General features: G+C 45.4%; 2 protein-coding genes across 2 annotated transcripts; one reads left to right on the top strand and one right to left on the bottom strand.

The window, feature by feature from the left end:
• The first annotated feature begins 68932 nt into the window (after nucleotides 1-68932).
• Nucleotides 68933-74381, top strand: IGFBP1 (insulin like growth factor binding protein 1). Its single transcript, XM_056857833.1, has 4 exons — nucleotides 68933-69275; nucleotides 71573-71751; nucleotides 73015-73143; nucleotides 74250-74381. The coding sequence occupies exons 1-4, from the start codon at nucleotides 68933-68935 to the stop codon at nucleotides 74379-74381; spliced, it is 783 nt and encodes a 260-aa protein (XP_056713811.1).
• A 16797-nt stretch (nucleotides 74382-91178) lies between these two features.
• Nucleotides 91179-129610, bottom strand: IGFBP3 (insulin like growth factor binding protein 3). The gene is made up of 4 exons (XM_056857546.1): nucleotides 129199-129610; nucleotides 119205-119425; nucleotides 110205-110324; nucleotides 91179-91662 (listed from the first exon to the last, which is right to left on the bottom strand). Exons 1-4 carry the CDS (start codon nucleotides 129608-129610, stop codon nucleotides 91537-91539), a joined length of 879 nt encoding a protein of 292 aa, XP_056713524.1. The 3' UTR covers nucleotides 91179-91536.
• Between the last annotated feature and the right edge of the window lie 14569 nt (nucleotides 129611-144179).

The following is a 144179-nucleotide window of genomic DNA, read 5'->3' as shown; positions in this document are numbered from 1 at the left end:
GTACCAGAGTTGGATAAATTCTGTAGTAAATATGTTTAGGATATCCTACAGAGAATCATCTTATTGTTTTGTGCTATTGGCTGTTTCAATGGGTCATTTGACACAAGAAATTTATATTGGCCTTTGCATCAGTCTTGTTTTTGAATGCAAGATGCTCATTGGGGTTACAAATGCCTCTCCTCCCCATTCTATTCTGCACAAATAACAACCTAGCGTTAACCAACAGTGGGCATGAGGCTCAAAGGCAATCAAAGTCTCATGTGTGGAAAGAATCTTTGACTATAAATTTGTTACACAGATAACAGAGAATATAAATCAATCTCACAGTTGTATAAACAGAACTTTTCAAAACATTAACCACAACTGCCTTAAATTATAATGGGGCACTTTTTTGTGTGATGAACTAGATATATTTTCTCTGCTTTCTCATAGCATTCCTGAAGCTTCCAAAAAAGGCCTACACCAGGGGTGTCAAACTCCATTGTTACGAGGGCCAGATATGACATAAATGTCACTTGGTCGGGCCGGGCCAGGCTTCGCCGGCCCAGATCAACAGTGGGTGGGGGGCTGGCTCACGGGTCAGATAAGAGTTCTCAAGGGGCCACATCCAGCCCGTGTTGACACCCCTGGCCTACACTGTAATCAGATGGTCTGGTTTTTATGTCCACTTGCCCCTGTAGTCCTCTGTACATAGCAAAAAAAAAAAAAACCCACCTTTAAAGAGAGTATCTCAATCAATCTGCAATAGAACAGCTAGATTTGAGTCCAGCAGCACCTTTTTTTCAGGGTATGATCTTTTGAGAGTTGAGATTGGGGGGGGGGTTGAGCTTTCGAGAATATCTGATGAAAGGAGCTTAGACTCTCGAAAGCTCATACCCCCAAAATCTTGTTGGTCTCTAAGGTGCTACTGGACTCGAACCAAATAAATGTTGTCAGTCGAGGGTGTTGGTTCTGGTTTTGTTTTGTTGATGGGCAACACCTTGTCACAAAGTATTCATGGGTTAGGCATATAGATGTAACTCTAATTCCACCCATTGCCTTTTCCTTAGGGATCCTTCAGTCAGGTTAGCCACATGGCGCCCCTCCGCACGAGCCCAACTTCTGCAAGTCCATTAATGTCAGAAATAGGGATACCATTAACAAGAGGAGGAGAAGGACTTGACTACTTCCCAAACAAGCTCTCACGGAGGGCTGGCCCACCTGGAGGTGTAATGATGCCATTCTCTCCTCCAGGTGGTCTCCCTGTTTCAAACATTACTGGAACCGGAGCAGCGTGGAACCTGATGTTACAGAAGTGGTAACTGCCAAGTTGCTACTTCATACATTCGGCAACAGTAACACTTATCCTGGGCTATGTATACTTCAAGGTGGTGGATGTGGAGAGAGGTTACGCCTTTGATGTCCAGCATGGCCCTTCTTCTTGGAGTACAGGGTTCGTACATGCTGGAAGTTTGTAGATAGAAGAGAATTCGAACATGCAACCTCCCCACGTGAAGTGTAACGGGGTCCAGGAAAAGCATTCCCACTGGATTCTGTGGACTGTATAAAATGGTCTTTGAGTATGGACCAAGAGTTAGGAGTGACAGGAGGACACCACGTGCCCAATGTCCTGTCTCTTGGTTTTTCTGTGGCCCAAAGTTGAACAGACTTTTTTTTAGTGATTTCCTTGGAAAACCTTGCCCCGCTTATGCCTACGTCACAGATGTTAATAAATTGGACTTTGCCCCTGTGCCCTAATTCCCTCTGATGAGAATTGGCATTGATTCGAATGAACTAAGAATCTGGTCCATTATGTTACAAATATCTTAATGGATAGAACATGTATTTCAACTTTAGACCTAGGCAGGTACAACGCGCAGCTGCATGTTTCTTCCCCCGACCCCATTTTTTAAAAAAAAAAAAACCTCAAAAGCATCCTTTGGAGGCTGTGAGTTGAAATGAAGAATAAGCAGGTGGGAGAAAGCGCTGATTCAGCCTTTCCCCTGCAGCATTTTTTCTACTCTTCTAGGCTTCCTCCTAACTGCTTTTCCACTGTGGGAAGAGAATGGTGTGGAAAAGATGCAGGCAACAGCCTGTCATGTCCCATCTCGCCATTGGAGAAAGAGACTACCACAGGAAATATATAATCTCCTCTGTAATCCAATAATTTAACAGACTGGGTAACTTGGAATGAAAAATTCACATCAATAATACGGGTCTATTTTTATGTACATAGAATATTGTAGAGTATCTTCCAGTCTTTTTAAGGATTGTTGAACTGAAACAGCAATTGAATATTTGTCCTATTTTTATGTTGGGGGGGGTGTTAAAAGTGAATGGACTGAAATGTTAAACTTGTGAATGTAAATTTCTTACTGCAACTTTTATACTGAGTGTTTGCACTATTATCATTTCTGGAATCTGATAAATAAAGGAAACAATCTGCTTGAGTAAACAGAAGGCTGAAAGTTTATTCTACGAGGGTGGCCATCATTTAGCCTGAGTGGCCTGAGAAAGGTCATTGATGCCTGGGAGTCTTACCTGAGGTTCGTTGCTGGATGGACCTACACTTCCCTGTTGGGAATCTCTGTACCAGCAGTCTCCAAGCTCAAATCAAGTCCCGTCCCTTTAAATCAGTGGTTCCCAACCTTTTTTTGACCAGGGACCACTAGGACTTTTTTGTTCGGTGCAGGGACCCCAAGGTTCAAAATAAAAATTCCGAGAATTTGAAAATAAACTTTAATCATAACTGTTAGTTAAACATTAAACTTAGAAAAATATTTGAATATATATTTTTATAATAGAGAACTTTTAATTGAAAATATTAATTTATTATGGGTTTATAACTTTGTTTCGTGGACCTTAATTTAGTTCTCGCGGACCCCTGGTTGGGAACCAGTGCTTTAAATACTGCTTTGTAATTGGCTTACTTCGCAGTACTCACTGTGAGAGAAAATCCCCCTCAAAACCTAATTACTGCATAAAAAAGCATTTTAAAACAAAAAATAAAAAGCAGAGCAACCTGAAAGGGCGGGGGGAATCCAAGCCTCGGTTTTAAAAAGCCTTTCTTTTGCTCAGAAAGAGCTCAGAGGAAGCAGGAATCTCCGCCTCTTTACATGCTGCTTTGTGATTAGCTGTGAGAGAAAGCAAGCTTCTGTGGCCCATGCTTTGCCTTCTGCGTGGAGATTTCAACTGGGCTGAGCTCAGGGGAGAGGGAAGAGTCAGGATAACAGAGGAATGGGAAGACCCGGGCATTGCGAGGGCTGGCAGTGAGGTCATTTCTAATAGATGCAAAACTCATGCAGAACTCCAACAACAGAGTCAGGGGGCGAGCGTGATTCCAAGTACCCATGCATGAATGACCAAAGTGGTCTGAAGTTTCAGACCTTCTCTCCAGTCACCTGCGTCCATTCTGGCTGCTTCTCTGCCTTTGTACAGGTTTGGACACAACCCTATGGGCTAGGTTATCATTGTCTCAGAAATACACAGCTGTTGGTATGGTAGCCCCCCTCCCCTCATCCACCCATGCTTGTCCTTGTTTTGGTAACGCGGAACAAATAGTGGCACGCATGTGTGAGAATAAGACATCCACAAATCAAACAGCATGTTCATTTCATAACTTCAAATAGAATGTTGTTCAAAGGGGTCACATCACACCTTCAGCTCCTGATTAGTACAAGGAATCAGCTGTATAGATGCTGAGCAATGTACACGCTGGTGTGGATCAGGCTTAAGAGAGATACAAGAATAGTAGAGGTGAGATCATTAACTGGACCAAAGTCTACAAAAAAGGCACCTTGAAGACTGAACCGATGTAGTGGGGCAAACCCTTTTGTGGCCAAAGACCCCTTTGTCAGATGGATGAAGTGTTCACCTAACTGAGCAGGTATGTATACAGCCATACCTCATTTTATTGTGCCTTGCTTTATTGTACTTTGCAGATATTGCGTTTCGAGCAAGTCTGTCGGCTCCATTTTTCCAACAGAAGGCACTCACTTCATATCTTTGTGTCACATTTTGGTAATTCTCGGAATATTTCAAACCTTTTAATTATTATTACAGTATATTGGTTTTTTAGACATAATGTTATTGGACACTTAATCGTAAACATAACTTTGGCAAGCACTGGGAAACCAAAAATTCATGTGACTTGCTTTACCCACAATTTCTCCAAGGTATGCTTGTAAACTGAAAACAGAAAGGAGAAGAAAGGTGGTTCTGGTTTTGGTTTCATACAAGGGGAGGCCAACAGATAAAAACCAAAGGTGTCACAACTACATGAGGATACAAAAGGTTATAGAATCGAATCAGACAAATGCAGGATTCAATAAGCATGTGTATGACTTAGGGCCACTGGTGGTACATATACATAATAGAACAACAAAAAAGGGGGGGACTCAGCCAAATATATAGGCAGAGCTTCAGTGGTTGGGCTACAAACTATACAATATAACAAAATAGGGTTGCCAGGTCTCCGCTACCAGCGGGAGGTTTTACGGGCGGAGCCTGAGGAGTGTGGGGTCTGAGGAGGGGAGGGACTTCAATGCCAGAGTCCAAATGCCAAAGCAGCCATTTTCTCCAGGTGAACTGATCACTATTGGCTGGAGCTCTCTAGCTACTACCTGGAGGTTGGCATTCCTATAACAAAATAATTACATTTATTGCAAGGTGCACACAGTAAAATTGTTAAAAACATAGGGCCTGGAATACAGGCTACATATACAAATCAGTTTTAAAATTCTTATGCACAGTGGATATACGAACAATGTAAATGACCAATGCTTGACCAGATGCGTTTTGGCCTGAGTAGGTTTCTCAGTGGTCATAAAATCCATAAAGTTAAATAAAAAAACACATCCAGAAATAAACCTTCTGAAATATTTTTATCTAATATTTTGTGTGACTTGATGTATTCTTAACCCAAATTGTGGGTCTTGCCACACAATTTGATGCTTAATGAGCAATGCATCCGGATGTGTGTGCTTCAACCTGTGATGAATCTGAATTGGAATTAGTACTCTGACGAAGTCAGCTATTAATTTGCATTAAGCCACACAAAATACTTCCCTGCCCCCCCTCCAGCAGCAGCCTAAAATGCCCCCCCCCCATTGCTGCTCCAGGGGGTTTGAGGACCCTTATAATAGCTGGGGGGAAATCAGACATCGGCTGTGGGAGGGAGGCAAATATTGTTTCCCCTGCGTGGGGAGGCAATGGGAGGCGATACAACCCATTGTCTGTGGGTGCAGGATGACCCCCCCTGCTCCGCTGAGTCCTTTTGCATTGAAGTGAAATCCAGTTCAATCAATCAATCTTTATTAAAACAGTCATAGACCAGCATAGCTCTTCACAATTTACCACTGAAACCCTTAGTATTACATTCTACCTACAGGTTTATACAAATGGTAAAAAAGTTATTTGCACATTTGTTACAAACTATATATGCTACCCATTAAAATTATTGGCATACCAACATTCTCAGCAGCATCTGACGGATTCTACAGGCCGCTGCACAAAACTTTGCCATTCCTGCTGGAACCTGTGGATTTTAATCTATAAGGAACATTTTAGTATACTCCAGACCTGAATGGCCAGGATGCCGACTAAGCCAGGGGGAGAGAAACGTAGGCGGCACCTCTTGGTATAGTGGGCAGCGCAGTAGAACATGCTCCGTTGTTTCAATTTCCTTTAAAGCACAGGGACATACCCTATCCTCCAAGGGAACCTTTCTATATCTCCCATACAAAACAGCCGAGGGAAGAGCTTGGCATCTAGCAAGGGTGAATGCTTTCGTATCTGAAGATCTCTAATTGGGAGAGATAGATGGCAGGAGAGGCTACATATCAATCTAGACTGTTCTGCAGATAGAAAAGTCGGTGCCTTCTCTAGATGTTTTTGGCACTCCGTTTCCAGTATCCTTTGTTTTATAACTTGTCTTGCCTGATCATACCCCATTTCCAGGGCCGATTGAGGGGGAAAGCTCATCTCAGCCAACTTGCCTCTGACTGCCTTCAGCCATGTAGATTGGTAATTATCTAGAAGGATCAAGGGAGTTAGGCCTTGAGGTTTTAAGTTTAACTTGAGCCAGAGGTAGGAAACCAGTTCAGTTTTCATTCCAGAACTATAAGCATAATGATGGCAAGTGGGATACGACCTTCTAGGGCCTCTCAACCATTAGAGTGGCTGGGATTGAGCTACTGGCTTCAAGTGACCCCCCTCAGTGCATTTTGAGGAGATCTGTAAGCCAGGTGATTATGGAAAGCAACAGGTTTAGAAGAAGAAGGTTTTTATATGCCGACTTTCTCTACCTTTTATGGAGAATTACAGTCTCCTTCCCGTCCTCTCCTCACAACAGACACCTTGTGAGGTAGGTGGGGGCTGAGAGAGTCCGGAGAGAACTGTGACTAGCCCAAGGTCTCCCAGCAGGCTTCATGTGGAGGAGTTGGGGAAACCAACCCGTTTCACCAGATTAGAATCCACCGCTCTTAACCACTACACCATGCTGATGAGCGATGAAGGATCCCTGCAGTGAGAACTTTAGGATATTCTGATCTCATTAAACACACACACACACACACACAAACACACACACTGATCTGAGATTTTGGTTCAATGGCATGTCTTATATGAGTGTCTTTATTTCACTCTGGGTTCTCCCCCTCCTCCCTTTCACATTTTACACCCTAAGCTGCATTTCAACTAATCGGAGCATCTGTGCCACTCAGCTAACCTCGAAGCAGCTTGTTTCTGCCTCATGCCTCACTATCTTCACGCGCTGCGCCAGTGGTCCAAGATCACACCCTCTTTGTCCTGCTCTCATAATGAGCTACTTCTGGCACAGGCCTGGATTGTGGTGGGTTCATATCCCCAGGTGCTAATTCAGAATGGGGAGGCTTTGCCAACTGGGGAGCGGAATAATGCTACTGAAAATCAAACTGTGGAACACATTAGCGTAATTACGACAGTGTGTTAAGTGGGCGACATAATAGAGAACATTCTGTACCTTTGGATGTCGGTCTGTGGGCCAAACGCAAAGCGAAGCACTCCAGTTCCATCCAGAAAACAGCAGCCATAGCCTAAGTCAGGAGGGTCAAAGTTCCCACTCACCCCCCTTGGTGGGAACATGATGTTCGTATGCAGAAAGAAATGGGAACATTAGCACAGGTACCCTGTTCTGGTTTTGGGCTGCTGTTCGAAGAGAGGGGAAATGAACTCAACCGGACATCACACCAAAGTTAGAAACAGATTTTTTGTTCTTGTGTGGTGCAGTGTCCAAACTGATGAGTGGCAGTTGGCCAGCGAACCAGAATTGTGGAAGTGAGTTTGCAAGCTCTGGATCGGCATGATCCTCATTATGGCCACTGGCCCATCTATGGAACCTCATTATGGCCACTGGCCAATCTATGGAACATCATTTTGGCCACTGGCCCATCTATGGAAGTTGTTGCATCTCACGATGTGAGTGTTGAACAGCTATAAAAGGAAAACAAGCAAATAGCTCTGAAAGCAGGCAAGCTGTGGTCTGAGAATCTACAGCTACCACAAATCAAGACTTGATGTGATGTCCAAGCAGCAGTAAGAAAAAACATTTTGAAATGTTGGTGCTCTGTGCACCACTATGTCACTCCTGGGGGGAACCCGGAAGGGACATAGAATCATAGGATCATAGAGTTGGAAGGCACCACCAGGGTCATCTAGTCCAACTCCCTGCACAATGCAGGAAATTCACAACTACCTCCCCCCCACACCCCCAGTGACTCCTACTCCATGCCCAGAAGATAGCCAAGATGCCCTCCCTCTCATGATCTGCCTAAGGACATAGAGTCAGCATTGCTGACTGATGGCCATCTAGCCTCAGCTTAAAAACCATAAAAATAGCTCTATGGTAAACCATAGAGTTTCTGTCGATTCCTAGAGCTACCCTACATCAATTCTGGGTTTTCCCCAGGTGTGATGTAGCAGCACACAGGACATCAAAAACCCCCCATGTCCTCTACCCACCCACCAGTTGTAAGGCACAAACCTGGCAACCCTATTAACTCCATTTGCCCTCTGTTTCCCAGGCAGGCTTGAAGACGAACATAAGAAAAGCCCTGCTGGATCAGACCAAGGCTCATCAAGTCCAGCATTCTGTTCCCACAGTGGCCAACCAGATACCTCTAGGAAGCTCACAAACAAGACAACTGCAGCAGCATTATCCTACCTGTGTTCCACAGCACCTAAGATAATAGGCATGCTCCTCTGATCCTGGAGAGAATAGGTATGCATCAGGACTAGTATTCATTTTGACTAGTAGCCATGAATGCCTCTCTTCTCCATGAACATGTCTACTCCCTTCTTAAAGCCTTCCAAGTTGGCAGCCATCACCACATCCTGGAGTAGGGAGTTCCACAACTTAACTATGTGTTGTGTGAAGAAGGACTTGGTGACAACCTAGAAATACTGCAGTTGGCTTGCCTGCTTCCTGGAGTTGCTCCAGACCATTCAAAATGGCCAGCTGAAGCAAGGTGAGGTATGGGCTTCTGCCAGGAGTGCAGTATGTACTCAGGATGCATAAAGTGTTTTGTTTGTATTCCCTTTCCATCTTGGGCCCTGTAGCAAATGGCATTTAAATCATTTGCATCATCTGTCCTACAAATAAGAGAAGGAACAAGGCAGTACCCATCCATTGTTTTAGACTCTGAGAAAGAAATGATGGGCATAGTAAAATAAAGTTCCATTCACTTACATTTTGTTCCAATCTAAGCATTATAGATAGGGTTGCCAGCTCTGGGTTGGGAATTACCAGGAGCTTTTTGGAATGGAGCATGAGGAGAGCGGGGTTTGGAGAGGGGAGGGACTTAGAGCCATAGAGTCCAATGGCCAAAGCAGCCATTTTCTCCAGGGGAACTTGCTTGTAATAGCAAGGGATCTCCAGCCACCACCTGGAGGTTGGCAACCCTATTTATAGAGTACTTCATATTAAATAAATCAACCAGTTGTGCTGCAAATCCCTAATCTCATACAACTTTCTGGCACCTCTCTTGTACAACCGTTCCTTATACTACAGTAATTATGGAAACAGAAATCCGTCCAGTCTTGAGTTGAAGACTGTGATATTGACAACGGCCTTTGTGCCTTCCTCTACACTTTTCTCTCCAGTCCCTCAAGGTCAATGTGTGGACACGGAACGCTGGCACTCGCACCCAGCACAGCAACATCCCCGGTGGCAATCAGAATTGTCAAAATCCGCAGCAAGTTATGGTGGGAGGTTTTCCTCGTTGAATATTAACTCTAATTGACTTTGGTCCGGCAGAACCCCACAGAGGCGAGCATGTATCTGCCCAGCCAATGCATAAACACGGGGAAGACAGAACATTGTGTGGCATTTGGCTGTGGCAATAATGGCCGAGGACCGTCTGAGCCGGCAGACTTTTATGCAAAGGAGCTTTTTGCTGTCATTAAACAAGCAGGGTACAGAATGATATTGCAATGTTAATTGACCTCCCCGGCTGCTAAAACGCACCTGGTTTGTTATTGTTTAAAAAGTGACATTTTAGGAACATTTCTAATGCCTTTCCGGATGTGTGCATGTGTACAATACACACATAGGCATCTATTTTTATTACTAAATGTTCCTAGGGAACACTGCAATAGGAGTCCTGCTTCACGCGAGTAATTCACACTGGTTCACAATGGCTTGTATCGTTTTTGCCTGCTTTGTATTCGCTCATAGGGTTGGCAGGTCCCCCCTCTTCTCCAGTGGGAGAGTTCGGGGTAGGAATCGCACATGCATGGCCATGAGCAATACGATCAGTCATTTCCAGTTTACTTCTGGAAGTGCCACAGCACAAGGGGACAATTTATCACTCAAACCCCATTTGAGAGGTAAATCATCCCGTCACACTGAAGCTTTCCGGAAGTAAACTGGAAGTGCCAGGATTGCTTTGCTCACGGCCACACGTGCATGCGATCCTTGCTGTCAGCCAGCAGATGGATTGGCAGGCAATTGCGTGCTATCCAAGCCACCTGGCAACCCTAGTCATTCATAATGCTTGGGGAGCAACACAAGGCAAGATTTACTACGCAGAGGCTTCCTCTGTCATTTAAATTGGTATCCTATAGCACCCTGAAGACTATGTGAATTGTATATTCCCAAAAATACATGGACAACTTGCATGTGTCTGTGTGTAAAGTGCTGTCAAGTCACAGCTGACTTATGGTGACCCCAGCAAAGGGCTTTCAAGGAAAGCCATCATCGTGTAGTGGTTAAGAGCGGGTTGGTGACCTGCTGTGTGACCTTGGGCTAGTCATAGTTCACTTCAAACTCTCTCAGCCTCACCTCCTTCACTAGGTGTCTGTTGTGGGGAGAGAAAGGGAAGGCGATTGTAAGCCGCTTTGATTCTCCTTAAACGGTAGAGAAAGTTGATTTATAAAAAACAACTCTTCTTCAAGTGAGAAGCAGAGGTGGTTGGCCATTCCCTTCCTCTGCACAGCCTTACTTGGTGGTGTCTCCCTTCTGAGTACCAGCTCCACTTAGCTTCTGAGATCTGATAAAATTGGACCATACTATACTGCCTCCCCACCCCCAGATAACTTCTCTGTGTGTGTGTGTTAAGTGCCACCAAGTCACTTCTGACTCATGGCGACCCTATGAATCAATATCCTCCAAAATGTCCTATCTTTGATAGCCTTGCTCAGGTCTTGCAAATTGAGGGCTGTGGCTTCCTTTATTGAGTAAATCCATCTCTTGTTGGGTCTTCCTCTTTTCCTGCTGCCCTCCACTTTTCCTAGCATGACTGTCTTTTCTAGTGACTCTTGCCTTCTCATAATGTGACCAAAATACGATAGCCTCAGTTTAGTCATTTTAGCTTCTAGGGTCAGTTCAGGCTTGATTTGATCTATAACCCACTGATTTGTGTGTTTTTTTGGCAGTCCATGGTATCCATAACACTCTCCTCCAACACCACATTTCAAAGGAGCCTACTTTCTTCCTATCCGCTTTCTTCAATGGCCAGCTTTCACACCCATATATAGTAATAGGGAATACGATGGCATGAATTAACCTAATCTTGGTGGCCAGTGACACATCCTTGCACTTCAGAATCTTTTCTAGCTCCTTCATGGCTGCCCTTCCCAGTCTCAATCTCCTTCTGATTTCTTGGCTGCAGTCTCCCTTTTGGTTGATGATGGAGCCAAGGAATAGAAAGTCTTCAACAATTTCAATTTCCTCGTTGTTAACCTTAAAGTTGTGTAATTCTGCTGTAGTCATTACTTTTGTCTTCTTGATGTTCAGCTGTAGTCCTGCTTTGGCACTTTCTCTTTTAACTTTCAGCAGTTTCAAATCTTCACTATTTTCTGCCATTAATGTAGTATCATCAGCATATCTCAAATTGTTAATGTTCCTCCCTCCAATTTTCACTCCACCTTCATCTAAATCTAATCCAGCTTTCCTAATTATATGTTCTGCATATAGATTGAAGAGATAGGGAGATAAAATACATCCTTGTCTAACACCTTTGCCAATTGGAAACCATTCTGTTTCTCCATATTCTGTTCTAACTGTGGCCTCTTGTCCAGAGTACAGGTTGCGCATCAAAATGATCAGATGTAGTGGCACACCCATTTCCTTTCAAACCAGCTATAGCTTTTCGTGATCTACAAAAGCTTTCGTGATCTACAAAAAAGTCAAAAGCTTTGCTGGAATCTATGAAACACAAGCTAATTTTCTTCTGAAAATTTCTCATATGCTCCAGTATCCAATGTATATCTGCAATATGATCTCTAGTGCATCTTCCTTTTCTGAATCCACCATGAACATCAGGGATTTCTCGTTCCATATATGGTAACAGCCCAGGTAACATTACCTAGATGACTTCTAGGTAATGTTAAATGCAGGCTACCATCCAGCACATAGATACCAGGCCCAAATGTAGCGATTTACACAGGTCCTGACATTATTAAAAAAATATGATTCAGTAGAATGCCCTGGATGAGCCTCAAATAAGATTGCTAACTGCAGGTTGGGAAATTCCTGGAGATTTGGAGGTAGAGCCTCATGGAATAGTTGTATGCTTCCAGAATTTAAGAGTGGACAGGCACTACTGAAAAATAGCTGATATGGGAGGTAGGACCAATTACAAAACAGCTATCAGAGGGCAATTATGAATTCTTATTTTGGCAGCAGCTATTTACAAATGGGTGGTCCCAGCAGATCCTCCTGGGATCATCTGAAGCACACCCTTCTCCAATGAGGTGGAGAAAAGCCAGGATTGGCTCTTTACTCTGAGGAAAAAGTGACTGCCAGGAAACAAATATTTATGTTTCTTACACATTTATATATATACACATTATATATGTACATATTTCTGTTTGCCCTGACCTGGATAGCCCAGGCTAGCCGGATCTCATCCGATCTCAGAAGCTAAGCAGGGTTGATTCATATTCGGATGGGAGACCATCAAGGAAGCACAGGGTGGTGACGCAGAGGCAGGCAATGGCAAACCACCGCTGAGCATCTCTTGCCTGAAAAACCCGAAGTGATTGCCATAAGTCGGCTGTGACTTGAGGGCAAAAAAATAATTTAAAAAATCCTGTTTAGACAATCACTAAACACAGAAATCTGAAACAACGCACTCAGTTATAAAGCACAGGGCCTAGGCCAGCCAAAATTAAGCATGGTTTTTTTGAAATGATGAGTGTGCTTATTTTGTCTTGTTCACACCCCTTGTATACTATATTATATAACATTTTAATTTTAAAAAATCATCATCATTCCTTTATTGGCGTAAAGTCACAGTACAGAAGGTTACAGAAAGGAATGGAAATATTAACGTGGAGCCTTTACAAAATGGTTAAAAGACAATTATATTGAGTAGTGCTGTTAATTGGTACCGCCATCTAATTAACTGATTGGCAGACTTTTATAGCAAACTTTTAAAACTGTGCCACCATCTCCAATATATGGGGCGAACGTTGTTCAATAAAAAAGAAGTGTTAAAAAGTCAGAGACATTCAGTCTATTTGCCAACAGGGGGCTTAATAGTTCATTACGAATTCTGTGTAAAAACTACAATAGAATAAAATATGAACAACTGTCAATGCAATTGTTGCCGCAAGGGCAAAAAGTCTGTCTGACGGGGATTTTCCAAAATCTTCCTTCAAGTAACGCAGATGGCATAATGTTAAACTTGGCCAGGGATATGGCTCTGCTTTGAGATGGATCACACACAGGTAAGATAAATATGGGGAGGGCTGGTAAACATCAAAGGGTATCCCTAAATATAATGCAGAGCAGTTTTATTAGCAGCGCTAGTTAGATCTTGAAGTCCTGTATCTAATAGTCTGCATTTTATCATTTGGAAAGTTTCTGCCTCGGGGAGCATAAGCAAGGAGTTGAAATTAAGGCCAATAGATTTAATCTTGCTCTCAATAAATTGAAGCCACTTGGAAGTGTGTGACTCCATGAGCATATAGTAGATACGGGAGGAGGAGTCCGCCTTAAAGTGGAGGCACAACCAGAATTTAACAGTAATAAGCCACACTCTTGTTTCAAGTAGCATTTGGCCAGTTTCCAAGCACCATGCAGCATACGGGACACAACAGGGCATGCCCATTATTTTTCTGAGGAATTTGGCCTGGGTACGTTCCAAAGAATGCTCCAGTGCACTGGTCCATACAGGAATACCATACAATAACTGTGCATTAATTTTGGCATTATAAACCTTAATTATAATAATGTTTGTTCTATCACAGAAGCTGCCCTTCTCCCACTTATGTGCAGAATTGCACGTATCAGTTTGCCATTAGGTTCCTATCCCACCCAAAGAGTATCTCCCTGCCAGTTCTCAATGGCACATACTTTATTCTAAATCAGCTAGAATATGGGGTTTGGATCTGTGGTCCCTCCTACAGAGCACGGAATGGTCTTGGGCATGCTGCCTTCTCTCTTGTCTCCTTGCGAGGCTAAAACCCTGCTCTGATCTCCTTGGGAGAACGGCAGGCTGCATATGGAAAACCAGACATCCAGTCAGGGTTGCCAGCTCCAGGTTGGGAAATACCTGGAGATTTGGGGGTTGGAGCCTGAGGTGGGTGGTGTTTGGGGAGGGGAAAGACTTCAATGCCATAGTGTCCAATGGTCAAAGCAGCTATTTTCCCCAGGTGAACTGATCTCTACCGGCTGGAGATCAGTTGTAATATCAGGAGATCTCCAGTGAGTCCCTATAAGTTGGCAACCCTAGGGGAACAGGAGGCTGCATATGCAAATCCAGACATCCAGTTAGGGTTGCCAGCTCTGGGTTGGGAAATACCTGGAGATTTGGGGGGTGGAGCCTGGGTTGGGCGGGGTTTGGGGAGAAGTGGAATTTCAATGGGGTATAATGCCATAGAGTCCACCTTCCAAAGTGGCCATTGTCTCCAGGCCAGGGGAACTGATCTCTTATCGGCTGGAGATCAGTTGTAATAGCAGGAGATCTCCGGGAGATGGAGATCAGTTGTAATAGAAGGAGATCTCCAGCCATTACCTGGAGGTTTAAAGAATTGGCAGCACGAGGGCTCAATTATACAAGCCAATTAGGCAGGCAAATAAAGCATGTGATTTATTAAGGCATTAGCTTCATGTCCCACATGCAATGCAAACCAAAGAAAAAACAATGATAAGCAATGATAAGCAGTAACACAAATGCACATTCATCGATGCAAAGCTGTCCATTCAACGGGGCATAAAGCCTCCAACATGACAAATACAGAAATACTATAGAGTAGGTAACAATGTCCCGCCCGGGAGTTCCAGGAGAAGTGTAAGTCCAAAAGGCAGAGGTCCCAAAAAGGATTCAAAATAGGTCCGAGGGTAAGAGAATGTGTGGCTAGTCTTGCCTCCACATTTCAAAGGGCTTCTTCAGCTCAATAAGGAATCATAAAGCAACCGGCAACAGATAAATGCAAATTGCAGGTTAAACAGCCGGTGGGACCTTCGCTCTGTGAAATTAACAAGAATGAGATCTACATAGGAAACTATACAATAGATAATGCAAGCAGAACAGCATTCCCAATGCAATTGTGTTGAGCATAAGCTTACCTAGAGATCATGCGTCTAAAAACGAATTGTATGTGCATGCGCATGGGCTCCTAAGGTGGTGCGCTGTTGAAATGCAATGTTGATTAAATAATACCAACATCCAATGGGAGGCTGCGATGAGGAATACTCGGCTCCGGCTGTGAGCAGGCAGTTTAAAGAGACAGGAACATTTGAAACCTGACAATCAGGAGGTAGGTATTAAACAAAACAGGCAAGATCGAATTCATTATTGAGTCCTTTAGGGGTAATGGTTTGGAAAGCGTGGATCACACACATTTCCTGTTGCAGCAAGATTTTTTTGCTGTCTTGAGTGTGAAAAGGTTTAGGCTTGAACTGCCAAAGAACGAAAAAAAGGAGATCAGTATCAGAATGATGAAGATTTATATAAGGTTGAACGAGGGGAGCTTCTAAAGTTCTAGCCCGAATGCGGGCACGGTGTTCACCGATCCTTAGACGTACAGGGTGGGACGTGCACCTGATGTACATCAAATGGCATGGGCAAAGTACCGCATAGACCACCCCCCGCCATGCAGGATCCCACAATCAAAGCACTCCCGACAGATGGCCATCTAGCCTCTGCTCAAAGACCCCCAAAGACGAGGACTCCACCCCCCCCCAAGGCAGCGCATTCCACCGTCGAACAGCCCTCACCGTAAGAAAGTTCTTCCTAATGTTTAGGTGGAATCGCTTTTCTATTAGTTTAAATCCATTACTCTGTTCTCTGTTGTTCCAGAGACTAGGACACAAACTAGTTCCCTCATCAACATGACATCCCTTCAAATATTTAAACATGGCTATCATGTCTCCCTTCAACCTTCTCTTCTCCAAACTAAACAAACCCAACTCCCTAAGTCTCTCCTCATAGGGCATGGATTCCATGAGATGTATAGCAATTACTGAAAAATAATAAAAATGTATATATTAAAAAAGATGATAACCTCTTGTAATATAGAGCATTACCCAATTGTTTAAGATTTTCAGTATTGTAATCCTCATAATTCAGAATTACTAAGCTGCCTCCCTTATCTGCAGGACGGAAAATGAGATACTCGTACATAGCTAGATCTTTCAGTGTATGAACCTGTTCAGGAGTCAGATTATGGGAAGAATTATTGTGGCCGGCTTTGCGGCGTTCTAATTTCTCGTTGTCTTGTAGGACTAATGATTTGAAAGTCCAAAGAAAATGGCTGCAATTTTTAGGGATATAGGTGGATTTAGGTTTGAAAGTATGTCTGGGTGGAGATCTCTCCGAGTTTTGAAACTGTTCTTTAAGTTTAAGAATTCGAAAGAATCTGAATAGATCTATCCTGGTTTGAAACCTCGGGTAGTGAGGTGTGAAGACGAAACCGATGCCTAATTCCAAGACCTGTCTCTCAGATGAAGTGAGATTCCTGGGAGAGATTTATTATGAGGTTTTTTTTTCTTCTGGCATCTCCATGGTCTGGGTTCCAGTGGAAAATCCCATCTGCCCGATCTTAAAGAGTATGAGGACCCATATGAGCCCATGCTAGAAGCGCTAGAGGAGCCCCGTTCGGCAGAAGAGTCTGATCTGTTAGCTTGACCATCCCTGGGGGGAGTTCTGCGTGGGCATCTAGTTCCTTTCCCTAGCCAGTAATAGACTCGATCCTGAGAGTAGTCTTCCTGATCACGTATGATTTTCCTGTTTTTGTAATTCTCTTTGTTAGAAGCCTAAGTGGCTAGTTCTTTTTCTAAGGATTCCAACTGAGCATTAAAAATGTCATCAGCTACAGTCTCCTTAAATTCCACCTTACATTTTTCAGCTTCCTCTTTGGTCGTGTCCATTAATTTGATGGAATGTTCTACGATCAGTGTCATAAGATCAATTGAACATTTATTTAAAATGGCGACCCATCTCTCCCCAAATTCTTTGTCTTTTTATTTATTTATTCTTTGATAATATTTATTTATTATCAAATATTATTTGATATTTATTAAATTTATTCTTTGATAAAGCGCAGGAGCCTTTTGAATCCGTAGCCCATGGGGAATGATGTCAAGTTGTAAATATTCCCCTGAAAAGGGAAGGCTCTTACCTTTGGTCAAGAAACTGAAGGAAATGGACAAAGAGCTTCAGAGGAGATACGACCCTTGCCATTCTGCAGGACTGCCATGTTGCTCTTGGAACCGCTCCAAGATATTTGCATCGTCATCTGAATGACACAGCATGATGCTGCAAATAGGAGATGCCTGGCCATCACTTCCTGCACTAGACTATATTAAGAATGAGGAATTCAGCTCTGCAAGCGGCTGCCTAGCATTGACCTGCCTGGTTAGTTCCCTCAAGCCACAGAGTCTCTAGTTTGAAAAGCTAACTACTAATATTCAAAACGAGGTAAGGGCTGGTCTACCTCTCCTGTGTTTACAAAGGATGGGGAGCTTCGTGCCGAGATTTTTTGGTCCGGCCACAAATCTCTCAAAATAGGTTGAGCTCATTCAAGGTTCTTGCTTCCATTGGGAACACAGCAAATAAATAACATGCCTGAACAGTCTATTTCCAGGATGTTTACTTGTATGTTCAAATATGCAATTGTAAAATGCTTTTCATTTCCCAAGCCCACTTTCAGGTCCTTAGGGGCATATAACTCTCACCAAAAATCCTCTCAAGGCATACTCACAAATTGTTCTTCCACAGAACTTATAATACAATTATTCATACACCCAGGTGATTCAGAACACTAAGGTTAGGCTTGAAAGATGGACTACTTGGGACCACACATTTGGGGTGTCCGCAAAATCAACCTTGTTCCTTTGCAAGACATTCACTTTTTCCTCTATAATGCATTTATTTTTAAATGAGAATATTATTTGACATGACATATGCAAGGCTTCCAGTGGTCTCCCATTCAGGCAGTGATCAGGATGATGCTGACATAGGTCTTTTATGCCATGGCTGTTTCACTCGTGGTCATCCCTCTGATGACTTTGGGTCTTTGTTTGGATTAGGCATGCTGTTTCTGACTAGGGTTGCCAACCTCCAGGTACTAGCTGGAGATCTCCTGCTACTACAACTGATCTCCAGCCGATAGAGGAGAAGGGGGAAGAGAAAAAAAAGAAGAGTTGGTTTTTATATACCGACTTTCTCTACCAGTTAAAGGAGATTCAAACCGGCTTACAATCACCTTCCTTTCCCCTCCCCACAACAGACACCTTGTGAGGTAGGTGGGACTGAGAGAGCTCTAAGAGCTGTGACTAGCCCAAGGTCACTCGACTGGCTTCATGTGTAGGAGTGGGGAAACCAACCCAGTTCACCAGATTAGCCTCCGCCACTCATGTGGAGGAGTGGGGAATCAAACTCGGTTCTCCAGATTAGAGTCCACCACTCCAAACCACTGGGCTTAACCACTACACCACACTGGATCAGTTCACCTGGAGATCAGTTCACCAGGAAAAAATGGCTGCTTTGGCAATTGGACTCTATGGTATTGAAGTCCTTCCCCTCCCCAAAACCCACCCTCCTCAGGCTCCGCCCCAAAAACCTCCCGCTGATGGCAAAGAGGGACCTGACAACCCTATTTCTGACCTTCAGAGGTCACCTTGGTCTCCTTCTGCATTTCCCCGCGTTTTGCCTGCGTTTTCAAATTCGAGATAAAACAGGTCCCTCAAAAAGCAGGCAAAAATGCAGGGAAACGCAGGGGGATAGCAAAGTGACCTCTGACAGTTGGAAACACCATGAACAATCCAAATACACAAAGTTGTCGTAGGGGTGACAGCAAGTGAAACAGCCATGCATAAAAGACCTTAGTTTATGCCACATCATCAGATACTCTCAGATGACCCTGAGAGTATATAGGCCCTAAATCCATTCCTTTGATCCTGCTAAGAAAAGCCAAGCCATATATCACTTCCTGGGTCAGGATTAGGGTTGCCATGTCCCTCTTTGCCACCAGTGGGAGGTTTTTGCGGTGGCACCTGAGGAGGGCAGGGTTTGGGGAGGGGAGGGACTTTAATGCCATTGAGTCCAATTGGCAAAGTGGCCATTTTCTCCTGGTGAACTGATCTCAATTGGCTGGAGATCAGTTGTAATAGCAGGAGATCTCCAGCTAGTACCCGGAGGCTGACGAACTCAAACAATAGATCAAGCTGTACAAACAGTGATTAGTAACCAAAGCAACAGCTGAGGCTATTTTGCTGTTACAGACATAGATAGTTCAAGCATTCAAGGAAACAAAATAAATACGAATGGGCAAGGTATAGATACCAATTTCTCATATAATGACGCTTTTCTAAGTGTGTTTAAATGGTTTCAACGGTTACATCCAAAGTTATATTCATAGAACTTAAGTTAAGTATAGTTCAATTGTTGAACAGTATCCTCAAAATATATGTAATAACAACGAAGAAATAGCGTGATTATACAGCTCATACAATATTTCCAAGTTATACAATCTCTTAAAACATCAGTGGATATTGCATAGGGCAGAACAGGTTCCCAGTTGGATTACTCTTGTATCAGTTCCTTCATCAGCTGCCCCAATTCGTGGAGTGCTTAGAATGATGTTTAACGAGCCTTTTTTTAATTTCTGGCTTTTGCCATTCTAACACATTAGTGTACACCTCTGGTTTCTGTAAATAACATAGTTCAACTAAGATACAATATTTTATAAATTAAAAAATGGGTATAACAACTTGCCCTTATTCATACCTTAATTATGGATCCTATTCTTTTCTGATTTGGTATCCAGTTGAAACCCGGCCATCTCTCTTGCTGTCATGGCGTTGCAAAATTATAAGCGCTCATGACTGTTTAAATTTTAAAAGCCCAAGTTCTAGAACTTTCTTGGCAGGGCTTCTAATGTGAAGAGGTAATGATTCATATAAAAACGTAGATCTTAACAAATTTTTAAAGGTAAACTTAAAGAAAACAGTAGAGGTCGCAAGCGGCATTTAAGCCATCGGGAGCTAATGAATTAAACAGTTGAATGAAGCGAGCCTCACTATTTTGCTCTTACGGCATGCTTTTATACTTTTGTCATTCTGTTTGTGAGTCCCCTGATCATGTGGAGGAGTGGGGAATTAACCCTGGGCTGCTAACCCCCTTTATACTCCTTTATGCATTCTCTAAGCTTAATTGAGATCTGGGATTCCTGTCACATTACCAATGCTGATTTCTCCACACCTACTACCCCTCTGCATATCACACCTAATCCAACCATGCCTGCTAATATCATTTACTTGCTTTTTACATTTACATTGCCATGGTGTGTCTAATTCACTCCTCTCTACTTAAGGATAGATGGACTCACATTCTAGCTGTATCTGAAGAAGGGAGCTGTGGCTCACGAAAGCTCATACCCGGCCAGAAATTTTGTTAGTCTTTAAGGTGCTACTGGACTCTTACTATTTTCTATGCCTTTATACTGAAGAAGAGACCTCTGGGACTGGGATCAGCTACAAACGGTCAGGTGGGCAGCAGAGAGAGCAGCCACAGCTCCCAACGCTGCATTCTCTCACAAGAAGCATTTGTCACTTTTGCACTTCACTCTCTGGAGAGAAAGGTTTTCTGACACAGTGAAGCCTGTATGTTGGCAAACCATTTTAGTGGCACAGTCTGTCATGTAAAAAGACTTGGAATAGCCTATGAAAAAACCCTAATGCCTCTCTAACCACAAAAGGTTCCAATGGATCACACCAGGTGCCCATCAACTTACAATTGAGCTTTGAAAGAACCAGAGTCTGGCTAAGACGAGTTACAGCTGCTGAGCTGCTCACCTCCTTTATGCTGAAGAAGAGACCTCTGGGGAAAGGGCTGGCTACACATGGCCAGGTGGTTTGCAGAGAGAGTAGCTACCTGAAATGAAGAGAACTAACTGCAAAAAGTATAAAGTTGGTAAGAAATAGGGAAGTTTTTTACATTTCACTAAGTTCAATGTTAACTTCTGGGCTGATTCTTGTGGGCAGTCTTTTAAATGCAGGTGTTGTATTTTCTTCCCTCTGTGTAAAATGTGGAGATAGAAACGGTTATAACCTTACAACAATAAAGAAAAAATAATTTTGCATATTGGGTGACAGCCAAGGTTGCTACCTTTCTTAGAGGTCCTGATACTGGGTCTTCAAAAGCTACTTGATAAGAGCAAAAAATAGTAGATAAAGTAGTAGGGGGAAAAGGCAGCACCTGCTAAATCTCTCGGTGTTGTGTTCTTGTTAAAGATGCAGGAGTAGCAACAGCAACAATCTGGCAACTGAGGCTCCAAGGAACTATGAAGGAAAAAAATGTCCCATCCTCTTAAAAGAAATGCAATATGTATAGGGTTGCCAGGTCTCTCTTTGCCACCAGCAGGAGAATTTGGGGGGGGGGGGGAACCTGAGGAGGGCAGGGTTTGGGAAAGGGAGAGACTTCAATTCCATCGAGTCCAATGGATAAAGCGGTCATTTTCTCCAGGTGAACTGATCCCTGTTGGCTGAAGATAGGGTTGCCAGGTCTTTCTTTGCTACTGACGGGAAGTTTTTGGGCAGAGCCTGAGGGGGGCGGGGTTTGGGGAGGGATTTCAATGCCATAGAGACTAATTGCCAAAGTGACCATTTTCTCTGGGTGAACTGCTTTCTATCTGCTGGAGATCAGTTGTAATAGCAGGAGATCTCCAGCTAGTACCTGGAAATTGGCAACCCTAAATGTGCAAGAATCAGCTGGTAGTTTTCCATGGCTTGGAGGTCAATAAGACTCCATTAAGACTCCTTTAAGCCTCTATTAAAGGGGCAGGGTGCTTTTTCTCGGGCTGTTGGCTACTGTATTGGTACCCCTACCAAATGAAGACAACACTAGACCTCCCATGGATTTTAACAGAACAGCTCTGTACCCTGGGCAGGCTTATTCAGCACGAGTGGGTTCAAGAGGATTTACTAAGAGTGCTCGGGACTGTAGCCTTGAAGTACAGTTGTGTGCAGGTTTACTTGCAAGTAAGAGTTCAGTTGCAGAGGAAGGCACTGGCAAACCACCTCTGTTAGTCTCTTGCCATGAAAACCCCAAAAAAGGGGTCGGCATAAGTCGGCTGCGACTTAAAGTCACTTTACACACACACACGCACGAGTTCAGTCAGTAGGATTTACTCCATAATAGGAGAGCATTTATCAGAGACTAACAGTGCAATCCTTTGGTGGATTCTAAGTCCAGTAGGGTTGCCAACCTCTAGGTACTGTCTTAAATAAAACAGTAGTAGGCTGAAGAGAATAGAATAATGAGGAAATAGACAATGAGATACAAGCAGCAAAAACAGCAAAAGCTGTAACTATATTACAAGTGACAACAAGTGCAACAAGGTACACCAAAGCTAAGCAACCAGGGTTACAAAGCAGAAAAGTGACAATGAGCAAAAAAAAACAGCACGTAGCTGATGAAAGGTATGAGGAATACGTTAAGTGACCGTCCGGTCAGTTACAATTCGTCTTCAGGCAACGGAGATGCAGATGGTAACGCGGCTCCGGATGTTTTCCAGCGTTTTCGCTACAAAAGTAGCTTAATCAGCCTGATAACAAAACATTTACAATAATACAAAGCAACCTCTATAATAACTACACAAATTATAACATGTATAAATGTAACTTACCAAAAAGGCTAAATATTTCTATTCCTAGGATTAATATGGAGCTCCCTCACTGGCTGCTATCTTGATGAATCATGCATTGGAATGACAGTGAAAGTATCTAACTCAAATAGAAACAGCTGCGGAGCCGCTGCGGAGCAAAGCACGGCTCTTAAAGGTGTATTCAAATGAAACAGGATAAATCAAATTCTGTATTTAATCCATTTGGGGTAAGAGTGTTGAACAAAAAGAATGTTGACTGTAAGTCAAAGAATTGCTTATTCCCAATTGGATTTAAAAGCATTACAGTTGCCTTCAAGTTGTTTCTGGAGCTGAAGAAAGCCTTCTGAAACGTGCACCAATGACTAGCCACACATTCTCCTATCTCACCTTCTTTTTGGACCTTGCTTTGATTCATGGACTATTGAACTTTTAATCTCCCGGGCGGGAGTCTCCCGACCTGGGCGTTTTCATTTTTTGGTTCTTTGTTCTTTTGCTATCTATGGGCATTGTTTATCATTATTTTGTAACTGTTGCTATGATGCATATGATGTTTATGTTTCTTGGTTACTGGCATGAGGTTAATGCCTTTATACCATTATAATTTATTTGCTACATTCCAGTGTGATTCGTTCTTTTTGAGCCCCCGTGCCGCCACAACCTCCAGGTGGTGGCTGGAGATCCCGCTATTACAACTGATCTCCAGGCAACAGAGATCAGTTCACCTGGAGAAAATGGCCGCTTTGGCAAATAGACTCTATGGCATTGAAGTCCTTCCCCTCCCCAAACCCCACCCTCTTCAGGCTCTGTCCCCAAAACCTCCTGTGCTCTTGTTTTAAGTTAAACTATGTCTTCTTTATGAAGGAAACTACATTTCTCTTTATGAAGGAAACTACATTTCTCTTTAGAAAAAAATCTTGCTTGATTGCTGGAGGAACAGTTATGAAATACATTGAGTAGATGTGCTGTTAGCCTGGCATGGCAGGAGGTTATAAGTGGAGGACATTAGTGATTTGATGAAGGAACTGTTGATAAGAAAACACATAGATTAAGTTATAGGTGTTTGAAGGGGAACTGATGAAGAACAGAAACGGTCGTCTTCCTCTTCTTTCTTGAGATTCACCTGTGACCCCTACTAATTATTGTAATAATTAATTGGAAAGACATCTGTTAAGCATTTTTGTACCTATTTTCTTATTATCAGATTGTAATATTTACCTTGTGGTTATTGGATGTTTGTACTGCATGTGGCAGTTTTTGTTATATTGAGGACACATTATAGATTGTTAGAGATTCTAGTAGTTCACTTATCTGTGTGTTTTCGTTTCTAATATTTATTTGCACAGAGGTGTCTATATTTTGTGAGTGCTTCCATTGGTGGCATCTTGTGATGAAAATGTCTGAGGAAGAGGGGGAACCTTTAAATATCAAGAGGCAATCAAAAAGGGCAAGAGTGGAGCACAGCACTCCTGCAGAGGCATCGACACGCCCCCAGAATATGAGCGATATATCTCCCGTGCCACAGAAGTCCCATCCCGTGCCAAAGAAGTCCCACTTCTTTGAGGAGAATTCTCCGCAGTCCGAGGCCCGAAGCTCCAAGCATCTGCTCCACGGATCACTTTCCAGGGAGCCTGGCCTTAGCAAAGAACTTAGCTCTGGCTCCCGGTTCACCTTTCCCACGAGGCGGCTTTCGACTATAACAGGCTCCGAGGGATCCACTCTGCACCAAACCGTCGTCCTTTCTGAGACGTCGGGTGGGGAAAGAAGATATTCTGAAGGATCTCCCAGAAAAAGTCAGAAGGTGGTGATGGAACTGGAACCCACGCATCGGAAAAGGCCAGCCTCCAGAGCCTCGGTGACCAGAGACAAAATCAAGCGGGATCTCCAGAAGCAGCTTGTGGTAAATGGAGCCCTTCTGATGTCGCCGAGCAGGATGTAAATCAGCAGATTCACCTTTGGGGGAATGCACAGAAATCATTCCACATTGAGTATAGCTGAAGCCGGCTTCCCACAAAACAACCTGCCCTGCCCTAACTGAGGCAAGGTCAGCCAAAGTGGCTGTCAGAGTTTTCCCCTGCCTAGCAATATTTATACCACCAGTTTCACCTTTGGGGGAAAGCATAGAAATCATTCCACATTGTGCGCAGCTGAAGCCGGCTTCCCACAACACAACCTGCCCTGCCCTAAGAGAGCCAGCGTGGCGAAGTGGCTAAGAATGGTGGTTTGGAGCGGTGGAGTCTGATCTGGAGAACCAGGTTTCATTCCCCACCCCTCCACATGAGTGGCGGAGGCTAATCTGGTTACTGGATTTGTTTCCCCACTCCTCCACCCGAAGCCAGCTGGGTGAACTTCAGCAAGTCACACTCTCTCGGCCCCACCTACCTCACAGGGTGTCTGTTGTGGGGAGGGGAAAGGAAGGCAATTGTAAGCCGGTTTGATTCTCCCTTAAGTGGCAGAGAAAGTCGGCATATAAAAACCAACTGTTGTTGTTGTTGAGGAAAGATCAGCCAAAGTGGCTGTCAGAGTTTTCCCCTGCCCAAGGGTCAACTCCCTCGGAGAAAATGGCCGCTTTGGCACTTGGACTCTATGGCATTAAAGTCCCTCCCCTCCCCAAACCCCGCCCTCCTCAGGCTCCACCCCCAAGGCCCTGCCAACTGCCCAAGGGTCAACTCCCTTGGGCAGTTGGCAGGGCCTTGGGAGTGGCGCCTGAGGAGGGTGGGGTTTGGGGAGGGGAGGGACTTTAATGCCATAGAGTCCAAGTGCCAAAGCAGCCATTTCTCCGAGGGAACTCATCTCTGTTGCCTGGAGATCAGTTGTAATAGTGGGAGAACTCCAGCCACCACCTGGAAGGCTGGCAACCCTGCACATGAAGCTGCCTAATACTGAGTCAGACCATTGGTCCATCAGGGTCAGTATTGTCTACTCAGTCTGGCAGCAGCTGTCCAAGACTAGAGCTGTGCAAAAAAAAAAAAAAAAAACAGGTAAATTTCGGGTATATTGCCCCCCCTCCATAGACAACCATTGCAAAGTTTACAATTTACAAGTTTACAAAAATGACACACACGGACCTGAAAACAGCCTATGCGGCTTCAGCTTTCTCCCCAGGTTTGTGCATTTGGTAAACCTGAACTGGAAATTTACCGAAATGGCAAATTTTGGGTTTATTTTTGGTTTGGGTTTGTCAATATGCACACACCTATCCAAGACCTTAAGTTGAGGCCTTTCACCTCACCCTACTACTATGGTTGCCAACCTGCAGGTAGTGGCTGGAGATCTGGGATTGCAGCTGATCTCCAGGTTGCAGAGATCAGTTCCCCTTTATAAAATGGCTTCTTTGGATGGGGGACTCTATGGCATTATGCCCCATTGAAGTTCCTCCCCAACCCCCCCCCTCCTCAGGCTCCACCCCCCAGATCTCCAAGTATTTCCCAACCAGAGCTGGCAACCTTTCCTGCTGCCTGTTCTTTAACTGGAGATGCCGAGCATTGAATTTGGGACCTTCTGAATGCCAAGTAGAGGCTCTGATGCTGAGCCGTGACCCCTCCCACAACAGTGCTGCCCATAAGGAGCTGCTTTTACTGCTGTTGCAAAAGCAACAGGAGGGATTTGGACCCCAACTGTCCCCCCACAGTTAGTCTGTCCCCTCCTCTGGAGATCAGGGTAGGGGGTGGGCAGACCATAACTGATAGGATTGCCAACTCCAGCTTGGGAAATACCTGGAAAATTTGGGAGGGGGGTCAGAGCCTGTGGAGTTTGGGAGAGGAAGGACCTCAGCAGTGTATAACGCCATAGAATCCAGCCTCCAAAGCATCCATTTTCTCCAAAGGAACTGATCTGTGTAGTCTGGAGATCAGTAATAATTCTGGGAGATCTCCAGGCCCCACCTGGAGGCTGGCAACCCAATGAGTTGCCACTTGCTGTTTGCCTTACTGAACAGTACAGCTTCTCTTTTGTCTCCCTATTGGGGGGGGGGAGACAAGTTCCCACTGGCTGCCCCCATCTGGAGCATAAGCACAGAGCCTCTTCCCTAGGGTTGTGCATAGTGACAAACCCGAACTGAAAATAAACCTGAAATTAGCCATTTCAGCAATATTTGAGTTTCGGTTTTACCGACTACCAAAACCTGGGAATAAATAGAAGCCGAACAGCCAATAGCCAAATTCGCCAAATAGAATTTTCAACTTCAGCTTTCCCCAGGCTTTTCCCTATGGGAATTTTTTAAATGAGTTCTGGGGAAAACATTTTTGGAGGTAAGTTCCCAAATTTTCAGGGTGGCTTCAAGGGACTTTCCTTGCATGAACCCCAAAGTTTAGTTAAGATTGGATCAGGGGGTCTGATTTTATGGGGTCCCGAAGGAGCTGCCCCCCTCTTCCATAGATAAGCATGGTAAAGTTTACAATGCTTCTCTATGGAGGGGGTCAACCCCTTTGGGACCCCATAAAATCAGACCTCCTGACTCAAACTTTACCAAACTTTGGGGTTCATGCAAGGAGAGTCTCTTTCAGCTACACTGTGAATTTGGTGACTCTACCTCGAAGAATGCCACCCCTCTGGGAGCATTTTAAAAGTACTTACTTTTCATACTCTGTAATGGTTGTCTGCTTCCTTGCCCAAGAATGTGGGAAAGCTCAGTTTCCCATGAATGCTTGCAATGGGTCCCTCCAGATAATAATACGACACTCTTAACCACTACACTGCACTGATCAATATTGCCCATCATTGTATAATCTTTACTAGCATACATCATTACTTACGGTATAAGTTGCTAGGTATGTACCTTTAAATCCACTCAGTTCCGCTGTTCTCAGGACTGGTGGTATAGAAGATGGCTCAGTGAAAGCAGCATCTTAAAATGGTTGGAGGACGTTCCAGGAGTAAAGCACCCTTTGAATGTTCTGCAACGTGTGCGCGCAGTGGGTTTAACAAAGCATTGCAGCTTTTTAGTGGGCCAACCCACCAAAGCCCACCCCTTCACCTGGCAGCCTTCTAGGTGTGCCCCTTGTAGGCATGTTTACAGCTTATATGTGCCTTTTCAAGATGGTAAAGGTGATGTTAGATTTGCATCCTGTATCACATTCATCTCATAACCTGAGTACCAGCACTGCTGTATTATTTTTGGTGATGTGTGTGTAAAGTGCCATCAAGTTGTGTGTAAAGTGCAGTCAAGTTGGGTTTTCAAGGCAAGAGACTAACAGAGGTGGTTTCCCATTGCCTGCCTCCACGTCATGGCCCTGGACTTCCCTTGGTGATCTCCCGTCCAAGTACTAGCCTGGACTGACCCTGCTTAGCTTCTGAGATCTGATGAAATCAGACCAGCCTGGGCCATCCCAGTCAGGGCTTTTTGATGAGAATGGAAGGTAAATTTGCTAAGGGACAGGTTAACTCCCCCCCAACCAGGCAACAAAAAAGCTCTTGTCACAGCCCAGGCTCAAAATAGCGAAAAGAATATAGGATTTAACCATTTGAAACCCATATGGACTTCATATGCAAAGAGAAAACAGGTTTTTCAGAAGCCTGACTCCAAAGGAAATGACTGAACTAAAATATTTTGTATCAAGGTCTTCCTGTATTCCTATGAGATAGGCCCGTTTTGCAGCTCTGTCCTGGAATAATGCCACTAACAAGAAGGTCACTAGATAGAGCTACAGGGTTTTCGCTCTGTACAGGTGCTGACTGAGAGCTATGATGTAATGAGATGTCACAATGTGATTGTAAATGAAGTTTCAGGCCTTTTTGAAGTTAAGGAGGTCTTTCAGAGGTACGAACACAGTTAAATTAACCGTATTCTTAACAATAAGAAAATGCTGGAAAAAGTTATATGTTAAGAAATATAACAGAGCCATAAAATGACTGTTTGACACAAATGGCCGTGATCAGCAAAAGACCTGCTGTATGAAGGAACTCCAAATATGGTTAGAGCAGCAACGCTGCTGCCCTAAGTAACGCACAATTCCAGAAGTGCAGAAGTACTGGAAGTGACTCAAGATCAGATAAACACTGATCTTGAAGGTATATAAGGAGGAGCTACCTAGCCAGAAGGCAGAGGGTTCTTGAAAGGTTGACACCCGCTGACCTGACATGATTCTCTCCATCCCTTGCGTGGGATGTGGGCTCTGAAGCCTTGATTCTTGCGTGAATTGAGACTATCAGACCTTCCATATGGGTTGCCGTCTCTTTGAGTGTTCAGTCTTTGAATATGCTGAATGCTTACAGATTCTCCAACATTTACAAGTCTTCCTGTGAGACTGGAGATCTCCCTAAATGGGGATTCTTTTCAAGATAGCCAGCCCTTGCTAGGACTGGATATCTGAACTGAATGCCTGCAGACTTCTCCATCTTATGAATGGGATGAAGACTCCTAGAATCCAGCAACCTTAGTGTGGGGTCTAAGAGTTTAGATCTTTCCATATTTGGAATGGATTGATTCTAGCAGGGATTAATGAGTTCTCACTAAGATCTATCTAGTCTTGTTTGGCCTCCCAGTCCTGACAGATATGGAGATTGTAAAACCTATAGCAAGGAAGCTTCAAAAGTTGAAGAGACCAGGAGCTTATTCTCTGAGCATGCGTCAGAAGTTTCTCTAGTTAACAGAGAGAATTCTGAACGCAGAGTATGGGAAACAAGCAGGAAGAACTCGAAGCCCTAATACAGGAAGGGGATTTTGACCTAATAGGCATTTCTGAAACTTGGTGGGATGTCACTCATGAATGGAATATTAAGATTGAGGGGTACAACTTGTTAAAAGGGATAGACAGATAAGGAAGGGGGAGGAGTAGCACTGTATGTCAAGGATGTGTACACTTGTGAAGAAGTACCATATTTTTCACTCCATAAGACGCACCTGACCATAAGACACACCTAGTTTTTAGAGGTTTCTAAAAGTTGCAACAATCCGGATGGCTTGCCCTGGGGTCTTTTGGCAGCAGCACACATTGGGCAACTGCGGATGAATGAATCCACATCTGTTCGCATGCCCACCCACCAAAATTGTCTCCTCATATAGATATCCCTGATCCTAACATAGATCAGAGGCCTTTTCATAGGCTAAGAGCACTGGGAGACTTCTCTATGGTTTCATGGACTTGGTTTTGGCATGGACTGAAAATATGCTTTAAAATGCTCATGATTTCAGCTCTTACATGATCTCATGGAACCAGAGATTTCTCTGACCTTTGCATACATCAAAGGATGGTGCTGCTGCACTCGTCTTGTTTGTGGCTTCCTAAAGGCACCTGGTTGGCCACTGTGTGAACAGACTGCTGGACTTGATGGGCCTTGGTCTGATCCAGCAGGGCCTTTCTTATGTTCTTATGACATACATTGCAAAGACATTGAAATACTAAAATAACACATAGAGATCCAAAAAGGCTTACATATCCTTAACATGAATTAGAACCTTTTCAGATCTCTCTAAGCCTTGCATATAAGCTGGGGAGGTTTGCAAATGACATGACTAGGTAAAGTCTTATGTTTTATGTCTTATGTTTTATGATGTTTTAGGTACTCTGAATTAAGATGCTTTTAACTATATCAGATCTTTTCCCATTGTACTAACCATGCCCTTGAACGCACCAGCCACTTACCCTGCAAGTTACACATGTCCAGTACGCAAGTATCCAAAACGCCTTTAAATTCCTGTCCCCACCGCGCCTCCTTTCCCCGCTGCATTTGATAATCCCCAGACCGGAACGCTCCCACGCATGCCCAGTTGGCTGCTCCAAGCAAGGACAGTGATTGGTCCAGCGTGAGTAAGGGAGGGGGGAGTGTGGGGGTTGGCTGGCAGCAAGAAGTGGGCTGGCAGCAGGAAGCGGATCGGACACAGTTTGCATGTTCCCACTGTAAGGCACCGGGTGTGGAGGACGTTTTATTTTTTTTATTCTCCGTATAAGCGGATGCGCTTAATGTGGCGAAATTGTGCTCTGGAGACATCCTCGGAATCCTTCAGGTGAGTTGCAGTGGGAACATGCAAGGAAGGCCCGCGGAAGCCAGCGCCGCAAATGGTAAGTGCAGACATGGCCCATATTTTACAAGATTTCTGTAACTGTTATATTCCTGAATGAAATATTATGACTGGTTTAAGGTTTAAACTCATATATAGAGAAATAGAGTTTAAGATTGCTTGCATATATGAACATGTTTAAGACTCATGATGCCTGTATTTTATAACATGTTTTAGAACTTTGGAACCATTTACATGCATATATATATACTATGTAAAATAAATTGTAAATACATTCACATTCTTTTCATAATTTATTGGGGCAATTCGAGAGAAAACTTACTTCAGTAAGAAGCATTGAGTCCTGTCTAGTAGGTGTATAACTGAATAAGATAACATACTTCTTCTCAGGAAGGGGTCCATTCTAAGAGCATAGGCACTGAAAAGCATTGACCCGCTTCACTCTCTCTCAATTTTAGGAAAAGAGAGTAAGGGAGTGGGAGTTGCGACAACTTCTTAACATTGAAGAAGCAACAACACATGAGCTGGTCATTGAGGAAGTCCGAATGTGGAAATGAACGATGCTACCTCTGTACCAGCTAGGAGTGGAAACAGAGAAGGAAGATGGAAAGAAGAATCAGATGATCCTGCGTGACACTCCGGTTTTACACCCGGTGAAGGTCTCTGGCATGAATAAAAATGACTTCAACAGCTCCACAAAGAATTCCATGCTTTTTTTTGGGGGGGGGGGTTTAAGTTTGGCTTATTTTCCCACTGTACGTGCCTGTTTCCCCCTTCTCACATCTAGGTGGAAAGGCAGCCTCCGGTTGCTTGCAAAATGACCTCTTTTGGCAAAAATGCCTTTATCTGTAGTGTCCTAAAAGCTGATGCAATGGGGAACATGTTTGCCTGTTTCCATGCAGAAAGAACAAGAAGCACCAAGATGGGGCCGTGGGGTGGGGGTGGGGGGTAGGACAACCTTTAACAGATTCCTAATTAATGACAGTCATGTTTTGTGCCATTTAGGGCAGCGTTCTTTCCCACTGAACAAGCTTGCTTCCCCATATGGAAATCTACCTCCTACTCAAAGGCATCCGTGGCCTTTGTGAGGCTTCCTGAAAAAGGCTGAGCGGGGGAGAGGCTGTGGCTCAGTGGCACAGCACGCCAGTGTGGTGTAGGGGTTAGGAGAGGTGGACCCTAATCTGGAGAGCCAAGTTTGATTCCCCATTCCTCCACATGCGAGGCAGACTTTAATCTGGTGAACTGGGTTGGTTTCCCCACTCCTCCACATGCAGCCTGCTGGGTGACCTTGGGCTGGTCACAATTCTCTCCAGACTCTCTCAGCCCCACCTAACTCACAAGGTGTCTCAATTGTTAGGGTTGCCAACCTCCAGGTAATAGCTGGATATCTCCTGCTATTACAACTAATCTCCAGCTGATAGAAATCAGTTCACCTAGAGAAAATGGCCACTTTGGCAATTGGACTCTACGGCATTGAGGTCCCTCCCCAAATCCCTCCTCAGGCTGCACCCCAAAAACCTCCCGCTGGTGGTGAAGAGGGACCTGGCAACCCTAGTGATTGTAAGCTGATTTGAGGCTTCTTAGAGAAAATCGGGGTTTACAAATAAACACTTCTTCTTAACATGCAGAAGGTCCCAAGTTCAGTTATCACCAATTAAAAGCTCAGGTAGTAGGTAGATCTCTAGCTAACACCCCGGAGAGCAGCTGCCAGTGTGAGTAGACAATACTGACCTTGGTGGGTCGATGGTCTGGTTCAATAGAAGGCAGCAGCTTCATGTGCTCATGTGGATAAAAGCTTGGCTTGAGTGAGGGTTGGGTATCTGTGTGCCTATTGATTGAGAAGAGGAAGACACAGGTCCTGGAGAGGGAAATGGTGGAGCTGCCAGAGGTTTTCTCCTATCTACTTGACTTTCAGAGGAGGGAGGCTAGAGTCCATGCCTCGGTGGATCTATGCACTGGAGCATTAGAGGTCCTGCAGAGACCAGCTACCAGGTGGATGGTTGAGTCTGAACTTGGGAGGATGTCGCTCCGTGTGAAGAGGCTCCAACAAGACATGTGCAAGAGGGGGGATGATGTAGAGATGCTCGCTGCCAGTCACTGGGCTGGAAGTGAGTGAAGAAGGGAGCAGATGGCAGAGGCCCATTCTAGTGCCCCTGCTGTACGTCTCTGTGGCCACCAATGAGGACTGACGGTCCACCTGCAAAACTAGACACAGCCAACCATTTTTATCAGTGTATAAAGTGGTATATCTTTCAGTGGTATACATCATGGCCATTTACGCATGGCCGTTTGTGGATTAATTTGTCCCTCTGAAATAGCACTCTTTCCTCCCAAAACTGCATGCATGGGGGAAAAGGAGCGCATGACAGGCGCCGCAGCCACTCTCCTCCACCCGATGTCTCTGGGCAGAGCCGAGGGGAAGCCAGCAGGAGGGGAGGCTGCCGCGGCTGCTCTGTGCGCCTCCACCCCACCGGGCCGGAGGGAGGGGAAGCCGGTGGGGGTGGAAGCCGCCGGGGCCAGGGGGAGTAAGAGAAAGCCGGAATGAAGGGAGAGGGAGACCCGCATGCTAAACGCTCTGGGAAGCTCTCGCAGTTGCAGCGATCCTTCCATTTATACCGCTGCAATCCAGCACTTTGCAGACCCAGGAAAGTTCCGGTTTTGGGTGGGTCGCGTGAGTGAAACCTCATTATATTCGCAACAAGCCAGGGAGTTTAGAAGGATAAATGGCCAATATATTCATTACTTTCATCCCCAAGTAATCTCTGGTTAAGCAGAGTTTGCTGGTTTGCAATTGACAGAATTCCTCTGTGCAGACACACTAATGGGATGCCTATCCAGACTGAAGCCAGAGTCTACCCCTTAAGAAAGAGGTGTGGGAGTTGTTATTTTTTTTACCAGGTTCACAAGTATCTAGCTCAGTGGTTCCCAAAGTGGGCAGTACCACCCCTGGGGGGCGGTGGGATTATCTAGGGGGGCACTAGAAGTGGGCCCCTTCAACTGTGTTGTTGGATAGGGTAGGGGCCATGGGGTTGAGTTTATGGAACCAAGGGGGCAGTGGTCCAAAAAGTTTGGGAACCACTTGTCTAGCTGGATAGAAGCAAACACGATGCCTAATGTTAGATAACATGGTACACAAAAGTCCATGATATCCTTCTTGTATAGACAGGTAGCATCCCTTTGGCAATTCCTGTAGAAACCTGTTTTTCAGCTGCTGTTATGGCACAGCTCGTGATGAAGATACTTGTCTTCCGGTTGGGCTGGGTGGAGTTTCAGCTGTGTGTAGCTGCTGCTCTGAGGAGTTTTGTTTTAATATTTAATGGCTTAGTCTAGTTGTATCTGCTTTTCTTTTTCTCTCTCTTCTTTTCTTGTAGATAGATCACGATGGGTAGCCATGTTAGTCTGTCAATAGCAGTAGAAAAGAGCACGAGTCCAGTAGCACCTTAAAGACAAACAAAATGTCTGGCAGGGTATGAGCTTGGTATCTGAAGAAGTGAGCTGTGGCTCACGAAAGTTCATACCCTGCCAGAAATTGTATCAGTCTTTAAGGTGCGACTGGACTCTTGCTCTTTGTGGGTTGCACAAGTGGGTTGCACAAGGAGAATGGGAAGGGTCGGAGAAACCACAGCAAAGCAAGCCATGAAAGGACTGGAGGAAGAAGACCCCCAAGCTAACACAGGTTCCGCTCCAGCTGCAAGCTGCAGGAATCATTGGCTAAAGCCTCACATCAGTTTTACACACAGGAATGTGTCCAACACTCGTAGGTGAACGATTTCACCAGGAAAGCGGTGTCTCCAATCAGTTTATGTTTTTGTCTGAGGCTATTAAAAAGGCCCCCACACGTCTCTCTCTCTCTCTCTTTGCAAAATGTGCAAAACAATTGTTTAGGACGGCCTTCTTATAAAGGGAGCAAAGCTGTGGTGTAAGGGATCCCAGCTTGGGGGTGGGGGGCTTTGATGAGGGATCAAGTTTTTCCTACCCAGATGGTGGTGTTGCCTTAAACAGATATATTTTCTTGCGTTGCTCTCTCTCCCACCCCTCTACAGTCCTAGCCCATTATTTTATTTTCCTAGGAGTCTTTGCTGTTAAGAGTCAAATGTTGTTATTATATCTTGTTATCTGCTTACTGATTGACTGATAGGGTTGCCAGGTCCCTCTTCACCACCGGCAGGAGGTTTTGGGGTGGACCCTGAGGAGGGCGTGGTTTGGGGAGAGGAGGGACTTCAATCCCGTAGAGTCCAATCGCCAAAGTGGCCATTTTCTCCAGACAAACTGATCTCTATCGGCTGGAGATCAGTTGTAATAGCGGGAGATCTCCAACTAGTTCCTGGACGTTGGCAACCCTACTGGACTTAGACTGCACCAAAGAATTCACTGTTAGGGTGAAAACGCATGGTCGCTTTAGCCTCCTTTATTCCCTGTTTCAGCCAGGATTCAGCCAGGATCAAACGCATGCGTTTTGCCGAATATGCGTTCGATCCTGGCTAAATCCTGGCTGAAACAGGCTAAAGCGACCATGCGTTTTCACCCGTTGTCTCTGATAAATGCTCTCCTATTATGGAGTAAATCCTACTGACTGAACTCTTACTTGCAAGTAAACCTGCACACAAGTGTACTGCAAGGCTACAGTCCTGAGCACTCTTAGTAAGTCCTCCTGAACCTGCTGGTGCTGAATAAAGTCAATGGGAGGTCTAATGTTCTATGGCATAGTACCCTGCTGGGGTCCCTCCCCTCCTCAAACCCCACCCTCACCAGGCTCCAAAGAAGGAGAAATTTTGTTTTATGAGAATTCTTTAATTAGAGAATAATTTAGTAGAATTCATTATTCTTAGCCTCAAGTTAGAGAATTATGGCTTAAACCTCTGACCTGAATTATGACCTAGGCGCCTTTTCACACTAGTTCTGCCTGACAGCATCAGAGAGAATCCTTATCTCTTCCCAAGAGCCAGGATGTCTGTGTAACATAGAGTTGCCAACTGCCAGGTAGTCAGTACAGGAGCGATAACAATTTAAACAAAGTGCAAAATTCTTTATAAGCTACTACATGAAAACAACACAAGACAAATTGTACACCAAAGACCTACAAAAGACCATATATACAAGTTCATGTGTACAAAATTGTTTTTCAAAGTTGTCTCAATTATGAGTACAAATTCTTATTGAAGGTAGATATCATGTAGTAAGATAGAGGCCACCAGTTTTATGGAGGATACGGCCGTTTCAAATTCTTAGCTTTTAAGCAGTTCTTCTTCAGTCCTTCATTCGAAGTCCTTCATATATTTCTACATATTTCATTATCACAGTGTAGGTTACATCAGATGTCCCACAAGGGGTAAAAAACAGGTCCATGTCCCACTGAGGGTAAGGATACAAAGTGTAGTGATCCTTTTGTACAATTTTGTACATATGAACTTGTATATATGGTCTTTTGTAGGTCTTTGGTGTACAATTTGTCTTGTGTTGTTTTCATGTAGTAGCTTATAAAGAATTTTGCACTTTGTTTAAATAGTTTTCGCTCCTGTACTGATTTCCAAATCTTTTGATACTTGTACAGTGGTGTCTATTTCGTACTTGTACAGTGGTGTCTATTTCGTTCCTCCAACTGCCAGGAGATCTGCTAATTCAACTGATCTCCAGCCAATAGAGATCAGATCACCTGGAGAAAAATGGCCGCTTTGGCAATTGGACTCTGTGGCATTGAAGTCCCTCCCCTCCCCAAACCCCCCCTCCTCAGGCTCTGCCCCCCAAATCTTCTGCCAGTTGAGAAGAGGGACCTGGCAACCCTAGTGTACAGCAATTCAGAGAGAGCAATTCAGCCTTGAGGTGTTCGCTTGTCTGATTCTAAAGCAGGGATGGGGAACGTCAGGCCCGCGGGCCGTTTACGGCCCCTGAGGCCGTTTTCGGTGGCTCTCGGGAGCTCCAGGGCCCTGCCACAGAAACACAGCACGGCCCTCCCTGAAGCCGCAGCATGCAGGAATGCTGCGGCCCCTTTAAACCCCCTCTCGCCGACTGTCAGCTGTTAATCGGCGAGAGGAGGGGGGAGGGCGAAAGATGCTTCCCCCAAGGGAAGGCGAAGCGTTCCTGCACGCCGTGGCACAACAGTTTAAACCTCTCTCGCCGCTGAGGGAGGGGGGAAGAAGAGGAAAAAGCCAGCCGCTCCCGGCAGCGGAGCATGCGCGTGGGAGCCGATCAGGTGAAGGACTTTTGTGGACTGCGGGGGGCGGGGGGGGGAGATGGGAAGGCTGAAGCCCGGTCACATGGGGCCAGCTGTGTGTGTGAAGGCTTTTCTCTCTTTTCTTCCTTTTTTTGTCACTCTCTCTCCTATTCTTTCTCTCTTGTTTTTTTGTCTCTTTCTTTCTCCCCCCTCTCTCTATTTTTCTTTTTTTTCTCCTTCCCTTTTCTTCTTTCTTTCTTTCTTTCTTTCTTTCTTTCTTTCTTTCTTTCTTTCTTTCTTTCTTTCTTTCTTTCTTTCTTTCTTTTCTTCCTTCCTTCCTTCCTTCTTTCCTCGCTTCTTTCCTCGCTTCTTTCCTCGCTTCTTTCCTTCCTTCTTTCCTTCCTTCTTTCTTTCTTTCCTTCTTTCCTTGCTTCCTTCCTTCTTTCTTCCCTTCCTTCCTTCTTTCCTTCTTTCTTCCCTTCCTTCTTTCTTTCCTTCCTTCTTTCTTTCCCTGCAGATCGACCGCAGGCTGCAAGCTGCACTCCCCTGGCACCTCGGTTGCCTGGGCCTACTGCTGGCTGCCCTCCCACCTGGGAGGAGGGGGAAGACCTGGGGGAGCAGAGGCACCCTCCAAGACTTCTCTGCATAGCCTCCCCTAGGGTTGCCAACCTCCAGGTGGTGGCTGGAGATCTCCTGCTATTACAACTGATCTCCAGCCAATAGAGATCTGTTCCCCTGGAGAAAATTGCCACTTGGGCCATTGGGCTCTATGGCTATGCAGTCTTCCTCCCCAAACCCCGCCCTCCTCAGGCTCCACCCCCCAAAACCTCCCACCAGTGGTGAAGAGGACCTGGCAACCCTAGCTTCTCTCCCCCCCCCCAGGAGATCTACGCCTGGTATGGCCCCCAAACGACGTTATAAATATGCAAATGGCCCTTGGCAGAAAAAAGGTCCCCCACCCCTGTCCTAAAGTGAAAGCACTCTCTTCCCTCACCCCCCTCCCATCTGAATGAGTCTTACTGGATGTCATCTCCTGCCCTGGAGAAAGACTTAAATAACGTCAATGACATGGGACTTTCTGTTTGGTTGATACAGATAAACAATGTATTTATTGGCTGTATGCTAATATCGATGATGTCATGATTCCTATATCTGTTCATGCAACCCTGTACTGTGGGCCATTATCTAGGGGTTTCTAGGGAAGTCCAGGAGCGGACTTGGTTATAACCAATAAAGCTTTTTCTAGAACAAAGAATGCACACATGGGGTTCGGGTATCCTTTTTATGAGGATCTAAGATCAAGTTATATTATTCCTCTTCTAACAGATTGGACTAGTACCTTTGTGTCTGAGAGTTAATGCCCTATTTATTAAGTGACTGTGATCCTAAGGTTTCATTAGCAGTGGCAAAATTTATTTCAGTCGTTATATCCCTTAAACAATAGATTTAGAATTATGCTGCTCAAGATTTAAGACTCAAGGAGCTTCTAAGAGAGAAAGGAAAGGAAAGAACAAAGAACTGGCTCTGTACTATTAATTGGCAAAGAACCCCTTCAGAATGGGCCAAAGGTTTCCTCAAATTACCCCCAACAGCCCATTCCTGAGGGGCAGGGCTGAACCGGTGACTGGGAGCAGTGTAGCTGCACTGCCTCCAAAGGAGGTTTCACCCCCCCACACACACACACCCTGAGTCCGAAACCTTCCTCTTCCCTCAGAAACCCGTGCAACAGCTCCATATGGTTGCATGGGGATACACCACCTAAAATGGTGGCATATCTCAAGAAAAGGAAAAGGGGGTGTTCCCTGGCCAAAAGGCCTTAGAAGGCTGTCTAAAGGTGGTGTCTACCCTGACCCTGTGCGGGAACGCCCCCGGGAGGCTGTCCAGATGCTGGTGCGAGGCTATGCCAGCGTCCCTGAGTGGTGCTGCTGTGGCAGCACTGGGAGGATGGTGTCTGGGTCCCCTCAGCAGCATCCGTGCCACCCTGGGTGGCATAAGTGGCACGGGTGCCAGCACAGGGGGCCTGAGCACAGCCTCTTCTGGGCCTCCTAAGGGCTCTCTTCCTTTAGGCTTAGGAATGGGCTGCAAAACATCCAGGTATTTCCTAACCCAGAACTGGCAATCCTACGTCCACTCTCTCTCCCCCAAAGCTGTGCTTTGCTGGGGAACATTGCTGGGGTTGAGCAAGGAATATTCAGGCAACCGTGCCTGCACTTATTGGTCCTTTCATTGGTCCTTTCATCAAGTTGTGAGGACCCCAGAGTTCCTAGAAATACAGAATGAAACGGGCAGTTCTACACCAGACCCCTACTGTGACCAGATGAAAACGAAAATGGCTCTCATGGACTGTGAATAGTCGAAGGAAGAAGGAATGTTGGTCTCTGAAGCTCATCATGCAGAGGTGAGAAAAGCTGATCCTCCTGAACTTCTTTTTTCAGTTGAAGTATTATTGAAGGTCGCTGGTGGTCTTAGCCATTGGACAACCAGGGCAGCTGCCTGGGGCCCTGAGTGGAGGGGACTTTGCACTGGATGAGCCCCACCAAACGTTGTCCAGCAGCCCTGGCCACTGCTTCCCTTTCTGCCAAAGCAACAAGGGGTGATGTTAAGGGATGGAGGCTGGGGGTTTTCCAGTGTGGTGTAGTGGTTAGGAGCGGTGGAGTCTGATCTGGAGAACCGGGTTTGATTCCCCACTCCTCCACATGAGCGATGGACTCTAATCTGGTGAATTGGGTCAGTTTCCCACCTCCTCCACGTGAAGCCAGCTGGGTGACCTTGGGGTAGTTAGGGTTGCCAACCTCCAGGTAATAGCAGGATATCTTCTGCTATTACAACTAATCTCCAGCTGATAGAGATCAGTTCACCTGGAGATAAGCTTGCCAGGTCCCTCTTTGTAAGCGGTGGGAGGGTTTTGAGGTGGAGCCTGAAAAGGGCAGGGTTTGGGGAGGGGAGGGACTTCAATGCCATAGAGTCCAATTGTCAAAGCAGCCATTTTCTCCAGGGGAACTGATCTCTATCAGCTGGAGATCAGTTGTAATAGCAGGAGATCTCCAGCCAGTACCTCGAGGTTGGCAACCCTTCCTGGAGAAAATGGCCACCTTTGCAATTGAAGTCTATGACACTGAAGTCCCTCCCCTCCTCAAACCCTGCCCTTTTCAGGCTCCACCCCAAAAACCTCCCACCGGTTGTAAAGAGGGACCTGGCAACCCTAGTGCTAGTCACAGTTCTCTCTGAACTCTCTCAGTCTCACTTACCTAACAAGGTGTCTGTTGTGGGGAGAGGAAGGTAAGGAAATTGTGAGCTGGTTTGATTCTCCTTAAAAGGTAGAGAAAGTCGGCAAATAAAAAACAGCTCTTCTTCTTCTTCTATCTCCCTCTGCTTGCCCTCTCTGTCACTGTAGCCAGAATAGTCACTCAAGTGGTGAGGGATTAGGGATGCCAGCCTCCGGGTGGGACCTGGGATTACAGCTCCTCTCCAGACAACACAGATCAGTTCCCCTGGAGAAAATGGATGCTCTGGAGGGTGGGCTGTATGTCATTGTCCCCCACCAAGGTCCCTGTCCTCCCAGACTCCACCTCCAAATCTCCAGAAGTTTCCCAACCTGGGTCTGGCAACCCTACCACCCTATCCTCCACCAGTGGCCGGAGGGACCTGGGGATAGAGGCTGGGGAAGCCCCGGTTCCTGTGAATTTGCCCTGCCCTTGATGAGTACTGACTGAGTAGAGGCAAGGGGCAGAAGGAGAGGGGGCACTATGTGGTGCATCCCTAGCCAGTGGTGGGTGGGGGGGGGGTGAGCAGGCAGGAGAACAAGCAACCCCTTTCCCTCAGTATCCATCTTACTGGCAGAGCAGTCCTGCTCCTGTGCAGCCAGCCAACATTTCTAGCCAGCTGGTGTGCCAGGCTGCAGCTGCATGGGAAGGAAGCAGCACACATGCAAGAATGCATGACATGCTCCTCCTTCTCGCCCAAGGCCTGTGCAGCTTCTGCCTTCATGTTGCATGCTGCCCTCTGCAGCAAACAACTCGCAGGTGAATGAAGTCTGGTGACGGTGGGAATCAAGGGCATGTGGGGGTCCCATCCTTGACTTTTGCCCAGGGCCCCAGAATAATTAAGACTAGGGTTGCCAACCTCCAGATACTAGCTGGAGATCTCCTGCTATTACAACTGATCTCCAGTCAATAGAGATCCATTCACCTGGAGAAAATGGCTGCTCTGGCAATTGGACTCTATGGCATTGAAGTCCCTCCCCTCCCCAAACCCCACCCTCCTCAGGCTCCACCCCAAAAACCTCCCACCGGTGGCGGATCTGGCAACCTTAATTAAGACTGCCCCTGCTGAAGGTAGAGGAACCATGTCCGGCTTTGCAGCTGGCCACCTTATGGGGCTTCATGGGGCAGGGCTGTAGCTCAGTGGTAGAGCATCTGCTTGGCCTGCAGAAAGTCCCAGATTTAATCCCCGAATCTCCAACTAAACGGTGATGTGAAAGAGCCCTGTCTGAGTACACAATACTGACAATGATGGACCAAAGGTCTGATTCAGTATAAGGCAGCTTCATGTGTACAAGTGTGCATTTGGTTAAAGCTGAACCTAAAAAAACCCCCAAAAATATCTTACTGGTATTTGGGGGGGGGGGTGTTACTAGTTTTTAAAAATGGCGGCAAATAAAGGGAGCCAAAAAAGTGGATCCTGAAAAATGTTGAATTTTTCGGCATTATTTGGGGCCGCTTTGGTCCCGCCGCCATTTTCTCCCTCCCTTCCTCCCTCTCCTCCTTACTTATCCGCTGGCTGAGTCCTCACTGCTGTGAGCGGTGCAGAACTGAATGCTGGGCTTGGCTGAGCCCCATGTTCAGCTCTGTACCACTGATCAGGTTCGGGATTAATTAACCTTAACATTTTCAAATCTTCAAAAAAGCTTATAAAAAGATTTGGCTTTTTTGGCTTTTTTATTTTTTTTTGAAAAATTCTGGGTTTATTAAACCCAAACCTGGAAAATACTGAAAAAATGGTGCACACCCCTATTCATGTGTTCACAGGACCATAGTCTGGTTGACTTCGTATTCATCTTCAGTGAAGGTCCTATATAAACAATTTCTATTTTGTTGTTGTTTTAGTTATGTTATACATTGTTAATTTTATTGCTCTTACCCAACCTTGAATTCCAGTTATCTGGGAGAAAGGCATAATACATAAGATAAAATAATAATTTGGTTGGTAGCACCCATACGTGACAGTTGCAACTTGCCACCAAATGTCACCTAAAGTAAAATTCTGAGGTAACTGAACTGACCCTAGAAGCTAAAATGACTAAACTGAGGCTGTCATATTTTGGTCACGTCATGAGACGACAAGAGTCACTGGAAAAGACAGTCATGCTAGGAAAAGTTGAGGGCAGCAGGAAAAGAGGAAGACCCAACAAGAGATGGGTTGACTCAATAAAGGAAGCCACAGCCTTCAATTTGCAGGATCTGAGCAGGGCTGTCAAAGTTAGGACATTTTGGAGGACTTTCATTCATAGGGTCGCCATGAGTCGGAAGCGACTTGACGGCACTTAACACACACACATCAAGAGCTTGGAAAACTGCTGCGGATATCTCAGGAGGGGTTCTGCCCAACCGAAATTGAAATTATTGCTCTGTTACCATGCAAGAACACAACGCTAAGAACCTCTGTCAAGATGCCAGCCAAAGGGCTTCTGGGAAGCGACTGCTGTGGGAAACCCCTGACTTGAGGTGTCCGATGCTGTCGTATTTCCTCTCTGTGGCGGTTTATCACTGTAAAAAAAAACTGTGTGAATCAGCAGTTAGATGCTTCCATAAGCATTTGAGACTTGGTCTTTTGGTACCCATGATTTTCACGTAAAAAAACCCAAAAACAAAGGTCGGTGGTTACAGTCCCTCAGGACCCTGTGAACATTCTACACTTTGGCCTTGTGTTCTTGCGTCGCAAGATTTCCCGGCATAGAATTTGAGCAAAAACAAGGGTTTTAACAAGTTCTTGCCTCACCCCTCCTGGGCTGCCTGTCGAACGTGACGGGAGTCCTTTTCTAAAGTTCAAAACAGCTTCCCCTTGGAGGGTCCCCTTCGCGGCAGCTTTCCACTACAGAGGCTGAAGGATGACCTTGACCAAAGTCTTGTTTTTCAGCACTTTAGTTAAGCAATCTATACAGCTGATGGTGACTCAGCAGTGATGGTGGAGTTAAGACGTGTGAAATGCTGCTTCTTTTTTGAGGCACAGAGGCAACATTAATTGGAAACAAATGGGAGGGCGTGCCTTCTAAAGCGCGGGAGATGATCTTGAAGGGGCTGCCACTCCAAGCAATAGGGAAGCTGCCATTAATCCAGGCCCCGTAATAAGCCGAGGGAGGTCACAGTATGGAGAATGCGATTAAAATGGAGCTGGGACAGGCAGCCTGCTCCGAGAATCAAGGGCATGATGCGTTCTTCATGCAGAGATTTCTAAATGCTTTCAAAATAACAGCTATGTGGGGGAGGCACAAGGCAACTATTCCCACCGGTGCCGATGCCGCTAGCGCAACCCCACAGCAAAACACAGGGAAACTGGGAGAGGATGGCTGTTTCCCACCAACTGCATTTAGAGTCCTGACTAAAGAACTTAAGAAAAGCCATGCTGGATCAGACCCAGGCCCATCAAGTCCAGCAGTCTGTTCACACAGTGGGCAACCAGGTGCCTCTAGGAAGCCCCCAAACAAGACGGCTGCAGCAGCACCAACCTGCCTGTGTTCCACAGCACCTAATATATTCGGCACGCTCCTCTGATCCTGGAGAGAATAGGTATGCATCATGACAAGTATCCATTTTAACTAGTAGCCATGAATAGCCCTCTCCTCCATGAACATGTCAACTCCCCTCTTAAAGCTTTCCAAGTTGGCAGCCATCACCACATCCTGGGGCAGGGAGTTCCACAATTTAACTATGCCTTGTGTGAAGAGATACTTCCTTTTATCAGTTTTCAATCTCTTACCCTCCAGCTTCAGGAGATGACCCCGCGTTCTAATATTATGAGAGGGGGAGAAATGCTTTTCCCTGTCCACTCTCTCCAAACCATGCATAATTTTATAGACTGCTGGGAAACAGAAGAGCAGGCAGCTGCAATGCTTGCTGGGATATCATTGGTAGGATGAATGACAGTGGCGTACATCTAAACATATACAGGCTTTCCTCCCTTCCACTATAGTCCACTGAGCTTTCTGAAATTTTGTTTCTGGCAGTCAACAGACCCTCAGGAACAGCATCAGGGGCAAAGTGGGGATCTGCCCCCCTCTTCCAAAGAATTAGGTACCATGAATTCTTTGGAACTGTGTGGTTGGATGCATGCCAGTCTTCTAGGGTTGCCAACCTCCAGGTAGTAGCTGGAGACCTCCCACTGTTACAACTGATCTCCAGCTGATAGAGATCAGTTCACCTGGAGAAAATGGCCACTTTAGCAATTGGACTTTATGGCATTGAAGTCCCTCACCTCCCCAAACCCCACCCTCCTCAGGCTCTGCCCCCAAAACCTCCTGCTAGTGGCGAAGAGGGACCTACAGTCTTCCCCACCAGCAAAGCCACAGTGGCTAAAAAGACCCTTAGGCTGGGGTGTCAAACTCAATTGTTACAAGGGTCGGATATGACTTAAATGTCACTTGGTGGGGCGGGGCCATGCCTTGCCAGCCCAGGTCAAGAGTGGGGGATGGCTGTCTTGGCTGGTTCACAGGCTGAATAAGAGCTCTGGATCCGGTCCTTGGGCCTTATGTTTGATACCCCTACCCTTAAGTATCTTAGGGGCACTTACCCTTCTTAAATGTCTGAGCATGCTTGGCTATTGAGAAATTCCACGAAATGTGTACCATCCACGTTAAGGAACAAACCTTAATCACGGGTTTCCACATGATCTCCATCACAGCCTCTAGCTCAGCTCTTAAAAAACCATTGCTCCAGCTGGAGTCAACTTTCACAGAACGACAACTAGAAGTGAAAGCGAACCCTCCCAAACACTCAGACATGCAACAGCGCCACTCACTGATAGGGATGGTTATATGGCCATTACCAATTGTGATGGGTGAGGGCAGAAGGGGCATGACGAGGTTTGCCAGGTCCCTCTTCGCCACTGGCAGGAGGTTTTTTGGGTGGAGCCTGAGGCGGGCAGGGTTTGGGGAGGGGAAGGACTTCAATGCCATAGAGTCCAATTGCCAAAGCAGCCGTTTTCTCCAGGGGAACTGATCTCTATCAATTGGAGATCAGTTGTAATAGTGGGAGATCTCCAGCTAGTACTTGGAGGTTGGCAACTCTAGGCGTGACTGTTATGATAACTGACCAGCTCCAAGGAGACACCCAGGCTTGGAAAAGCCTTATCAAACCAGATTGGCTTTACTTTACACCAAGGGAAGAAAACATGACATGTTAGCGTCTCTCTTTTGGCCAAGTTGGGTCTGAAGGGCTTTTGGACTCCAGAACCAAAGCCCCAGCTTGGTTAAGGCCTGTTTTGACACATGTGGGAGGAGACCTGAAAAGGAGCTCTCCATTTGGGGGTGGGGATGTGCATGTGTGAGACACTGTGTTTGTGGCTAGGGTGGCCAGCTCTGGGTTGGGAAATACCTGGAGATTTTCGGGGCAGAGCCTGAGGAAGGCATGTTTTGGAGAGGGGAGGGACTTCAATGCCATAGAGTCCAATTGCCAAAGCGGCCATTCTCTTCAGGGGAACTAATCTCTGTCTCCTGGAGATCAGTTCTAATAGTGGACTTCTGCCTGGCTGCAGATCTCCCTCCCAAAAGAGTGCCTCTTGTTTCAGCCTCCAAGCAAAGCTGTGTCTCTATCCCTTGCTCAAGGACCATTGAGAGTATCCTACTGAGGAGCTGAACAGAAGCATCACACAAAGGTTTGGAGCTTCCAAGCCAAGCATCTTGAAGTCAAGTGGGCAACTGGATTTGAACAGGTGCTCACAAAGAAGGTTTTCTGAAGCATTTCCTACTCTAGTTGAGTGGATCAAAGACAAAAGCAGCTTTTTGTTTGCTTGGATGAGAAAATGCTCAGGGAAAGGAATGGGTGGGCACCAAGAACAACATCAGCAGGTGTCATGGCTCTCATGGGCACCATGTTGGGGATCACTAGGCTCATCTCAGAGAAGTAACCAATGTGTATGTGTGTAGCACTGGTCTTAGCTTTTTGCCATCTGAATAAGTGGATCCAGGTAAGTGTTGCCAAGATTACGGGCAAGTCTATGGGACTGAGATATTTCAGATGGTGCATCTGTAAGAGCTAATTACTTGGTTGCATCTCAAGTATCTTTCCAGTGTAGACTGTCTTTGGAATTTCTCCTCTTTTTTGATGCTTGGCCTTTTGGTATCCCCTTATTTAATAATGCTAAATGTAATAAGCTGTCAATTCAGTTGAGCGTCGATGCATAAATATACAGAAATGCATAAAAAATAGAATCCAAAAATGTTCAAAGGACATTAATTTCTGTATATTTATACATGAACACTCAGGTAACTATTAACTCTCAAAGGTATTCTTTGAAACGGGTCTTTACCTAGAAACCTGTTTTGTTTTCCATGTATGGGAAACAAAGTGTATGTTTATGCAGAATTATGTTTGTGTTGTACTAAACTTTTATTGATTTTTTAGAATATATATATACTTTATATATATAAAGTGTGTATGTATATACACCTTATATTTTCTTTTTACAAATGAATACTTAAGACAGCGTACAAAATTGTAAGAAATTATAGTCTTCCACAATTTAAGAAGAAGAAGAGCTGGGTTTTATATGCCAATTTTCTCTACCTTTTAAGGAGAATCAAATGCTCTAAGCCCAAGGTCACCCAGCTGGCTTCATGTGGGGGAGTGGGGAATCAAACCCAGTTCTCCAGATTAGAGTCTGTCACTCATGTGGAGGAGTGGGGAAACCAACCCGCTTCTCCTGATTAGAGTCCACCACTCTTAACCACTACACCACATAGCATATCTCTTTTAGGTCTTGTACACTCTGGCTGTTTCTGAACACTTGGTTTTCTATGGCCCAGGCTAGCTCAATCTCGTCATATTGTGGAGGCTAAGGAGGGTTGGCCCCTGTTAGTACGTGGATGGGAAACCACCAAAGAAGTCCAGGGTCATGACGCAGAAACAGACAATGAAGAAGAAGAAGAGAAGAAGTGTTAGTTTTTATATACCAGTTTTTTTTACCACTTAAGGAAGAATCAAACCAGCTTACAATAACCTTCCCTTCCCCTCTCCACAACAGACACCCTGTGAGGTAGGTGGGGCTGAGAGAGCTCTAAAAGAACTATGACTAGCCCAAGGTCACCCAGCAGGCTTCATGTGTAGGAGTGGGGAAACCAGCCCGGTTCACCAGATTAGCATCTGCTGCTCATGTGGTGGAGTGGGGAATCGAACCCAGTTCTCCAAGATTAGAGTCCACCACTCCAAACCACTGCTCTTAACCACTACACTACGCTGGCTCTCAGTGGGGTACAGGGAGAAGATTCTTGGCCCTCTTTTAAGAAAGAGCAGTAGTTATCCTGAAGCATCCTTCTTAAGGATGGATTTTCTCAGGTAACAAAGTTAGTGTCCAAGTTTTGTAGAATAGTATTTAATTTTCAGAAATCTAAATAGAAATAAAGTTGTAGAGGGGGTGAATTGTTTACATTTATATTGTTGACCAGTTTTTAAAGCGAGTGATATTTTGTTTTAATCAAATGTACTGTTTTATACTGCCGGTTTTGGTATGCCGTGTAACTGCAAATGTTTTATGCTTGGCCTTTTAAAATGAACATGTGCCATGACGGCAGCTGCTGCTGAAGCCAATTGCAAACAAGCCGCACAGCCCATCAGATCTTTAAAGGCCACACAGAATTCCTGCTGGGCAACAGCCCCACCTGGCCCCCACCACTTTCTGAAAACCCTTGGCAGGTGCCAGGAAGAGAATTGGTGGGTACCATGGCAGGTGTGGGCACCACATTGGGGGCCCGTATACTGGAATATGAGAGCAAGCTGCCAATAAAACTGCTGGGTCTGATAAAGGTATGCAATAAATCTGAATGCACCAGTGGGGTACAGTGCCATAGAGTCCACCCTCCAAAGCATCCATTTTCTCCAGGGGAACTGATCTCTGAAGCCTGGGGATGAGCAGTCGATCCAGGGGACCCCCAGGTCCCGGAGGCTGGCATCCCTACTGCCCAACCAACTCCATTCAGCAACTTCTGCCAGAGCCGGTCTCCACGCCAAGAGCTTTTCAAGTGCTTCCAGGCAGCAGCAGACCTTCTGCCTGGTGTTGGTGGTTCTCCATCAGTTCCGATACTCCCATGTTTACATCAGAGCATGCTGGCACTGCAGGGCATCTGCCGGAATCAACATTTAACACACACCCGACCCCAAATGAAAATTAAATGAGCAAAACATCAGGCAGCAGTTTTGTGGGCTCCAGTTTGTTCTCTGTGGGGAGTAGCTGGTCTCTTTCAGTCTTTGACGATCAGATAGCGACTTCGCTATTTCCTATTTTTAGCGCATTAAAAACAGGACAAACAAAAGAATGGACAAAGAAACGGATTATATGGTGACCTTCACTGTGAGGTAATGTCATTTTTAGAAATAACTGGCAAGAACATCCTGACCTAGAGCTCTGAAGTTGGTCATCCTATATCTTCCAAATATTTTTTGCAAAGACAGACGTGGACTCAGAAAGGGATAAGCGAGAAAGTAATGTGCGTGCGAAGGGAAAGTCAGCATCATTGTTGGCAGAGCAGCTGAAGGAGACAGAACCTCAGAATCACTTTCTGCAATTATCTGTGTCTCACCATCTAAGCGAAACTGCTCGACCCCGTATTCAAGAACGTACAAACAATGCCTCTCAAACTGGACAACACAGGATGGCGAAATCTGAAGTCCAAAGAACACATGGCTAGCAGATGGGACATAGCAAAGGCAAGGGAACATGGTAGACCTTTGCAAGATGGAGGCAAAGTTTAAATAGACATCCTTCTGAATGAAAAATGCTTGGAAGGTATGATCTGAATCTGTTATGACTAACTTCTGTATAGTTACTACCCTCAAAGAGATGAAGCTGATCGCCTCTCTTTTTGATGTCCAAGATTCAAAGGTGGCTTCAGGCTGTTATTCATAGCATGTATGAACAGATCTGAAGATCAGAGGTCAATGAAGCTGAGGATGCTTTGGTTTTGTGGGGTATAATTCTGCACCCCTATCCGATCCTAAATAGTGGATTGGGAAACAGGATTTCCCCTGCTGCCCATGAAGTGTGGTTTGACCCCCAGTTTTGCTGAGAGAGCCATTGGACGACTCTCGGAATCCTGGATGAGGTCCCACCTGGCCTGAGGGGAAACCATTACCGCTAACGTCTCTCTGGAATTAGGCTCAGCTCTCCCCTACCTATTACCATCTAAGCAACGATACATAAGCAAGAATCCCTACTCTTCTAAAATCTGAGTAAGTAACAAGAACTCTTTTGTTTTACCTGGAATTGGAAGTCCCGAAGGAGTGGGAAAAATATCTATAGAATCCGTATCTACCCATCTGAGGTTTGGATGACTCTTTGACAATTAAAAACATTGGATAAGCCGGCAGGATCTTAATCAAATTGATCGGTGGATAGACATAACAATTGGGACCTTTTGAATGATGTTATAGCCACCAATCAGAAACTCAGAAGTGTAAAGGGGAGGGACGAGCAGATTCCCCCCCACTTCCAGGAGGAGGCTTTTCTGAGTAAACAAATTTTCAAGCCACGTCTTATCTGGAAGCATCAGCTATCATCTGCCATTGCGAGAATACTACGGGATTTGAGACCGGATGTGTGGCACCACTGTGTAACTGGCAAAAACTTCCCAAGTTCCTAGGCAAAAGGAAGGAACGGAAGGCGTGCGACCTTATCCTGTCCCCCATAACACCACTTTACAACTCACAACGTATACCTGTCTGGATTTTACAAATTAAATCTCAACAAACTACCAGAAGTAGCAACCATGGAAAGTGAGACTAAATTCATGGATCGACTAGTCTCTCTGACAAACAATATCTACGAATTTGGTTCTCGTAGGTTATCCGGGCTGTGTAACCGTGGTCTTGGTATTTTCTTTCCTGACGTTTCGCCAGCAGCTGTGGCCGGCATCTTCAGAGGAGTACCTCTGAAGATGCCGGCCACAGCTGCTGGCGAAATGTCAGGAAAGAAAATACCAAGACCACGGTTACACAGCCCGGATAACCTACAAGAACCAATGAACTCTGACCGTGAAAGCCTTCGACAATATCTACGAACTTGTCAATCAGAAACTGGATGTAATTTCGGGAGATCTCAAGGATATAAACGACCGAATTATGACAATGAGATCAGAGATGAGAGAAGGAAGCTCCCCAAATGACAAACCATTAAAAGAAGAATTAAATTATGTAAAGGAGATGGAGAGCTATGAAGGACTACCAAAAGATATACATCTGCAAGAAGAAATTGAACCAACCCAATTGACAACTATGGATATGAACATAAGAGACTTTGACTTTTGTTTGTATGATTTACCTGATGAACTTTTCAAAGTTAACTGGGAGAATTTAAAAGGGCAAAAAGCTGGAAATACCGGGATTTTTCTTCTCGCCTTAGGGATGGAAGAAAACATGCTGCAGATTTATTTTTACAGAGGGAATTGCACTAACAACTTCCATGGATGCCCTTCGACGTTTAAAGCTACTGGGGAAAAGAGGAAGATGCTGGAAATTTAAGATAAAGAGACTGGGTCAAAGGGTTTAGTTTTTCTCGGGATTTAATTAAAAAGGACTGATTAAATGGCTTGGCTCTGACAAAAACAGAATAATTAATAGCATTAACATAACTGATACTTATTAGATATGTGGGAGAAATGGAGGAATCATAATGATATTCATTCTCAAAGGAAGTTAATAATGATACTTATTATCTAATCCATTTTTATTATAAAAATAGTGCTTTTTATTTCTGTTCTTTCTTTTTTATTTTTATTTTATTTTTCTTTTATTTGAATATAGATAAATGAAATAGCAAATACTTAGATTATGAGTAATGTTAAATAAAGAAAAAATATCTTATAAACATTTGTAACAATGTTAGGATTAGAATTTTAAACAAAGGAGATTACAAATAAATGACAAGATTGAGGGAGGTGTAGGAGAAGTCTTTATATTTTATTTTTTTATCTATATATGTATGTATTTTCAACAATTGTTTATTAGAATTTATACTCTGATGTTTATCTATATTGATTGTGGAATACCTTGTCTAATTAGTATAGAAAAATTTTAAAAAAATTAAAAAGAGTGTCCCGCGACGGGGCTCAAGGCGGGAGTTGCGGGACTTGACGCGGCCGCCTGGCCCCCCTCTTTGGGCGGCGACACCGGCCCAAGCGGCACGAGGGGCGATGGAAAGGGGGTTATCGGGGCCAGGGAGGGGAGGCTGCTCGGGGGAAGCAATGCGGGCTTACCTGATTCCCCTCCTGTCCCTGCAGGAAGACAGACCAGGGGAAAGGCCGGCGGACGTGAACGGGTGGAGCTGGGTGACCGCAGAGACTGCGGCGGGTGAGCCGGGGAGCCGACAGGGCCAGGCACGCCCGAAAGACAGCTGAGCGGCGGCCGGGCGTGAGCCGGGAGAGGGCAGGGCCGGCCCGGCGGACAGGGGACGGTGTGCATCCGAGAGGCGGGCTCAGAGGACTCACACTTATGGGCTCGGGGGCAGGGTTCGGCCGGGAGACAAGCCACTAAATAGGAGGCAGGCGGAGGCCAATGAGGAAGCTGCGGCTGGGCTGAGGAAAGCTCAGAACGCTGGCGGACTCCGGAGGGGAAGAGAGCTCAGAATCCCCGATGGAGTGGTCTGAGGCTGAGGAAGCCCCTTTGCTGAAAGGGGTGCAAGAAGGGAGGGCCAGGGGTGTAACCGGGAGGAGCCCCGAGCCTTCCACAAAGAGGATGCTTTGGTTTTGCAAAGGTCCCATTTCATGAGCCCATGTAGCCCTGGCTTCTCCTGATTCTGTCCTTTGGTTCATGTTCTCATCAGCAGTGTTTTTCTGACTTCTCAAAGGCATGGAAAAGCCATTTAGATATTTTGGTCCTTGATTTCAGCTTGTCCAAGGCATGGAAAAGCCATTTAGATATTTTGGTCCTTGATTTCAGCTTGTCCATGATAGACCCACTGATTAGTCATGCTCTGAAAAATGAAGGATACTTACTTAAAGGGCTTGTGTATGTTATGTTTTACCAGGCTGATAATTGCACACATTTTATATGGGAGACATATACAGCCCAGCATAACAACTTGAGACAATCTTAGAATCATAGAGTTGGAAGGGACCACCAGGGTCATCAAGTCCAACCCCCTTCACAATGCAGGAAATTCACAACTACCTCCCCCCCACACCTAGTGATGTTTGTATAATACCAGATGTTTGTATAATTGGTAATATATTATACAACCTATATATATGCCTGGTCTGATATATATTGTCTGTATATGTGTATCTATCTGTCTGTCTGTCTGTCTATCTATCTATTCTGTATATGTATATATATCTGTAAGTGTGTGTATGTTTTACATGGGTTTCAATTGACCACTAAGGAAGGCCAAACAGGCCGAAACGTGTCTGGCATGTGGTTATAGATATCAACCTTAGGAAATGCCATTGCGTTGTTCTAAGGTTTTTAAAATAATTTTATCTTGACATAGCGCTTTAAATAAATTATATTTTCATTATCTATATATTTTATTTATCCCACCCAACCTTGGGTATCCAGATTCTGTTTTCTAGGCTGGGTTTCATTCCCCTCTTTTTTCTTCTGTTATGTAGCATCATAGGTGTGTTTAAGAAGAATGAATGGGAAATCTTAATGGAGGAAATCCTGCTGTAGAGATCTTCTTTTGCAAAGTATCTTGTTGACTTGTTAAAAATCTTTGGAGATGGTAGGGTTTGTACCTATGTACAAAGAGAACAAATGCTTGAACTTAAAGAGTTTTTTGTTACTGGTCTATCCCCTACTGCATGGAATTTCCACATCAGATCATCTGTTGCCAAGACTATTTGGCAGCAGTATGAAGAAGTCTCCAAGCTGTAATGCAGGAGGTGGTCATCACTTAGAGAACCTACTGAAGAAAAGAGTTGGATTTTATATGCTGACTTTCTCTACCTTTTTAAGGAGAATCAAACTGGCTTACAATCTCCGTCCCTTCCTCTCCCCACAACAGACACCCTGTGAGGTGGGTGGGGCTATGAGAGCTGTAAGAGTGCTGTGACTAGCCCAAAGTCACCCAGCTGGCTTCATGTGTAGGAGTGGAGAAACCAACTCAGTTCACCAGATTAGAGTCCGCAGCTTATGCAGAGGAGTGGAGAACTAAACCCGGTTCTCCAGATTAGAGTCTACCACTCGTAACCACTATACCACGCTGGCCATCAGTTAGTTTCTGGGTCCAGGTGAAGGTGCTGGTCCACATTTTAATCCCTTGCAGAGCTCAAATAGACAACATGAAGATCACACATTCATAGAATGAAAACGTCAGGCTTGTGCAGCCTCAGTTTGCCTTAGGGCTATGCAGAGGAGAGAGAGGGATAGAGGGAGGGAGGGAGCATAAACCCTTCAATGCCATTAATTTACCAGTAAAGTGGTATTTCGGCTTTATTTTCGAGATTACCAAAACATTCGGGTCCATTCTAGTCTATGGGGATTTGGGGGGCATTTTTTGAGGTAGAGTCACCAAATTTGCAGTGTGGCTGCAAGAAATTCTCCTTAAATGGTCACCAAAGTTTGGTGAAGTTTGGTGAACTTTGGGACAGGGGGTCCAATTTTATAGGCCCGCAAACGGGTTGCCCCCATCCTCCAGGCATTTGCAAGCCAATCTGTCCATTGGTTTTCAGGTTCAGAAGTTCAGCGTTGCCGAGGACTGGTGGAAGAGACGATTGGCAGGCTGCCGCCTCAAAGTCTGGGGCTCCTTTCGTATCTGGGACACATAGCATGATGTTCATGAAAATTAGCTTCCAAACTCTGGGAAAAGGCTTATATGCAAGGAAAATAAGGCACAGAAAACATTTCTTTTGGTGGCAAATGACATCCTGTGAACAGTCCTTTATTATGGTAATCAAAAATCTGATTTCAAGAGATGGTCACGGTGATGGGAAACAAAGCCTCTACTTGGGGCGACCTTCAGTTTGAGAGCAGGTTTTCGGGGGGGATTATATAGGAGCCAGCTGAAGTCTTAACCAAAGGAGCTGCTCTGAAGGAGACTGTTCATTCATTGAAGGAGACTGCTCATCCACGCAGGTGAGGGAGTCTCCTTCAGAAGCCTGGTGGTGTGAGCAGCTGTTGAAGTCAGTTCTTTTTAGTTGGAGGGTATATCCCTCTGGATGGGACTTGGTGAGCCCCCTCTTTTTAAAAACCCTTATGCTTTATCCAAATTTACCCACTGAATGGTTGGTCAGACCAAGTTGCCTTTGATCACACGACCCCAACTTCAAAAGGGCCCCAACTACGGGAACCTAACAAAACCATTCCAAAAAAAAGAAAAAAGAAAAAAAAGAAAAAGAAAGAAAGAAAGAAAAATGGGAGAAAGTTCAGAGCCGTGCATCTGAACAAAGGCAAATAGCTGAACCCAAAAAACCCACAAATAATTATTCAGCTTTTTCAGGAATTGCCTATTCAGCTTCAGAGAGATCCCCAGGTTTTGGTATTCAATAAAGCTAAAACCCGAATATTGCCAAAACAGCTAATTTCGGGTTTATTTTCAGTTTGGGAATATCGATATGCACAACCCTAATTTGCAGGCCATTGAGGGATGCATGGGGAATTATCTGAATGGCTTTGGATGCTGGTGGTAGGATCTTGTACGCTTCTGTTTCCCTGATTGTTGTTTTAATGTCTCTCTTGCTTTGAACGAAGAAACTCTTGGCAGCCTCAAGTAGGTGGAAAGGCAGTATATAGGTTTTTTTTTGGGGGGGGGAGAAGAGTAAATGTTTTCAAAAAATTGTCCCCCGAGAAGCACATCAAAGGCTTAACAGGAAGACTAGGGGCAGATGTAATACCACACAAACGACATAGGTTAGATCAGTCTAAATGTCACAGGTATATTTGCCTGGCAGACTACATAAATAACAGAGCCATCAATCGAACAGATTACACACAGTTTTTACATTCAGCAAATCAATTTCATTAATGTATAATGAAAGGGAAGGGGGGAGAGAAGCAAAAGGTCAAGACAGGAATGTTGTTAACGATGAAAGTAGACAACCACGCCTGACAAACAGAAGGCTATCAATACATGATCATGCCTTCTCTTGATGATCAAACAGGAAAAATAACCTTGTTGGAAAACAATAATTTCCTGGGCTGAACATGCACTGGACATTTTGCCATATGTCTCTATATTAAAATGGAGGCCCAGGAAGGTATTAAAGGTAGGGTTGCCAGATGGTTTCAACAAAAATACTGGACACACTTGATAAGAATGTATTGACCCCTCCCGCCCGTATGCACACAATATAGGAAGTTTAACGACAACGTTACACATTGGTGGTGCTCAGGCAGTGAAGAGTAGCACCCAGTGGTGGATCTACTATGAAACTAATGAAGCTTAAGCTTCAGGGCCTCTAATCTCGGAGGGGCCCTGAAGCAACTCTTTTTTTTAATGAGTGAATTTCCCAACAAAATTGATGATGTTTTAAAAAGGGTTTATTATTAAAATAAGGCTATTGTAGTGATAGAATCATAAGCCAATAGGTTGAAGTATTTAATATTGACCTTAGAATTTGCCCTAATACCCATTTCATATGGCCTCAAAATGTCCCTGTAATTGGTCAAATTTCAAAATTTTCTTGGGGGCTTGCAGCGCCCAAACCCCCAGCTGTATGGGCTCACTGAGCTCATCAGAATGTGTTCATAGCCTACATTTTGTCAGCTGGATCCTTGACTCCTTCTTTGGTGCATGGCTTACTAGTTCAATAGCTCAGCCCTTAGGCTAGAGCCAATCGGAACCATAAGAAATTCTCAATTCAGGCTGCATTCACCTCGCTTGTGCATTTTAACACCCAAAATCAGATTTTCACCTCTTTATCCTAACAAGCCCCCTCTGATGACCTTCTACCTCTCTACTAGAGAATGAATCAATACATCTGCCATAGAACAACCCCACTGAAGAAGATAACAGCGGTTACCCAGACCTCATTGCTGGTGGGAAGGGGCTCACTGTGTGGCCCATTTTCAAGGACTCCACCCCACCACCCTGTTCTTCACCAGTTGAGCCTCAAGGTCCTTGCAAGGGCTGCAAGGCCCTTTAGACTTTGTTGGATGTTGCCCTATTCTTGCTGCTTGCGAAGGGGGCTCCATAACACTTCAGGGACCCAAAAATGTAGGTCCACCACTGGTGGCACCTGCCCATGTAGGTTTGCCAACCTCCAGGTGGTGGCTGGAGATCTCCCGCAATTACAACTGATCTCCAGGTGACAGTGATCAGTTCCCCTGGAGAAAATGGCCACTTTGGCAATTAGACTCTGTGGCATTGAAGTCCCTCCCCTCTCTAAACCCCGCCATCCTCAAGCTCCACCCCCTAAATCTCCAGGTATTTCCCAACCTGGAGCTGGCAACCCTAGGCCTGACCCTGACTGTGCCTTGGACTACGCTTTCTGTTTGTTGCTTCCAGGTGCCTGCCTGAACCTGGACAGTTCCTTTTCTTCTACAAGATAACTGTCTCTGGTTCAATGTACTAGACTGGGCACTAGGCTCAGTAGAGATTTATAAAAGAGGCATTTCTTCACACTAGGATTAATTATGGAATTCACTTTCACAGGATTCACTTGGATTACCAAGTGGGTGGTTTTGGCAGGCAGTTGCCCGCTAATCCACCTGGCTTCTCTGGAGTGGGGATTCGTGCATGCAGCCGTGCGCAATGCAATTGTGTCACTTCTGGGATTACCCCTGGAAGCGCCGCATCACTGCAGCCACTTTAGCACTCAAATCCCTAAGGGGGTTGAGTGCTGAAGTGGTTAACGCGATGCAGAGCTTCCAGGTGATAAACCTGGAAGAGACATGATCATAAGAACACAAGAAAGGCCATGCTGGATCAGACAAAGGTTCATCAAGTGGAGCAGTCTGTTCACACAGTGGCCAACCAGGTGCTTATAGGAAGACCAGAAACAAGACAACTGCAGCAGCATTGTCCTGCCTGTGTACCAAAGCACCTAATATAATAGGCATGCTCCTCTAATCCAGGAGATAATAGGTATGCATCATGACTAACATCCATTTTCACTAAAAGCCATGAATAGCACTCTCCTCCATGAACAAGTCCACTTCGCTCTTAAAGCCTTCCAAGTTGACAGTCATCACCACATCCTGGGGCAGGGAGTTCTACAACTTAATTAGGCGTTGAGTGAAGAAATACTTCCTTTGATCTGTTTTGAATCTCTCGCCCTCCAGTTTCAGCAGATGACCCCTGAGAGAGGGAGAAAAGCTCCCTGTCCACTCTCTCCAAACCATGCATCATTTTATAGACCTCTATCATGTCTTCCCTAAACCACCTTCTTTCCAAGCTAAACAGCCCTAACCATTTTAACTGCTCCTCATAGGGCAGTTGCTCTACCCCCTGATCATTTTGGTTGCTCTTTTCTGCACCTTCTCAAGCTCTGCAATATCCTTTTTTAGGTATGGTGACCATAACTGTACACAGTATTCCAAGTGTGTGCACGATCGCCCCAGCCCCGCCCCCTAAAACCTCCCAGGGAAGCTCCCTGGAGGCGCGCGGCGGGTCTTCAAACAGATTTGCACCTCCCGGCCGGGAGGCGCAGATCTGTTTGAAGCCCCCACCCCAAGCCCTGCCAGGATTCCCGGCAGGGCTGGAAGGGGGGGTCTGGGGGGGTCTGGTCTTGCCAGCCCTGCCGGGAGTCCCGGCAGGGCTGGGGGGGGTCTTTAAATAGATCTGAGCCTCCCGGCTGGGAGCTCCCTGGAGGAGCGCGGCAGGTCTTCAAACAGATCTGCACCTCCCGGCCGGGAGGCGCAGATCTGTTTGAAGCCCCCCCCCAGCCCTGCCGGGAGTCCCGGCAGGGCTGGAAGGGGTGTGTGGGGGGGTCTGGGGGGGTCTGGTCTTGCTAGCCCTGCCGGGAGTCCCAGCAGGGCTGGGGGGGTCTTTAAACAGATCTGTGCCTCCCAGCACAGATTAAATTAATCTATTTAAATTAATCTATTTAAATTAATCTATTTAAAGGGCCCGCCGCGCGCCTCCAGGGAAGCTCCCTGGAGGCGCGCGGTGGGTCTTCAAACAGATCTGGGCCTCCCGGCCGGGAGGCACAAATCTGTTTGAAGCTCCCCCCCAGTCTTGCCGGGACTCCCGGCAGGGCTGGCAAGACCAGACCACCCCCCAGACCCCCCTCCTGGCAGGGCTGGAAGGGTGTGTGTGTGTGGGGTCTGGTCTTGCCAGCCCCCCGCCAGCCCTGCCGGGAGTCCCGGCAGGGCTGGGGGGGGGCTTTAAATAGATCTGCGCCTCCCAGCTGGAAGCTCCCTGGAGGCGCGCGGCGGGTCTTCAAACAGATCTGCACCTCCCAGCCGGGAGGCGCAGATCTGTTTGAAGCCCCCACCCCAAGCCCTGCTGGGATTCCCGGCAGGGCTGGAAGGGGGGGTCTGGGGGGGTCTGGTCTTGCCAGCCCTGCCGGGAGTCCCGGCAGGGCTGGGGGGGGTCTTTAAATAGATTTGCGCCTCCCGTCTGGGAGGCACAGATCTATTTAAAGGGCCCGCCGCGCGCCTCCAGGGAAGCTCCCTGGAGGCGTGCGGCGGGTCTTCAAACAGATCCGGGCCTCCCGGCCGGGAGGCACAAATCTGTTTGAAGCTCCCCCCCCCCAGTCTTGCCTGGACTCCCGGCAGGGCTGGAAGGGTGTGTGTGTGGGGGGGTTTGGTCTTGCCAGCCCCCCGCCAGCCCTGCCGGGAGTCCTGGCAGGGCTGGGGGGGGGGGCTTTAAATAGATCTGCGCCTCCCAGCTGGAGGAATCCCCCTGAAGGCGCGCGGGGGCCGAATTTCCCTCCGAACTCCGGATCCCCCCGAATATCCGGGGATCTGAAGCGGGGGAGTTCGGACTTCGGCACGGTCCGAATTAAAACGGGTCGAATTCAGCTGAATCCGAACTATACCGAATTTTTTTTTTCAACAGCCCTAGATGGAATGAAATGTCCAGGTAGAAAATCACAAGGCCACCAAGCTCCACGGCCACTTTGCCAAGAGCACTCGTGACCTTCCTCCTAGCCAAGTCCAGCTTCACTGGGCGAGCCACCCTGTGCCAGGATCACCTTTCGAGCAGGTCCAACCAGAGAATGATAGTGCCAGGCAACCAGACGGAGATCGTTCACAAATCTCCAGGTGATAGAGATCAGTTCTCCTGAAGAAGGTGGACTTTATGTCATTTTACCTTATTGCAGTCCCTCCCCTCCCCAGTCCCTACCCTCATCAGGCTCCACCACCAAATTCTCCAAGTATTTCCAACCCAGAGCTGGGAACCTAGGTAGAATGCTATAGAGTCAAGTGGCCATTTTCTCCTGGTGAACTGATCTGTGTCACCTATAGATCAGTTGTGATCCCAGGAGATCTCCAGCCACCACCTGGAGGTTGGCAACCCTAACCTCTACCTGAGAAACCTGAAGAACTGCTATCAGTAAAAGGATAGAACTTGATAGAACAAGGGCCAGAATCAGAATTCATTAATTGACATTGTTTATAGTCCCCCTTTTTCTCTGGGACTCAAGGCGGATTATACAGAGTGAGTCAAAACAATCAATGGGATGGAACATTATTTTCCTTCCTTCCTTCCTTCCTTCCTTCCTTCCTTCCTTCCTTCCTTCCTTCCTTCCTTCCTTCCTTCCTTCCTTCCTTCCTTCCTTCCTTCCTTCCTTCCTTCCTTCCTTTCCCCCTGTTCTTAGACCTCAGTCTTGAACAATAAAACCATAAAACTTAAATAAGACCCATCTATAAAAACACCTCCCTTCGTCTCTTCTCTGAAGTCTCCAAAAAACGAGCAACAAAGTAAGTATGCTGAAGGTCAGACTCATCTAAGAGAAACTGAACCTTTTGCTCCAAAGTTGCTTGAGAAGATGTGCTAGTGATAGTCTATAGTGATGAAAAAAATAATTTTAGGTAGAGAATTGAGCTATGAAGAGCAGCCATGAAGGAGCTAGAAAAGATTCTTAAGTGTAAGGATGTGTTGCTGGCAACCAAGATCAAGATCAAGTTTGTCATTTACAATGATCAAGGGGCTTGAGCACCAGAGAAAGCCAAAAAGTTTGCATTTTTAGTCTAGATGATTAATGGGAAGTACAAATTTGAATTATTTTTTCCAATTATGGATGGTATGGAGAGATTGTTCTGATAGTACTAGCACTTGGGGTTATCTAATGAAATTGAAGAACTTTATGCAATGTACAATTAATGTGTGGGTGTTTTTGTTGTTGCTTTTAATCCTCAGGATGTGACAACAGCTTCTATGGCTTTACAAAAGGACTGTAAGGAGATTCCCGGAGGAGAGGTCTCAATGGTTAGCAGCTGCCTTGCTAATTAAATAGAAATGCTCTATAGAGAGGAAGTAGCTCTCTAGTCTGAGATGTGGAGGGGGGGCAAAGAATGGGTGAGTACAAGTGAGGTTTTAACCAACAGAGTCGCTAGATTTGCCTGCTTAGCAATAAAAATAAGACAGAACTGGACCAAATCTATACAATTGCTATGGAAGTATGGGATGAATATTAGTTGGGATCTTATAGACTGTTATTTTGTATTAACCCTATGAATTTCTTTTCATATTGATTATTTTAGTAATGTCTATGGTTTTAAATATTTGGATTTTTGTTTTTGTTTTATCCTGAATATTTTTAGATTTTACTATATATTATGTAACATCTTTCATTTGATGGTCCATGACCATAATAAATTATACAGAAAGGATGGGTGAAAGCTCCCTGTGAGGTGAGTGGGACTGAGAGAGTGTGACTAGCCCAGCTAGATTAGAATACAACTGTGACTTGACAGCACTTTCCACCACCACCACAGCTTGTTAATAAAATGCTAATGGGACATTGCCAGATACTACCCACAGCATTGCATTGATTTTTGTCTCCTATAGAAGTAAGGAATCCTGCCCAATGCCATTCTGTCCATTATCCTGCTTCTCTGCTGTCAGCGAGGGCATGAAGTAGAGCCCCGGATAGCAACCTTGTGGTCAATTATGCATCCCCAGCAAAAATGTGTATCTTCTGAACCATGTTAGAGTCCCTCCCCCTGAAAACACTGTTTTGTAACTGGCTGTAGTGTATTTTTTTTAAATACGTCACCAGCCCCTGCCAGCCCCACAGTGGTATTATTTCATATGATATGACCCCAGTGGCCATATTATAGCCCAAGCAGAGAAGGGTCCTCACAACTCCCCCCCCCAACCAACTTGTTTCTGCGTAACTCAATGTAGGGGTCATAAGAACATAAAAACACTCACATAGTTATTTGTGACATTCAGCATTCCATCGGTAGTCTTGTACTTGCAAACAAAAAACCGCTTTCATGCCTATATAAGAGGATGCATATAAGGGGATGGCAGCAAATTAGCCCGGCTCTGTTCCATCCTGCTGAGAACTGAAACTGATCTACACTCACTGTGAAACTGACCACATAAGCAGCCACATAGGTTGTTGTGATTATTTCAGCATTCTCTCAATTGTTTGATCTGAAACTGACCCACACTCACTGTGAAACTGACTAAATAAGCAACTTCACAGTATTTCAGCTTTATTATTTCACTAGCGCACTTGATAATGGCTTCGAGGGGAGGGGTTGCAGGAGGGAAACAGACACATGGGAGGGAGAAGCAAGGATGGGCATGGGGAGAAAAACCCAAAGTGACAAGTATGCACAGGACTGGCTTTCGATTTGGGATTGAGGCAGACTTTAAACTCGAGGTCAAACAGCATTCTGAAAACATGGGGAAAATGCGAGGGGAGAGAGAGGTGACTTCTGAAAGTCAGAAAATACCCTGAAGTGATGTCACACCCGCCATGACACTCTAGGAATTCCCCCAGTCTGTATGGTCTTTAACAAAGAGATTGGGGCAACTCCTAGAGTATCACAGGGGATGTGTCATCACATTCCCTAAAACCTCACCTTCCCCAAGGTATTGTCTCAAATATCTCCTAGCATTTGTTAGCATAAGACTGGCAACCCTAAATCCAGTGCCTGCAATGTCAAAAATAAATTGTACAGAATTCAGCGTAATTTTGAGTTTTATGCACCCTCTGAAGTTTTGTGCACCCTCTGAAGTAACACTGCATAGCCTTAATTATTTAACAATAGCTCGAGTGAATTGGACCCATGAACAGACAGGAAATTTGAGTGCATTTAAATAACGATCACATGCTTTGAAACAGAGACTGGGGGGGGGGATGTCCACTGTTGCCCTCTCTCAGTGGTGCCCTTGCATAAGAGTCTGGGAATGGACCTGACCTTTCTTCACATGCCCAGCTTGAATGTGGGAGAAAGCCATGGGTTTAAAATGTGCCCTGAAGAGCCAGATCTTCTATGAGGGACAATTATCTTGGGAAGAGGATGCATCACGAATGCATCACAAATTTGTTTTGGAACACTTCCATAGCGAAGTATACTTTCAACAGCACCACATTTTCCCTTGGAAAACAAGGCTGGTTCTGACATAATTTTTTTGCAGATTTCATCTCTGGGGACAGAAAGAAGAGGAGGCCATGTCAAGGTCACCCAGTACTCTCCAAAATAAATAGTCCTGGGACTGATCTGCCTGGAAATAATGTCCTCTCCCCCAGGATTCCCCTTCATCTAAGTTCATTTATATGTGTGGGCTAGTTGTAATTATTCCAAGAAAAGGTACTTTGCACATGCTCAGGAACACTGCTTTAGAGCTGCATGTGCTATAAGTTGACTAGAGCTCTGAAAAGGCTAAACCACAACATCATTCTTTTCCTGTTCCTCCCAATGGTGCTTTCATGCCCACTTGCCAGGGTTGGCAGGTCCCTCTTTGCAACCGGTGGGAGGTTTTTAGGGTGGAGCCTGAGGAGGGTGGGGTTTGGAAAGGGGAGGGTCTTCAATGCCATAGAGCCCAATTGCCAAAGCGGCCATTTTCTCCAGGTGAACAGATCTCTATCACCTGGAGATCAGTTGTAATAGCAGGAGATCTCCAGCTAGCACCTGGATGTTGGCAACCCTACTACTTACCTTTGTGCATTGGCCTCCCCCATCAGAGATCTTCTGTAGGCAACCTAGTATCTGAAATACAGGCCATTCATGCAGGGCTGTTTCCCGGCTGTCACCCCCGCCAACTGCTTTGGGGCTTCCTTTCTATTATGCATGCCATTCCCGACTGTCGGAGGTTGCTTAGCACTCCCCATGCATTTCCACGCATTTTGCCTGTGTTTTCCGGATTCTGACTAAAACAGCATCTGGAAAACACAGGCAAAACATGTGGGGAGGGCGAGACAACCTCTGACGGTCAGGAAAGGCATGTGTCGGGCCTTCCTGCTTTAGTGTAGCCTGTGTGAGCCAGTGGGGCTTTCACTGCTGCACACCTGCGGCTGGTCAAGGCTGGTCAAGGCTGTGATCTCATCCTGAATCCTGTTTATGGTACTGTGTTATGGAACTGTTATCTGGACCAGTTGCTTTCGCTTTGAATCCTTTTTATGTAAGCTAATCCTCCTTGTCTCTATTGCTGCCCTTGCTTGCGTGAGCTGCAGCCAACTTCTAGAACTCTGTCCTTTTTCTCCCATTAAATTAGCTTGCTTCAGATCATGCCCTGTCTGAGCGTATCTGTTTGTGGGAAGCTAGGGATGGACATCAGAGTCTGACAGCACGCATCACCAAGAGGAAGCCCCGAAGCAGTCGGCAGGGGAACTGCGAGGGAAACAGCCCTGCATAAATGGCCACAGTATCTGTCTTGAGGGGAGAGACTCCCAGGATCCCGTTCATTTGTGGAGCTCACTGTGTGATAAAGGTGTGCACACACGCAATAGGAATTGCATTGTTTGTAGTTTTAAAAGAGGGGTCAGATTCTTTAATACTGGAATAGAAACTCCATATTGGAAATCAATCTGACAGCCAATTCCGCTGGTTTCAATTAAACACGTTTCTGGTTGTCTCCCCACCTGCACTGAATGGAAATGAAATTCTCAAGAATTGTACCCCTCGCTGGAGGAATCCTCTTTCCCAAACTTCAGCCCACTAGGAGAAAGCATTCCATTTTGTAAGCTAGGAAAATGGTTACAGAGTGGGGCTAGACCGGTGTGAATGGCGTTTGTGAGGGAAATTTTGCCTCCATTCCCAGTAACTTCAAACAGAGCATAATGTTTTTTGCAAAAGAAAAAAAAATGCCACCAAACCTATGAGCAGGAGAGATAATCTCTGCTTCCCTCTGGGGGCCTTGTGTGTATGCATTCTGTTTCTTCTAGCATTGTGAGGGGCACCAAGAAGAAGCAGACGCAGAAGCAAAAGCAGAAGCAGCAGCAGCAGAAGAGTTGGTTTTTATATGCTGACTTTCTCTACCCTTTAAGGAGAATCAAACCGGCTTACAATCTCCTTCCCTTCCCCTCCCCACAACAGACACCCTGTGAGGTAGGTGGGGCTGAGAGAGCTCTAAGAGCTGTGACTAGCCCAAGGTGACCCAGCTGGCTTTATGTGGAGGACTGGGGAAATTAACCCCTGTTCAACAGATTAACCGTCCTCCACTCATGTGGAGGAGTGGGGAATCAAACCGGGTTCTCCAGATCAGAGTCCACTGCTCCAAACCACTGCTCTTAACCACTACACCATGCTAGCTGGAAGAGTCTCCTCTACTGGCTTCAAGGGGTTCTTGGCACTTCAAGAATCTCCCTTTCTGTTGACTCTGATCTTCTGTAGCTGCCTGGATGGGACACAGAAGGCTTTGGAAGAGCTTTCCTGTTTTCATTCTTACATTGTTAATTCCAAATGCCCAGCAGAGGATAATATTGACCCTTGACTTCTCCCTGCTCTCTCTGTTAAGAAGGGGGAGGGCACCAAAGTCAGAGATTACCCAGGGCACCAAAAAACCTTAGGCAGGTCCAAGCCTTTGCCCCAGTCTAGGAGGTGGCAGGCCCAGAAGTCAGTGGGTTGAGAAAGATACAAGTGGGGACCCACAAGGACTTGCGGAGGGGAGGATCTCATTTCCCCCTCCTGCATCATTTCCTCTTTCCTTTTCCAGGCAGTACCCACAGCCTGCCCCCTTTCCTTGCTTCCTTCTCCCCTTCCCACCCAACAGTCAACCTACCTTTATTGCCCGCCCTCATTTTCAGCTGTCCCACAGCCTCTATTTAGGAAAAAATATGGGCCAGTTGTGTAGCACTGTCTGGTAGGGAATCACCAAGGACTTGTGGGGGGCACTTCACTTTCCACTCTATCCCCTTTTGCACATATTTCCTTTCCCCCTCCTCCTGACTACCCCCATATCCTCTCCCCTTTCCCTGCCCCATTCTTTCCTTCTCAGCCATTCACCAACCTACCTTTTATCTACCTCCCATCTTCAGCAACGAGCCGCAATACCCATGTAATGATTGCAACATTGCAATATTCAACAAGGAGTGGATTCAGCCTTAGCAATTGTGTTGCAAAACGCCCGGTGTCGGGTTGCTTGGATTCCATTCGCAGCGTAAGCAGACAGGAGGCAAAACCCCACCGGTGAAGCCCCTCCAGAACAAACCAGGACATATGTTTTGTTTGAGGTGGTACGCGATAGCTTCCCCCCCCCACCCCCCCGGTATCCTTGACATTTCTGGAAACAAACACGCACAGTGAAAATGGGGGTCACGAGGCCAAAACATCCAAAGTGTAAAATGTTCTGACCGCGACTGCCGGTGTTCCTAACTGCTATCAACTTATCTGAGTCATCCCCAAACAGCACAGGAATTGCTGCTGCGATATCCTGAGGTTGCCAAGCCGTGGTTTCCACCGTCCCAGTGACCTAGAAGTTCATTTCACGCTCCCGGTATTAGGCACACGATGGTACTTTTTGGGAAATGTAACAGAGAAGATCCTGGAGAGACCTTTTGTACAAGTAGGGTTGCCGACCTCCAGGTAGTAGCCGAAGATCTCCTGCTATTACAACTGATCTCCAGCCGATACAGATCAATTCCCCTGGGGAAAATGGCCGCTTTGGCAATTGGACTCTATGGCATTGAAATCCCTCCCCTCCCCAAACCCTGCCCTCCTCAGGCTCCACCCCCAAAAATCTCCCACCGATGGTGAAGAGGGACCTGGCAACCCTATCTCTTGTGTACCCATCAGATGAGCTTCTTTGGTCGATGGGACAGTCAGCAGGGGCTCTCCCTATTATAATAGTTCCCGAGCAGGAATGTATGGGAGAAGACGGTCCTTCAGTAGCAGCAGCCTTATTGTTTGTTAGGCACTGGGTAAAGACTGTCCAGTTTCCCCGTGCTTTTATGGCTTGGTCTCATTGTTGGTTTTATGGCTTGGTCTCACTGTTGGTTTGAGAAAAAGAAGAAGAGCTGGTTTTTATACCCCGCTTTTCTCTACTGAAAGGAGTCTCATAGCGGCTTACAACCACCTTCCCTTTCCCTCCCCACTGCAGACACCTTTTGAGGTAGGTGGGGCTGAGAGAGTTCAGAGAGAACTGTGACTTGCCCAGTCTAATCTATTTCTTCAGATTAGAGTCCATCGCTCATGTGGAGGAGTGGAGAATCGAACCTGGTTCTCCAGATTAGAGTCTGCCATTCTTAACCACAACACAACGCTGTCTTAAATGTGCTATTGTTACTTTATACTGTTTTCAGATGAGAAAAACAATCTTGGAAGCTACTTTTAGCAGAAAGGCAGGGTAGAAATACCTCATATTTGAATAAGCAGAGAGCAGGTTGTGTTATGGTGCCCTCCAGCTACTTCCCACATGCTTACATGCATGAATGCACGTATATGCACAGTCCTTTCAATTTCGGCCCATATTATCTGAGTATGAGGTTAGTTCCCTTACTGTCCTTTCTCCACTCTTTAATTTAATGTATGCAGTTTGCTTGCGCAACAAGTAAACATGGAAAACAACAGCCCTGCAGTATAGAAAGGAGAATTCGACAGAGCACACAAGATTTAGGCGCACTGAATGCACTTACTTCATGCAAAAATTTCCTCGGCTATTGTGAAGCGGGTCCTCCGCAGTAGTTAGAGAACGGGTTGGAAAAGACCTGGGTTCACACCCAGCTTAGCTCGGAAGCTCATGGGATCATTCGGAGTAAATCACTATCTGTGTCAGCCTAGCCTAATTCACAGAACGATTCTGGGAACGAAATGAGATAAAAATATATTGTCCCCTGTCCCTGGGCTACAGCAGGAATGCAATCGGAAGACTTTTAAACTCCAGCAGAACAAGTTTTCATTCCTTTACGCATTTCACATGTGGCACCTCTAAGTGCTTGAAGAGAAACCCCTGCAAAGGCAGCGGTTGTGCTTTTAAGAGTCAGTGGGGCGCAGTGCTTAGTGTGCTCGATTGGGACCCGGAAGGACTCGGGTTCCAATCCTTACGTTGCCATGAAGCACGCTGGGTGACTTTGGCCTGGTCCCTCTCTCTCTGTTTAACCTACCGCCCAGGGTCATTGTGAGAGGAAAACAGAAGAGGGGAGAAGCGTGCACATCACCATGAGCTCGTTGGAGGGACGATAGGAGGGAAATGCGATAAGTAAATAGCCAGTGCTGATTTTCAAATGCATTTTCTAGTGTCTTACTTGTTCAGATTATCGAAGTTATCTGCTATCCTAATGCTGTCAAATGTTTCCTTCAAATTGCCTTTCTGTACAACAGCCAGCCAATAAAACAATTTCTTTACCAGGGAAGGTCTTTCTTCGGCCTGAACTTGAGCATGTTTACTCGGAAGGACTTCCATGGGACTTACTCTTAGGTAAGTGTGCCCAGAAATTATTTCCAGTATGGTGTAGTGGTTAAGAGCGGTGGTTTGGAGCGGTGGGCTCTAACTGGGTTTGATTCCCCACTCCTCCACATGAGTGGCAGACGCTAATCTGGTGAACCAGGTTGGTTTCCCCACTTCGACATGTGAAGCCAGCTGAATGACCTTGGGCTAGTCACAGCTCTCTTAGAGCTCTCTCAGTCCCACCTACCTCACAGGGTGTCTGTTGTGGGGAAGAAGAAAAGAAGGAGATTGTAAGATGGTTTGATTCTTCCTTAATAAGGATGCCAAATACCTCTTTACCACCAGCAAGAGGTTTTTAGGGCGGAGCCTGAGGAGGGCAGGGTTTGGGGAAGGGAGGGACTTCAATGCTATAGAGTCCAATTGCCAACGCGGCCATTTTCTCCAGCGGGAACTGATCTCTGTCGCCTGGACATCAGTTGTCATAGCTCGAGATCTCCAGCTACTACCTGGAGGCTGGCCACCCTATTCCTTGAGTGGTAGAGAAAGTCAGCATATAAAAACCAACTCTTCTCCTTCTTCCAAAGGGTATCCGCTGCACCAGTAACCCTGCAGACTCCCCAAGTGCCAGTGTGGGGGCTGCGAGAGGGAGACCTCCCTGCCGGGGTTGGGAGTTGGGTGCATAGCCCCGGCCCCTCCCCGGTGCTCTGGGGGCTCACGTTGGAGCTGTGCTTTGGCACGAGTACAGCCACAGGAAACCATCCCAAACAATTCTTTCAAGCCAACTGTTGACATTAGCTCCTACGTACTGTGTCCAGGAATTACGGGATCTAAGGAGCTTTGATTATCCTCTGGGGGCCTGGCTCCTGGTATGTCATTGTCCCAGTAACCTCCAGCCACATGACAAAAATTAAACAAACAAAAAAAAAAAAAAACAGGGAGGGGTTGAGGGGGGCACGTCTTGCCTGGCAAGTATGAAGTCTGCTCCAGAGGTTCCCAAAGGGCCCTCCCCTCCCTCCCCTTTCTCAATGAAATGTTTTATGGTACCACCAGAGAGGAAAGCCTTTTCAGGGGGGGAAACCCCTCCCTCCTCTTAGATACACATTATAAAAGTTAAGAGAGAATGGGATCATGATGCATTTATTTCATCACTAAAAGAGGGGGGTGAACTGGGGGGGAGGGACGTGGACTGCCAATGAAATGACGCTTCTCGGCCCCTCCCGCTCAGATAATAGCTAACTGGGGGGGGGGTTAAAGATTAATGGACTGGCGAGGGACTGTATAAATGGGCCATGTTTGGAAACACCGGGCATGCTGAACGTGAGTAAACCGGCCTGTGTTCTTCTCTACGCTCAGCTGGCTCTTGGCAGTCCTTCTTCACCATGTGGTCTCCAGGCCTGTACTGCGAGATGCTCCTCTTCCTCCTCTGCCCGGGCTTCCTCCTTGGCGCCAGCCTCCACGCCCTCCACTGCGCCCCGTGCACCGAGGAGAAGCTCGCACTGTGCCCACCGGTGCCTGCCGGCTGCCCCGAAATGGCTCGCCAGCTGGGCTGCGGCTGCTGCCACACCTGCGCACTCCAGCAAGGAGAGGCCTGCGGGGTGTACACGGCACAGTGTGGCCAAGGACTCCGTTGCCTTGTGCGCCCTGGGGAACCCAAGCCCCTCCAGGCCCTCCTCCGCGGGCAGGGCACCTGCCTCCCAGCTGCTGACACAACGGAAGCGACAGGTAAATCCCGTGCCGTGTTATGCGTCCTTCTTTCCAGGGCCCTCGCCTGTGGGGATGCGAGTTCGAGATCTGCCACAGGAGCTGGTCTCTCCTGGCTTGTGTGGCAGAATGCCACAGGGGAGGCACAGATGTTTAGACAGCTTAGGGGGTTATCGGCTTGTCACCAAACTGAGCTTGAGAAGCAACAATGACAAGACGGTGGTAAGGAAAGCCGGGTGTGTGTGTGTGCCCCCGCGCGCCCGCGCACATGTGTGAAATGTAGAAATTTGCAGGTTCAGTCCCCGAGGGCTGCAAGATTGTCAGGCTGGGACAGACATCTGCCAGAGACCTTGGAGAGCTGCTGTTTGTGTCGGACAAACGGGCTGGCTCAGAATAAGGCATCCCCCTTAAGGAAAGGATATTCCCCTGAGTCAAATGCTGCCTCTGCAGCTGAACAAAATAGGATTCGTATATGAATGTTATGGCAGAGGTGTAAGAAAGTTAAAATACTGGTGGGTGCTTTAAAAAACAACAACAGCAACCTGGCCTGCTCCTGTGACATCCTTGTAATTTGCACTCCTCGCATCCACAACCTCTTTTTTTCTGTAGGTCAGCCTGCTGTTAAAAGGGGCAGGTTTGTTTTTAAAGCAGCAACCCTACTGGAACACAAAATAAATAAAATCACATGGAAGTTAGGGGATCAGTGTCAGCAGAGATTCTGTCCTTTCCCTTGCCCACGCTGCCCATAATGTGGACATTTTCTTCAATCTGTGGCTCTTACGCTTTCTGTCTGTCGTTCTCCCGCATGATATTTGGAGAGGCATCTCAGTTGTGCATAAAGCCGAGGAAACCAGGAAACTGCTGGCAAAGCCACAGGCGCTCACGTGGAGTTTCTGGGACTCCTGAAGGAATGCCACTGATCGAAGCTCTGTAGTCCTTGTACAATATTTGAGCCCTGCAGTGATCTGAAAGGCAGCAAGTCCCGTTGCTTCAGCACGATGGGTAGCCGGGTTAGTCTGTCAACAGCGGTAGCAAAGAGCAAGAGTCCAGTGGCTTCAAGACTAACAACGTTTCTGGCAGGGTAGGAGCTTTCGGAAGATGGGAGCTGTGGGTCACGAAAGCTCCGACCCTGCCAGAAACATTGCTTCAACAGCTAGTTGCATGCTTTCAGATTACAGTGGAACTTGGGACTGTGTGGATCTATGTTGGTTGTACATCATTGACCAATTGCATGCAACCTGCTTCCTCCATTCATGCGAGCCTGCTTTGTAAATGATTACCTCTGGACATATGTGAGGGCAAGGGAGGCTGTGTAACAAACAGGAACGGGTCAAGAGGTGTTGTTTATGTTGCAGTACTTGGAAGCTCTCCGTCAAGTTTCATTTAGAAAATGCCTCTGAGCTCTTATATGCGATTTGAATTTTTTTAGGTAACTAATACTTGGTAGACATTCCTGAATAAGCCATGTAATCTTTATTGCTGCCTTTGTGAAAGCATTTTGCACCAACATAACCTAAATGCTGCGACTGGGAAAACTGCATTCTGAAACCTACAAATATTATGCATTTGTGGGATGGGCAATCTCGTTGAGCACAATTGGCTCTGCAACGTTTTACTATTTTTCATTTCTTTTGCTTCTGTTAATCCTCCTGGGGGGGGGGGGAACTGAAGCCCCTCCTTTCTGACCTCTGGAAAACCTGGCTCAGCTACTCCTGTGGCCTTTAAGGTGTTATTCACACATTGGGCAGCTATAAGGACTAGAAATTTGTGTGGGTTTTTGAATATAGACCAAATGTAATAAGTTGAATTCTGGGTGCAAGCCCCTCTCCTGTGAGTTGTCAACTCTGGGATGGGATATTGCTGGAGATTTGGGGGTGAAGGGCAGAGTTTGGGGAGGGGAGAGATATCATCAGGGTATAATGCCTTAGAGTCCTCTCACTAAAGCACCCAGTTTCTCCTGAGGGACAGATCTCTGTAGTCTGGAGATCAAGTTATCGTTCCAGGAAATCTCCAGGCTCTACCTGGAGGCTGGCAAAACCACTACTTCCATGACAATACATCCTCCTCAAAGCCCTTCCTGGAGAGGCTTATTTTCCATTGATGGGAGGAATGTTTTCTCTTGTATTTCCTTCGCAATGGTTCTTTCATGGAGCTTCAGGGAGGTTCTTCAGCTCTGCAGCACAGCAACTGTTTTGTCTGTTCCAACTTCTCAACTTGGTCCCTCCTGTCTCTGGTTTAAACATCTTAGGGAATAAATGTGGGGCAAGACCTTTCCCTGGGTGAGTCCCTGCTGAACTGTATCCTCCGGTCCCTTTTAGACTCTGCAGAACCAGAGGACGTGCCCACCGAAGGCTCTGAAATAACAGCTGACCAACTGTTCAACTACCAGGCGATGTTTCCCGTTGGCCAGGACAAGTCCGTCCCGTGGAATGCTATCAGCGCCTACGAAAGCATGAAAGCAAAGAGACTGTCTGAATTTAAGAGGTGGAAGGAGCAGGTGAGTCCCCCCAGCCTTCATTTCCAGTAGACTCGTATTGATGTAAATAATCTGCTAAACTTTATCGGGTGAAATTGGCGCTTGGGGTGGGGGGTACGTGGCTGTTTGGAAATGCCACCCCACTCCACTCCCTCCAAATCTCCCCCTCAAGCAGTCTATGAGCACTCCAGTGGCATTCAGCTTTCCCCCATATTTTGTCCCTTCTGGAGCAATTTTAAGTTATGGAGTGTCTTTTCCCCACTTCTTCCTTTGGAATAATTTATATACTGGATATTGAGGGAGTCCTCCGAGTATAAAGAGACCCCAGCCTTGTCTCTGGTTTTAGTCGCTTTCATCACCCACAGAGGGGCCAAACAGTTGTAGAAACTGGAGTAGTAGTAGTAGTAGTAGTAGTAGTAGTAGTAATGTGGATGTTGCTACTGCTACAACAAAAGTTTGCGGCAGGCTGACATGGACTGGAACCTAGCTAAAAATACCACTTGAGGGCGCCAAAGAACAGAAAGTGAACAAGTTGACCAGAACAGGAGAACCTGATAGATCGGTGGTTCCCAACCTTTTTTTGACCAGGGACCACTAGGACTTTTTTATTCGGTGCAGGGACCCCAAGGTTCAAAATAAAAATTCTGAGAATTTGAAAATAAACTTTAATCATAACTGGCAGTTAAACATTAAACTTAGAATAATATTTGAATATGTTTTTATATATAATAGAGAACTTTTAATTGAAAATATTAATTTATTATGGGTTTATAACTTTGTTTTGAGGACCTTAATTTAGTTCTCGTGGACCCCTGGGGGTCCACGGACCCCCAGTTGGGAACCAGTGTGATAGATCTATGTTCTGTTTAGAAATGAAATAAATCTTTCTCTCACAGCGGATTCATTTGTCTTTGAAGCAGACAGGCATTAACTGTTCCGAATTTCTGCTGTTAAATCCTATGCATATTAACTCATTAGTAAACCCCACTGTCTTCAATGGGTTTTCCTTCCAATCAAGTGTTCCTTAGTTATTATAGTCTTCAAAATGCAAATTGGAAGCATGTCTTAGAACTGAGAAAGGGTAATATGGGACCACGGAATCCCCTTTATACGGACGCTGCTTCAGGTGGAAAGGCATATATTTCAAGCATGGGCATATGCCTTAGGCATACATTTATACTTAGTTAGCTTTGGCTCCAGATTCCGTCACAAATGACATACACTGATTCTTATGTTTTAATTTTGGATCTAAGACTTCAGTAGTTGTGAATCCTGTTCTTTCAGGGACCGTGTCAAAAAGAACTCTACAGGGCTCTGGACAAGTTAGCCAAAGCTCAACAGAGAACCGGAGGCGAGATCTACAGATTCTATTTGCCCAACTGTAATAAGAATGGATTTTACTTCAGCAAGCAGGTAAGAACGGTCATGGGGCGGATCTCTTCACGCTACTGATCTCCATCACCCTATAAAGAGAGCAAAGAAATTAGGAAAGAAGCAGCTGCATTAGGTGGGAGTGGATATGGGGTCTTAATCTGAGCCGGTGGTCCATCAGGGAAAGAAAGTTGTCGTCTTTAGCAAAGAGGACAAACTGGAAAGTGCTGATCTGCTCTCAAGGTTTACCTGGCAACAATACAGCTGAATAGGGTTGCCAACCTCCAGGTACTAGCTGGAGATCTCCCGCTAGTACAACTGATCTCCAGCCGATAGAGATCAGTTCGCCTGGAGAAAATGGCTGCTTTGGCAATTGGAGTCTATGACATTGAAGTCCCTCCCCTCCCCAAATTTTGCCTTCCTCAGGCTCCGCCCCCAAAACCTCCCACCAGTGGCAAAGAGGGGCCTGGCAACCCTACAGCTGAAGTTTGTATAATAGAAATAGAGAAATGTAGAAAATGGTATCTTATCAAGAACGTCAAATATATCATATCTTAGAATGTTAGAGAATAAAGTGGGATAAAAGGCATATTTCCACCCGGTATATATACTCTTTGTATAATTGAACAGTACTTATAATATTATTGAAGCATTTTTGTAATCCCTTACTTTTCCCTTACCATTTTTAATTTCCCCCCTTTATTCTTTTGAGGGGGGAAAAAACAATTTTTTTAAAAAAAATACAGCTGAAGTTAGATCAAAGGGAGCAAAATATGGGGCTGAGTCCTTCCATGGGAATCCAGTGTGATTTCAAAAGAAGCTAACTAACATATACTCTGGTGGTGGAAAGTGTTCTCAAGTCACAGCTGACTTATGGTGACCCTGTAGGGTTTTCAAGACAAGAGACATTCAGAGGTGGTTTGCCATGGCCTGCCTCTACGTAGTAAACATGGACTCTCACGGTGGTCTCCCATCCTAGTACAAACCAGGGCTGACCCTGTTTAGCTTCTGAAATCTCACAAGATTAGGCTAACTTGGGCCACCCAGGTCAGGGTTACATCTAGTCTAGCCATTGCTAACTATTCTTATGGTTTTTTTTTTTTTTTAAATATTGTTTTCTCAATTAGTATCTCTTATTATTTACCTAGTGTGAAACCTCCCTTGATGGAAACCCTGCTGGATGCTGGTGTGTTTATCCGAAAAATGGGAGGAGGATTCCTGGATCCCCTGAAATGACAGGCGACCCTGACTGTGAACAATATCTGAACTCACAAGAATAAAACCAAGTGTGCTGCCGATTTTTCGCAAGTAGATCTTGCAAGCTAAGTGTCTTATTCTGGAGCCAAGACAACCCTTCAGTTGACAAACCTTTAAACATGTGATGGGCTAACGCCCAATATTAGGCATTCTTGCTCAGAAGTAAAATCCCATAATTTCCAATAGGAGCTTACTCCACAAAAGCGTGCACGGGATCGCAGCCTTTAGGCAACGTTGTTGTTGGTAGTTGGATCTGAGAAACTGTGTCTACTTGCATTATTGAAGTTAGGCACAATGATAAATGGTGGCAAAACAGGGCCTTCTCACGTCCTTAATGTATATGAGCTGCTTTTATATTCTCCCTTATTGCCTGGTCTATGACTGCGCAGTTATTTATTTGACGTGTTTATTTTATTTTTGTCCGTGTTATTAACTTATATATCTATATCCTTAAACACTTCAGAATGATGCCTGTAAATACTTTTTAATATTATTTCTCTCGAAAGATGCACTTTTCATGGTTTCCAGAGAGCACACTTTATATCTGTTATCAAAGGTGTGGGGGATTGTCTTGCCAAGCGTAAATTTTGTATCGTGTATTTATGTTGTTTGGGAAACCTCCCATGGGATAGAGTGTAAGCAAGGGAGCACAGCTCATTCGTATTTAAAAGCTTGTTTTTGTTTGTATCTGATGCTGCTTTTGTATCTGACGCTGCACTTCACTTTTCATTTCAGTGGCCAGGAAGAGGTCTCAATCTGAATTATGTGGTAGAAGATGTGCCTTTCACATGCATGCCCTAGGGTTGCTAATTCTGTGGGAAATTCCCCAACAGTCCCCAATATGGTGCCCAACAGCCCTACTGCCCACCAATGTGTTTCCTGCTTGTGGCGTGAGGTTTATAGGTAGGGTTGCCAACCTCCAGGTGGGGCCTGGATATCTCCCAGAATTACAACTACTACTCCACTACACAGAGCAGTTCCCCTGCAGAAAATGGTTGCTCTGGAAGGTGTACTGTAGCGCATTTGCACCCACTGGGAGCACTCCCCAAACCCCACCCTCCTAAAATTCCACCCCCCAAATATCCACGAACGTCCCAACCTGCAGTTGGCAGCCCTACAGTGGTTCTTGAACAAAGTAGGATGAAAACCCAAGGAGTCTCTTCCATGAGTATCACACATGGGTCACAGCTGTGAGGTCTCACCTTGGCTTAGACACAAACTTCCTTACGATTTTTGGGGCTTCAGTAGCTCTCACTGCGGCTGCATAGGCAGCAAAACCTCCTCTTCCACTGGAAACCAATGGTGTCACTTCCCCAAAGCAAAGAGCCAATCCTGGCATTCCTCTGCCTCCTTGGCGAAGGAAATGTTTCAGAGCCCTCTCTGTTTTGAGGGGCTGTGGCTCAATGCTGCAGCATCTGCTTGACATGCAGAAGGTCCCAGGTTCAATCCCCAGCATCTTCAGTTTTTTTAAAAAACAGGAAATACCCATTTGGCTTGGAAGCTTTTAGTGTTTTGTGTTCAGACCTCATGGCAGTCATTTTGTGATGGCACCCTCTCCCTTTTCTCAGAGTTCAAAAGTGTTCACAAGCGCAATAAGGGCCTTGGCCTGATCCAGCATGGCTTTTCTTATGTTCTTGTGTTCTTATGTTATTCGCACACACACACACACACACACACACACACTGCATCATGGGATCACACCATACTGAATCAGTTCCCATGCTACTGGGCATGCCATGTGAAGGGTACCGTACTGATAAGAGAAAGCTTGTTTATGTTTGTTTGGTTTTTTTCACACATATGCACTGGTCTTATATTATTAAAGAAATGAAAACACAATCTACAATGTACTATCTTTTAATGAATGTAAATTTTCATAAGTTGACCTCGTCATGTTATTTAAGATGAATTATTAAAGCATTTGCTTTGGACGCTATTTCGTTTACTTCCTGCAACGTATTGACAGTAAAGCAACATCAGTCTGGCCCTGATCCACACAAGAGAGTTGTGCATAAGTGTGGGTGCCACCTGTAACTAATGGACAGCAGGTAGGACAGTGCAATCCCATCGGCAAGTCAAGATGGATGGAAATACACATATTTATCCACACAGAGCCATTCCAGATTAGCTAGAGGTATTCTTCATAAATACAGAACACAGTGTAAAGGTGCATTTGAATGTGCAAATCTGATTTTCATGTGCTGTCTATAGTCTAACAAAAGTTTACCTTGGAGTTAAAGGGCTGCCAACTCTGATTTGGACATTCCTGCAGATTTGGGGGTGGAGCCTTGGGAGAGTGGGATTTGGGGAGGGGAAGGACCTCAGTAGAGTATAATGCCATAGAGTCCAAAGCAGCCATTTTCTCCAGTGGAACTGATCTCTGAAGTCTGCAGATCAGTAGTAATTATGGAAGATTTCCAGGCCCCACCTGGAGTTTGGTAACCCAGTGTGATATAGTGGTTAAGAGCGGTGGACTCTAATCTGGAGAACCGGGTTTGATTCCCCACTCCTCCACATGAAGCCAGCTGAGTGACCTTGGGCTAGTCCCAGCTCTCTTAGAGCTCTTTCAAACCCACCTACCTCACAAGATGTCTGTGGGGAGTGGAAGAGAAGGTGATTGTAAGCTGGTTTGATTATCCTTTTTTAAAAGGTAGAGAAAATCAGCATATAAAAACCAGCTCTTCTTCTTCTTCTTCTTTCTGCCTACATTTTTTTTTTTGGCCTGACTTGTCTGGAGCAGTATAACAGTTCCCATTTGTCCAGCTGAGTTTCTCCAAAATTATGACCACTCCTCAGTTCTGTACATATCTGTGTAAGAATCAGGAAATGGCAATAAAAGCCAAGAAACAGACAATGAGGCATGGAGGTTTTTTGGTATGTTGCCTAGTTAATTGGTCACATCCCAGACTTCTGTTCACTGGATGGGTTTCTAGGTTCAACCAATCTTCTTTGAGGAAACGGTGGTGTGTACCACATCTGTGGTGATTAGCTCATTCAGATAATTGGCTTCCTCTTCCTCATCTTGTGGTAGCTTTGCCTCTTTGGAGTGGCCACGTGACTCCCAACTACCCACTCTCAATTGAAATCACCATTCCCCATAGTATCATGTGTGGAGAAAATCCAACCAGTTGCCACATTTCTACATTTTCACTGTGTGTTAAAAAGAAACTTTCAAGGGTATTAAAGGAGAGAAATCTGCCTTGGTTATGGAAGCACCCTTCAAGACTAAATCATATTCAAAAGTGAGGGCTGGATAGGTTTGACAACCTCCAGGTGGTAGCTGGAACTCTGCTTTTACAACGAATTCCCAGCCAATAGAGATCAGTTCACCTGGAGAAAATGGCTGCTTTGGCAATTGGACTCGATGGCATTGAAGTCCCTCCCCTCCCCAGACCCCGCCCTCCTCAGGCTCCACACCCCCAAAATCTCCAGGTATTTCCCAACCCGGAGCTGGGATCCTTAGGGGTGGGGAATACAAAGTTATTGTAAGGTTTTCTCACAATTCCATTTATGGTTTCATATAGGGCTGTTGAAAAACAAATTCGGAAAAATCCGGATCCAGCAAAATTCGGCCCGTTTTTATTCGGGAAATGCCAAAGTCCAAACTCCCCCGATTCGGATCCGTGGAATTCGGCACGCAATTCGAATTTCATGAAAAAATTCGGCCATTTAAAGCCATTAAAAACACATTCACAACTTTCTGCGGCTCCAGGGGGGGGATGTTTGGAGGTAGAGGTCTCAAACTTTCCGTGTAGCTTGAGGGGACCCTTCTTGCGAGAACCCCCAAGTTTTGTAAAGATTGGGTCAGGGGGTCCCGAGATATGGGGCTGGGAAGGGGTCCCCCCAAATCGCCCATTGGAATAAAGCCATTAAAAACACATTTGCGGCTTTCCACGGCTCCGGGGACATTTTTGGAGGTAGAGGTCTCAAACTTTCAGTGTAGCTTGAGGGAACCCTTCTTGCAAGAACCCCCAGGTTTTGTAAAGATTGGGTCAGGGGGTCCCAAGATATGGGGCCCGGAAGGCCCACCCAAAATCGCCCATTGGAATAAAGCCATGAAAAACACATTCATGGCTTTCCACGGCTCCTGGGGGGCATTTTTGGAGGTAGAGGTCCCAAACTGTTCAGTGTAGCTTGAGGGGACCCTTCTTGCAAGAACCCCCAAGTTTTGTGAAGATTGGGTCAGGGGGTCCCGAGATATGCGGTCCCCCCATCTGCCCATCGGAATGAATGGGAGCAGATGATCCGTAATGTGCATCTAGAGAGCAGCAAATCCAAGACAAAACCTCCCATCACCTGATTTTGGGGGGACCTCTTCCGATCCCCATATCTCGAGACCCCCTGAACCAATCTTTACAAAACTTGGGGGTTCTTGCAAGAAGGGTCCCCTCAAGCTACACCGAAAGTTTGGGACCTCTACCTCCAAAAATGCCCCACCCCCAGAGCCGTGGAAAGCAGTGAATGTGCACATGCACACACACACACACCACGGGGATCTCTCTCTCACACAAACAGACACTCCCAGTCTCTCTTTCTCTCCCCGGGCCGTGCAGTGGCCGGGGTCACGCACTCATCCACGACTGATTGGCCAGAAGAAGACCCAGCTTGGCCACTGATTGGCCACGGGAGAATGCTGTTTTGGGGGCGCCGAACTTGTACGAATTTATCCGGCATCCGCCCCAACTTGCCGAGTTCGGTTCGTCGTTTTCCCGCCTTTTTTGACTTTGATTCTATCCAAAGTAGAAACCGCCAAATCAGGGAAAATGTGGCTGTTTTTCTTGTTGGATGGAACTGCATCGACAGCCCTAGTTTCATAGAATGATGAAGTGGTTGGAGTGCAGGGCCTGGACCCAGAGACATGGGTTCAAATGTTCATGGTGTCCTGGTGCAACTCACTATCATGTGTCATGCTTGCTTCACCTACAGGCAAATTACCTACAATTATGTTTTGAGAAGCCATTTTTCCTCACAGCAGTAGAAGTCTCGTTAAACACCACAGAACAAAAGGCCCATGCCAGAAGATGACTGCTCTTCTGCCAACTGACCTTCACAGCCTTTCATCTCTGGAATTTCTTCCACAGAAAAATCTCAACCCCCCTCCCCCGCCAAAAAACACCTCAGCTCTTTCCCTCTCCCTTATGGAGTAAATGCTTGTCCTGTTGCCACTCACTCCCCTCTTCCTCCTCCCGCCCTTCAATAATTTTCCTATAAATATGTGGAATATGATTCCCTCTTCATAGCATCTTTTCACAACGAGTGATCAAAATGTGGGATTTGCTGCCAGCGGATGTAAGGACGCCACAGGCGTAGACGGCTTTAAAAGGGAATTAGCCAGACCCATAGATGATAGGTCTACAAGTGGCTACTAGCCATGATGTCTAAAGTGAACCTCCACATTCAGAGGTACTGAAGCTCTGAAACCCAGTGCCCAGGAGACAACATCAGGGGAAGGCCTCGGCTTCTATGCACTGTTGTTGGACCACCAGAGGAAATGGTTGGCCACTGTGCCTGGTAGCATGCTGGAGTAGATGGACCTCTGGACTGATCTTCATACGTTTAGAAGTGAACTCTTGCTCAAGAAAGTTCATGCTGGAACAATTATTGTTGGTTGGTCTTTAAAATGCTGCTGGACTTCTGTTTTATTTTAACCCCTATGCAGGGGGGAAACAGGACACAAGCATTGTAATAATCAATAACATATTTTGAAAAGGCCGACACATACTTGGCATTCCCCCGAAGCAGGTTCTTCTTGCATTTGTTTTAATCTCCATCTTTGCCTCAGGGTGTGTTTAACTTCAACAAAATGACCACGGAGTAGAGGTACGAAAGGATATTTTCATTAGGCTTGCCAACCTCCAGGTGAGACCTGGAATTCTCCAGAAATTACAACTGATCTCCAGACTACAGAGATCAGCTTTCCTGGAGAAAATGGCTGCTTCAGAGGGCAAATTTTATGGCATACCATATAGGTGAAATCCCTCTCCAATTTCCCTGCCCACAGGTATCCGCCCCAAATCTCCAGGAACATTCCTGGCTGGAATTAGCAGCCCCAAACAACCATCTCCCACCGTTTTTTGTTTTTTTTAATCTTCCACCAGAACCCTCTAGGACACTAGATGTGTTTTTCACAAAGCTAAAACATGTATCACTGACTGGAGACCGAAAATGAAGTTTTAAAGACCAGTATCCAACAGCACAGATCTGTTCTGCCTCGCTTTCTTTCTGCTCCCTTTCCTCCATTGGGGATTGAAGCATTTGCAGCTTGATTTGCTGCTTGGCGTACCAGTGTTCACTTCCTGACTTCTACTTTGATTTCTTCTGCTGGATTTACCCACACATCACTTACTGAGAGGGAGGTGACCCTTACAGGCTGAAGAGCCGAGCAAGACGGCAACTGTTTAGACTATATTACCTCACTTTTTTGAGTCTGCAAAGGTGATTTTCCTCTGCAAAGCACCTGGAAAACTCTGTCATAAGCATCTCTGTGCTTTCTGACAGCATAACACCTGGAAGCAGGTGCTGTTTTGCATAACAAATTGCCATGGGGTTAGTAGCATCCTCTATAGCATACAAGTACTGCCTTTTGACAGTCAGGTCTTTGATGCACGGCTGTTTCACTCGCTGTCACCCCTGTGACGACTTCGTGTCTTTGTTTGGATTATGCATGCCATTTCCGACTGCCAGAAGTCACCTCGTTCTTCCCCTGCATTTCCCTGCATTTTGAGAGACCTGTTTTATCTTGAATTTGAAAACGGAGGCAAAATGTGGGGAAACACAGGGGGAGAGTGAGGCGACCTCTGACGGTCAGAAATGGCATGTACAATCAACACAAAGATCTGAAGTCATCAGAGGGGTGACGGCAAGTGAAACAGCCATGCATAAAAGACCTCAGATAACAAACAATATTTTCTATCTAAAGGAGGAATGAATGCTTCCTAGACTCTGCCTTTTTCATATTTTAGCAGGAATATTCCTCCTATGCTGAGGAAACTAGTCAAATATATATAATCTTACTAAACACTTCTCTGGCTGTTGAAGTATCTGCAGGAATGCCTCTATAGCTATGCCCTGCCACAATAGCTTCACTCATTGAAGCAAGGCCTTCTGATAGGGTTGCCAACCTCCAGGTGCTAGCTGGAGATCTCCGGCTATTACAACTGATCTCCAGCCAATAGAGATCAGTTTACCTGGAGAAAATGACTGCTTTGGCAATTGGATTCTATGGCATTGAAGATCCTTCCCTCCCCTCCCTAAACCCCACCCTCCTCAGGCTGCACCCCAAAAACCTCCCACCAGTGGCGAAGAGGGACCTGGCAACCCTACCTTCTGAAAGTGCTGTCCTGCAAATGGCTGCCCATGCATGTGCATTCTCTATTGAGGATCCCGCCTCAAGGAACAGCCTGTCTCAGGCAGTCAGGAAGGCATTCACTCTTCCATCATTCCACACACGGTAAAACAGGAGGGCATTTTTTTTTTAATCAAGGGAATAGGGCTCTAGTCTATTCTGTTGTTTATTGTCTCCATCATCTTGTTTTTCCTGCCTATCTTGGTAATCCACTTCCTGCATTGTTTATGTTGCATCATGCCTTAGACACTATTTTCTAATTCTGCATTCCTAGTAGGGCACTGGACATCTTGTGTTGTCTGATTGTGTTGTGCGTGTGTGTGTGTGTGTATAGGCATACCTCATTTTATTGTGCCTCGCTTTATTGTGCTTCGCAGATATTGTGTTTTCGAGCAAGTCTGTCAGCACCATTTTTCCAACAGCGTGTGCGCACTTCATGTCTGTCACATTTTAGTAATTCTTGCAATATTTCAAACTTTTTCATTATTATTACAGTACATTTTTTAGACATAATGCTATTTCATACTTAATAGACTACAGTATAGTATAAACATAACTTTTATATGCACTGGGAAACCAAAAAAGTTGTGTGACTTGCTTTATTGCGATATTCGCTTTATTCTGGTGGTCTGGAACCAAGCCTGCAATATGTCCAAGGTATCTATCTATCTATCTATCTATCTATCTATCTATCTATCTATCTATCTATCTATCTATCTATCTATCTATCTATCTATCTATCCATCCATCCATCCATCCATCCATCCATCCATCCATCCATCCATCCTCCATCGGAGGGAAGGCAGCATGGTATAGCCCAATCTCGTTAGGTCCTGGAAGCTAAGCAGGGTCAGCCCTGGTTAGTACTTGGATGTGAGACCACCAAGCAAGTCCAGGGTTGCTATGCAGAGGCAGGCAATGGCAAATCACCTCTGTTCGTCTCTTGCCTTGAAAACCCCATAAGGGGTCACCATAAGTTGGCTGTGACTCGACAGCACTTTATACAAACACTTTATACACGCACATACACATGTATGCGCGTGTGTGTGTATAAGTCCCTCCTGGCAACTGATGGCATGGTGATTTATCGGCAGTGAGGAGAGGCCTTCTACCATAGAGTTTTTTGCCTAAATACCAAATTGTCCTGCATATCTGGAGAAGTGATGACATCACTTCCAGTGCACGCCAGAAGTGACATTGCTGCATTGCTGGCGATGCTAGCCTAGACCTTCTCCTACTGCCAGTAAGTCCCGCTGCTGGCCAGGTAATGGGTGGTGGTGGCCTGGAAATATAGGCTTAAACAAAAACACAAATAACAAATGATATGGGCCTAATCAAGACTGGGAGGCCACATCTTCTAGAAACCTACGCAGGATGGATAAGTGAGGAGGCATCTTCCCTACTTTCAAGCACTACTGGAAGCTGAGCACATACTCATGGGACCCAGTAGCAGCTGACCTCTTGCAGTCGTCATTTTCTTGTTATCAAGAGAAGAGGCTGCTGGCCAATACCTTCTTACCTGCTTTCCATGTCCAAACCATGTCCCATTGACTCCGCTGTCAATGCTAAACGTTCCTGATGAAAGAACGGTTCTCATTGTGTGCTGCGGTGTCTTCGTGGTTTCAGGCTGGGAAATCTTAGTCCCTCGCAGCTCCCAGCATTAGCTGGAATTCTGTTGGACCAAGAAGATATACCCATTTCCTCCAAGCAGGGTGATGGTCTACAGAGTTTGCAAAGGGTGCTGGGAAGGAAGGTTATTGGTTTTCCTGCTGTCCCGTGGCTCAAGGTTTTGCTGAGATCCTTCTCGCAGGCGATGGTATCTTCAGGGCTCTTGCTTGAAGGACGTAATTTGTCAGGAATAAGAGCAGATAATTTACTTGGGGGAAGTGGGAGAAGCAGGCAGACATTCCATTGGTAGAGAAGAACAGCCATGGGTCACTCTCAGCTGGACAAATGGCTCCTTTTTCGAAACAGCTCTTCATATAAACACTTCCTTTTAAATATTACACTCCTGCCACCTAGCAAAGTTGCCGAGCACTTTTCATACTTTAAATATAATTTGAACGGCTAATACAGAAAATCTCTGTGGAGCCATCCAGTTACCTAGCTCTCTCTCTCTCTCTTTTTTTTAAGAGTGAGGAGAGATACCAAAAAATGATTTCCCAACAGATTTATAAAAACCATTACTTAATTTTAGTGCTCAGGTCAATAAAGGATTACGCTGTGCTAATGTTTCTATGGAATTCACTCGTAAAAAGTTCAGACTGTACTAAAAACTAATTAATTCTGTGGTTTTGGTATGCATTGAACCTTCCTTCTCCTCATGCACAAATACCTAGCATTATGCCCGCTGGGCTGTGCGTGCCAGAGAGGTGGAAGGAGATATTCTGAGCTCAGAAGTCTATGGGCACTGTATGTCAAAGAAGAAAGGACACTTTCTCAAGTCGCTCGGGAGATAATGGGTTCGCCTGAAGGCTGTATTAGCTTGATTCCTTGTCGTTTATGGGGGATTTATAGAGCTATTTATTGCTCTCCTTAACATAAATGCTAACCACATCAGTCTTACGTTGCACATGGTTCCCATATAACAGCTCATTATGAATTACTAGCTGGAACAGACTGAGGTCCCATGAGTGGAACACGGCCCCCTCCCCCATCATGTAGGCCAACTGGATCCCAATAAGCTGCCTCCATAGCTTCTTGTTTGGGACAGCAAAAGTGGGGTGGGGTGGTAAAGTACCAGGTGGTGGCAACCGCCATCAAGTTACAGTTGACTTATGGTGACTCTCTTGGGGTTTTCAAGGCAAGAGATCTTCAGAGGTGGTTTGCCATTGCCTGCCTCTGCATAGCAACTTGGGACTTCCTTGGTGGTCTTCCATCCAATTGCTAACTAGGGCCAACCTTGTTTAAGAACATAAGAACATAGGGCAGCATCATAAGACCAAGGCCCATCAAGACCAGCAGTCTGTTTACACAGTGGCCAACCAGGTGCCTCTAGGAAGCCCACAAACAAGATGACTGCAGAAGCATTATCCTGCCTGTGTTCCAAAGCACCTAATATAATAGGAATGCTCCTTGGATACTGTAGAGAATAGGTATGTGTCATGACTAGTATTCATTTTGACTAGTAGCCATAGATAGCCCTAGCCTCCTTGAACATGTCCACTCCCCTCTTAAAGCCTTCCAAGTTGGCAGCCATCACCACATCCTGGGGCAGGGAGTTCCACAATTTAACATTGTGAGAAGAAATACTTCCTTTTATCTGTTTTGAATCTCTCGCCCTCCAGCTTCAGCAGATGACCCCGCGTTCTAGTATTGAGAGGGAGAAAAGCTTCTCCCTGTCCATCTCTCCATACCATGCATAATTTTATAGACCTCTATCATATCTCCTCTTAACCGACTTGCTTCCAAGCTAAACAGCCCTAAGCATTTTATCCGCTCCTCATAGGACAGTTGCTCTAGACCCCTGATCATTTTGGTTGCTCATTTCTGCACCTTCTCAAGCTTAGTATCCTTTTTTAGGTACGGTGACCAGAACTGTACACAGTATTCCACACAGTATTTAGCTTCTGAGATCTGATGAGACCGGGCTTGCCTGGGCCATCCAGGACAGGGCAGTAAAGTTCCTAGCAGACTGTCAAATACGTAGCAGGATGGTTGTATTTGGCTTAGAAGACCACAAGTTGGCTTGGATAGGGATGGCTTCAAGGGTCTCACCTGTCCAATTTTGATTTTGTCCCTTGACCCTTTTTGATTTTGTCTCCCCCTGGTGTGAACAGAACCTCTGAATCTGTACTTTTGTGTCATTCTATGCTTCTTTGTGCTGTGAAATGTGTTCTGTGAGTTGGATCCAACCACTTTTTCTGCTGGTGAAAAAAAAGAAAGAAAGGCTCCTCTTTGACTAGCCTGGGAAATTCCTGGAGATTTGAGGGTGAAGCTTGGGGAGAGTAAGATTTAGTGAGGGGAAGGGCCTCAGTGGAGTATATCGCCCTAGCCTCCAAAGCAGACATTTTCTCCCAGGGAACTAAGGTTGCCAACCTCCAGGTGTCTGCTTGTCTAATTGTATGCTTGTCTACTTGTGTGACAACTTTGTTACAAGTTTTGCAATACATTTACTTGGCATATCAACTTTGTGCTTTTTTCTGCCACTACTGCTTTTGTGATTGTTTAACCTCCAGGTACCAGCTGGAGATCTCCTGCTATTACAACTGATCTCCAGCTGACAGAGATCGGTTCCCCTGGAGAAAATGGCCGCTTTGGCAATTGGACTCTATGCCATTGAAGTCCCTCCCCTCCCCAAACCCCGCCCTCCTCAGGCTCTGCCCCAAAAACCTCCTGGTGAAGAGGGACCTGGCAGCCCTACGGGGAACTGTTCTCTATGGTCTGGAGCTGAGTTCTAATTCTGAAAGATTTCCACACACACACACCCATATGGAGGTTGGCAACTGTACCTTCGACCATCCCCAAAAGGCAATGCTGGGGATTAGACTGGATTGTGAATGGCTCCACACCTTCCCCTGAACATACCTAGGGGCGAAAACGCATGGCCGCTTTATCCTCCTTTAATCCCTGTTTCAGCCAGGATTCAGCCAGGATTCAACGCATGCGTTTCGCCTAATGTGCGTTCGATCCTGGCTAAAACAGGGATTAAAGGAGGATAAAGCGACCGTGCGTTTTCGCCCCTACTCTGACTGCCATTTCTGAGGCCCTATTCAGATTACCATTCTAAACCGGATGTCATCCGTTGTTGGCCCGTTTTGGAATAAAGCGATACAAAGCTGGGAGTTCATACAACTCATCTCAATCCGTCTATGAGCCATCTCTAAAGCACTCTGACTAGTTCAAACAGCCCCGCAATTGTTTTCCCGCCTTTGTTGCCGGTGTGTTCTTTTCTGCCTCTTTTTTTAAAAAAAACATCCTGAAAAAATAACGTTCCGGCGCCGGGCAGTTGGTCTCCGGAGCCGAACGGCCCTTTTTGTTTTAACAAAGATACGCCAGTTTTTGGCGCCAAGTAGAGGTTTCGGCGGCGGAGGAATCCTCCTTAGGAGACAACGCCGTCTCCTAAGGAGGATTCCTCCGCCGCTGAAACCTCTACCCGCTGGGTTGCCTCCTAAAACCGGCGCAGGCATTCCTCTCAGGAATGCGCTGTTAGTGTGACACCAGAGTGTAATGGAACACTGTGAACACTTTTTTCTCCTCTCATAAATATGGGTGAAAAATGAAACAAGTATTTTATGAAGGTTTGTGCCATTAATTTATATGCTTTCCTTGGTTTCTGTGAAAAAAACCATTCTTAGCATTCATCAGGTGTAATCACGAGGAGTTCTAAACGGGTTGTTTCGGTGGGGATTTTTAGAATCGCCTTCTAAATCACGAGCAAAGTGTTTGCTTAATTAGATACTGAGCTGAAAGCAGAATGAAAAAGAGAGCCACAGAGGCAAAATACGAGGCATTAAGTCACCTCTGCGGCATTCTGCCTTCTGCTTGCCAAAAATAACAGAGCTAATTCCACACATTTTACTGAATTATGTCCTGCGCTAATTACAGCTGGCATCCTGGAGGAGTTGGTTTTTAACTCTCTGGGTGGAGGGAGGGAGAGAATTTCCTTGGGCTGGTTTTGGTTGAAGAAAAGAGAAAACCAAGATCCCCTTCATTTTAATGAACCTTTTGGTGATAGCAGCAAGGTTCCTATTCGTTGCCCACGTGGTGTAGTGGTTAAGAGCAGTGGACTCTAATCTGGAGAACCAGGTTTGATTCCCCACTCCTTCATGAGTGGAGGACTCTAATCTGGTGAACTGGGTTGGTTTCTCCACTCCTACACATGAAGCCAGCTGGGTGACCTTGGGCTAGTCACAGTTCACTTGGAGCTCTCTCTCTCTCAAAAGGTGTGGGGAGAGGAAGGGAAGGTGATTGTAAGTCTCGTTGATATTCCTTAAAAGTAGAGGAAAAAGCAGGGTATAAAAACCAATTCTTCTTCTTCTTATTTTTCAACCATTTTTTCTCCTGCTTCTAGTGCCATGGGACTAGCTAGACGCCAAGGTTTTGTTGTCACATTCAAAGGGCCATCCAATAGTGGGGACCTTTATCATGAAATTGTCACCCCCAGTCCTATCCTGCCATCAATTTCAAGGCCAATTAAGCTAGCTTCATCACCATGAGCCAATGTGGTGTAGTGGTTAAGAGTGGTGGACTCTAATCTGGAGAACTGCGTTTGATTCCCCATTCCTAATACACATGAAGCCTGCTGGGTGACCTTGGGCTAGTCACAGTTCTCTCCGAACTCTCTCAGCCCCATCTGTCTCACAAGGTGTCTGTTGTGGGAAGGGGAAGGGAAGGAGATTGTAAGCCAGTTTGATTCTCCTTAAAAGGTAGAGAAAGTCGGCATATAAAATCCAACTCTTTTTCTTTTTCCAAAGATGGGATGAAAAAATTAGGGGTGCTTTGATGTAGAATTAGTTGCTTTCCTGTTAAATTTCATGTATCTTTGTTTACTTCCTTAATACCCCCACCCTTGCCCCCAACAGGGACCCAAAGCATCTTACATCCTTCTCCTCTCCTCTTAGTCTATCCTCACAACAACAGCCCTGTGAGGTGGCTTAGGCTGGGAGTGTGTGATTGGCCAGCAGCAAAAGCGTTGCTGCTTGTGAGTCACTAGATCTTGTGAAGTTGAAGAGTTTCATGTTTATAGCTGAAGTATCCGTTTTGTTTTATCATTGAAGATATTTCTGATAAAGGAATTGAGATGAACCATGACATCAGAACTTCATAGAGAATCTGTTAAAGGGGAAGTCTGTGAGACCTTTGGGGAGCCAGCGTGGTATAGTGGTTAAGAACGGTGGACTCCAATCTGGAGAACTGGGTTTGATTCCCCACTCCTCCACATGAGTGGTGGACTCTAATCTGGTGAACAGGGCTGGTTTCCCCACTCCTACCCATGAAGGCAGCTGGGTGACCTTGGGCTAGTCTCAGAATGAAGGAAATGGAGTTTTACTTAAGAATGATCCTGAGTCTGATTAAGGACTAAACAAAGTGAGTTTATTCAGAAATCACAAACTTGGTAAACGACTGAGAGACAGGCTTATTTCTAACTAGGGTCCATAACTAACAGGGCAACATGCGGCCTGTTGCTCCTCTCTTTCACTGTAACTAGAAGGAAGAGTAGGGTTGCATTATGGAACCAAACAAGAACACAGGAAGGGAGAAGGATCACAACCTTTCTATCTATCCAACTCTCACACTTGCTGCCCCCTGCTGATCTTCCTTTCTTTAATCAATCTTTGTGCACTAGACGTTGTATTTCCAACACAGAACTCTCTCAGCCACACCACCTACATCACAAGATGCCTGTTGTTGGGAGAGTAAGGGAAGGTTGTAAGTGAGTTTGATTCTCCTTTTAAAAAGTAGAGAAAGTCGGCACATAAAAACCAACTCTTCTTCTTCTATACTGATTCTGAGCTTGCTGAAAGGTTGTGAAGTGACATCTCAGAAGTCCTGAAGCTCTGATTAGACTACTCTAGATTTGACTTCTGTAAAGTACCTTGATGTGGCACTGCCTTTCAACACGATTCAGGAACTTTGGCTGATGCAAAAAAACCAAACTTGTGTCAGATGTTGGCCAACAAGATCCAGGTCACACCTGCTGATGTAAACAAGTTTAATTTAATTGTTATGGTTGCTTGGATTATTATTTTATTTCCTTGGTTGTGCCAGAACAATCATGAGTTGCAGCTTACACATTTCAGAAAAAAAAGAGATGTATTTGTGTAAAAATTGCTTTGGCAACTGCTAGGATCATGTGACTCAATACTGAAGAATTGTAAATCCTTGGACTAGTTGCTTATGTCTTTAACTGCACCATAGAAGAACTTACCCACCATCTAGGGCAATAGTTCAGCGCCCTCAAGACCGTTGAAAAAATAGGCCTAAAAGTACCAAGCTCTCTGCTGGAGTTGTGGTCCATAATTTTTTTAATCAACCTTTATATACATTTAAATACATATTTTTCTTAAACCATATTCTAACTATATATAGGTGTATGATTATTGCTGCCCGAGGGTTAGTCCTTCCCCATAAAGTTTCAAATAACTTCTAAGCCAACCAGAAATATTGCCACAGGCAGTTAAGCTTTTCATGTTTTTCCTAGGGGTGGCGGGGAGGCAGAACATTGCTCGCACAGCCTGCATCCTCTTCTTTTGAGAATGCTCTCGTTCACATTTTCAGCAGGTCACATACAACAGGCTGACATACCCAAGGAGCAAGGGGTTTTCTTGCAACCCAGTCTCGTCCAAAAGGATTTGTTGCTCGTCTGTGGCCCTTTTCCAGGCCACACCAGCATGACAATAATCTAAGGGTTACGGGTGTTTTAAATGAGGTCCAATTCACACACTACACAGTTCATGTGGCAGACATATGGACTAGGAGCTCCATGTTTGGAACTTTATTACAGGGTGTGTGTGGGCATGATTTAAATTGGGGGCTTAGCAAGGCAATCCTAGGTAGTTAACGCCAATCTAAATCAGTTAGGCTGACTTGGATGGGCCAGGCTAGCCTGATCTTGTCAGACCTCGGAAGCTAAGTGGGGTCATCCTTGGTCCGTATTTGGATAGGAGGCCACCAAGGAAGCCCCAGGTTGCTACACAGAGGCAAGCCATGGAAAACCACCTCAGCGATCACAGCGCAAGTAACTTCACCACCCGCCGTGGCAGCAATTTTGTGACATCCACTACGCTGTGTCATTCCAAGGAAGCCACAGTCTCAAAAAAGGTTGGGGATTCCTGGCCTAGATAACAAAAAAACCTCTTTCTCCCTCTCCAAACTAGCTAATGAATGGCTACAGGTAAAGGGCTATACTAGTCTGGAGAATATGGAGAATGGAAACTGCTTTCCAGATTGCCTCTTACTGTCTCTATGGATTTGTAAAATATAGATTATTGCCTATCACGAGAGGTGGAGGCCCCTTTCCTCAACCTTACATTGCTTTTTGTAGATGCAGCCCATTGGGCCTTCGTTAAGTCAGCAGGGGAATAAAACTCCAAACATAATGATTGTACATGATGAAGTATTCATATGTTACATTTAAATAGTTTATTTAAAAAACAATTATATTAAATACAGACTAACAGAATATTCATAATACAGTATATTTTACAGGAAAAAAAATAGCCATGTAGAAACATGTTTCTTTTAAAAAGTTCTTTGAGCTTTTCATAATAAAACATTTTTACCCGTGAAGATAAGTTTCCCGTCAGACCTGTATAAAAACAAAAGCTTAAACTTAAAAACCTCGGTGCAATCCAGCTCAGGCCAAGCACTTCTTTTGATTTCAGTGGGAGAGAAATGAGTTAATGCTTAACTCCTCCGCTGAAATCTACAGGACTGAAAAGTGCTTCGTTTGGGTTGGATTACACCTGATGTGTTGAATATCTTTAACAAAGCTTACCATCTATAAATTCTTAAAAAACAACAACAACAACACAGTTATCTTTCGGGATCAAATTGGTCACAGGCCGTTATTTAAAACAAACAAAACAAAAGTCAGTGGAGTCTCCCTGAATCCATTCTGAAGTGCCTTTTTTTCCTCTTATTCTTTCTGGGGATCAATAGTGCAGATTTATTGGGGATTTCAGAGCTCCCTGCGCGAATCTATAGAAAGCTGGAAGTGTGACAGTGGCCGGATGCAGCTGCAGCGTCCACAGAGTCATTCGTCCCCCCAATATAAGCAGGGGGCAGGACCTGGAAATTGCAAGTCCAACACAGTCCACGCTAAATCCCAGTCACTCTAAGGCCTCTAGATGCCACACACAGATTCCATGGAAGATGGTGCACGTCGTCTCTCATTTGCTTTCTAAATTGTAGCAATGAACATCTCCTTTCCCCTTCCCGTCATACACAGGGAGGGGTTGCCCGTATTTATCCACACACCAGCAGTAGCCTCTTTTCCGGCCTCTGGATGGACGGCACTGCAAACCAAGAGAGAAGATGCTGGTTAGCGGTATTCGGAAGCCAGTTGATGTTAGATATGAAGTTAACATTTGATCCCAAATCTTACTTACTCAGCATAGTGCCACCAAACTTGCCTTTGAATTTACATGATGTTTTTAAATATGCTACAACCGCAGCTAGAACGGTGTTGGCAAGAACATGGAAACTAACTCATATACCCGAAATAGAAGACTGGAAAGAAAAACTCTTAGAATATGCTAGTATGGCAAAAATGACTTTTGAGTTAAACCTAAAATCCAATGAATCTACAGAACAATTTGATGAGAAGTGGGCGTTATTTTACACTTATATGAACTGCAAATAATTTGAATGAAGTATGTTGGTTTAAATATTTATAACAAGTAGTGCATTATTCTTTGTTAATTAATGGTTAAGCAAAATTTAGAATATTTGATAAAAGAATATTAATATGACACAAGTAGAATAACTGAACGGTATTTTGTAACTATGTTTTATCAAGAAAATCTTTACAACACTGTATTGTTTTTATATAAATATATAACGATTTACCTTCCCTTTTTTTCCTGTACCCTTTCATCTATAAAAATAAAAACTTAAAAAAAAAAAAAAAAGGAAGCCAGTGCCACGACGGATCCAGATAACTGAATGACTTTTGCTACTTTGGTTGTTTATGCAGGGGTACTTTCACTCATGTCCACCCGTTTATCTCAGTTGTTCCTTGCAGTTATGCATGAGTTCCCCCTCCATTAGAGATGACCTGGCTGCCAGCCCTCACAAGTCCGGGGACTTCCCGTTCCTCTGTTAACCCGATTCTTCCTTCTCCCCTGAGCTCAGCCCGGGTGAAATCCCCGTGCATAAGGCAAAGCTTAGTTTCGCTCATAGCCAATTAGAAAGCAGCATGTCCAGAGGCGGACATTCAAATACTTTCTGCTTCCTCTGAGCTCTTTCTTAGCAAAAGAAAGGCTTTTTAAAACCGAGCCTTGGATTTCTCCCCACCCCCCATTCTTTTCCGATTGCTCCATTTTTTCTTTTATGTTCTTAAAATGCTTTTTTATGCGGCAATTGGGTTTTTTGGGGGGAGGGAACTCTTCTCTCACTACAGCCAATTATGAAGCAGCATTTAAAGGGGCGGGGACTTGATTTGAGTTTGGAGATTGCTGGTGCACAGACTCTCAACAGGAAAGTGTGGGTCCAGTGAGCAACATTTGGAAAAACTGTTGAAAAACTGCTCTGGGGTAGGTGGGTGGGAAGCATGTGTTGGCAACCTTATGAGAGTCAGCGAACGGGCACCCAACATTAGCCAGCATATCTTGAACGACATTGAAAATCCACAGAAATTCTTTGTTGCAAAGCTTGCCTGAAAACATAAAAATGTATGTGCATCTGTGCTATCAAACCACCTCTCTTAAAATATCTTGTCTGTCTTAATCCTAACTTTTCCTATGGTAGGTTATACCAACGCATTGCCAGCAGAAGCATATTTTTGAGAAAAAGTAACCATCTCAGACAGCAATCCTATCCTAAACAGGTGTGCTCAGAATTCTTTTCAGGTGTTGGCAAAAGAGACAGAGTTTATCCCAACAGACTGAAAGCCGGCGTGGTGGTTAAAATATTGGACTAGGATCTGGGAGACCCAGGTTCAAATCTCGACTCTGCCATGGACAGAGTTGCCAGCTCCGGGTTGGGAAATACCTGGAGATTTTGGGGTGGAGCCTGAGGAGAGTTTGGAGAGGGGAGGGACTTCAATGCCATAAGAGTCCAACTGCCAAAGTGGCCATTTTCTTTCTGTCGCCTGGAGATCAATTGCAATAGCGAGAGATCTCCAGCCACCACCTGGAGGTTGACAACCCTAGCCATGGAAGCTTGTTGGACGACCCTGGGCCAGTCACACATGCTTAGCCTAACCCACCTGACAAGGTTGTTGTGACAGGAGACCAATATTAGCCGCTTTGGGTCCCCATTGGGGAGAAAGGGGGGGTAATCATATTTGCTGATGACACCAAGATGGGAGGGGTAGTTAATACCCCAGGTCAGGGTCAGAGTTCAGAGTGACCTAGATAGACTGGAGAGCTGGGCCATAAGCAATAAAATGGATTTCAATAGGGAGAAGTGTAAGGTACTTCACCTAGGCAGAAACAACATAAGTCACAGGTACAAGATGGGAGATAGTTGGCTTGACAACAGTACATGTGAAAGAGATCTGGGAGTCTTAGTGGACCACAAACTGAATATGAGTCAACAGTGTGATATGGCGGCTAAGGCGGCCAATGCAATTCTGGGCTGCATCAATAGGAGTATTGTGTCTAGATCAAGGGAAGTAATACTACTTGGAATACAGACCTCACTTGGAATACTGTGTCCAGTTTTGGGCTCCACAATTTAAGAAGGATGTTGACAAGTTGGAGTGTGTCCAGAGGAGAGAGACCAGAATGGTCAAAGGCCTGGAATCTATGCCCTATGAGGAGAGACTTAAGGAGCTGGGTTTGTTTAGTCTGGAGAAGGTTAAGGGGTGACATGATAGCCATGTTTAAATATCTGAAGGGATGCCATGTTAATCAGAGAACTAGCTTGTTCTCGGTTGCTTCAGAGACTAGGACACGGAGTAATGGATTTAAACTAAGAGAAAAGTGATTCCACCTAAACATTAGGAAGAACTTTCTGACGGTGAGGGTGGTTTGACTGGGAAATGTGCTGCCTCGGGGGTGAGGGGTGTGTGGAGACCCCGTCTTTGGAGGTCTTTAAGCAAAGGTTGGATGGCCATCTGTCGGGAGCGCTTTGATTGGGGGATCCTGCATGACAGTGGGTTGGACTGGATGGCCCTTGTGGTCTCTTCCAACCTTGTGTGATTTTGTGATTTAATAAATAAAGCAAGTAAATAAACACCTTAAAGATTAACAACCCAATCCAGAAAAGGTTAAGCGTTTTGAAGAACAGGAAACAGTTATGCATGTCACTAATAACACCCCATTTAAATCAGCGCAACGTACACGTGGTTAACTTCGAGTGTCCTAACTGGTTTATTCTGGTATGAGGATCCTATGTATTTATGCGGGTGCCATACCAGATAAAACAGTAGAAGTACATCTTTATCTTATCAACACTGCCAGAGCTGGGAATGAGTGGAATCTTGATGATCCTCGCTGAAGAATGACAATGAAAGTTTACCTCCAATGCCAAACAGCTATTAAGGTTCTACTTATCGCACCATAAAAGCTATTCTTAGGGGGGGAAGCCTTATAAATCACTCCAAGTAACACTACACACTACAGCTGTCCACCCTCACGAAACTACATCGGACTTTTAACGGGCCCGCAGCAATCTCACGGGTAAGTGAATTAAAGCATGGGCCCTTTATTTGGGAAAGAAAGGCAGTCGATTCTTGATAGGCTTCAAAGACAGCACATCCCCGGCCAAGGCACTTTTGGCAAAAGGAACAACTTCACTTGCATCTGTTTGCCAGAGGAATTCTAGGCTTGTAGCTGACATTTATTAGCAGATACATAATCCTCTGCGACAGAGTTCTTCGACAACTGCTAGGGATACTGGTATATTGGGGGGGGGGCATTTTCTATGTTTCTCTTTCTTTACATATAAGGTTGCCTAAATACACAACCGAAGTAATTCTGAAACGAGGCAATCAACTAGCATGACTGAGTTAAAGATTACAGTTGCCCCCAAAAATCATTTAATAAAAATGTGTGTGTTGCGGGGAGGGGGAAAGAGGCCATTCTTAACTACAGGTTGAATATCTCTTATCCGGACTACTTGGGACCCAGAAGTGGTCCGTATTGTGGATCTTGCCATATTTATATTTGCATATACATAATGAGATATCTTGGGGATGGGACCCAACTTTAAAACACGAAATCCATTTATGTTTTATATACACTTTATACACATAGCCTGAATGTAATTTTAAAGAAGATTTTTAATAATTTTGTGTACACTGAACCATTAGAAAACAAACTGGCGTGCTGCTGAGGGCCTGTGAGTAATCTCTGCATGCCGGCTCAAAAAGCCTGGTTTTTGGGTCAGTCCGGTAATCCGGTGTCCAGATAAGGGATATTCAACCTGCATTTCACAAACACTGCTGCCCATTCTGTCAGCCCCCATTTCCACGGCAAGTTAAAAAATGGTTATTTCCAGAGCATACGCAGCATTTATTTATTTTACTAAAATAATTTGCACCCCACTTTCCCAAGCCTTTTAAATAAAAATTGCAATAATTTTGTGTACACTGAACCATCAGAAAACAAACTGGCGTGCTGCTGAGGGCCTGTGAGTAATCTCTGCATGCTGGCTCAAAATGTCTGGTTTTCGGGTCAGTCCAGTTATCGGGTGTCCAGATAAGGGATATTCAACCTGTATTTCACAGACACTGACGCCCGTTCTGTAAGCCCCCATTTTCACGGCAAGTTAAAAAAATTGTTATTTCCAGAGCATATATTTATTTTACTAAAATAATCTGCACCCCACTTCCCCAAAATAGCCTTTCTTCAATGGTCTATAAATGAGTTAAAAGCAAATATTCTATACTGTATTATATAGCTCCACAGCATTTATGCTGGTGTTTCTTTAGAGCACCCACTTCACGGAGATGTCTGTCTGCAACATTTTGTGGAATGCTGTATTATGCATTCCATGGTTAACCTCCTTCTCCCAAATTGTGGAACAAACTGTCTACATGTTAATTGCACGGATGACAGATTTTATGGCACGCTGCAGCATGTTCTGTAGGGCTCTGGCAAAGTCCTTTTCGCTAAAGAGGAATTATTTTTAGGAGAGTGTGGCTTCAATTTGACTGGTCCTGACCTAGCAAGCTACCAGTACGAGTACAAAGATATCCTTAAAGGGGGAATGCCATGTGGCTTGATAATCCTAACTCTTTCCTGATTCAAAAGCAAACAAAAAGATGTACAGGTGGATTGTCTTGATAGTTAACGGCAGAGGACGACTGGTTTGATGTATGATGTATCTTCATTCAAGCTCATAGAAACTGTTTGTGGCACTTGAGAGCCACTTCAGATATTGTGGTTTTAGGGGCAGACCGAAGATGCTTTATTTACAGTTCAGTCCTAACTCCACAGACTTCAGCGAGATTAGAATGGAGTTACCGGTAATAGTGCTTTAAATAGTAAGAGAACTGATCAAGCTGCCATTCTCTCACTAGATGCTGAAAAGGCTTTTGACAAAATATAATGGCTACATTGTCTAAATACGGTTTTCCTCACAAATTTTGGAAGTGGATTTGAATTCTTTATTCATCTCCCAGACCCAGGATGCTGACTACCAGTACGGGTATTTCCTCTGCCATTACCTCTTGAGAGGGGTACTCAACAGGGTTGCCTTCTTTCTCCTCTTAGTTTTGATCTATGTCTGCAACCTCTTGTGCCATTAGACAAACCTCTGACTTATGACATAAGACAAAATAATAATATTCATGGCTTTGTGCAGAACTCCTTGGAATTTAAAATTATTCTTTATGCAGATGATCTTTGATTATTTATCTTTTATTATTTATTTCAGAACCGGAGTCTTCCATTCCTGCATTAACAAGTATGATTAATACCTTTGGAGACTTGACTGGATAGTTGATTAATTGGGCAAATTCTGAGTTGATGCCACTGAGAGACAATATATTACGGAGTGTATTTGTCTATGGACATTTTTGGTGGTGCCCAAAGTCATTACTTATCTTGTGATACTGATTCCTAGAGATATTATGCATACGATTACGCTCAATTTTAACAAGCTGATTGCTGATATATCTTTGGATTTTGACAGATGGGCAATTTTAAACGTCTTTATAGGGCAAAATAAATACACTCAAAATGAATATTATGCCTAAGATTATTTATAGTTTACATGCAATTCCTTTCTATATACCTTGCAGATATATTCATAAGATTAATACATTGTTTTGGACATTTCAGTGGGGTTCCTCCGATTTCTTTACAGAGGATGCAATTTCCATTCAACGACGGAGGATTCGGTTTCCCTGATATTCGTTTATATCATCAGGTATACTTGTTAACTTGTACTCATTATTGGGATCGCTCCTCGCATTTGAGTCACACAGTAGCAAACTTGTGCCGGCTCCAGCATTGCATGAAATGGATCATCAACCCAGAGTTTACCAACGGTATTCTCCAGCTGTCACAGTGAAACTTGCTGAGTCACAAGCTGATCGACTTGCTGAGTCACAAGCTTTTCTCCCTTCATACATGCCTATTTCCAATACTAGTTAGCATGTCAACAAACCTACATCACAAGAGGCCATATATTACCTTGAGAACCAGGGGGATTCTCAAGTGTCGCATATTTACAAGAGGTCATATATTACTACACAGCAAATGTCATTCCACACAGCTGAACTGCAGCGAATGAACTTCCTGGGTGTCTCCAACTAAGAAGAAACAGGGATGCAACCATGTTTTCCTAATGCATTTCACACATAAATATTCTTGCTCAGGGAAAACTACTCAACCTAGACACTGAGAAAATCAATACTCTGTCAGAAGTGGCCAGGCCTTCATCCAGAATAAATGAAAGCCAGTGAGGTATACTAAGAGTGTCAGATTAGGATCGAGAGACCCAGGTTTGAATCCTAATTCGGCAATGGATGGGAGTTGGGTTAGTCACACCACTCTCAGCTGCACCTACTCCATAGAGTTGTTGTGGGGATAAAATGGAGGAGAGGTGAATGATGCATATTGCTTTGGGTCCCTGCTTGGGGAAAGGCAAGAGGGAAGGGAAGGGAAGGGAAGGGAAGGGAAGGGAAGGGAAGGGAAGGGAAAGGAGAAAGAAAGAAAGAAAGAAAGAAAGAAAGAAAGAAAGAAAGAAAGAAAGAAAGAAAGAAAGAAAGAAAGAAGTCAAATGACACTTTAGGCAAACGTGGAGAGAGAGGGAGTGCAGCTTAAGGACTATTAAACCCGGACAAAATGTTCGACTATCATAGAATTCCATTTACTCAGGAGTAAGCTGAAAGAGGCTGAATTCAATTAGAACAGTGATTTTTTTAAAGACACGAAGCTCTTTCCGTTTAAAGGGAAAGCATTTATGTTTGCAATCCATTGGAAACTTTGGAAAGAGTCTTGATAATAAACCGTCCTCCCCTGTTTGACCCCCCTATTTATTTTACTTATTTTATCATTCTGCTGTTCTGCAGTAACCTTCCTTTGGATCACAGATCCCATCCCCCAGTTCTTGGGGAGACCAACCTGCCCCTTGGATAACCAAGGGCTTAGGGGGATTCTCAAGCATCACGTATGATTTACAAGAACATTTAGCAAAACAGGAAACTTTTTTGCTGTTATAAACTGTTTGGGTTCTTTTATTCCTAGCATGTGTTAGCTCTGCAGTTCCTCGGCTAGGGCAGTTTGGGAGGAGCTGGTCACTCGCGTGCTTCCTTCGTTGGAAAACCGTCCCCTCTGGCTACCGTCTGCTGCCACGGAGCCAGCGTCACCCACAACCTTCCAGGGCTTGCGTTCCTCAAAAAGCTAGGTATTGTGCTGGGCAGACTCCTCGCCCTCCCAAATGTTTGTTTTATCCGTGTTTATATCATTACAGTATATGAACGAACGCCACTTATTCTAGCTGAAAAAAATAAAGGGTGTATTCTCTTTATACCTTTGGGCAGGAAAGGCAAACATCACACCACATGCTAGAATAACACAATGCTGGCTCCCTGTAGGCCCCTGTAGGCCCTCAAGGGCCAGACTCTTCGGCCTGGCCTGAATGCGACAATCCTATGGGCTTGGATCGAGCACAGAAAGAAAGATGAAGCTTGGCATGAACACATGCTTATTTGGGGAGCACAGGAGAGCGTTACTGGCTGGATAAAGGGGAGAAGCCACACTACAATTTGTCCGCTTGCACAGCTTTCTGATACATCTGTTTTCAGTGCAATTTCTTCAGTGCAATAATTTATACTTGACATTTAACTGGAAGCTTTGTAAATGGTATGGGCAAAAGTAGAGAGTGAGAATTTTTCCCCTGCCTCTCTAATTATACTAGGATTCAGAATTGGTGGTGGTAGAAAGCATGGTCAAGTTGCAGCCAACTTATGGTGACCCTGTAGGGTTTTCAAGGCAAGAGATGAACAGAGAAAGTTTGCCATTGCTTCCCACCCTGTAGCAACCCTGGACTTGCTTGGTGGTCTCCCATCCAAGTACTAACCCAGGCTAACCCTGCTTAGCTTCTGAGATCTGATAAGATCAGGCTAGTCTGGGCCATCCAGGTCAAGGCAAAAGACAAACAGAGGTGGTTTGCCTTTGCCTCCCTCTTTGTAAAAACCCTGGGCTTCTTTGGTGGTCTCCCATCCAAGTACTAACCGGGACCAACCTTGCTTAGCTTCTGAAATCTGATAAGATCAGGCTAACCTGGACCATCTAAGTCATGGCAGAATTCAGATTTGCCTAACAGCAACTTCCGCATATCAAGGGCCTTTGTGCCTGGCTTCTGGACTTCTCAAAGGCATTAGGATGGAACTGCTGGACAGAAATTCAAGACCAGATGCATCTCGTTGAGATCCGCCAAGACAATTCTTACATTAACATCCTGAGAATTTTAGGTTTATTACCTCAGAACTCCTCACAACAAGCCAGTAACGCAGGTCAGTATTATCACAGATGGAGACAATGGAGACTGAGAGACAACAACTTGCTTTGAAGCCACACAGTAAGTTCACCGCACAAGAACTGAACCACAGGCTTCCTGGTTCAAACAGGCATAAATCAGGGATGCAATAAACGTTTGCCCTTTCAGGTTTTTGGATGAATGGAGTGCTCTGAAGAAGCAGAAATATTTTCTAATAAAAAATAAAATTCTGCGATTGTTTAGCCTTTATTTCAACCCTGCTTGCTGTTGTCAGTTCCCCAATGTCTAGGTCATTTTATTCCTGAAAATGATCACAGTGGGGTTTCCCAGCAAACCAGGAATCACATAACGAACAAGAGGATACCACAAAGCTACAGAGCAAATCAAATTTGTTTGTGTGACACGTGACTGAGGGAAGATGAATCCTGTTGACAGTGGGGTAGCCACAGTGACAAAGAACCTCTATGTTCAGATGCAGATGTTCTGAATACCAAAGTCAGGAGGTAACATCAGGGGAAGGCCTCGGCCTCCATGCCCTGTTGTTAAGACCTCCAGAAGAACTGGTTGGCCACCATGTGGGACAGGGTGCTGGACTAGATGGACCACTGGTTTGATCCAGCAGGGCTCTTCTTATGCTCAATCAGCGAAAAGAGAAGCATTATCAATGCTGACACAAACATTCAAGGAAAATGCTCCCCTTTTAGATAACTTGATATTCTGTAAGCTGACTTCTTGTTAAAAGGTAGCATTTGATGTTTTATTTCTGCTATCTATGGAGGAGACAATCCTAAAAACACGTTGCTGTGAGTGAATCCCACTGAAAAGACTTGCGTAGGATTCTAAGCAGACGTGTTTTAGGATGCCTCTTAGATACTCTGAAAGCACAGCAACGGCATTGCTGCTCAGATAGAATGACTGCCTGTGAAGAAGATTCCCAAGGCAATGGGAAACCAATTCCATCACCTTCTATTCTGCAGTCCAAAAGTATTCCATAATATTCAACCCCAATGATGCAATTACTGTACTGAGGTAGTTGGCTGAGGGAAAGAATTGCTGCTTGGTTCATGACAGCTTTTACCATGGAAAAGCATTTTTTGTTTTCCAGAACGCAAATGCTACTGAATTTATGTCCAAGACAGCAACTGCAGCAAAGAAGGAATCGAACAAAATAACTTATTTTAAAATATCAGAAGAATGACCTGATCCTCTGATCCATTTTGCACTAGCTAAATAACCATGTAGGGAGGGAAGACGGCACGATATAGCCCAATCTCATCAGATCTTGGAAGCTAAGCAGGGCTGGTATTCGGACGGGAGACCACCAAGGAAGGCTCTGCAGAGGAAGGCAATGGTCAACCACCACTGCATCTCACTTGCCTTGAAACCCCATTGCTGCGACTTGACGGAGCTTTACACGCACAAATAACCATGTAAGATGGGGAGGGCAAAGGATTGCTCCAGCTGTGAAACCATTACATTATTTATAGTGGCAATATGAGCCTGCCTGATGAGTCAGTATAGGCACAGGCTATGATTGCCAACCTCCAGGTTGGGCCTGGAGAGTTCCCAGAATGACAAATGATGTCCAGACTACAGAGATCAGTTCCCCTGGAAAAAACGACTGATTATGGAGGGTGGACTCTATGGCATTATACCTGGCTGAGGTTTCTCCCCTCCCCAAACTCCAGGCTCCGCCCCCAAATCTCCAGAACTCTGCAACCTGGAGTTTGCAACCCTACTTCAGGTAGCAATGTGGATACTTAAACTGGATGTGGCAGAACACTGCAGGCAACAGGCAAAGAGGAGGCATTGTAGAGGTGGGGAAGATATTACACTGGAAATAACTCAAATCTACTTTTGTGTCAGAATTCCAAAAGTACCAGCTGGCTCAAAAAGGCTGGGAACCCCTAATCCAGATCATAGTTTGTACGGTACAGGAGTCAACAAGACGCAGCAAACCACCTTTCTTCCAGATAAGACAAATAAGAGGGCCAAATGTGACAAGAAAGGATGAAGACAAAGTACAGGCCTCTAAACGTACTTAGTAACCAACCCCTAATCCTGTAAGTCAATTTGATCACAACCCCACTCTTAATAAGGCAATCACTTAAAAAAAAAAAGGTAAAGGAAGTCCCCTGTGCAAGCACCTGGTCATTACTGACCCATGGGATGGCATAACACCCCAACGTTTACTAGGCAGACTATGTTGACGGGGTGGTTTGACATTATATGCCCTAGTCATCTACACTTTACCCCCAGCAAGCTGGGCACTCATTTTACCAACCTCGGAAGGATGGCTGGCTAAATCAACCTTGAGCTGGCTACCTGAAACCAACTTCTGTCGGGATCAAACTCAGCTTGGACTGCAGTTCTGCAGCTTACCACCCTGCGCCATGGGGCTCCTGGCAATCAGTCAGACTGGTCCCCCCCTCCTCAGTGTTCTTTCAGAAGTGTTCACTTTTTCATTTACATTGTTCATATCGGCCTGAAGTGAACTCTTCAGGAGAATTAACTGGCTGTTTGGTGTTCTTCAGTGGAACAGGCTTCCTCGGGAGGTGGTAAGCTCTTCTTCCCTGGAGGTTTTTAAGCAGAGGCTAGACGGCCATCTGTCAGCAATGCTGATTCTATGACCTTAGGCAGATCATGAGAGGGAGGGCAACTTGGCCATCTTCTGGGCATGGAGTAGGGGTCACTGGGGGTGTGGGGGCAGGTAGTTGGGAATTTCCTGCATTGTGCAGGGGGTTGGACTAGATGACCCTGGTGGTCCCTTCTAACTCTATGATTCTGTATTGTATGCATTTGTCTGCACGGCTGCTTGAGCTTCGGGGGGAGCATTTAACCGTTCCCCACCCTGCCCATTTGCCCTGCAGTTCCTGTTTCCCAAGCTCTCCCACTCACAAGGCTTCAGGTACCTTTTCCCCTTCTTGAAGCTTTCAAAGCAGCTTTTGGGGAGGGTCATTAAACACATTTATGTGTTGCACGCAATCAGGATCTTAGCAAACAGGAGAGAAGAGCAGGCACGTTTGGACAAAGGGGTCGGCAAGAGGGGGGAGAGGGGCATGCAGGACTTCACAAGAATGCCCTGTGTCCGACAGGGAAGATCCCCAAGGGCACATTTGGAAGCGTCGACAACTCCGACGGACCGTTCGGTGTAGTGCACCAAGCACCGGTCCTTCCGGAGCACAGCAGCTGGGATTTCAAATCCCCCCACTTGGTGGAATGTATGCAACCCTTACACCAATATGGAGGCTGGCAACAGCTGTTGCTACAGGGAGCCCCTGTCTGAAATTACTGCAAATGATAGCTGTGGGAGACAGCTAGCGCTGATTTCAAGGAGCATTTCTTCCATTATTGTTCTAAGTTAATGCCCCGGGCCAGCAGTCCAAACTGGCAGAAGCTATACCCAGTACTGATTAATTTGATTCCAAACTGTTCTTAATTTATGATGCCTTTGTTGAGGCAGGAGGTAGAAAAAGCGTATTGTATGTCAGCAGTCTTAAGAAATCTGTACCGAGACAACGAGAAATGAAGAAATGATGGAGGGTTAAGGGTGTAACCAGGCATGCTTTTCAATAGAATTCCCCCCCACCCATCACACACACAGAGAATGACCTCAGCTTTCCCCCACCTTCCGAACACAAATGAGAGTAGGCCCGTCCGAAATTCTAACATTAACCCTGGCCATCTTTCTCACCCCTCCACCAAACGTGTGTGTGTGAAGGGCTGTCAAGTTGCAGCCAACTTATGGTTAACCCATTACAGCAAGAGACATTCAGAGGTGGTTTGCCACTGCCTGCCTCTGCGTAACAACCCTGGACTTCCTTGGCGGTCTCCCATCCAAGTACTAACCGGGGCCGACCTGGTTAGCCTGGGCTATCCAGTTCAGGGTCTTCACCAAATACTCAGGTTTATTGTCATTTTTTTTAAAAAAGTGCAGCACACGCTAATTCCTTTAAATGTTCTTGGCTGTTGTGTTTTACTTTGAAAGTAAAGGGGATGGTGAGGTGGGAAGTGATGCACCAACATGCCCCAGTCAGTGCTGTGCGCAAATGGTTTCTGCTGTAAACTAGCAAATACCTTGAGCTTAATGCTAGAATGGGGAACTAGATGTCTCTACAGTTATTTTTTGGTATATTGTTATGGCATCTGGCCTCACACACATTTTACCTACCTGCCTACCTGCTTATCTTGGTGAATGCATTTTCACAGCGAGGCACTGTGCGTTGGGTCACACCTTTGTGTAAGAAATGTATGGTTTTGCGACGCTGTTGACAAAACTATTTGAAGCTAACAAATCACCACTGCCAGCATCCCGTGGCATACTTTGTGTACTTAAGAAAATTGTTTCTACCAGACTAAATATGTGCAATGATTTCCTATAGATGGCAATGACCAGAAATAAGTCGGCAAAGTAGGACTGACACAGAACAGAGAACGGGTTGGATCCATCCAGCTTTTCCCACTCGATCTCAACTCAATCCCCCTTCATTCTGCAGCCCCCATTCCAAATGGCTTTCGTACATGCAGGTCCCATGACCTCTCACATATAGGGCTGCCAACCTCCAGGGATTACAAATGATCTCCAGGTGACAGAGATCAGTTCCCCTGGAGAAAATGTCCGCTTTACAAGGTGGATTCTATGGCATTATACCCCACTGAAGTCCTTCCCCTCCCCAAACTCTGCCTTTCTCAGGCACCGCTCCCAAAATCTCCAGGTCTTTCCCAACCTGGAGCTGGCAACTCTTACCACATAGCCTTTTCTGGTGGTTAAAGAAGACAACTTCTTCCTTGCTCACAAGCAAAAAAGTTAGTTAGATCCAACTCAGGCCTCCAGGAAGAAATCTAACAGCCTGCACATAATCCTCAAAATCTCAACCTTCTGCTTTTGAGAAACTTGACAGAAGTTTCTAGTTTCGTTGTGAAGGGAAAAAACGCTTCTGATAAAAGTTTAAAGAACAAGAAGAGTCTAGAATGCAGCTTCCAGTATTCTTTGTCTGCCCCTGTGGTCCTTTGTGGACCCTTACTCATTTTCCACTGAACATATGAACCGTGAAAAATAGGTTGCATGAGAGAACGCACAACTCCTCAACCTATTTATGCAAATAAAGAGCTCCCAAAATCACTTTAAAATATATTCCTGATCACTAACATGGGCAGTAGAATTCAAAGCAAACTTTTGATTTCCTCAGAATTCCTTTTCAGGTTGGATCTTAAACTATTAAAAGGAACAAAATACGTTTCTGGGCTCTTTGCAAGAGAATTAGGTTAGCGGGAAGATCTCGCGTCGCAACCTTCCCTCCGAATACATAAAAGTCAACATTTAGAGCTGTCTTTAGAGCTATTAATAGACTGAATGGGAGCGGTGGACTCTAATCTGGAGAACCGGGTTGGTTTCCCCACTCCTACACATGAAGCCTGCTGGGTGACCTTGGGATAGTCACAGCTCTCCTCAAGCTCTCTCAGCCTCACCTATCTCACAAGGTGTCTGTTGTGGGGAGAGGAAGGGAAGGCGATTGTAAGCCGCTTTGAGACTCCTTAAAGGTAGAGAAAATCGGGGTATAAAAACCAACTCTTCTTCTCCCATAACCCATTAAAGCAGGGCTTGACAGATCCCAGGTGCCAGGTAGGTATGGTGCCTGGAGGTTTCACTGTGGCGCCTAGCATTTTTATGAGTGATTTACTGCGGTCTCTCCCAATGAGAAGTACAACACTTATTTATTGTTTCGCATCAGATTATGTTTTGTTGTATGGCATAAAAAGACACGTGGATAAAATTCTGGTCATTGCTTGTTTACGTGTTAACTGTACGCCATTCAGTGACGGTGGAGGAATTTGTTTCTTAACCAGTTGCTCTCCATGCTGGCTCCAATATTCAGTGGAACTTTTAAAGCAATAATGGAATTATCAGAAAAAGTGAGAAAGTTAGGTTAGGGGTTAGCTTTTTGTCGCTGTGACGACAGCCAGGATTATTCCTATATTTACTTGTATACTGTTGAAAGATTAGGAGCAAAATATGGACCCTAACGTCTGAGTTTATTATATCTACCCCAGCCTTTAATACACCTTCATCTGCCTGCAAACTGCCTTCCGATGTCACTTGGGGAGAAAGTCAATATATAAACGATACACAGAGCAGCAGTTTCTCAACAGGGAAGTCTGTGGACTCCTCGACATCCACAGCAGGTTGGCTGGTCAGTTCATGTTGACTTTCCTCATTTCCAACTCCCAAACCACATAAAAGGGGAGCTAAAAACACACAGAGAATGCTTTACTAATAATATTTTCTAATGAAAGCGCTGCAGTCAGTGCTGCGGAGCCGCTGAAAAATGAAAACTGGAAGGGGGTGTGACTTGAGAAGCCATTCATGGGAAGGTTGGGTGGTCCCCCTCACCAAAGCGCTCATTAAAAAAAATGCAGACTATGCCACGATGGGTGAGAATCCCTGATCCAATGCATTTAAAAAAATTAAAATCAAATAGATCAGCCTCAAGTGCTACACTTCTAAAAGTCTCAGGTACCACTGCTCATGGCTGAACAGAATCGGCGACATGTGAGTGACAGAGACTCAGGGAACGCATCCTCCTGACTGGCGTTTTAGCGTTCAGCTTGTCTGGTGTTGGTGGAAAGTGCAGCTGACTTACGACAACCCCGTCGAGTTTTCAAGGCAAGAGATGAGCAGAGTTGGTTTGCCATCGCCTGCCTCTGCGTAGCGATCCTGGCATTCCTTGGTGGTCTCCCATCCAAGTACTAACCAGGACCAACCCTGCTTAACTTCTGAACTCAGACGAGGTTGGTCTAGCCTGGGTTATCCAAGTCAGGGCATAATCATATCTACTTTCTGCCAATCGTTGTACGCCATTCTCAATGGCTTTTGGAGAGTTTTCTGAATCTATGTAAGTTGATCTTTCTTGCTTGAGCCATTCACAGAATCATAAAGACACTTTCTGAGACGCGGATACCGCGTGATCTGCTGTCAAACAGATCGGTGAATTGCCTGAGAGATGTGGCAACTTTTTTTTATCTTGATAGCATCAAGGAAAAATTAAATGTCCTTTCCCTTTTTTTAAAAGTGTGAAATGGTGGTTGGAAGGGGCCATACAGGCTATCTAGTCCGACCCCCTGATTAAGGCAGGATCGGCCTAGAAAATTCAGCAGTTCTGGGATTGCAAGCATGGTACACAGGGCAGGGGAAAGGCTTAGCTTTTTTCAGACGGAAGCGAGACAGGCTGAAGGGTGGCAGAGGCTGTGACTTCCTCGCCCCAACACAGACACGAAAAGTACATGGCAGCCGCCAGTCCTCGCAACTCATGCGCTGTAAGGGACAAAGGGGGGGGGACTGCAGCCGGAAGGGCTGCAGAGACTGGGCGAGGGGGGGGTCGAACAGAGGTAGATACCCATGCTTTGCCCATCTCCAATAACAGACAGCTCACCAGTCCTATTAATAGACTGGATGGGGGTGGGGTACAGTGGAAGAAGCTAAAATCTCACCCGCCAAACAGAAAATACTAAACAAGATGAGAGACATCACTGACAAGGAGGGGCCAGATCCTCTCCCTTCATCAGAGAACTGCTGACTGAGGGTGTTATCTCTTCACATCTGTAATTTTATTTTTTTTAAAAGCACTAAGAAATTGCATCTGTCCCCCAATACAAACCCTGCCCGCTGTTATTAGCCCCAGTGAGGGTGGGAGAGCCAGACAACCCTTCTTGTTCTAGTAAAAATAAATAGTGGTGTGTGTGCGTGTGTGTGTGCAATTTTTAAACCAAAATGGATTATGTGGCTCGCTGGAGCAAGGCCCTGCTCCATCCCTCTCTTACTTCTATGATAAAAGCATCCCTTCCCCTCGTGAAACTGCTGAAAGCACCAGAACACCACGAGGCAAAATGTAGGTAGCTCCCTTCACACGCCATTTTTATTTAAAGTTAGAGCCCTTTAGCCCACGAGGGTCCCAGGAAAAGATCATACAGAGAATAGCGATGCTTTCTCCTATCCGCCTGATCAATTGTTGTTACTGAGCACACAGTCCACTTCCAAATCAACTCTCTTTCCTTCCTTCTTGTGCATTCGTGATCTGCACATTCGGAGACGCGTACCCGCTCTATTCATGCTTGCTTGACGTCAGAGGTCCCCAACCCCGCCATGGCTTATGGGTGCCATGGGCACCCGCCGACACCTTTCCTGGCACCCAAGTGCTTTTAGAAAGTGGGCAGGGCCAGGTGGGGCCTTTGATCAGCAAGGCTTCCGATCGGCCAGTGGAGACCACAGCACAAGGATCTTCACTGTGCGGCTGAAGGTAAGCTGAGGCAGCCGCTTTGTAGCTGCGCCCACCGCACTGTGTCAGAATCCTAAAGGTGCGCACAGGCTCAAAAAGGTCGGTTTACATGTCTCAGAATTAAACCTGGACACTGAAAGGAAGTTTTGCCTTGATTAAAATCTCTGATCCAGCTTCAGGAAATACATGCTGAATGCTGAACTAACCTAGGGAATGGTGTGGGATAATGTAGTACCTCTTTCATTTTTGGATGTTTGTATCCTAGTTCTCTCTCAGGTCTCTAGGCTGCAACCCTTCAGCCCGGGGAGGGTGGGGAGATCACATGATGTAATTCTCTTTTATACAAAAAAATTACAAAAAAAACCCAGAGGTGGTTTACGACCCTGGACTTCCCTGGTGGTCTCCCACCCAAGTACTAATCAGGACCAACTCTGCTTAACTTCTGAGAGCCAATGAGATCAGGCTAGCCAGGGCCATCCAGGTCAGGGTGGATGTACACACAGACATACATCAGATATGACCACTTGTTACACAGTTCCAGATGATGTTAGGAGTCAAATTCACGCATAGGTTTTGACAACATCCGAACAGAGGCTGTGGTTTCTAACTATCATTCAGTCCCCTTCACAATTTTCCATCTTTTTCACCCTTCTTTCAGTCAGACTGTAAAGGTCTGCATTGCTTGCAGTAACGCCATGAAGTTAAACTGCGGTACAGAATATTATGCTGATTGATAGGGTGCGCTAACCTGATTTTTTTTTAAAAAATACTGCATTTTGCATCACAGCATAAAGTGTTTGTGGGCTGAATTTTGCAGACCTATATGATCAACTTAGGAAAGGTTTTCCCATAAACCAAGGAAGAAAGGATATTTTTTAAAAGTTGGTTTTTTAAAAAACATCGAAACAGGAAGAAATATTTACCAAGAAGCGAATGAGCCCGAATTGTCAACAATGCTATTTGCAGTAGCAATGCTAATGAAGCACATTACTGTAGTTCAGTTTGCACGTATCAAAGCATCGGCACTCTGCATTTGTCAAGAAGGTCACAACCTCGCAGGCTGAAGCAGATGGAAAACCCAGGGTGGTGGAAAGGCCACGTTACGCTGGAGTAAATGCTGAGCGAGTATCATTTTCATGATCACATCACCAAGATTTTGGAAGCGATCCCCTGGAGCAAATAAAGGACAGCTATATGGGGTTCCTCAGGTTGCTGCCTGTAACATGACCCGACTCAATCCTTCTAGGAAACCTCAGGCAGCTATTTGCAATTCAAAAGCGTTGATCCATTACAGTCATATGGCGGGATAACAACGTTTTGCTCGGGGTCTTTCTCTCTTTTTTTTCTTCCTTCAGAGAACTGTTTCCTTTTTTAAACTGAAGGGCGCTGGTATCTAGGATTTGGGGGTCATCTCATCTGTGACTTTAGAATGAGGTTTCTCAGACTCAATCTGTTGTCATGAACAACGGCAAATATAAACACCAACGGCACCTGGCGGGCCGTGTTGGGGCCAAGTTATCAGGTGCCCCAAAACGAATGCCAAATTAACGTTCAATTAAAATGGCACGCAGTGAACACGGATTCCCCCCTGCACCCAATAAAGGTTATGCTGGAAATGATCTGCCGAGTTAGTAAAGGCTAGGGCGAAAAATGGAAATGTGACTCACTTGTTTTTTCTTGTAGAATCCCTTCTTGTCACAATTGGGAATGTGCAATCCCCTCGGGCTTAAGACGTTCAGGATCTTTAGATTGTTTAAGGTGTCTTCCATTTCTCGCCTGCAAGGACCCTGTCAACAAACAATGGTTTGGGTTTGTTTTCAAACTGGCAATTAAATCCTTGTATGCAAACGGCATTTCACCCCTTGGCTAGATAGGCTCGCATCAAAATGGAGACGCAAATTTTGCCCAAAGAACACCCAAACCAAAGAAAAGCAGTAACAGAGGGCAAATCCTTAAACTGAGATTTACTCAACGAACTCATAAGATATTCCTAAAAAGAGCACATTTTCTTCTCATCTGAAGGCCTCTGAATTCATGTCCACATATAGAGAGAATGTGTCTGTTTACATAACTTTTTAACTTGTTTTTGGAAAATGTTGGCTCCAATCCAACAGCATTTGCACACAGAGCCCTGTCAAATAATCTACAACAACATCAAAACAGATGTTCAGCAGGACAGGGGCTAAATCCAACCCTTACTTCTCCCTCGTGAGTACATGATTGGCACAACTGCTGCTTATTTGACAGAGCTAGGCACATGCAAGAGCCAGCACGGTGTAGTGGTTACGAGCAGCGGACTCTACTCTGGAGAACCGGGTTCGATTCCCCACTCCTCCACATGAAGCCTGCTGGGTGACTTTGGGCCAGCCACAGTTCTCTCAGAACTCTCTCAGCCCACGCTGAGGCAGGCAATGGCAAACCACCCCTGAACATCCCTTGCCTGTAACCCTAAGGGGGTCACCATAAGTCAGCTGTGACTTGATGACACTTTCTCCCACCACCAGGCACATGCAGTTTCAACTGCTGCATCAGGAATTGCCCACACTGCACTCCTTCGCAATCCCACAATCCCCCATCCACTCAGGAATTTGCATCCTTCTGCATCCAGAAGGGCAGGAGGAATCAAGTTTAAAATCACACAGGGGTTGTACGTAAAAGCTCAAAGTCGTCCTATACTCAATACTATTTTTCTAGCCGCAACAATGCACGTTTCATTTCTATGAGCATTTTAAGGATTTGTATTGATTAAGTATTTGAGGGTCTTGTATTGTTATTTGCTATGTTTATTTTTATACTTATTGTTCACCGCTTTAAATATTTTATAAATGAGCTGTATAAAAAGGTTACAGAAGAGTTGGTTTTATACCCTGATTTTCTCTACCTTTAAGGAGCCTCAATCCATCTTACAACCTCCTTCCCTTCGTCTCCCCACAACAGACACCTTGTGAGGTAGGTGGGGCTGAGAGAGTTTAGAGAGAACTGTGACTAGCCCAAGGTCACCCAGCAGGAGTGGGGAAACCAACCCGATTCACCAGATTAGAGTCTGCCGCTCACGTGGAGGCGTGGGGAATCAAACCTGGTTCTCCAGATTAGAGTCCACCGCTTTTAACCACTACACCACACTGGTGAAGAATGTCCTGTCAAGTTGCAACCGACTCATGACAACCCCATCCATGGGGTGTTCCAGGCAAGAGACAAGCAGAGGTAGTTTGTCATTGCCTTCCTCTGCATACCAAACCCGGTCTTCCTTGGTGGTCTCCCATCCAGGTAGTGACCATGGCTGACACGTGAAGCTGCCTTATACTGAATCAGAACACTTGTCCATCAAGGCCAGTATTGTCTACTCAGACTGGAAACGACTCTCCAGAATCTCAAAGATGCTCTAGGCTGATCCTGCATTAAGCAGGGGTTTGGACTAGATGGCCTATTTGGCCCCTTCCAACGCTATTATTCTATGCAGTTCGCAAGCAGGAAGACAGCATCAGCATTATTCTGCCTGTGCTCCTCAGCAACTGATTCAAAGAGTACTCTGCTACTGGAAGAAGCAGACATCCATCATGATTAATAGCCTTTGATAGCCACAACCAGCGTGGAGTAGTGGTTAAGAGCGGTGGTTTGTAGCAGTGGACTCTGATCTGGAGAACCGGGTTTGATTCCCCACTCCTCCACATGAGTGGTGGAGGCTAATCTGGTGAACTGGATTTGTTTCCCCACTCCTCCACATGAAGCCAACTGGGTGACCTTGGGCCAGTTACGCCTACCTCACAGGGTGTCTGTTCTGGGAAGGGAAGGTGATTGTAAGCCGGTTTGATTCTGCCTTAAGTGGTAGAGAAAGTCGACATATAAAAACCAACTCTTCTTCTTCATCCTCCATGAGTGTGTCCTTCTAAAGCCTTCCCAGTTGGTGGCCATGACCCCATCCTGTGGCGGCGAGTTCCACAAATTAAGAAAAGAAGAGTTCGTTTTTATACGCCGACTTTCTCTACCACTTAAGGAAGAATCAAACCGGCTTACAATCACCTTCCTTTCCCCTCCCCACAACAGACACCCTGTGAGGTAGGTGGGGCCGAGAAAGTGTGACTAGCCCGAGGTCACCCAGTTGGCTTCATGTGTAGGAGTGGGGAAACAAATCCGGTTCACCAGATTAGCCTCTGCCGCTCATGTGTAGGAGTGGGGAATTAAACCAGGTTCTCCAGATCAGACTTCACCGTTCCAAACCACAGCTCTTAACCACTACACCACGCTGGCTCTAACTATGCGCTGTATGCTTCCTTTTGTCTGCCCTGAATCTCCCACACCTTGGCTTCAGTGGATGACCCATTTCCAGTATTGAGAGGGTGAAAGGCTTCTCTCTGCCCACTCTCTCCACACCAGGCATAATTTTATAGACCTGACATGTCTCTCCTTAACAGCCTTCCTACTAAGCAAAACAGCCCTAAGCGTTTTAACTGCTCCTCATAGGGCAGTATCTCTAGCCTCCTGATCATTTTGGTTGCTCTTTTCTGCCCCTTTTAAAGCTCCATATTAGAAAAACAAGAACAAGAAAAAAAAAAGTGGGGGGGAACCCAACTTAAAAAACTAGAAGTTGGGTACCCAAGGTTGGGAGGAAAAGATAAAATACTTTATCTGGTATACCAGGTTGATACTTGCATACACATTCTGTATGGGAGACCAATACAGCCCAGTATAACAACAACTTGCAGGCACTCCAACTAGAGGGCTTTACAATTTGAAATGTATTTAACACCCTACATGCAAGCCTGGGCTGGTACATGGTTGTCTGCATATGTTGATACATTTGTAAATATTTGTGTATGCATTACATGGGTTTAATTTGATCACTGATGAAGGCCTGCTGGCTGAACCGCGTCTGGCATGTGGTATAGGTCTATAAACCTTTTTAGATGCCATTGTGCCATGTTTTATCATTTTTAATATTTTTAATCCTTATATAGCGCCTTAAAATAAAATATATTTCTCTATTATTATTTTAACTTTTCCACCCAACCTTGGGTGAAGATAAAAGGTGAATGTCCCCTGTGCAAGCACCGGGTCATTCCTGACCCAATGGGTGACGTCACATCCCGACTTTTCCTAGGCAAACTTTGTTTCCGGGGTGGTTTGCCAGTGCCTTCCCCAGTCAACTTCCCTTTACCCCCAGCAGCTAGCAGGGTACTCGTTTTACTGACCTCGGAAGGATGGAAGGTTGAGTCAACCTTGAGTGGGCTACCTGAAACCAACTTCCGTCAGGATCGAACTCAGGTCGTGAGCAGAGCTTGGACTGCAGTACTGCAGCTTACCTCTCTGCGCCACGGGACTCCTCAACCTTGGGTACCCACCTTTTAAAGCCCTACAACACCCTTTCTCAGGTGTGGTGATGCAGGATTCCAAGTCTGGTCTCACCACAGATTTGTATAAGGGCAGTATGAAGGTGGCCGTTTTATTCTCTATTCCCCTTCTAATTATGGCCAGCATGGAACTGGCGTTGGCACAGCAGCCAAACACTGGGCTGATGCTGTCATTTCGCTATTCGCTACCACTCCCAGGTCCCTCTCTTGGTTTTTCGCCACCAGCTGCGATCCCATCAGTGCACATGAGAAGCTGGGGTTACTTGCCCCAATATGCATCACCGTACGCAACTGGAAGCCTCCTCACACTTCTGTGAGTGGAAGTGGTTGGGAGATGGGTGTGCTGTAATGGTTAAGAGCGTGAGCCAGACCGCCCCTGATCCAAATCTCAACTCTGCCTTGAAGCAGCCGTGATGGGCGTGTGAATAGACAGCACCATTGGCTGGTAGAGGATTACTTCCTGCAGAGGTTTCTTGTGCTGTAGATTTTAAAATTAATGGATCGTTCTCTTCCTGAAGGATGGCACGGACTTTGCCTAATGGGCAGCAACAGACTGCGTGGCAGAGCAGAGGATTCTAGTGAGGCCAGTGTAGTGTAGTGGTTAGAGCAGGAGTGGCAAACATACGGCCCACAGGCCGCTTCCGGCCCCTTGGGAGCTTTAGTCCGTCCCACGAACCAGCCGAGGCAGCCACCTCTCCTACTCTCGATCTGGGCTGCCAAGGCATGAACCGGCCCGACTAAGGGACATTTATGTCATATCTGGTCCTTGTAACAAATTAGTTCCAACACCCCCTGGGTTAGAGTGTTAGACTAGGGTCTGGGAGTTCTCGGTTCAAATCCCTGCTGTGCCATGGAGGTTTGCTGGGCAACCTTGGCCCAGTCACCCACTCTCAGCCTAACCTACCTCACAGGGTTGTTGTGAGGATAAAAATGGAGGAGAGGAGAATGACATAAGCATTAGGGGAAGGCGGGGTAAAAATGAAGTAGATAAATAAATAATAAACTAAGGTGTACAGAGGGGATTACTTGCCCAAGGGGTGTCCTAACTTCAACCTAAGCCCTCTTAGAAGTAAGCTCCAGAGTGCTAAATATAGGGTTCCAAAAAAATATTCGTTTACTGGGTTCTACGGCCTTACATGTATACGGATCACGACATCAACATGATGAACTACTGGTGTCAATTTCATCGGGCACGTGATCATATAAGAAGAAAAGTTGGTTTTTAGACCCTGCTTTTCTCTACCTTTAGGAGTCTTAAAGGAGCTTACAACCGCCTTCCCTTCCTCTCCCCTCTCCTTGTGAGGTAGGTGGGGCTGATAAGAGTTCAGAGAGAACTGTGACTGGCCCAAGGTCTCCCAGCAGGCAGCATGTAAAGGAGTGGGGAATCAAACCTGGTTCTCCAGATTAGAGCCCTACACTCTTGACCACTACACCACACTGGCTCAACTATTCGATCTGTTCTTACGACGCACTGTTCCTGAAGTGTCCCCAAAACCTACAGACCCAGTATTATTACTTATGTTTATAGTTTAACATTCTAGTCAGCAAACGTTCTCCTGACAGTTCTTGTACATTTGCTTGGTCCCAGCTCTGAATATGTTCTTTAAACTGCAGCACTTACTTGCAGTTTCTTAAACAAACAAAGCAGTTCAGACACACTGACTGCAGGTCACATGCTTTTAATTTTTTTTAAAAAAGAGAGAAATAATTTAATTAAGTGAGCAATCTTAGACAAAGCAACTCGGAATCCTACACTAGTCTTTTCACTGGGACTTACTTCCAGTAAAGTATCTTTAGGATTGCACTGTAAATTACACCCCTCCCCACAAAAAACCCAAAAATGAACAGCTGGGGAACTAATTTTAAAGAGCCCCAAACAGGCCAATTAAGTGCTTATATAAGCTTGAAAAGATCTGGAGTTTCATTCTCGGGGGGGGGGGGGGAATCTCAGTGTAATTGCTAGATGTACAGTCCTTTTTTCTGCTTCTTGTCTTTATTTTATTTAATCCTAACACTGACAGCAAGAGAAGAAGCATTTGCTGGGATTAGCAACCATTGGTGGGAACTTATTTTTATCACCACTACCGTCTGTCCCTTTGCAGCTATCTGTTTTCAAAGGACGAAGAAACTTACATAGTTGTGACCACAACTTCATGAATGGGGTTTAGTGGGTTTTTTTCAAAGGCACGTGAATTTCATTTCTAAAACTCAGCTTCTAGCTCTTATGGCTGCAGAGAAAAACACAAAACTAGGCAAACAATTTATTTTGCAAAGCTCAGAAAATCAGCCGGACCTGGTGCAGAGCTGGAGATACCTGTTCGCAATGAAATTGGATTCAAGAGATCTGAAATACTTATTTGCGGTCTGCTTGTATGCATATTTACTCAGAATTAAGTCTCACTGAATTCAGTGGAGCTCTCATAAGTTGGTATGTATAAGAATGCATGGTTGGTGCATTAAAAAAAATTGAGTTAAAAAATCAGTATCTAAGAAGATGAGCAATTTCCCCCCATTACAGCCTTTCTAGTAACTAACAGTGCAACCCTAAGCAGAATTAAACCCACTGACTTTAATGGGCTTAACATCTAGCGTGGTTAGGAATGGTGGACTCTAATCTGGAGAACCGGGTTTGATTCCCCACTCCTCCACATGAAGCCTGCTGGGTAACCTTGGGCTAGTCACAGTTCTCTCAGAACTCTCTCAGCCCCATCTACCTCACAAGGTGTCTGCTGTGGGGAGAGGAAGGGAAGGTGATTGGAAGCCACTTTGAGACTCCTTAAAGGAAGAGAAAATCGGGGTATAAAAACTACCTCTTCTTCTTTTTAGCAGGATACAACTCTGTTTAGGATTGCATTGTAAATCTTTGGGACCCTAGAGTTGTCTGTAGCCTTCTTCGCCATAGGTCAAGGCAGTGATACCCCTATTCTTCCTTCTCTGCTGGCAAGACTTCTACCGCTTCCTTTACTACAACTGCTATAAAGAAAGAAGAAATAATCAAAAGTCTGTACTCTTGCCCTTGGCACCCAGAAAAATTAATAGAACTAAGTAACCTTGCATAAAACTCTGATTTTAGCATTTGAAGTTGGGAGTGGAAAGCACGGAATGAAATCAGCCTGCCTGTTTCCCTTCTAACACAGACCATTGGTTTCCTCCTCGTGGCGGAGCAGTGGCAACGCTCTGAAAAGCCAGGCTCCCCTGGACTCCCTCTGGAACATCTCTACCTTTCGCGACAGGCCAAGCAAGCAAGGACAGCTTTCACATTTATCAGACTCCTCTGGGCGCTTTCCGTTTCTGTAGGTTTTTTTGGAACAGTCGCTCCCCGCACTTCCCCCCCCCCACCCCCTTTTCGACAACATAAAGCTGTGTCTGGGACCAGCCGTGAGTGTTTTTGATGACGAGCCAAGAAATACCCGGCAACATTTTGTGTGCCTGCTGGCATGGGGCACAGAGGAGAAGCGGCCCTCTTGCCAAGAACACTACATGAACCAGAGTATTCTCCGCTCGCGTTTCCTACAACCCAGCTGGCCATGTAGACTTTGTCTGTGAGCGGCGCGGAAGAGAACAAGAAACAGTGGCCATTTCATCTCCGTGTGTTATTTTGCCCAGGAGGCATTTTCAGCATGGCAGAGCAATCGCTAAACGGAGCTAGGCTCTGCTTTATGTGCAGCGGAAGGCTTTTGATCGCTGGCCAAAGGTTGATACTGAGTCCGGCATTCACAACCCTTGCTATAATTTGCTGCTTGAGGAACAGGCTCAGAGAAACAGAACGAATGCAAGGCGTTTTTATTTATTACCCAATCTGTCTTCACTGTAGGAGGAATTACAAAAATCTAAACCAAGCCCCTGCCAGCACAATGGCTGAGCTAACTAAATAATATGTGTTATTAATTTATTTACACCCCGCCTTTCTTTTTAATGGGGACCCAAAGCGGTTTACGTTGTCCCCCTCTCCTCCATTTTATCATCACAACAACTCCGTGAGGTAGATCAGACTGAGAGTGCGTGACTGGCCCAAGGGCACCCAGTAAGCTTCCAAGGCGGGAGTGGGGATTCGAACCCAAGTCTCCCAGATCCTAGTCCGACACTTTTAACCATTACACCACGCTGGCTCTGTGGATGTGGGGAATCCCCGCCTGTCTTTATGAAACACTTGCTTCCCTCAAAATTCCTCCAGTGTTCTTCCTGAGCAAAACTCTCTACATCTGCCTAGAAACTGCACTTCAGCTGTAGCAGTTTGGTAGCGATTCTAATCCCAGATCTGACTGATTCTGCCTACCGGTATTATATAGACAATTTCTTCACCAGACCCAGGCTTGCATCAATATGCTTACTGCTGGCAAGAGGCAGATGAACACATGTTGAACACATGAAGCTGCCTTCTACTGAATCAGTCCCTTGGTCCATCAAAGTTAGCATTGTCTACTCCGACTAGAAGCGGCTCTCCAGGGTCTCAGGCTGAGGTCTTTCACATGCCCTACTTGCCTAGTCCCTTTAAGTGGAGATGCTAGGGACTGAACCTGGGACCTTCTGCATGCCAATCAGATGGTCTGCCACTAAGCTAGAGCAACAACATTTATTTTGGGTCCCTAACAGACTTTACTTCCTTACTTCATTTATAGATTTTACACGCATAGATTCTTCCCATTGGGAACTCAAAGTATCTTACATCATTGCGCTCACCTCTATTTTGTTCTCACAACAATCCTGTGAGTTAGGTCAGGCTAAAAATGTGCGACTGTCCCAAGATCACCCCGCCAGCTTCCATGACAGCGAAGGGATTTGAACCCGGGTCGCCCAGATCCTAGTCCGACATTCTAACCACTACACCACAGTAGCCCTCAGAAATTTGCCGAGTGTCCTTGAAAAGCTAGCCTAGTTAAAACCCCTTGAAATTCTCTGGCTGTCTCTCCTCCTCAGCAGGAACATTCGCCTCAAAATTTCCCCTTCGGTGAAGTCTGGGGCACATCTAAGTAGAAGAGCGATCCTAAATTGATCTACTCCGAATCCTACTCAGCAACATTCAATGCGGGGGGAGTCCTCCAGGGAAAGAGTTCTTAGGATTGCACTGTATTTTGTGTGCATTGTATTGTGTGTGTAAACCCTTACAAGGGTTTAATCTGCCCACAAAATGCTTACTGTACACCAAGAGGCTGTACTACACACATCTCCTGAGGCTGGCCAGGTGTTGGGATCGGCTCTTCTGATAATTCTGAGGGCTTCACAAGCTCAGACAAAGAACAATATCTGGAGTCTTTATCCTTTTAAGGCATCGTTCTTGGACTATGCTGTTTTTCCAGTCAAACAAATAATCATACTTACATATTCAGTCTCCTGCTTGGACTCTGAAGAGAAATTCAGCGTGTCTGTGCTCTGTGAATCGTACTTGTAACGCTGGGTATTTTTGGTTTGCTCTTTCCTGATGATATCTATTTTGGTGTAGTGAGCGTGTGACTTGGAATCCGACACCCGGTGTGTGTTGGGGACAGACTGATTCTCTGTGCTGCTGAAATTCTGGTCTTCCTCTGAATCGCTGGCATTGCCTTCAAAGAAAAAGAAACGAATCGGTCAATAAAACAAAGTTAAACCAACCACTTGCTAATAACTTTTGCCTTTCAAAAAAAGACTCTTAAGAACTTAACAACATAAGAAAAGCTATGCTGGATCAGACCAAGATCCATCAAGTCCAGCGGTCTGTTCACACAGTGGCTAACCAGGTGCCTCTAGGAAGCCCCCAAACAAGACGACTGCAGCATTATCCTGCCTGTGTTCCAAAGCACCTAATATAATAGGCATGCTCCTCTGATCCTGGAGAGAAGAGGTATGTATCAGGACTAGTATTCATTTTTACTAGCAGCCATGAATAGCCCTCTCCTCCATGAACATGTCCACTCCTTTCTTAAAGCCTTTCAAGTTGGCAGCCATCACCACATCCTGGGGCAAGGAATTCCACAATTTAACTATGCATTGTGTGAAGAAATACTTCCTTTTATCAGTTTTGAATCAGTTTGTCTCCCTCCACTTTCAGCAGATGACCCCGTTTTCTAGTATTATGACAGAGAAAGGCTTTTCCCTGTCCACTCTCTCCATACCATGAATAATTTTATAGACCTTCTTTCCAAGCCAAACAGCCCTAACCGTTTTAACCACTCCTCATAGGGCAGTTGTTCTAGACCCCTGATCATTTTGGTTGCTCAGAAGATTATTCTATCCCTTAGCTGAATCACATAGGGAATGTTAGTTTTGCTTTTTGCCGTCAAGTCACAGCTGACTTCTGGCGGCTCCGTAGGATTTTCAAGTCAATTTTCAAGACATTGGGAAGGGGTTTGCCATTGCCTGCTTCCATGTCACATCCCTGGCATTCCTTGGAGGTCTCCCATCCAAATACTAGTCAGGGTCAGGGCTGAGAGTGTGTGACTGGCCCAAGGTCGCCCAGCAATCTTCCATGGCACGAGTGGGAATTCGAACCTGGGTTTCTCAGGTACCAGTCCAACACCTTAACCAACATACCCACAAGGCTGGTCTCTACCAAGAAGACTGTGGGAAGACATCAAGGGGAACAGGGGAGACGAGGGAAACAAGAACAAAGAAACTGCACAAACTCGGGCTAATTTCAGACATATATACAGTTCTTGGCTACCTAGGCCACAATGCTTAAACCAGCCACTTATGCTGGAGTAGCCCAGTGAAGTAAGCGTTGCTATTTTAGAAAAAGTGGTTTGAAAAAGGCAGCCTCTGGATCATATAGGCAGCTGGATCTATTTCCTGAACAGAAAGAGTTAGTGTCTTCCTGGCTGAAGAGACCTGGTGACTTTTCAACCTATCATTCCACTGTTATTATTGGGCTCTAGGGCTTGTGTATCTTTGGCTTATATTTAGATTTTTTGAAAACTCTCCTATAAGCTCTAAATTGATTTGTTTTCTCAGTCGTAACTTTTAAACCGCGAGCATCTGAGCGAGCTGCCTTTCCCTGAAGCCGAAGGAGTCTTTCTGTTTCTCACCGGGAGAGGGCATTGTGCGCCCTGTCTTGACTGCTTTGCAAAGTCTGAGCCCGAGTCAGAAGCCGGCGGGCAACTTTGCCAATGCAAAACATGCGTACACAGAAAACTCAACCAGCTTGATGTAATTTGTTCCTGACTTAACAATGATCAGCTCTTGCACAAAAAGATCTGTTGTAGTGCCAATATCTGTGACTACTATGAATAATAACGCTATCTCTTCTTCTCTTTCATTGGCAAGGAACAATACACATTTTCTTACCTAAACATCATCGCTTACTTTAATGGGTATTATTACGAATCACTGATACGGTTGTTAACTTTAGTTGTCACACAATTTGCTGAATTATTTCGTATCTGACGGTACATGGCATTCAGTTCATAGTTGGTAACATTGCTGTGTTATGTTGCGGTAGTCAAACGTTCTGCTTATTTGAATGTTGCTATGACTTAATAGTAAAAAAAATCTGTTTCATAAAAGAGGTGTTTTAAAATACGGGGCACGCACAGTGTTTCCATAAGAGGCATGACTTTACCCTCTATTCCTTTCCAGAGTTAACTGCAGCTGGCTGCCTGTCCTCTGAGATATTTTTAAAGTTAATATCTCTTTAGCTCATTTGGATGCCTGCATTTCAGCACTCTGGATGAAGACCACCTGTGGCTTTCACCCGAGGAATTTGCAGGCCCTAAGCCATGAGCAGGACTCAAGACTAACTTTAAGGCTGCAATCTTGAGTGGGGGGGGGGAGCTCCTTATAAGCCGGCATGAACCCGCGTCAGTGTAAGTGCCCGTTTAATCCGTGATAAGGGGCACTTACTATGTCTCGGGTGGCATCCACGCTGGAGCCGGGACGCCACACCACAGGCACTGCCTTCTGGAAGTGTTCCAGTGCCGCAAGACCCCACATCGGTATCCTGGGAGGTGCTCCCGGGGGCGCTTCCTAACCCCTTTCGCCCCGGGAACGCCCCTTCCCGCAGCGGCGTAGCTACGACACCTTGGTGTCGTAAAGACATTTACTTCTGTAAAGATTAAAAATAGGGACATGCCCCATTGGGGCTACGACACCTTGGTGTCATAGCCCCGTTGAAATCTATGGGGGCATTTCCCTATTTTTTAATCCTTACAGAAGTAAAATCTCTTTCCGGGACACTTCTGTGGAGGGGGCGTAGCAGTGCTACTCCCGGCAGGCGCGGATCTACATCCCCCTTCAGGAACGGGCTGCCCGTCTGACCCCATACACTGACGCGAAAACCGAGAGGGAGGGGAGGGGCTGTGGCTCAGTGGTAGAGCATCTGCTTGGCACGCTGAAGGTCCCAGGTTCAATCCCCGGCATCTCCAGTTAAAGGGACTAAGCAGGAAGGTGATGTAAAAGACCTCAGCCTGAGACCCTGGAATGCTGCTGCTCATCAGAGTAGACAACACTGACTTTGATGGACCAAGGGTCTGATTCAGTATAAGGCAGCTTCATGTGTTCATGTGAGAGAAGGGACTTTATTCAAAACCACAGCAGGCAAAAATGTTAGCACTGTGGATGAAAGTCCCAGTATTACAATTGGAACAGAGCAAGTGGTAAAGAGGGTATGATCAAAGTTATTGTTTAACTATGTCACTGGTTGTCACCAAGGGTCATAACCGATCCCCCCAAAAACCCCAATTTCCAGCGTGCACATGGTTTGAGGAAGTAGACTGTCATGGTTTCTATATGTGTAATTAAAATTTTCGGCAACGTTTAAACTTTTTAAATGCATCTTAACACCTCTCCTTATGGTCATTTTCCTAATTGATGCAAATTGCCACAACAGGCCAGAATTTTTGTTTTGTTTTTTAAATGGTTCCTTGCTTTGCAGATTTTTTTACAAGCATCCCATGTTACTTATGCAGATTTAGACAACACTATTATTAGATCGCAGCTAATTTAATTTATGTAATCTGTCCCACAAAGATTTCTTAAAACAATAATCATTCTGCCTCTGAATAGGCAGGCCTTTATAAAGCTAAGAGCTGTTTCAATGGCATCCCATTATTTTACACAAACTTTGCCAAGGTTAGTTACCTCAGAATCAGCCTGGGAGAAAAAAAATGGTGCTTTAAGCAAAGTAGTCCCTCCCTAAAGGGTTTTTATTTCTGCCTTTTCTGGGGTGTGTGTGCTTGAAGATATTTTCATGGTGTCTTAAAGCATTCGAATACCAAAAAGCTCTAACCGATATTATTAAGCAGTGACCTAATTCTGCCACTCGCACAGTTAGTTGGGGGATTCCTGTGATTTAACAGGGGTAGAATTTAACAAGTAACATGGCATGAAAGGGACAATACTGCTTTGACTAAAAAATCTGCTTTTAAAAACTGGGATTTATACGGAAATGTAGTTTGCACTGTCCATCTGTTTAAGGACCACTTGGTACTGCTCTTTATTTTGGATTTTAGCCTACCTTGTGGGGTAGTTTATGAAAAGCAGGAACATGCCCACGGCCACCTAGTAAACTTCAAACAGGTGTTTCAACATGGGGAGGGCAGCCATCCTTCCCCACCTCCCCACCCCAATGGGGCTTCAACAGATTAATGGGACCGATAGCATCATCTGCCCTTGGTCACCAAGAAGATGATTTTGAATCCCCATTAAAAAGGTTTTCAAATTTTTCTGTAGTCAGGGAATCAAGTAACTGCTCCACGTGTTTGGATCACCCAAGCACACTGAGGCATGTCTATAATTCCTGTAGGGTTAGGCATTTGGACAGCATCATAAGAACATAAGAAAGGCCGTGCTGGATCAGACCAAGGCCCATCAAGTCCAGCCATCTGTTCACACAGTGGCCAACCAGGTGCCTCCAGGAAGTCCACAAACAAGACGACTGCAGCAGCACCATCCTGCCTGTGTTCCACAGCACCTAATATAATGGGCATGTTCCTCTGACACTGTAGAGAATAGGTATGCATCATAAGAACATAATAAAACCATGCTGGATCAGACCAAAGCCCATTAAGTCCAGCAATCTGTTCACACAGTGGCCAACCAGGTGACTCTAGGAAGCCCACAAACAAGACGACTGCAGCACCATCCTGCCTGTGTTCCCCAGCACCTAATATAATAGGCATGCTCCTCTGATACTGGAGAGAATAGGTATGCATCATGGCTAGTATCCATTTTGACTAGTATTCATGGATAGCCCTCTCCTCCATGAACATGTCCACTCCCCTCTTAAAGCCTTCCAAGTTGGCAGCCATCACCACATTCTGGGGCAGGGAGTTCCACAATTTAATTATGATCTCACACTCACAGGAAAGCACAAGCTTGAAGATACCAAACATTCCTTCCGCCGCTGATCATTGAAAGGGAAGACTGAAAGCGGTGGGCAACCTGTCTTTCAAGGAACCTTGGTTTCTCCATCTGAGGAACCCTTCACCAAGCTTCTAAGGAACCCAAGGGAGGGGGTTGCCAGAACACAACCTGAAATCCACTGCCCTCTGATATGTAACACCCTGAGCTACATGGTCGAGGCTAGCCTGATCTGGTCAGATCTTAGAAGCTAAGCAGGGTCTGCCCCAGTTGGGAGACCACCAAGAAGAAGGAGAGTTGGTTTTTATATGCTTTTCCTACCACTTAAGAAAGAATCAAAGCGGGTTACAATCACCTTCCCTTCCCTTCCCTACAACAGACACCCTGTGAGGTAGGTGGAGCTGAGAGAGTGTGACTGGCCCAAGGTCACCCAGCTGGCTTCATGTGGAAGAGTGGGAAATCGAACCCAGTTCTCTAGATCAGAGTCCACCGCTCCAAACTACCGCTCTTAACCACTACACCATGCTTAACCACCAAGCAAGCCCAGAGTTGCTATGCAGAGACAGGCAATGGCAAGCCACCTCTGCCTTGCCTTGCAAACCCTAAGGGGTCGCCACAAGTCAGCTGCAACCTGACGGTGCTTTCCACCACCGCCACGACATGCAGCTGCTTTACCTTTTCATCTGGGCTGGATTTCCTAATCTGCAAAGGCCGCCTGGGCAGCTTTCAGGTGTAACCTACCCGGCAGCGCTGCAGCCTCTGCGAACTTGAGCGAGTATTGCAAAAGAGCCCTCTGGGAGCTCCCTGGAGAAGGCAGGAAAAGCTGCAGCGGCACTTGGTGGTTTGGATCTTCCCACTGCCTTTGGCCCAATTCCTGCTTTCGCCTCCTCCTGGGACGCTATGCTGCTGAGGCCCACCAGCTATTCACCCTAGGCCAGGGGTCGGCAAACTCATTAGTCAAAAGAGCCAAATATCAACAGTACAACGATTGAGATTTCTTTTGAGAGCCAAATTTCTTAAACTTAAACTATATAGGTAGGTACCCTGTTTATTAACTTAATAAACTTTAATTAAAGTTTTAAGTCTTAATTAAACTATAAACTATAGGTACACTGAATAAAACTTGATATCATAGTTAATAGTGATCTTATTTATTGATAAAATTAAATTGTAAGTCCCTGCCATTTCCCCCTCCCCGTCCGGAGTCCTCGTCCAGAGGCCTGGTCTACCGCCATAAAAGCCTATTGGTAGACCTGGCCTTCGGCTGAGTCCCACTGGGAGGCCAGGTCTACCCATTGGCTTTCTTGGCAGTAGACCTGGCCTCCGGAGGCCCAAAGAAGCCAATTGGTAGACCTGGCCTCTGAAGGGGCACTTCCCCCCCTCCTCGGAGTCCAGGTCTACCGCCCAGAAAGCCAGTGGGTAGACATGGCCTCCCAATGGGACTCAGCTGGAGGCCAGGTCTACCAAAGGAAGCCCGCCCCGCCCAACAGCTGATAGGCAGGCGGGGGGGGGGAGGAACCACCGAGCCGCCCGCCCAGCAATCGCGCGGCTAGAGGGGAGGGAAGGCTTTAGCCTCCCAACCATTGAGGGCAAGGGAAAGGGGGACCCGGCCATTCTCCACGGCGGGTGGGGGGGGGAGAGACAGCACGTCCGCTCGCCTGCTCTCTCGCACTCTCTCTCTCTCAGGCGCGCCGGCTCCGCAGCCCGGCTGCCGGCGCGAGAGCAGGGGCTCAACGGGCCAAAGAGCCGCATGTGGCTCGGGAGCCGCAGTTTGCAGACCCCTGCCCTAGGCCAATCTCTGCATGACTTCTAATTGTAGATAAAAGAGCAGGATTGGGGTTCCCCTTGCAGGTCAGGAGAAACTGAAAATATAAATCATGTCTTATTCAGTTGTATCTATTTTTAATTCTTCCTCTCAATAACACAATGGAATCCAGTCCAGAGGAAGAGAAAATGAAATTCTTCTTATGAGAGGGAGACTCCCAAAGGTAGCCAAATATTGTTCAACAGTAACTAGAATCCGTTCCGAAAAGGCCACTAGTTAATAAGGTTAATTTTAAATGATAACTTTTTATCTGTATTCTTACAAAGAGATTATTTTAGCATGTAACAGGCTTTATTGATATGGTTGGTATCTTTGCTGGCTAAGGCCGTAATAATAAATCTTTCTATCTAGAATTGGGGTTCAGGTGCCCAAGCGTTCCCTCAGCAAACATCTTCCAACACAGTTTAAAGCTTGGCTTAAAAAAAAAAAAAAGCCATCTTTCAAGTTGCCACAATGTAGGAGTCGTGCCTTTATAACAGATAATGTGACATATTGTGTTACTGCAGGGACTAATGCCAGGGTAGACCAACTCCCAACTTTGCTCAGTGTTCTGAGAAAAAGAGGTTTTTTAAAGGAAGTCACTCCAACCACTTGTGTTCAATCGGAGAATTCCCTCTTCGGTGGGTTTTCTCCTGCAACTCATCTTGCAAAAGGCTGTTAAACAGAATAATCCCGCAACTGAGAAACTCGTTTAGTTGCTACTTCTAAAGTGACGATTCTAAATTCCTTCCAAAGACAATCTGAAGTTTTAAAACGATTGCAACACCCTCTGCTGCGTTTGCATCATGCATTATCAATTCCCATGCAGCCCAGCTGCAATTCGAAGGGCCCACACTAGGTTGTCCCGTCCCACTTGCTTCTCTGTAGGCCTGTACATAGAGCACACTGCTTTACTTCAGTCAGCCGCTTCCACAGCCCTCTGCAGTTTTCTCCCTCCCTTTCTTCTCCCACTTTCTAGGAAACTCACAAATAAATCATTTGGATATAATTTACTGAGCCGGCAAATGGTTTTGCCAAGTCATTCATTCATCCCGGGAGGCTCCGACGACTTTAACCGGCCCTCCTTATTTACAACTTTTGTAAAGAAGGATTCAGCAGCACTGCTGACATTTCCCCCTTCTCCCCGTACTAGCCCCTAAAAAGTTATATATTATCCCGAGTTTGCATACACTGATCAGACTATTCTGACAGATTAGGAAGAGACATTTTGAACATAAAAGAGGAATTACTCTTTTTAGACATAGCAACAGCAGCTGTAAAGCAAGCTTCTGTTAGAACCGTTTCACTTTCCACTTACATTTTGTTCCCCTTTTCCCAGAACCAAGCAACATTTTACAGCCAAATCTCCTACCTGCCCCCCCTTTTTACAGTGGATTTAAGCAAAACATCTGGGTAAGACATGCACACAACTAAAAGAGTAAAAGAGTCACCCAGGATGTTTTAGACATGAACACAAACAAAACACCAGGAGGTGATCCTGCAAAGTAAACTTAACACACTTTCTGAACAGCAGGGGCTGAGACTGCACAGGAAGTTACACCCGCACACACACCCCATCAACGACTCACACTGCAAAGAGCAATGTACGCGCCTGCGCACAGACGCACACACAGACAAGTTGCAGCCAGAGCTAAGAAATCACGGACCCTAACAAAGTCTACTGACTTTGTTAAAGGCTACTTTGCAGACTGGCACAGACGCATGGATACCGATCACGTAGCCACACAGGTCGCTCAAGAGCTGACGTTCCACGGGAATTACATCTACACACCTAGGGCTTAACAGCACACAGGAAGTTACACACACACACACACACACACACACAAACACACGGACGAAAAGGTAAAGCAGAGACGTTTCTGAGTCATCAGGAAGTGTTTCACTGCGGTGAGGCTATCCGAGATCTCACTTGCACAAACGCAGAAGGGAGACGTGCTTTTGCGGGCGATGTTAAACAGAGAGAGGGAGAAGACTTAAGAAGTCTGTTTTCTCACATACACACAGAAATCACACGTCCACACACATACAGAGGCACAAGGCCGTATAATCAGCACACAACGTCTTCAACCGAGATGAACCGATCACACGCACACACACACATATGTGGGATCTGACACACAAACGCACACAATACTTGCACGCTTGGGCAATACACGCATCCTTCGAGTGTGAAACCCTGCACAGGCCACTGCTCACACACAGTGAACAGAGCGCTTTCTTTGTACACATACACAAATCTACACAAACAGGGGACTCGAGAATTGTACAAACTGCCTGCCACTCATCACGAGCTCTCTCGGTCTCTCACACCCCCTTGAAACTTCTTTGTTGGCCAAGCAGGGCCCACCTATCTGAAAGACCCAGGCTTATTTGGATAGTTATACCCTGATTGCCTCTCCACTGGGCCCCCCCAAGTGGTTTTCCCCTCCTCCACTGTAGCCTCACAACAACCCTGCGAGGTAGGCCAGGCTGAGAACGTGTGACTGGCCCAAGGTCACCCAGCGTGCTTCCACGGCATAGCGGGGACCCAAATCGGGCCCTCCCAGAGCCTCCTTACGCCACTCTGCCCAGGGGACTGCAGGCTCCTCTCTCCGCTTCGCCTACCTCGCAAGGTTGTTGCGAGGCCGCAAAAGGAGGCGGGGAGGAGGAGGCGCACCGCCCCGAGCGTCTTGGAGGAAAGGCGAGGTAGGGAAAGGCACTTTGCGAAGAAATGCCACCCTCCTGGCGCCGCTTCCCACCTCGGCTTAGGGTTGCCAACCTCCAGGCGGTCCCTGGAGATCTTCCAGGATTACAACTGATCTCCAGATGGGAGAGAGGGCCATGCCCTGCGCTAGAAAGGCCACGTTTGGAGCTTCCAGCCACTTTGGGGAGGGGGAGATATCTTTTTTTTTAAAAAATAAAAAAAAATAAGGAGTGAACAGAAAAGGAAAAGGGGGGGGGGCGGAAATCGGGGATTGCAACAATGCATCTTTTCCATTTTCCGAAGTAAAAAAAGTATCTACAAGTTTCCAGCGATCTTTAGGATCAGTTTCCGGGGGAGGGGGGGGGCTCGTTCAGGCAAGGAGCAGCTGGGCAGACGGGGCGAGGCCAAGGCTCCCTCCCTCCCGGGGTTGCCAACCTCCCGGAGCGACCCCCCCCCGCTCTCCAGACGGCGGAGACCCATCTCCCCCCCCCGCCCCGCTTCCCACGGAGGACACACGGCTGCTCCGGCCCCCTTACCTGGCCCGGGGCTCCCCCGCGCGAGGAGGAGGAGGTGGTCGCGGAGCCTGGCGCCGCCGCCCGCCGGGGCCGCGGTGGGGGTCTGGGCGTCGGCGCAGAGGCCCCTGCCGTCGAGGAGGGCCTGCAGGGGCTTGGGCTCGCGGGCGGGCGGGCGGCAGCGGAGCCCCGCGCCGCAGCGCTCGGTGTAGACGCCGCACGGGCGGCCCCGGGGCAGGGCGCACGTCAGGCAGCAGCCGCAGCCGGGCTCCCGCACCGGCTCGGCGCAGTCCGGGGCCGGCGGGCGGCAGGCCTGCAGGGCGCGCGCGTCGCACGGCTCGCACCGCACCACCGGCCCCGCCGCCAGCGCCAGCGCCACGCGGCTCAGCAGCGCCGCCGCCGCCGCCCACAGCGGCACGCGCGGCCGCCGCGCCATGCCGAGGGCGGGCAGGGGGCAGGGGGCGGGCTCGCGCCCCGGCTCCCCCTGCGAGGTCGGCCGGCGGGGGTCTCGCTCAGCCCTCGCCTACTGCCACCGCCTCGGAGCCATTCGCCGGCCAAAAAAAGAGACTCCCGGGAGGAGGAGGAGGAGGAGGAGGAGGAGGAGGAGGAGGAGGAGAAGTCCTGCCGAGCGGTCTGCTTTCGCAACCCGGCTTATGAACGTTGCGGAGAGGAGAATGCAAAAATAATAATTATTATTATTATTAATAAAAAAAAAAAATTAGCGCTTCCTTGCAAAGCGGCCGAAAGTCGCTTTTTTTAAAACGCAGGCTTTAAAAGAAGAAAAAAAAAAGATTCACTGCCCCCCAACGACGACAAAAAAAGGGATTGCAGGAAAAGAAAGGGGAGCACTGAAGGAGAGAACAGGAGGCTGCAAAATAAGTCCCCTTCTCTTATTATTAATATAAGTATAAATATATATATATATATGTTGGTCCTTGCAAAGCGCTTTGGTCGCTCGGCCGGCCGACTTCTCCCCTCCGCCCGCCTAACTTCGCTCCCATCGGTCCTCGCCTTCCAGCGGGGCTTCCTCGCCTATATAGAGGTCCGGAGGAGGACACGCCCCCCGCTATGAATAATGCACAACTCCGGCCCTGGGGGAGAAGGGGAGGGACGAGGGAAACCCAGGTTGCGGCGCGGGGCGGGCGGCGAAGGGGGGGAAGCCCAGGCGGGGCGCGGGGCGAGGGTGGCAAAGGCGCTCCCTCCTTAGAAACTTTCTGCCAGCACAATCGTCTTGGAGAAGGGGGGGGGCGCTAGCAAAGACGCGTGCTTTTGTTTTAAGGCAGGGGTTCCCAACCTTTTTTTGACCAGGGACCACTAAGACTTTTTTGTTCAGGGACCCCAAGGTTCAAAATAAAAATTCCTAGAATTTGAAAATAAACTTTAACCATAACTGTTGGTTAAACATTAAACTTAGAATAATATTTGAATATATTTTTATAATAGAGAACTTTTAATTGAAAATCTTAATTTATGATGGGTTTATAACTTTGTTTCGCGGACCTTAATTTAGTCCTCACGGACCCCTGGGGGTCCACGGACCCCTGGTTGGGAACCAGTGCTTTAAGGGGAAAGGGTTCTTCTGGTCCTCTCCACCCTGCTGAAAAGAAAAAAAAGGCGCCAGCCAAAGCGAAGGGGAATTGGCCTCTTTGATTTCTGGCCTGCAAGCCGGCTGAAAGAGCAGATGAACGCGAGAGGCGTGCCTTCTAAACCCAGGGCCGGGGTTGCCAGGGCATCCTCTTGGAAACGGCTTTCGCCTCGCAGGACAGTTAGCAGCTCCTTGAGAAACTGGGATATGTGCGCCTGTAAAGGTCTCAGCCTCTCTCCGAGCTAGGGTCGCCAGCCTCCTGGTGAGGGCTGGCGATCTCCCAGAATTAGGACTGCTCTCCAGATTACGTGCATCGCTTATTTATTTATTAAACCACATTTATTCCACTTTTCCTGGAGAAAAGGGCTGCTTTGGAAGGTGGGCTGCGTGGCGTTGCACCCTGCCAAGGTCCCTCCCCTCCATCCATAACCCCCAATTCCCAGACTCCATCCTCAAGTCTCCAGGTGTTTCTGAACCCGGAGTTGGCAACCCTAGCACTGTCGATCTTAGTATTTATTCAGTGCAAACAGATTCAATGCTGCTTTCTCTTGAAGACTTTATTCAAGTATTCTAGAAACTCCTAATGCTTAAGCAGAGTCTAAGGGCAGGAATTATCTACCCTTTCTATCTGTTCAGTGTAACCTGGCTTGGTGTCTCCTTTCCCCCTGGTGTTCTCTGTCACTTAGATCAAGGACATCTTTTGTTCCTGCCATGGTGCAGTTTGCTGTAGACTGGTTCAAATGTGTTGCCTTTATAAGCAAAAAGTGAATAAGATGCTCATGAGTAAAATGCGAAGAGCCTTCCTTTAGTTCGGATCCATCCTTGAATGCTCCCTGCCTGATCGGTGATACAAATGCTCCCCAATATTGGTTTGTGTATTTCTCTGCCAAAAATGCAGCAGAGCAAAAACGTGGCTCATCTTCAGTCACACCCCCAGGATCAATACCATTCAGTTATCCCTGCCTCAGCAGCTAGCTGCATTGTAAATCCACAGATTTTAATCCCCACCCCTCAAAGTTTCGTACTAACTGTAGCTTGTGTGCAAATGGCTGATCTTTTACAGCTAGCTAATTATAGGACCACCCTGACCTGGATGGCCCAGGCTAGCCTGATCTCGTCAGATCTCAGAAGCTAAGCAGGGTCAGCCCTGGTTAGTATTTGGATGGGAGACCACCGAGGAATACCAGGGTTGCTGTGCAGAGGAAGGCGCTGGCAAACCACCTCTGTTAGTCTCTTGCCTTGAAAACCCCATAAGGGGTCGCCATAAGTCGGCTGCGACTTGATGGCACTTTACACACACACACACAATTATAGGACCACTTAAGGAAGTCAAACTTCTTGTAAGCTATGTTCTATATGCTTCTGGTCTGACACTGCTAGGGTTGGATCCAGCAAGCTTTTTCACTGAATCTCACCCAGTTCACCTCCCTGCTTGCAGCTTCTGTTCCACATCGCTTTTGAACGCACAGGTCCCGTGAACCACAGGATAGCTGTTTTTAGTGGTCGAAGGATATCCTTAATCAGGCAGAACAGCTGGTTAGACCCCACGGAGAGCTCTTAACTTCCATTTAAAAATGGTCCAGTTTCATTACGTTAAAGAAGGAGAGGGAAGAAGGAGATTTGGCTGTTGCGATTGGTGATTTTTAGAAAATAACTACCCTTAAAATGGAGATAGAAAATTAACTTCTTCCTATTTTCCCAGAAGGCAGGGAAGACTTGCAGACAGATTGCTTTGTCTTCTCATCTTATAAATTCACCAACAGAGGTCGCCAGTTGTCCAGCGTTGACTAGAGGGGACCGAATAAACCTGATTGAGTTGATTTACAAAGAAGGTATTGATCACTTTATTCAAATGGAAGACTTGCAGGAAAGCTTTCTGTTACATTAAAAAAAATATTTTTAAGATAAATAAAGCCAAAAAAAAAATTCATAGGCTTTGGAGTCTGAAAATCTTTGGGCTCACAATCCAAGGATAATGCACTTAAGCCCAGTTATCTCAGTGTATTTATCTGTGCTCAAGTCATTATCACGTTAAGTCATGTATCACAGGGGTCTCCAACGGTGGTGCCCGCAGACGGCTTTTCTGGTGCCCGCCAGATGTTTTAGAATGTGGGTGGGGCCAGATGAGACTTTGGCCCAGCAAGGCTTCTGGTTGGCCTCTGGAGATCTGATTGGCTGTGTAGATCTTGAAAAATATTATTTTGGCAGGAACTGCCACCACAGCACAAGGATCTTCACTGCTTGGCTGAAGGTAAGCTGTGTATACAAGGAAATATTTTTAAACAATATATATATTTTCTTTTGAAAGGCATTCTTTTAAACTGAGCTTCTGCCCGAAGTGTTGAAGAGTTACTGTTAGAGCTATACATCACTTTAACTCCCTGACATTTTATAGTTGTCTCTGCCTCAAGAGGCAGGGTCAAAAAGGTGGGGGACCCCAAGGCATCAGAAGAGCACATTGTTCATGGATCAGAACCAAAAACAGGACTAGACCTTCTGTATATTCCAGAGAGCAGCAGAGGTTCTAAAGCAAGGAACACACGTCAAAAAGCTTAAGTCAATCTGGGGAAAGAGTCGGGAAGGATCTTCTAGTAAAAACCAAATGGCCACTGAATATTTTCAAGGGAACAGAAAGGGGGGGCATGAGCAATTTGGTTCTGCTGTTATATTCTTTCACCTCCATATTCCCTGTGTTGTAACCTGAATTAATTTCTACATCGTTTCCCCCCCTGCCCATTTTAGAGACATCATTGTCTCAATGACAATCATGCAATGAAATAAATAATGTAAGATTGCAAGTCTTAAGTTGATGTTTAGATTAAAGCAATGTGTATTTGAACCAAACAGATAAGAAATGTAAGATTCCTATGCTGCTATGAGAGAGCCAGCGTGGTGTAGAGGTTAAGATGTTAGACCCAGGTTCGAATCCCCCCTCTGCCATGGAAACTTGTTGGGTGACCTTGGGCCAGTCACACACTGTTAGCCTTGATGCTGGCAGGTAACTGGATGGGAGACCTCCAAGGAATACTAGGGTCGTGACGCGGAGGCAGGCAATGGCAAACCAACTCTCAGAGTCTCATACCTTGAAAACTCTACAGGGTCGCCATAAGTCAGTTAGCTGTGACTTGACTGCAAAAAAGAATGCTGCTAAGAAGAAGAGTTGGTTTTTATATGCCGACTTTCCCTATAGGGTTGCCAACCTTCAGGTACTAGCTGGAGATCTCCTGCTATTACAACTGATCACCAGCCAATAGAGATCATTTCCCCTGGAGAAAATGGCCGCTTTGGCAATTGGACTGTATGGCATTGAAGTTCCTCCCCTCCTCAAACCCTGCCTTCCTCAGGCTCCACCCGAAAAACCTCCCCCCAGTGGCAAAGAGGGACCTGGCAACCCTATTTCTCTACCACTTAAGGCAGAATCAAACCGGCTTACAGTCACCTTCCCTTTCTCCCCACAACAGACACCCTGTGAGGTAGGTGGGGCTGAGTGTGACTAGCCTAAGGTCACCCAGCTGGCTTCATGTGGAGGAGTGGGGAATCAAACCTGGTTCTCCAGATCAGTCTCCACCGCTCTTAACTACTAAACCACACTGGATCTCTAAGAGCAAGTGTCTCTAGTGGGGGCATTATGGCTTGCCTTTGGGGTGGAATTCTTAGGTCTTATGCAGTCACCAACAGGCTCATAACTCCATTCAGTTCAGAGCCTAAAATTACCTAAATGTGCCACTGAACAGCCTGCAAAATCTCATGCAGGTTGACGTTTCCACAGGCCCTTGCAAACCCAAGCTGCATTTATGTACTTATCTGATCTGTAACTTGCCTCTCTACTTAAAAAAAAAAAAAAAAGGCCTCCAAGGTTAAAAAAAGAATGAATTAAATAAAGCCAAAAGAAAATAGCAAATCCAGTAGCCAGGGCATAGCAGTAAAAAGATATGTAGGCCAAATATCATCCACCAAGTGGTACCAAAAAGTACGTAAAAGACATCACATATGTATTCCACGGTCTGTCACCAGAAAAATCCCTGTCTCTGGTGGCTATCAACCTCATATCTAAATGAGAGGAAGCCTTAAGCAGGGTCTCAGCTCTTCTTCTGTAGATCAATGTAAAAAAAACGTGGCCAAATTGATCTATGCTCAAGACAAGAGTTACACTCATTTTGATGCTCGGAGGACATGTTCTCCACTTGCCCTGGGCCTGTTATCTAAGGGTAATCTTCCTTCCTATCTGGATTCTCTGGTTAGTGCAAAGTTATGTTGAGTCTTTATGGATTCAAGATTTAATTGCCCTTTTTCAATGGTTTTGCTGGGCCGTATGCTAAAGATCCCTTTTTCAGACTGCCTGTGTCCCTGCCCTCTTCAGTCAGTAGACTCTTTGGTACATATCCTTTTGCACTGTCCTTATGTATACCAGGCTAAAATAGATTATACCATGTTTTAACAAATGGTCCACATCTTCTCGAGCAACTTTGGAACAAAAGGTTCAGTTCCTCTCAGAGTAAGAAATAATCATGATATTATGGTGGGGGTCTTCTATCGACCACCAAACCAGGCAGAGGACTTGGATGGAACACTCCTAGAAAAGATTACAAAGTTCTCAAAGAGATGGGACCTGGTGGTCATGGGAGATTTTAATTACCCGGATATCTGTTGGAAGTCCAACTCTGCTAAAAATGCAAAATCCAATAAATTCCTGACTTGTCTTTCTGACAACTTCCTATTCCAGAAAGTGGACAGGGAAACAAGGGGATCTGCTATCTTAGACGTGATTCTCACCAACAGGGAAGAACTGGTCGATGAGGTTAAAGTAGTAGGCACCCTGGGTAGTAATGACCATGTAATCTTGGAATTTACAATCTTGGGGAAAGGGAAAACTATACATAGTCAAACATATAGGTTGGACTTTAGGAGAGCTAATTTTAACAAACTTAAACTTATGCTGGGTAGAATCCCATGGTCAGAAATACTCAAGGAGAAGGGAGTTCAAGAAGGGTGGGAGTTTCTTAATAATCAAATACTGAAGGTGCAATCACAAACCATTCCTATGAGAAGGAAAAATGGGAGGAGCCTAAAGAGGTCAGGGTGGCTCCATAAACAGCTTTTTAAAGAGTTGAGAAATAAAAAAGACTCCTTTAGGAAGTGGAAGGACAGCCTTATAACCAAAGAGGAATATAAACAACTGGTGAATGTAGGGAGAGTGTTAGGAAAGCTAAAGCTCAGTATGAGCTTAGGCTAGCAAGAGATGCTAAACACAAAAAAAAAAAAGGGTTCTTTCCCTATGTACAAAGTAAGAGTAAGAACAAGGACAAGATAAGCCCATTACATGGACTGGAAAGTGAAATTGTAACAGGAGATGAAGAGAGGGCAGAACTCCTCAATTCCTACTTTTCCTCAGTCTTTTCTTGCGGGGGAAGTGGTGCTCAACATGGCTTAAACAGAACATGTGATGAGGGGAGGGATTTGCAGCCTCGAATCAGCATTGGGGTAGTGCACAAACACCTGGTTTCTTTAAATGAAACAAAGTCCTCAGGGCCAGATGAATTGCATCCAAGGGTACTTAAGGAACTTGCAGATGTAATTTTTGAGCCTCTGTCCATTATTTTTGAAAAGTCTTGGAGTACAGGTGAGGTGCCAGAAGATTGGAGGCGGGCAAATGTTGTCCCCATCTTCAAGAAGGGGGAAAAGGAAGATCCAAGTAACTACCAACCCATCAGCTTGACTTCTATACCGGGAAAAGGTTTTAAACAAATCATCAAACAGTCAGCCCTTGAGCATTTAGAAAGGATGGATTTGATCACTAAGAGCCAGCACGCGTTTCTCAAGAATAAGTCATGTCAGACTAATCTTATCTCCTTTTTTGAGGAAGTTACTACCTTGCTGGATCAGGGGGATGCTGTAGACATAGTTTATCTTGATTTCAGTAAGGCTTTTTATAAGTCCCCACATAGTATTCTAGTTGACAAATTGAGAAAATGTGGTTTAGACCCTATTACTGTTAGGTGGATCTGTAATTGGTTGACAGATCGCACCCAAGGAGTGCTTGTTAATGGTTCCTCATCCACTTGGAGAGAAGTGACTAGTGGAGTGCCTCAGGGATCTGTGCTGGGCCCTGTGTTGTTCAACATCTTTATAAATGAACTGGATGAAGGAATAGAGGGGATGCTTATTAAATTTGCAGATGATACTAAATTGGGAGGGATAGCAAATACAGGAGAAGACAGAGCCAGGATACAGGATGATCTTGACAGGCTGGAAAATTGGGCTAAAACTAATAAAATGCCCTTCAACACAGATAAATGTAAAGTTCTACATTTAGGTAGGAAAAATCAAATGCATAATTATAGGATGGGGGAGACTCGTCTGAGCAGTAGTGTGTGTGAAAAGGTCCTTGGGGTCTTAGTAGACCAAACACTGAACATGAGGCAGCAGTGTGATGTGGTAGCTAAAAAGGCAAATGCGATCTTGGGCTGTATCAACAGAAGTATAGTGTCCAGATCACGCGAAGTGCTGGTATCGCTTTGCTCTGGTTAGACCTCACCTAGAGTACTCTGTTCGGTTTTGGCCACCGCAATTTAAGAAAGATGTAGACAAGCTGGAACGTGTCCAGAGGAGGGCGACAAAGATGGTGAGGGGTCTGGAGACCAAATCCTATGAGGAAAGATTGAAGGAGCTGGGTATGTTTAGCCTGAAGAGGAGAAGACAGAGGGGATATGATAACCATCTTCAAGTACTTGAAGGGCTGTCGCATAGAGGAGGGTGCCGAGTTGTTTTCTGTTGCCCCAGAAGGTCGGCCAGAAACAACGGGTTGAAATTAAATCAAAAGTTTCCAACGAGACATTAGGGAGAATTTTCTAACACAGAGGTTCCTCAGTGGAACAGGCTTCCTCGGGAGGTGGTCAGCACTCCATCCCTGGAGGTTTTTAAGAAGAGGTTAGATGGCCATCCATCAGCAATGCTGATTCTATAACCTTAAGCAGACGATGAGAGGGAATGCAACTTGGTCATCTGGGCATATAGTGGGGGTCACTAGGGGTGTGGAGGGGGAGGTAGTTGTAAATTTCCTGCATTGTGCAGGGAGTTGGATTAGATGACCCTGGTGGTCCCTTCCAACTCTATGATTCTATGACTTTGACCCTCAGCGTACTTATTTTGTTGCTCGTTTTTTGGAGGCTGCAGAGAAGAGATGAAGGGAGGTATTTTTAGAGATGGGGCTTATTTAAGTTTTATGGTTTTATTGTTCAAGACCTAAGAACAGGGGGAAAGAAAGAAAGAAAAGCTGGGCCTCAGCAGTTTTGTGGTCAGATTCATATGGCATGGTGCTTCAGGCCTGTCAGGTGCCCCAGTTCTAGATGTTTTTTTTTGGGGGGGGGGTCTTTTACAGGAAGTATACCCCTATACAGAAGTAGAAATGCAGTGACCATCATGGCAAAAGTGCCATTTTCAAGTATTAGAAGAATAAGAGTTGGTTTATATATGCCAACTTTCTCTACCTTTTAAGGAGAATCAAACTGGCTTACAATCTTCTTCCCTCCCCCCCCCCACAACAGACACCTTGTGAGACAGGTGATGCTGAGAGAGCTCTAAGAGAACTATGACTAGCCCAAGGTTTCATGTGGAGGAGGGGGGTATCAAACCCAGTTCTCCAGATTAGAGTCCACCACTCTTAACCCCTATACCATGCTGGCTCTCAAGTACCACAGTCACTTGTGAGCTTATCTTCAGTTCTCCTCACCTTGCTGCCAAGAAGTTCCAGGGGTTTCCCACAGATGTCAAATAGAGTGGAGATGAACTAGATCCCAAAGGTACCTCAACGCATAAATGCCATGGTCATAACAAAAGTCTTCTGTTGCTGCCACCTGGAATCAGCCCAACAGGTAGGAACAACCAGTGGAGTGTGGTGTGGTACCACCAAATCCTATCCTAAAAAAGCCTAGAAGGCTATCACCATCAATGATTTTAAGATCAGCCAAGGTCCAGGAGAATCAACAGATTTTGCATTTCCTCTTTTCCCTAGCCTAGTACATCTATCAGGGTGAATGCGGCGGATCTAGTTGCAGAACTGGGCTGGAAGCCAGACTGAAATAAATCCAGTTAATCTATCTAATCCAAGAATGCCTCAAATTGAGCAGCTACTACCTGCTCACTTTATTCAGAAAGGGGAGAAAAGCAACAGGAAAATCACTCAAGTCAAGGGAGAGTTTTTGAAGCAGCAAGCTCGTATCTGCATCCTTCAAGAAGACCAGAAATGCTTCCTGTCGAAGAGGAATTCACCACCCAGATCCATCAGGTCACTCCGCTCTGTTAGATATCATTAGATATAGAGGACAGGTTGTAGACACCACCTCTCCAGGACCATTCCTCTGACTACACTTAACTGGATTTCATCAATACAGGAGTGGCTCCACAGAGCTAAGAGAACATCTTATCCCTGTACTGTGAATCATGTGAAATACAAACCAGAATAGGTGCAAACATTTTCCTCTGCAAAATGCTTCACAAAGAAGTCACCTTTGGCTTACCCAAGGTTTCCAACAAATTGTTTTGGGGATAAAGACATTCCTGTAACACAGAGAGTAGTGCTGTTGGATGACATTGCACACGGATTATTGATGAAGAAGCTATCTCCCGTTGTTACATCACTAACAGAGTAGGCTCTAAAATTTACTCTATCCTCTATTGGATTGTATTCATTCTGAGTTTTTCCTCCATGACCTTGTACCCACCGTCTCTGCGCCTTTATTGAAATTCCTCCTCTGTAAAACAGGAAATAGACTCTGGCCAGCAAGAGAGGGCACACGTAGGAGTTATCGTGTCAACTGCCTGGGTTATTTCTTCATTCCAGAGATCTACCAAGGTTTTGATGGGAGCATAATCTTTCTTAATAGGGAATCCATGACTCTTCAGGGACAGATCACCCATTCTTGCTGAGTTCTCAGTGTATAAACCTCCCCAGGTTGTGATGTACCATGACAAAGAAGCTGCTGGAAAGAACCCTCCACTCCTGGAACCCAAGAGAACACCCAACTGAGTGTATAACCAGCAATATGTAGGACCTGTGACTCTCTAGAACAGATCCATAATGTCATGGTATCTCCAAAGTCCTGAGCTGTGCAAGACTAGACTGTAGTCAGGTGGCTAAAGCAGAACAAATGAAAATGGAATCCAGACAAGGCAGAGGTAATGCTCTTCAGGAAGGCTGATACTTTACAGGGAGTGTGTCCACTTATCTTTGAAGGACTTTCAGAGCGGGTTACAAGCTTGGGGTGCTCTTAGACTCAGCCTTGCTATTTGAAAATCAGGGTGGCATAATGGCCAAGACAGCCTTGTATCATCTGCAACCAGTTTGCCAACTCTCTCCTTTCTTTGGCTGAGTAGATCTGTCCACGTTGATGCAACCTCACAGTTGGATTACTGTAACGTGCTCTGCGTTGGGCTGCCCTCAAAGACAACCTAGAAACTGCAGTTGATCCAGAATGCAGTGGCTCAATTATTGTCAGGGGATAGCTTATGGAAATGGCTTGCCCATCTTAAAATAGCTATATTAGCTGCCAGTTTGTTTCTGAGTCCAGTTCAAGGTGTTCTGCTTCTCACTTGCTTTGGAAGTGTCTTGCTGGGGTCTCCGTACGTCAGGTGCAACTTGATGGCATGTACGTGCCATGTACATTTTCCATGAGCTTCAGAACATTTAGAATAAGACTGGAGCTCAACATTACCTGAAAGAAGCATTGACCTTGAAGCCCTTAAACCTACATGCACAAGGCAGATTGCAGCTGTTCAGTTATGAGAAAAAGCCACACTTCTCATTCCGAGAGCATTGTTTTTTTCAGACATTATGTTCCTGAGATTCACAATAAATACTACACAGAGTCAAGACCCTAGGGTCCAATTACCCCCACTCCCCCTTAATTCGAACTGAAAAAGTTTGATCTGAGTTAGTCATCGGGATTAGCGACAGGAGCCTTATCAAATCGATCAGCCTAAACCATAACAAAGAGTCGGAAGGATACCTTTTAGATTGACAAGAATTATCACCAATGAGAAGGTCCGAGGAAAGGGGAGGGTGATCTTTCTTCCTGATTTTCCGGCGAAAAGAATTTCCTGCCACGTTTGTAGTAAGGGAGTGCCTGGAACGGAAGACTCTCTATAACACCCTCTCTATCATCGGAACTAAAACAACAGGAAGTAGCCGTGGGACTGAATACGCGTCGCACTCGAGTTACTTTGAAACCATTCCTGAAGGAATAACCATCGAGAAGAGGCGGTAGAAGGTCCGCAACACTAGCAACTTCCGGTATACTTCCTGATCAACCCGATCTAGAGCGACCGAAAAAACTCACTGGTATTTCAAAACTTTAAAATGCAATTTTAAAGCCAATTTCGACTCTTTTCAACCCGAAAAAATTATAAGGCTGATGTTTGAACTATCATCTTTTAATTAGTACTTTAAAGGCCCTGTCTGTGGACATGTATTTTACCAGCTTCTTCTGAATGTAAATGTCTCGACCCCGCTCTGGCTCACTACACAGCCCTGCCTATACTAAACTAAGGGACTCATTACAAACCTCAACCATGGAAAAAAAATTACAGGACATGTTAACTAAACAAACTGAGGCAACAAATAAACAGTTTGAACAGATGTCTACACAGATGGCACAGTTGACTTCTATGATGACAAATCTTGGTCAAGCATCCCAAGCTATTAATCAGAAGTTGGATGTGGTTACAGGAGACTTGAAAGAAGTAAAAACTCAAATGACTGTTATGAAGACAGATATGCAAGCGATGGATGCATCAATTAAGAAAGTGATGGATGAGCACAAGGATACAAAGAAAAAATTAACAAGCCAAGAAAAACAGATTGAAACAATACAAACTGATCAGATGGCGGCAAAAAATCAAATGGCAATGATGGAGATGAGAGTGAGAGAGACTAATCTTCGTATACGCAACTTTCCAGATATGATGGGAGACAATAAAGAAACTGCATTACCAAATTTGGCCTACTTATTTCAGATAGATGAACAAGAACTAAAACAAGCCATTAATAGAATATACAGGATACCATTACCTGCTAGAATGAGAAGATCTAAGCCAAGAGATTTGATGATAGTGTTTTATGACACTAGAGTTAAAGATAAGATTATGAAGATTCACTATGAAAATCCAGTGTCAGCAGGAGATTCCTCTCTTATATTACTGAAGGATATTCCAAGGCATCTACTCTCACAGAGGAATAATTACAAAGACTTTGTGTCTACATTGAAAGCTAATGGTATCAAATACCGTTGGATCATGCCACAAGGTTTGGCTTTCACCTACAAGGAAGTGAAAACGACAATTCTATCTCAAGCAGATGTGGGGAAATTTCTGAGAAAATATAAAATGGACCTTAAAGAATTACCTGGGGAGAAGGAGGAAGAAGAAGAGGAAGAAGAAGAGGCACAGGGTGCAGAAGGAGGTACCAAATTATAGACTTTTTATTTTGCTAAAAAATACTACACCATGGCAAAAGCAATTTCTTGGAATGTAAATGGACTGAATGAGAAAACTAAAAGAGCTAGAATTTTCAAATATTTACAGAAATATAAATACTCCCTAATTTGTTTACAAGAGACTCATATAGCTTCAAAGCATAAAAAATACTTGGAGAAACAGGTGCTTGGACAAGCATTTATCGCCTCAGCTAAAACTAAAACAAAGGGAGTGGTAATTTATGCCCACCCTAGTCTTTGCCCAGAATTAGTATATAAAGATAATGAAGGAAGAATTGTAATTATCAGAACTAAAATATTGGGACAAAGGACAATAGTGGTTGGAATTTATGCACCCAATGAAGGGAAAAAATCCTTCTATGAAAAACTACACGATTTGATAGCCCAACACGCAAAAGATCAAATCTTATTGATGGGCGACTTCAATGGAATTATTCTCCCATCCTTGGACAAAAAATCAAAAGCAAAAGACGTCAATGACGGATGCTTACCTAAAACTTTCTTCACCATGGCTTCAGAATTAGAATTACAAGACATTTGGAGAACAATGAACACAACGGCTAAAGAATACACCTTTTATTCAGCGAGACATGATTCACACTCCAGAATTGATATGATATGGGCCAGTAAATCAATCTTCACTCAGCTACGTAAAATCCATATCTTACCTAGAACTTTTTCTGATCACAATCCTGTTACTTTTGATTGGAACAATAAACAAGCATTTAGATGGCGAATGAATGATAAACTTCTAAAAGACAACAAGATACAAAAGGAATTACAGGCTTTAATGAAAGACTTTTTTGAAATAAATCTTAATGGGGAAACTTCTCTGAATACAGTTTGGGATGCATTTAAAGCTGTTTTGAGAGGTTTTATGATACAGAAACATTCGGCTTGGAAGAAGACTCAATTACAATTTACAAACAATATACTTTGGAATTTACAAAATTTGGAGCAGAAATTGGTAATGGCAACACAGGAAGAGGAGAAAAGAGAAATTCAAATAAAGATTTCTGCATCTAAACACCAATTAAATTTGGTAATAATGGAGGAAATGAATAAAAATTTGAAACTTGCTAAACAAAAGTATTTTGAATATGCAAATAAACCAGGAAAATTTTTAGCAACACAATTGAAGGATTCATTTCAAAAGAAGATTATAACAAAAATCCAAACTTTTAAAGGACCAGTCTATTTAACTTCAGAAATTCAAAAAGAATTTGTTTCATTTTATTCCAAGTTATATCAGAAAGAAAATACTCCAAAGCAGAAAATAGATAAATTCTTAAATTCAATACAGATGAAAGCTTTATCAACGACCCAGAGAGAATGTATTGAAGCTCCAGTTACAAGAGAAGAAATACAAGAAGCAATACTGAGACAAAAAACGGACAAAACACCTGGACCAGATGGAATTACTGCACTATTTTATAGAATATTTAGTGACAATCTAGTTGGCTTTTTTGGTCTACTCTATAATGCAATTTTGGACGAGGGAATATCCCCGGAGACTTGGTCACATGCATTTATATCATTGATACCTAAAGAAGGAAGGGATCCAGAAAAAACATTTAATTATAGACCTATATCGCTGTTAAATGTGGATTACAAAATTTTTGCTTCGGTTTTGGCATGTAGGATAAAACAATTTATTAAGGATCTTATACACGAAGACCAAGCAGGCTTTATACCAGGTAGGCAAATAAAAGACAATGTAAGAATTTTACTAGACTCATTGGAATATTATGATCAGAATATCCAACAAACTGCGGCCTTTGTATTTTTGGATGCAGAAAAAGCCTTTGATATGGTCTCTTGGAATTTTTTAAAACAGATTTTGGATAAATTGAATTTTGGAGATCGTTTTCAGAAAGGTATATCGGCTATCTATACCTCCCAACAGGCGAAAATTTTGGTTAATGAATCAA

This window comes from Euleptes europaea, chromosome 11, assembly GCF_029931775.1.
Source record: "Euleptes europaea isolate rEulEur1 chromosome 11, rEulEur1.hap1, whole genome shotgun sequence".
NCBI classification, from domain to species: Eukaryota; Metazoa; Chordata; class Lepidosauria; order Squamata; family Sphaerodactylidae; genus Euleptes; species Euleptes europaea.
Note: the sequence above shows the minus strand (reverse complement) of the source record. Positions and strands in the feature narration are given on the sequence as shown.

Excerpts from the sequence above, each read along its gene's own strand:
- IGFBP1 (XM_056857833.1), top strand. The coding sequence starts at position 68,933 with ATGTGGTCTCCAGGCCTGTACTGCGAGATGCTCCTCTTCCTCCTCTGC. Across the intron at positions 69,276-71,572 it reads TGACACAACGGAAGCGACAG|ACTCTGCAGAACCAGAGGAC; the intron begins GTAAATCCCGTG and ends GGTCCCTTTTAG. Across the intron at positions 73,144-74,249 it reads GATTTTACTTCAGCAAGCAG|TGTGAAACCTCCCTTGATGG; the intron begins GTAAGAACGGTC and ends TTATTTACCTAG.
- IGFBP3 (XM_056857546.1), bottom strand. The coding sequence starts at position 129,610 with ATGGCGCGGCGGCCGCGCGTGCCGCTGTGGGCGGCGGCGGCGGCGCTG. Across the intron at positions 110,325-119,204 it reads CCAAGCAGGAGACTGAATAT|GGTCCTTGCAGGCGAGAAAT; the intron begins GTAAGTATGATT and ends GTTTGTTGACAG. Across the intron at positions 91,663-110,204 it reads GATTCTACAAGAAAAAACAA|TGCCGTCCATCCAGAGGCCG; the intron begins GTGAGTCACATT and ends CTTGGTTTGCAG.